General features: G+C 35.2%; 14 protein-coding genes, 1 long non-coding RNA gene and 2 pseudogenes across 22 annotated transcripts; 7 read left to right on the forward strand and 10 right to left on the reverse strand.

Annotated features, from left to right (window-relative positions):
* Window positions 1–3,295: 3,295 nt before the first annotated feature.
* LOC140872336 (uncharacterized) lies at window positions 3,296–5,281 on the reverse strand. Its single transcript, XR_012147783.1, has 3 exons — window positions 4,706–5,281; window positions 3,709–3,848; window positions 3,296–3,589 (listed from the first exon to the last, which is right to left on the reverse strand). It is a non-coding gene; the product is annotated as an uncharacterized lncRNA (long non-coding RNA).
* A 2,882-nt stretch (window positions 5,282–8,163) lies between these two features.
* LOC140871712 (uncharacterized) lies at window positions 8,164–19,759 on the reverse strand. Its single transcript, XM_073274371.1, has 8 exons — window positions 19,484–19,759; window positions 19,292–19,383; window positions 15,656–15,727; window positions 15,440–15,546; window positions 15,245–15,300; window positions 14,152–14,326; window positions 9,335–9,634; window positions 8,164–9,136 (listed from the first exon to the last, which is right to left on the reverse strand). Exons 1-8 carry the CDS (start codon window positions 19,649–19,651, stop codon window positions 8,334–8,336), a joined length of 1,773 nt encoding a protein of 590 aa, XP_073130472.1. The 5' UTR covers window positions 19,652–19,759; the 3' UTR covers window positions 8,164–8,333.
* A 5,840-nt stretch (window positions 19,760–25,599) lies between these two features.
* On the forward strand, window positions 25,600–29,233 carry LOC140871522 (probable sugar phosphate/phosphate translocator At3g11320). The gene is made up of 4 exons (XM_073274057.1): window positions 25,600–26,068; window positions 26,655–26,758; window positions 26,879–27,107; window positions 28,647–29,233. The coding sequence occupies exons 1-4, from the start codon at window positions 25,619–25,621 to the stop codon at window positions 28,791–28,793; spliced, it is 930 nt and encodes a 309-aa protein (XP_073130158.1). The 5' UTR covers window positions 25,600–25,618; the 3' UTR covers window positions 28,794–29,233.
* A 436-nt stretch (window positions 29,234–29,669) lies between these two features.
* Window positions 29,670–31,451, reverse strand: LOC140872353 (proliferating cell nuclear antigen-like). The gene is made up of 4 exons (XM_073275173.1): window positions 31,025–31,451; window positions 30,775–30,927; window positions 30,520–30,617; window positions 29,670–30,424 (listed from the first exon to the last, which is right to left on the reverse strand). Exons 1-4 carry the CDS (start codon window positions 31,341–31,343, stop codon window positions 29,825–29,827), a joined length of 1,170 nt encoding a protein of 389 aa, XP_073131274.1. The 5' UTR covers window positions 31,344–31,451; the 3' UTR covers window positions 29,670–29,824.
* Window positions 31,452–32,155: 704 nt separating this feature from the next.
* On the reverse strand, window positions 32,156–35,066 carry LOC140872354 (LIM domain-containing protein WLIM2b-like). Its single transcript, XM_073275174.1, has 6 exons — window positions 34,956–35,066; window positions 34,577–34,791; window positions 33,981–34,080; window positions 33,862–33,896; window positions 33,685–33,774; window positions 32,156–32,632 (listed from the first exon to the last, which is right to left on the reverse strand). Exons 2-6 carry the CDS (start codon window positions 34,709–34,711, stop codon window positions 32,423–32,425), a joined length of 570 nt encoding a protein of 189 aa, XP_073131275.1. The 5' UTR covers window positions 34,712–34,791; window positions 34,956–35,066; the 3' UTR covers window positions 32,156–32,422.
* A 1,065-nt stretch (window positions 35,067–36,131) lies between these two features.
* On the reverse strand, window positions 36,132–40,169 carry LOC140871554 (coronatine-insensitive protein 1). Its single transcript, XM_073274103.1, has 3 exons — window positions 39,515–40,169; window positions 38,133–38,637; window positions 36,132–37,085 (listed from the first exon to the last, which is right to left on the reverse strand). The coding sequence occupies exons 1-3, from the start codon at window positions 39,997–39,999 to the stop codon at window positions 36,276–36,278; spliced, it is 1,800 nt and encodes a 599-aa protein (XP_073130204.1). The 5' UTR covers window positions 40,000–40,169; the 3' UTR covers window positions 36,132–36,275.
* Window positions 40,170–44,348: 4,179 nt separating this feature from the next.
* On the reverse strand, window positions 44,349–49,884 carry LOC140871547 (26S proteasome non-ATPase regulatory subunit 7 homolog A). Its single transcript, XM_073274098.1, has 10 exons — window positions 49,585–49,884; window positions 48,672–48,764; window positions 48,501–48,582; window positions 47,160–47,256; window positions 46,975–47,050; window positions 46,734–46,792; window positions 46,444–46,566; window positions 46,120–46,177; window positions 45,941–46,026; window positions 44,349–44,771 (listed from the first exon to the last, which is right to left on the reverse strand). Exons 1-10 carry the CDS (start codon window positions 49,769–49,771, stop codon window positions 44,700–44,702), a joined length of 933 nt encoding a protein of 310 aa, XP_073130199.1. The 5' UTR covers window positions 49,772–49,884; the 3' UTR covers window positions 44,349–44,699.
* A 2,360-nt stretch (window positions 49,885–52,244) lies between these two features.
* On the reverse strand, window positions 52,245–53,038 carry LOC140871462 (WUSCHEL-related homeobox 5-like). Its single transcript, XM_073273986.1, has 2 exons — window positions 52,687–53,038; window positions 52,245–52,450 (listed from the first exon to the last, which is right to left on the reverse strand). Exons 1-2 carry the CDS (start codon window positions 53,036–53,038, stop codon window positions 52,245–52,247), a joined length of 558 nt encoding a protein of 185 aa, XP_073130087.1.
* A 5,065-nt stretch (window positions 53,039–58,103) lies between these two features.
* LOC140871764 (eukaryotic translation initiation factor 3 subunit F) lies at window positions 58,104–61,783 on the reverse strand. The gene is made up of 6 exons (XM_073274452.1): window positions 61,487–61,783; window positions 61,057–61,136; window positions 60,246–60,475; window positions 59,419–59,540; window positions 59,215–59,328; window positions 58,104–58,522 (listed from the first exon to the last, which is right to left on the reverse strand). The coding sequence occupies exons 1-6, from the start codon at window positions 61,706–61,708 to the stop codon at window positions 58,433–58,435; spliced, it is 858 nt and encodes a 285-aa protein (XP_073130553.1). The 5' UTR covers window positions 61,709–61,783; the 3' UTR covers window positions 58,104–58,432.
* Window positions 61,784–62,718: 935 nt separating this feature from the next.
* On the forward strand, window positions 62,719–65,621 carry LOC140871465 (uncharacterized). Its single transcript, XM_073273989.1, has 6 exons — window positions 62,719–62,786; window positions 62,843–62,978; window positions 63,074–63,169; window positions 63,499–63,624; window positions 64,422–64,551; window positions 65,180–65,621. Exons 1-6 carry the CDS (start codon window positions 62,719–62,721, stop codon window positions 65,407–65,409), a joined length of 786 nt encoding a protein of 261 aa, XP_073130090.1. The 3' UTR covers window positions 65,410–65,621.
* A 792-nt stretch (window positions 65,622–66,413) lies between these two features.
* LOC140871902 (pentatricopeptide repeat-containing protein At5g13270, chloroplastic) lies at window positions 66,414–68,998 on the forward strand. The gene has a single exon (XM_073274646.1). The coding sequence runs from the start codon at window positions 66,459–66,461 to the stop codon at window positions 68,736–68,738; it is 2,280 nt and encodes a 759-aa protein (XP_073130747.1). The 5' UTR covers window positions 66,414–66,458; the 3' UTR covers window positions 68,739–68,998.
* A 447-nt stretch (window positions 68,999–69,445) lies between these two features.
* LOC140871856 (thioredoxin-like protein HCF164, chloroplastic) lies at window positions 69,446–71,345 on the reverse strand. 2 transcript variants are annotated; one of them, XM_073274595.1, is made up of 4 exons: window positions 71,145–71,345; window positions 70,703–70,927; window positions 70,157–70,260; window positions 69,446–69,907 (listed from the first exon to the last, which is right to left on the reverse strand). In XM_073274595.1, exons 1-4 carry the CDS (start codon window positions 71,307–71,309, stop codon window positions 69,625–69,627), a joined length of 777 nt encoding a protein of 258 aa, XP_073130696.1. In that variant the 5' UTR covers window positions 71,310–71,345; the 3' UTR covers window positions 69,446–69,624. The 2 variants fall into 2 exon arrangements, with proteins under 2 accessions (XP_073130696.1, XP_073130694.1); XM_073274593.1 differs by having other exon boundaries at window positions 69,449–69,907; window positions 70,703–70,936.
* Window positions 71,346–72,957: 1,612 nt separating this feature from the next.
* Window positions 72,958–75,279, forward strand: LOC140871607 (uncharacterized). Of its 5 annotated transcripts, XM_073274194.1 has the most exons (3): window positions 72,997–73,121; window positions 73,237–73,294; window positions 73,377–74,794. In XM_073274194.1, exon 3 carries the CDS (start codon window positions 73,385–73,387, stop codon window positions 74,774–74,776), a length of 1,392 nt encoding a protein of 463 aa, XP_073130295.1. In that variant the 5' UTR covers window positions 72,997–73,121; window positions 73,237–73,294; window positions 73,377–73,384; the 3' UTR covers window positions 74,777–74,794. The 5 variants fall into 5 exon arrangements, with proteins under 5 accessions (XP_073130293.1, XP_073130292.1, XP_073130291.1 ...); XM_073274192.1 differs by adding an exon at window positions 75,151–75,279 and having other exon boundaries at window positions 72,958–74,817; XM_073274191.1 differs by adding an exon at window positions 75,145–75,257 and having other exon boundaries at window positions 72,958–74,817.
* Window positions 74,788–75,685, forward strand: LOC140871466 (pentatricopeptide repeat-containing protein At5g13270, chloroplastic-like; annotated as a pseudogene).
* A 115-nt stretch (window positions 75,686–75,800) lies between these two features.
* LOC140871606 (uncharacterized) lies at window positions 75,801–78,546 on the forward strand. Of its 2 annotated transcripts, none has more exons than XM_073274188.1 (2): window positions 75,801–75,923; window positions 76,623–78,546. In XM_073274188.1, the coding sequence occupies exon 2, from the start codon at window positions 76,650–76,652 to the stop codon at window positions 78,453–78,455; it is 1,806 nt and encodes a 601-aa protein (XP_073130289.1). In that variant the 5' UTR covers window positions 75,801–75,923; window positions 76,623–76,649; the 3' UTR covers window positions 78,456–78,546. The 2 variants fall into 2 exon arrangements, with proteins under 2 accessions (XP_073130289.1, XP_073130290.1); XM_073274189.1 differs by lacking the exon at window positions 75,801–75,923 and having other exon boundaries at window positions 76,510–76,695; window positions 76,811–78,546.
* A 15,017-nt stretch (window positions 78,547–93,563) lies between these two features.
* On the forward strand, window positions 93,564–95,056 carry LOC140871475 (uncharacterized; annotated as a pseudogene).
* Window positions 95,057–95,213: 157 nt separating this feature from the next.
* Window positions 95,214–97,567, reverse strand: LOC140871555 (protein yippee-like). Of its 2 annotated transcripts, XM_073274105.1 has the most exons (6): window positions 97,365–97,567; window positions 97,001–97,100; window positions 96,183–96,226; window positions 95,742–95,850; window positions 95,596–95,651; window positions 95,214–95,486 (listed from the first exon to the last, which is right to left on the reverse strand). In XM_073274105.1, exons 2-6 carry the CDS (start codon window positions 97,094–97,096, stop codon window positions 95,402–95,404), a joined length of 390 nt encoding a protein of 129 aa, XP_073130206.1. In that variant the 5' UTR covers window positions 97,097–97,100; window positions 97,365–97,567; the 3' UTR covers window positions 95,214–95,401. The 2 variants fall into 2 exon arrangements, with proteins under 2 accessions (XP_073130206.1, XP_073130205.1); XM_073274104.1 differs by having other exon boundaries at window positions 97,001–97,567.
* Window positions 97,568–112,272: the final 14,705 nt, after the last annotated feature.

Below are 112,272 nucleotides of genomic sequence, written 5' to 3' on the forward strand. Positions count from 1 at the left end.
GTGAATTTTGGAGATGATAAGCATGTTGTGGCCTAGAAAGGCTGTTGTGGCTTGGAGAGGCAAGAGGTAACTAGAAACTTTTGGAGATATGGAGATTGATTGATTCAGTTCATGTTGGCAGTCATACTGAAAGGTGTACATAGTAATATTCAAGGGAGGGATACATGTTACCCATGGAAAAGACAAGCGAACATCAAGGCAATGAGACGAATCGGGTAAAATAACATATTATCAAACCTCTGGGTACAACCACACTCGCCTAGAACTCTCAACTATAACGGTACATCCGGTTCTAGAATATCTCCTAGAACCCCCCGCTATAACGGTACATCCGACTCTAGACTAAATATAGGTATATCAAAAGAATAGGCTCAACATGTATGCGCACATGACATATGAATATGGAAAGCAGTAAACCATACATCATGCCACATAATAATGTCATAGAAATGCAACATATAAACATGTACTCGCTGGCAATCTCATTCAATGTGTACGTACCTCTAAGCTAGTTCGAGTTTAGTAGGACCTAGGTTCCAAGCCTATAATCAAAAGTTCACCGTATCACTACACAAGTTCTATAAGCCTTAACTAAACTAATAGATACTCCTAAAACTTAATAAGATTCCCGGACCATACTTTCGTCTGTAGTAAGCCCTTTCGATTCGCTCGTTCTGGAGGACTATAACAACACATTTGTTATTCCAGAACATATCTATTAACGGATAAGGCCCTCAAGTGTATAACTCACACTATATATAACTGAAGAAGGAAACTCGAAATTCGATGGTCAAGGTTCGGCCATGTTCGGAGCCTCCGTTTCGGGATCAGAGCGTTCGAACTCTGAATGCATGACACGTGAAGATCGGAGCATCCGAACTCGAGATCGGACCATCCGATCTGCTGACTCTTGGACACATGTCAAAACTCGTGGCTTAGTCATCGTGCATTGTTGGCTGAGGGAGTTCGATCGGACCGTCTGATGATCAGGGTTCGAAGCCTCCGATCCTGCCTTCCTTACGAAGTAAAATACTATACTTTGTTGCCTCCGAAGTGATGGGTTCGGAGCCTTCGAGCTGGCCCATGCACAAAAGTCCAACTTTTGCTTCTGAAGTCCAGTGAAGCCCTCGAGTTGGTTAAATACTCACCGTTAATCATGTTTATCATATTATTATCTTAAAATGGGTTCTGGGTTACTACAGATATATTGTATCATGCGCATCAGCAATTCAATATGACGATCTGCACATAAAACAAAACAGATATCATGTCTTGAACCCTCGGCACAAAGCACCACAAGACATTGAATTTACCCAAAGTATAGCAATAACAAAAAATACAATGATTGGTTATGAACCCTAGTCGCAGGATACTGTATTTATCACGAGCAAGAAACGAGCGTCCTTCATATAGTGCTCAAACATGCAAAACACTTGTTTTTCGAAACACTTGTTACGAACATAAATATTATTATGGATTTTACTATAGCGGGCCTAGAGCCCTAGACCAATGCAATTTATGTGATGTAAGCCCACAATCCCTTGGAAGGATCTAGATATGGGAAAGGGTATAAAACGTGGGTAATTAAGAATCATTCGGTTATTTTGTTGTGAAGGAAAATACTAGCTTAGTCTAGCTAGGGGAGAGGAGTAAATGTAACAATTTGACTGGGAGAACATAAGTAAACAACTAAGAAGATTTTCTATACTTGTAGAATCCAATCCCCAGCCAGAGATAACATTTGAAACCTCTGTCGAGTTACACACAAACATACAAAATTGACGAGACAGTGAATTATACGAACTCGGGGACAAATTTGAATAGGACCAAATAAGACTCTAATGCACGTAGCTAGGTTCGCAGTTTTTAAGGCTACTTCCGAGCTTCATGGTAAGAGCAGTGGGGTATTGAGAGTAAAAAATTGAAATACTCACTCTAACACTTGATATACTTTGTTTGGACTCCTAAATTTAATTGCATAAGAAAGAAGGCAGGAACAACCAGAGGATTTTTTCTCAAGACTTCTATAGAACCAAAGGAAAATCAAATGAAAGAAACGTTCCAACAGAAACATGTACCATATTTGTTCACTAAACAACACCAACAAAAAATAATCAAAGTGAATCAGAGAAATCATACCATTCAGGAGTTTTAAAGGATTGAGATGTCAGATCTAAATGACAAAAAGAAGAGAATATATAACCGATCAGCATACTAACCACACAACGAACAAAACAAAAAATAACACACATCCAGATATTGTACCTTGAATAATTCCGTCAATCACAATAGGCAATGAGAGATAAGGAGGCGTAAATACTGCCCGATCAACATCAGTATCAAGATAACACACTTTGATATCAAAGTATTGTTTTGGGAGAGATTATAAGAAGCATTTGTGACTGCAAACAAGAGAGCATCCACATTTTTTAGAAAATTTTAAAAATAAAAAAATAGCATTCTACTGTGTTGTTTATGCACGGTTTAAAGCCATTCTACTATGCTTTACACATGAAATTGGGAGACGTAAAAAAAAATAGCAACAATAAACAAGTGAAAAACGTACCTCCGGAGTAAAGCATTGATAAGATGGAGCGAGAAAACGGTTTTGCCGTAATTTTGAGGACCCAAAACCAAGATAATCGGAGCGGTGGAAGAAACGATGGACTCAGTCGCATCGGACCAATCTCGCGTTACAAAAACCTCCATTGTTCTGCAGCGGTTTCTTATTTGGCGTCTCTACTTTCTTTGGAATCTTGTTTTTTTTGGAGGGTGAGAAAATTAATTTAGTAGTGAAATGGGTTTTGCTTGGGTGGAATGAAAGCCCAGATTCCATTTACAACAATTTCTCCGCATCTTTGTTTTTCCAGAGTTTTTTATTTTTATTTTTGTAAAAATCATAATTAGATCACACTGGATGAATTTCGGGTAAATTGTGATAAAATGCCCAAACTCAAGTTTGGGGACAATCCCCCGTGTCAGGGGAAATGAGTTTGCACTACCTTACTCATTAGTTTGTTATTTTAAACTCCCTAAATACATTACACACTTAAATTATACTTTTAAAATATATTTTGACATTTAATACCAAACATAAAGAAATTGACCTTTAGAATTTATATCTATAAGCAATAAAGCAGAATAATTGAATTTACAATCCCGAGACATTCCTCAATCCTGACCATACCAATAGGGGAATAAGGGACCAAATATTTCATTTTAATTATATATATTGAATCCATTACAAATTCATCTCTCCCATATAAAAATAAAATCAATCATCGACTATGGCCTTTTCAAATAGAATTGTATTATCAAAATGTAACACTGTTCTGATTCACAAATCAAGTGCTTAACATAAAGATCGGAAATATTAGTTCTTACGATATGTCCCAAAGATCATGCGTAGGAGCCTTTAACTCTATGAGACAAGCAGTATTACTATTATCCTCAGTCTCCTCATCACCTATCCAAAATATGCCTTCAGGTAAGTTCTTTCTCTCGAGTGAAACCCGGATATTCACAACATGGGTTGGAACCGTTGGGTAGATATATTGTATCATGCGCATCAGCAATTCAAGACGACGATCTGCACATAAAACAAAACAGATAGCATGTCTTGAACCCTCGGCACAAAACACCATAAGACATTGAATTTACCCAAAGTATACCCGATAACAAAGAAAACAACAACGATTGGGTACAAACCATAGTCGCGGGATACTGTATTTATCACGAGCGGGAAACGAGCGTCCTTCATATAGTGCTCAAACAGGCAAAACACTTGTTTTCGAAACGTTGTTTCATCCCCATCAGAGGTTTCGGTAGTATAGAAAAAGTACCTGAAACTGACATATTAAAAAAATACCATAGATTTGTGTTACGAACATAAACATTATTATGGATTTTACTATAGCGGGCCTAGAGCCCTAGACCAATGCAGTTTATGTGATGCAAGCCCAATCCCTTGGAAGGATCTAGATATGGGAAATGGTATAAAACGTGGGTAATTAGGAATCATTTGGTTATTTTGTTGTGAAAGAAAATACTAGCTTAGGCTAGCTAGGGGATAAGAGTAAATGTTACAATTTGACTCGGAGAACATTTATGTAAACAACTAAGAAGATTTGCTATACTTGTAGAATCCAATCCATAGTCAGAGATAACATTTGAAACCACTGTTGAGTTGGACACACAAACATACAAAATTGACGAGACAGTGAATTATACGAACTCGGGGACAAATTTGAATAGGACCAAATAAGACTTTAATGCACATAGCTAGGGTCGCAGTTTTTAAGGCTACTTCCAAGCTTCATGGTAAGATCAGTGGGGTATTGAGATTTGAGAGTGAAAAATTGAAATACTCACTATAACACTTGATATACTTTGTTTGGACTCCTAAATTTAATTGCATAAGAAAGAAGACAGGAACAACCAAAGGATTTTTTCCACAAGACTTCTATAGAACCAAAGGAAAATCAATTGAAAGAAACATTCCAACAAAAACGTGTACCATATTTGTTCACTAAACAACACCAACACAAAATAATCAAAGTGAATCAGAGAAATCATACCGTTTAGGAGTTTTAAAGGATTGAGATGTCAGATCTAAATGACAAAAAAGAAGAGAATATATAACCGACCAGCATACTAACCACACAACGAACAAAACGAAAAATAAACACCCATCAAGATATTGTACCTGGAATAATTCCGTCAATCACAATAGGCGATGGGAGATAGGAAGGTGTAACTACTGCCTGATCAACATCAGTATCAAGATAACACACTTTGATATCAAAATGTTGTTTTGAGAGATCTTCTAGGAAGCATTTGTGACTACAAACAAGAGAGCATCCACATCTTTTAGAAAATTTTAAAAATGAAAAATAGCATTCTACATTTCTACTGTGTTGTTTATGCACGGTTTAAATCCATTCTACTGTGCTTTACACATGAAATTGGGAGACGTAAAAAAAATAGCAACAATAAATAGGTGTAAAACGTATCTCTGGAGTAAAGCATTGACGAGATGGAGCGAGAAAATGGTTTTGCCGTAGTTTTCAGGACCCAAACCAAGACAATCGGAGCGGTGGAAGAAACGATGGAATCAGTTGCATCGGACCAATCTCGCGGTACAAGAACCTCCATTGTTCTGCAGCGGTTTCTTCTTTGGCGTCTCTACTCTCTTAGCTGAGAAATGGAATCTTGTTTTTTCGGAGGGTGAGAATTGTAATTTAGGTGAAATGGGTTTTGCTTTGGCGGAAAGAAAGCTCGGATTCCATTTACAACAATTTCTCCACATCTTTGTTTTTCCAGAGTTTTTTATTTTTCTTTTTGTAAAAATCACAATTTCTCCGCATCTTGGGTTTTGGATATTTTATCACAATTTACCGACGAATTTCAGAGGTTTTTTTTTTCGTTTTGTGTTTGGACTTTCCATATTTGTATATAGCCATAGGTATTTAAGAAAAATTGTGAAGAAAATTACAACACGGTGCATACTAACTCCACCGTAGGATTTGGAACATTAAAATTTGACGCATCAGATATTATTGAGTCTTGTGCTAATGGTTGAATTTCGAATAACTGAATCACGGACCGTGTGAAATTATTATTATTATTGAACTAGACGAACCGTGAGCGCGCGCTATGTTTGGTACAGGGGATAATAATGTGATAAGATAATAATCCCATAATTATCCAATGTTTGTCTCGTTTTTCGTTTTATTTGTTGGCACGTGATAATAGAAAAAAGCTCACAATGTTCGGCTCTGTTTGATTGAGTTATTATTAATCTATGTATAACTTATCTTATTTAATCACATATTTTTCTCGGCATATTACTTATCCATCTATTAATTATTTATTTTACATCAATCAAATCATTAATTATTTATTTTATATCAATCAAATCATTGAAATTAAATTACTATCTTACCCCTTATAAATAATATTATTCATATTTTATTTATTGTTAAAACGAAAAAATGAGTCTGACAATTTATCATTTTCTTATAAAATTCAATCAATCAAATCAAATAAACTATAATTTATCAATTAAATTAAATATTATATTAACTATCATTTTTTATTTATGTTTTATTACATTACATTACTTATCCATATACTATTTATCATATCACTCAAATCAAACGGAGCCGAATTCTATAATATAATTTACATGACAAATTAACCTCAAAACAGGTGTGATAAATTGTCTTAACTTTTGATTACAATATATATTTACTAGAATATCCCTGGGAAAAACTAAAGAGAAGAACTAATCATCTCTAACGTCGAAAGCAGGAAACCACTCTCATCGTTTTTGTTGCAGTAGTAAGTTCAAGAAAATAGATCTAAAAAAGAAATAGCAGAAGTGAAAGAAGATTGTGGTCAGAAGGAATATGCGTTTATGGTGCAACGTACTGAAGGTAAAAATATTGTAGACCAAAATTTTTTAAATTTTATTTGACGGATAGTATTCTAAAATTGAGAGATAAAAACCTTAGAAATCAAAAGGGGATGCTTGGTCGGTGGATGAATATATGGTGGGGGTTGCGAGAATGATGGAATGACATAATTGGAAATCTAAAGATGTAGTTCTGTGTATGGTTTCGGAAAGAAAGAGTGCAGGAGATGAAAGTTTTGCAGCAAATTTTTTAAAAAAATTAATAATGTATTTTGTAAACAACATTTAATATGTATTTTAAATAATTTGATTCGTTTTTAGAAGAAAATTGTTGGTATTTCGAATTTTTTTTAACAAAATATCGTCGGTACGTATATTAGATTTGAAGAAGTTTTTAAAAATATTATTATATTATTTAAGAATAAGAAATAGGAAAGAAAATTGGTAGAGAGGGTACTTTGGTCATTCCAAGAAAATATATAAAATTAATCCATCATTTTAAAAACACACCAAACATTATATAATATATCACATTATATTATTTATCACCATCTTTCGATTTCTTATCAATCTTATTATTTATTTTATCACATCCCACGAACCAAACGGTGATAGATTGTGAGCTTGATAAGTTATTCGGATATAATTTGGACAAAAAATTGTCATATATCTCGACCCTGATCAGGGTGTATCAAATGCTTTACAATTGTCCATTTATATAAGGTTCATTGATTTTTTAGCGAGCGACACATCTATTATTAAATATTCATCCTTGAAAAGTAGTATGAAATTTTTTGCTGGGATCATGTGAAGTAAATCTGCAAGATCGCTATATTTTTTAGAAGAATCTAATGAAGAATACTAGCCGATTTCGACATAATTCTTGGAGTTTCCAATAAACATACCGCTAAAAAATAGGCTTGCTGGTCGAAAATTTTGGAAGAATATTTGCACCATATTTCTCTTGACGACAAGGTTCAGCGCAAGAGGAGAAGACGCAGCTGATACTGCTTTGAATTTGAACGGCACTATAGCCCAAACTATTGATTTTTGTTTATATATTTGGATTGGTTTATGCTTTGATTCATTTAAAGTTATTGAAATATTGATCGATATTCATTATTGAAAAGCATCGACCGAACATAGTGAATAAATCCAAAAAGTTTAACACGCTGACGTTGTCCTATGATGTTGGTAACATCAATCAAAGCTTAATATGTTTGAATTAAAACAGTTAAGCACATATAATTAAGAATAATTAAGCAGCGGACAGTAAAATAATAAATAATCAACACAAGGATTATCATGCACAAATACAAGTACTCGTGCGTTACCTCATTGCAAAAAACGATTACTAGAATAATGTAATATCGAATTACAAACTCAATACCAGTAATTTAAAATTTCTAGATTAAATAAAATAAAATATATAGTAGTAATTAGATAATAATCCCTGTGACAAAATGACTTGAGTTCAATCTAACCGTTCTGGTTAGAATTCACAACCGAAAATGCCAGTAGATGTGGCGGTGCTAAGGTAAGGGTCCAAGATGCGCAAATGAAAAGTAATTCATGGAAATATTTAAAACCAAGGTCAGTCAAGTTTGAGAGAATAGAACAAAATCATTTTCTTACTATTCCATTCAACTAAGTAGATCAGAAGACCTTTTCATATTTTAGAAACCAAAATACGGTAGATTTCCATGAAATTTTAAGAGTAATCAACACATACGTCACCGAAAGAAATATAATACATGAAAATTGTCTCTAATATATCAAAACATATCATTTTGAAACCAATAATTGAAAAAATGTAATATAATAATAATAATCAAACTAATTTTAAGTTAACAAGGAACAAAAAACTCCAAAACAGAGAACTCCAATGCTAAAGAGAGACTTCAGATGAATATGATAATCAAACTAATAACCTTACTACAGATGCAATAGCAAGAACATCCTCCTCTCCAACTTTTTTCCATACCCCATCAATCATCAGATGCCCTTTAACCCCTTCTAAACTAATATCGCCCCTATTGTGTGATTCGCAATCCGGCTTAGTCTCCTTTATCTTCTTAATCAAACTGTTATCCAGTTCTTGGATGGAACTCTCGTCTTTTCTTTTGTTGCATTGCTTCAGTCCGCTACACTCTTTATTGTCTGATAATTTTACTACTATTGTGCTTTCATGGGTGCAGAGAGGTATTGGAAGACGGCTCGAAAAACCTGTGGTACAAGGAAGCCTGCCTATGGGACACCAGTGCGCTAGGTCGACCTTCCATCCCGTCTTTATATCCTTGCCTTTGATTCGACACTGTTTGATCAACTCAAATTTCTCTTCAGCACGACGGAGAGAATCTTCTTGTTGAGCAAGAGGGATGACATCACCAGGGGGATTAGAATTTGACACAAAATCTAATGGTCTCAGTGAAGAAAGTTTCTTGAGTTTATGTAGTAAAGAGAGGTCTCCTATTAGATGCGCGATAAACAAGGCGGATCCCATTAATTGCTTGTTTTCAGGAGTGGATATCAAAAGACATCTACGGAGAAGTACAGCTAAAAGCACCTTACGTGTCTCCGGTAGAAAATCTTGGTATTCTGAAGATTCTTTGCGCCTAACAGTAGTTAGCATCTTCAAATGTGGAACAAGCCACTCAAACAAACACAAAAGTAACTCCAATCCATGAGATTTGAGTGGATTCTCTAGAGGCTGATGCTCCCCTGATGAAGATTCACAATATTCATTAAATCGTGGTCGAAAATACAATATGGAGACTTCAAAGTAACTGTACAAAAGCAGCGAGCGAGATTGCGTGCATAATAGAACTCTTAATGGTTAAATAAAGAGCCATAGATGAATTCCAACATATCATGCCGTATAGAAGTATGAAATAAGGTGGAAAAACAATTGATAGTTACCTGATTCATAATTCATAGCTTCTTGAGCTTCCATCTTTTCAAGAATTTTGTCGGCGAGCATTGCTAGTAATTCTGGTTCTCTTTTAGATAATTTCAAGACAATAGATTTCCAGTCATCACATGCAGTTTGCTCAACTTTGGTACTGTGTTCGATTTTTGAATCGTCCGAGTGCTCTTTAAAATCGGAAGAATATAATGCACTGAGCAAGAATTCCAACAGCCCATGTGCCACTTGGAGAGAAAATGAAGAATATAAGCAGATAACTTTCTTTAATAACTTGGTAAGCCGGCTTTTAAAACCTGAAATGTTGGGGCATTACCCAGGCAAATGTAAGACAATGTAAAGCTTCACGGAAATACATATGTAGGGGAAATTACCATAAACTCGGCATAGAGATATAGTACATGTAACATATCCAGTATGTTAAACTTGGTCTTTCACATATTCAAAGAAAATTCTAACAATCAATACAGTTAAAAAAATGATTGCATTCCAGCAGAAAGAAAGATGTATTTTCTGGTTGAAGTATAAAGTATACCATGTAAAACAAACACAATGTAGAATAACCATTTTATTATTCACTAAAACATGGGCTCGATATGAATTTCATGTAAAACTCATATACAATAGGTAATCCAACAGCCTACACTACACCGAGTGTGTTTGTTTAACACATCCAATCATGTAAATGTTCAACACAAACAGGTGTAAGAATATCTGAACTAAATTATCCATACCACCTCACTCATCCTAATATATTCAGATACTATTAGCTATGGACGGCACGAGACTGGTTCATTACTTTGCATTGAATTTGACAATCATCCATTGTTTAAAGGGGAAAGAAGAACTAAACCTTTATCCCACTAGGTGGGGTTGGCTATATGGATCCTCCTACGTCATTGTGCTCTAACCCCTCCTATTTCATCATTTTTTTATATGAATTTTATCTTGCTTTATCGTTGCTAACAAAGTTTTCTTTGGTCTCCCCCTTCCATGGTTAATTTGCATAATTATCATGGTCTCACATCGCCATACTTGAGCTTTTATTCGCCTCCTAAATGCATGTCCATACCATCTTAATCGCGTCTCTCGAAGTTTTTCCCCAATAAGCACAACCCGAACTCTCTCTCTCTCTCTCTCTCTCTCTCACACATGTTCTCATTTCTTATATTGTCCATCCTCATATGTCCGCACATCCACCTAACATCCTATTCTCTGCAACTCTCTCATCTTCTACTCGTGCACTTAGTTCATAACGCAACACTCCGGTCCATAAAACATAGCAGGTCTAACAGCCGTTTTGTGAAACTTCCCCTTAAGTTGAGGTACCTTACATACAATGTCATACATCTGTATCAACCCCTTCATCATTTTATGAAAATGATCCTGGATACTTAAAGCTCTCACTTACTGGTAACTCATTATCCTCTATCTTTAACTATTACCTCACTACGTTTAGTACTACTAACCTTAATTTCCATATATTTGTCTTTAATTTACTAAGCCTAAAACCTTTTACTTCCAAAGTTTCCCGCCAAGTCAGGCCTGGCATTTACTCCTTCACGTGTCTCATATACCAAGACAATGTCATCTCCAAACAGTATGCACCATGGTAATGTGTCTTGGATATGTCTAGTAAGTTCATCCATGACTAGTGTAAAAAGATAGGAACATAAGACGGATCCTTGATGTAACCGTATCTTTATAGGGAACTCTTTGGTTAATCCGTCTGGAGTTTTTACATTGGTCATTGCATCCCAGTACATATCCTTAATTGCTTCAATCTTTGCCACTACATTTCTTTTTTAGAATTCTCTTCATCATTTCCCTCGGGACTCTGTCATAGGTTGTTTTTAATTCGATGAATGCCATATGTAAGTGTTGAATATCTAAATACTAGATAATGATGTATTTGAATTATTAGTTAGATAAGTGCTTATCTTTCATATTGTTCTGCTATACAAAACAATAGCAAGTCTAGCTTATTTTCCTGATGGCTGATACTTTTCAATTAGCTGTCTAAGAAGATGCAGAGCTTCTATCGTCCGCCTTTCAGGCATGATACAAACAGATTTTCAGCCACCTAGGTCTTATTCCTTTGTCTTTTTTTTATTACTCTCTCCCTTAGTTTCATGGCATGAATTATATGCTCAATGCCCCTGTAATTGTACAACTTTATACATCTCCTTTGTTTTTACACTGAATAACTAGAATACTTACCCTACACTAATCAAGCATTTTCTTTGTTTTCAATATCAGGTCGAATAACTTCGTGAGTCACAATTCCTTGCTTCCCTAGGCCCTTCCAAACCTCTATTGGGATATCGTCTAGTCCTACCGCTATTCTATTCCCTTTTAAAGCCTGCTTTAATTCTGAAGTTTGAATTCTTTAATAATAGTTTTAATTTCTATATCTCTTTCCAGTCTCTCTTCTATTTCATCATCATCTACTAATACCCTGTTGGATTAATCTTCAATGCATCTTATTTGTGTAAGATATCTCGTTTCCCTCTCTCTCGCTTAAGCTATTCTATAAGATGTTCCTTTTTGCCTTCTTTTGTATCAAGCTGCTGATAGAAACTTTTGAAAGCTTCATTCTTCGCTGCTTCACATCTCTCACCACTTTCTTAGCTTCCCTCTTAGCTGCTACATACTTTTTAATGCTTTCTTCGCCCGTACAAGTGTACAATAACTTAAAAGGTGTTTGTTTTTCCTTCACCTTATCATGTACTTCCTCATTCAACTACAACGATTCTTGGTGGTGTACGTTCTTTTGACTCACCGGTTATGCTTTGGCGATCATTTTCAATTTTAAAGCCATCTTATCCCATGTCGTATTTGAGTCGCCATGTATTTCTCCTAATACTTGAGCTCCTATCTCTTGTTAAAGATAATTTGCTTCCAATCCTTTAACTTCCACAAGTGAATCCTGGAGGTGGGGGTCGGATCAGGTTTGGGCAGGTTCGCATACGGGTTCGGGTTCGTCGGGTCAGGTACCTGACAAGTGACATGTCATGACTACTGCAACCCAACCAGAAATTTTCGGTTATTTCTGGTACCCAATATACACTTACCAAAATTCTAAGCTACTTGGGTTGCAACCTAAAAATTTGAACTCAAAAAGTTTATATTTTGAGACCACTCACATTTGTCCGATAATAGCCACATAAATTGAAGGAATTTTATTTGACCCCTTTTCCGGCACCTACAAATCAACACATCTACAATCTAAATAATTTCCCTTATCAGCCAATTTCCTATTTCCAGCTCTGGGAAAAAGAAAGCAACAAGAAAATAAGATTAGTAAAGTGATGGCCTAGGATGACATAAACTCAACAATGCTTCTAATCGCAGAAATACTGTGAATGCCGGTGGTGGTGGGAAATGTACCAGAGACCATTGAATGATAAGATGATTGTTTCAAGGGTTGTGTTATGTGTTGGGGAGTTGTGAGTTGTGTAGAAATCTAAATGTGAAAGTTGGAAAGGAAGATGGTGAATTCATGTGGTGAAAGTAAAATTATTTTTTTCTTAAATTCTTCGTTAAATAAAAAAAGAATCCATGAGGTGTATAAAACACCAATATGTAGAGCTCTCAACATGAAACCCTAGCCCACAATGAAAAAGAGACTTGTATGAGATGTGTATTATTTGTTGGACATAGATTTGGTCATTTGGTCAATGAGAAAGTCAAGTATTATAAAAGGAAAAAAGAAATCGTGTACCAAAGAAAACCTGACACCAACCCTAACATATAATTCCGGGTTCAGGTTAATCTTTTTTTTAAAAAACCCAACCAAATTAGGTCGGGTACCCGATATCTGCGGGGTAAAAAACACCCACCAATACTTAATCCTAGGAGTCATGCACATTTTACTTCAATGGATACCAATTACCATGCTTGAGGCGCATATCTAAAGCCACTAACCTATGTTGGGTGGTTAAGTTTTCTCCAAGGATGACCTTGCAATCTTTACAAAATTTTCTATCCCCTTCTTGGCTGGCCAGAAGAAAGTCAATTTGCGACTTACTTTACCTACTTTTGAACATGACCAGGTGTTATTCACTCTTTTCGAAAAACATGTTAGCTAATATAATTTCATGTGCTATTTCAAAATCCAATATGCCTTTTCCTTCTTCATTTCTTGTTCCAAGACCATGACCCCCACAGGACCCTATAATATGACTCATTTCTTACTCCTCCGTGCCAATTTAGAACTCCTCCTATTAAATCATCTAATTTGGTGAATTCTTTGTACTACCTCATCTAGGTCTTCCCTAAATCTACGTTCGGTATCTACATCTAATCCTACTTGAGGTACACACACACACACACACACCAAGTACATGAATAGTATCTTTTGCTACCACTATCTTGAGAGCTATAATCCTATCTCGTTTCCTAACTACTCCGACTACTTCACCCTTTAATGAACTATGTAAAATAATAGCTACTCCATTTCTAGTTTTACTCTTCCCTTGTATATCCATAACATAAAAAACCTGAGTTCTCTATCATCATTTCAAAACTTTAGGCTACGTTAGGCAATATATACATTTCATTTCTTGTTATGATACTTTGTATCGACTTTGAAGTTTGAATAAAATCCTATGCTATCAAAATTCTTAGAAATTCCTAAAATCCATACACAACCTAAGTGAATCTTGAGAGGCTGCATAATTTGATGTTCATACTCCGTACGCAGAGAGATGTGATAAAAACAAATAACTAAATACACTCCATTCATAAAAGAAGCTATTATGACGCAAATGCATCTGTACTCAACCAAATAAAGATAAATAGTCAAACTCACATTTTCCCTTGCCATTCCGATAACTAACTTTTGCAGTTGTTTTTGCTCTAAGACAGAGCACAACTTTCTGTAGTCTGTGATTAATTATTTTCTCGATATTTTCCTTTCGAATGTTTGGATTAGGAATGGCATTTTCTTGATGTTCCCAATAATATGATTTCAACCAATCTATTGCCTGCATGTTAAATCACAGATCAGAAAGCATCAGTATCTCAAAACATACTGCTATTTCCACTTGAAAGGTACATGGATAGCATAAAACTCAAAGAGCACATTACAAGGTGGCATGGAAACTTCAATACACAAGCACATAGATAGATGTACAACTGTTTTTTAGGGAAAAGATAAATGGTGAGATTAAAAAGTGTGTCCCAAAAGTTATTTCTGTAACCATTCCAAGCTAACATGTCCACTCCACTGGCAACTATGCAGATCAAGATTCTGGGGACAAGGAATAAGGTCTGTTTGAGACATGAAAAGCAGGTAGCTGGAGAGTCATAAATGCAATATAGATTAGAATGACATTTACAACATATAGAATGCTCCTAGTTATTTCGGAAGCTAAATAGATTACACTTTTCATCGACGAAATTTGAAATCATGTCATAAATTATTTCCGGACAAAATTTTTGGCCGCCCTTTTTCCACTTCTTAAAAAAATATTAATTCCTTGTTTCCCTGAAAAATATATTTTCCCTTCTTCCAACATCGATTTAATTTTTCATCCCTCCAAATAATTATATGATATTAAATATATAGTTCATTTTAAAATTTTTAAAAACTTGACTCACCAGTAAAGTAGATATGACAACACCAGCTTACAATACTCTTACATAACATCATCTCTTCAAGAAAACTAACTAAAATTATATCACACTCTCCAAAAATTTTCGATGAATTATTTTCTTAAAATAAATTTCCAGAAAATACAATAACAAGTCCGAACATTGCCCAGGGTTTCAAGGAACAAACAAGATAATAAGAAGTTTATGGGAAAGAAAAAAAAACAGAAGTGACATAAAGTGAAATTTGAAAATATAATATATTAATATCCGATAACAAACAAGTAACCATTGTTAGAACAGAAACTGACTTTTCCTGAGGCACGTCGGACAAGTTGAAGAGAAGGGAGATCACGGTGAGAACCCTCTACAAATATCCCAGCATCAAAATTAAAATACAGATAAGAGAACAAACACAAAGAAGTGACATATAGAAACACTATTAAGAAGATTTATGAGCAGACAATAATTAAAGTTCAACCGAAAAAATATTCAGGGTTACTAACCATGACGAATATCGATCAACGACCGTGGAATGCCAATGGCATCAGCTGCCTCACCAATTGAAATTTCATTCTTCTTCCGTGTTTTCTCAATTACGCCATTGACAAGCCTTTAGAAAACAGGAAAAAAACAAAACAAAACAAAAACAAGGGAAATAATATCAAATATAATTTCAACCTTAAAAGTAAATTATTGATAACAGAAGAAAGAATAGCTACCTCATAATTGCCATGCAATATTGCATGGCCAGTGAAACTTGTGACTGCAGAGCGCTTGCACTCAAATTATCTCTACATTTACAACACAGAAATAAAAACTATTGAGAGAAAAGTAGAAGGTAATGTACAATATCAGATTAAGTAGGGTAATCTTGTACATGTTAAACTTATCGACATTTGTGTAGCTTCATCTGAAATAAATGACAGGTTGAAAAAACGGACACATATTTTTCCTTTTGGATGTAAATGAACTATAAATATAAAGGAAATATTCTGTTGCTGAAATTCTACAAGGCATTATTAGATCAAATCAAAAGAATCATCTTTATTGAAGTTCGATATTAAAATTTGTGATTGTAGAGAGACTGAGAGAGTGTCCCTCGACTCAAGGATCAATGTATTGGATCACAAAAGACGGGTCAACAGTAGTTAGTTGGAGGCTTGGAGCATATCACTGGTTTACAAGAAGGCTGCAATTACTGGACTTGAGTTCAGGTCACTCACACACACACACACATGACTGGATGAAGCTGGAAAAGAGGAAGAGATATAGAGAGTCATCAATACATCTCAAGTGATAGATCCAAAAACTTTGGTACATCAATCCCCAACAGCATTAGAGTTAAAAAAATTCAAGAGTGTTTCCCGTGTATTGAGATTAGAAACAATATTGAACTATAAATTGCATTGCATTGTATTATACATTGATTGTTCAATAATAATATAATATCGTCTCCATGCATACGTCGTTGTTGTGCCATTCTTTCATTTTATTCTCTGTTCATGTTATCAATTCTTGATTTAAGTTCCTGAGAAAGCAATAGATCGAAGTCCAGGGAATCTTGAGTAAATCAATCGAAACTAAGTCCAGTTCAGATCATTACAGTAACACATACAAAAGCCGAAAAAAACTAGTAGTAAATTTAGGGTCCGTTTGGACAACCATTTTAAAAACATTTTTTGTGTTTTTTAAGTTCAAAAATTTTAAAAATATGTTTGGACAAGATTTGATACAACATTTTTGAATTTTTTTTTAAAAATGTGTTCTTAAAATACAATTTTTGAAAAACAAGTAAGACATGTTTTTTGGTGTTTTTTTTAAAAACACGCGGATCTCATTCCGGATCAAAAGGGTCATGGACCGGGTCTCTTGGAAAATGGGTCATTTCACTCACAGATCACCTTTCTCTAACCCTAATAGTTTTTCTTCTTCTCTAGCTCGTTTGCGGCGCGTCAGATCTGGGAGCTTTGGAAATAATCTCGGCTCATTTTCTTTTGGATTTTGATTTAGTTCTACTCGATTAGGCAGAGCAAGATGATATAGGTAACATCTTATCAATCTTTTTCCGTTTGATTTATAAGTGTTCCGTTTCATAGTATTTTGATTCGATTTGGGGGTTTCAGAGTCAAATCTTGGAAGATTATAATTGAATTTTGTTACCACCTAAACAAAACAAAGGAGCTTGTTTTAGTGATGCTGCGGGACGCATTCAAGAAACTGGTGATGATTTTATTTATATTTTATGTAATTTAACTAGATACATAACTTTCTACATTTTTTTACCCCATAAATGGCGATTCAAACTCGGAGCTCTTATTTGGAATTTGATTAAAGAATCATTTTCCTCAAGTTCTTCACCAAAGTGGATGCTCAGTACTCTTTAGTCAGAAAATATTTTTTTTTGAATTGATAGTTAAGTTGTCTGCTTATTATGGATGTCATGAAGACTTTGCATTTTGATGTGTTATTTTTGCAGTGCTTGATGCATCCACAAAAGGAAATCGTTACATAAATTCTTGCCTGAGGTCAGTGTTTGCACTTAACTCCTTGTATGTATGATACTTGGAGAAGATGAATCTCTCTCATCAATTTCATATGCAGATTCTTGTACAAATTTGCGATCCTGGTCGATATATTCATCACAGCAAACTTCAGATTCAATCCCTCCAAGACAAGGTTAGTTTCCTGCAAGATTTTTTATGTGTGTCTGCTGTAGTTGTGGGTTTTTTACCTTTGACTTGAGTTGTTGGTGTTTTTATTGAATTTGTTTAGATTCTATGAACCCTTTATCTTTTTGATGGATGACACTGATCAGACATGGTACCAATATGTTACGTTCATAAATACATGATGTTTTTATCAATTAAAATTTAGATGGCCGAAGAAGGTGAACAAACAAGTAGCAAGCATGGTTCTTCTCGAGCATATTGGAGTACGAAGGATGTTAAGCTATTTATGGATATATTACTAGAATATAAAAAGAAAGGTGATATGAGAAATAATAATTTTGGCAAGTCATGGACCAACATATGCAAGGAATTAAATTCCAAGGCTGAATTTAGACAAACTCAAGAGAAAATGAGTCAAAAATTTAATCGCTTCAGGGCAGATTGGCGTGCATTCAAAGATTTATGTGAGAATTATACTGGACTAGGGTGGGACTCTGTAAATGAGACTGTTACTGCTTCAGAGGAACAATGGGCAGATTTGATCAAGTTATTACATAAATATACATAAAGATTAAACTTAACATTTATGTTAGTGTTTTGAAGTTCTTTCATCTTGTTGTGCAGAAAAATAAGGAGTTCCAAAAGTTCAAATCCAGAGGTCTTGATTTTAACAAAGAACTGACAGAAATATTTTAAAAAAGTTAGCTCAACTGGCAACTTTGCATTTGCACCAGGACAAAGTCAAGTAAATGAGGCTCATGAGGTTAATACAAATACCTCTTTAGGTTTTGATGATGATGAGGAAATGCACTTGAATACAAATTCTTCTACTAAGAGGCCTATTTTAGATACATCTAGTAGCACAAAGCAAGAAGGATCGAGAGGTAAAAAAGCAAGAAAGGTTTCATATAAAGAAGATCTTTATCTAGAAGCTGCTACTCAAGCTTGTATTGCTAAGGTTAACAAATATAATGCCCAGATAACCGCAGTAGTTGATGAGTACTCTCCTGAAAGATGCATGGATGCATTATATGAGTTGAAAGATGATGTTGGTGATGAAAACTTGTTTGTGAAAGCAACTAAGGCATTACTTGATTGTACTTGGCGACCGTTCTTTATGAAGATGGCTCGAAAACATAAATTGGCTTGGATTAGAAGTCTTTAGATTTTATTGTAGTTTATGAAGTTATGATATTTTTTTATATTGACAGAGATGGATATATGTGGTTACTCTTTGCTGAAATTTTATTTAAATTAAATTTGGACACATGATATATTAATTCTAATTTGTTGCGTTTTTAGTAGAATTTGATTATTTTTGTTATGAGAGTTGATATATGGTTATATGAATTTCTTGTTTGTCAACGTTAATTATTGTGAACTAATTGTGTAGGTAAAATATATGGCGGATACTTCACACATAAAATGTAAACGTTTAATGCACTTATAAATTATGTTTTTTTTCCTACTTATGTTATACTAAATTTCGTATATTTTAAAATGTATCTATTTAATCGTGTACTAAATGAGAAAAATAAACAATTGAAGGTGGAAAAAAGGATCAGTTTCAACGGGTCCAGGAAAGCCTAACAAGCATGGAGAAGAAGTCATGTACACGATCACAAATTAATCACATCCAAATCGAAACATGCTTCTTTTATAATATATAAGAAAAACAAAAATTACCTAAAGAAAGGATCTTTCTGCTGAGTTTCAATAATTGCAGCTGTAATTTCAATCTCCACGGGAACGTATCCTCTGCCCCGCCACATCGATATCTAAAAACCCGCAAAAAAAAAAAAAAACACACACACACACACAATAGAAAGAATATGGAAATAATAAACGATTAATTTTATTATTGCTGAAAGCACTTACTCTTTGAAGGGCAGAGGCAACTAAATCTGGAGAAGAAGAGAAAAGGGAATCTCTGACGAACCTCCACTCTTCCCAGTCTATCGAAGGCATCAATTTGTTGACAAAAGATATGTCTTTCAAGACTTCGTCCATTGGGCCTTCCTTATAGGGTAATAGTGTATCATCCATAGCTTATAACTCTTCCTTTTCTATCAAAGGAAGCGAAGCGGAAGAGAATCAAGAAAATCCTAATACCGGCCACGAGTAAACTGACTTTCGGTGACGGCGCTCGACGGACTATTCTATTTATATATTACAAGAGAGGAAAATTAGACAACCCGTATTTTTGTTCAATTTAAGAAAAACTCCCCTCAAAAATAATTTTTTTTTTTTTTTAAAAAAAGTCAATCCAGCCAAAAGTTAACATTAAATTTTTTTTGAAAAAATTAGAATCATCCGTGATAAAAATATTAATAATAATTAGACTCAGACTCAAATCAATGATGATAAATGGACCAAAACTCAGTTTAAGAATTCTTATATGTTATGGTACCAAACAGATGATAAATAATACATGGATAAGTAATATAAAATAAATAAAAAATTATAGTTTATATAATATTTGATTTGATTGATAGATTATTATTTATTTGATTTGACTGATTAAATTTTATATAAAAATGATAAATTATTATTTTGTTTTTTTAAAAATAAATAAAATATGAATAATATTATTTATAAGGGTAATATAGTAATTTAAATTCAATGATTTGATTGATGTAAGATAAATTATTAATTATTTGATTGATATAAAATAAATAATAAATAATTAATAGATGTATAAATAGTATGACGAGAAGAACGCGATTGGATAGGATAATATATGAGTTCGATGATATCTTAAAAAGTTAGGATGAAATTTTTTGGAGCAATATATTAGAGGAAAATTAAATTTGAAAATTGAAAATTGAAAATCAATATCATAGAGAAAGTTTCATACACTGAAATTACATGTAATTTAAAATTTATTGATGATTATCTTTGTAACACCCAAAAAATTTCGAGTTGTTCATTTAAAATTTAATTAATGGAATATAATATAATAATATTGATGATGATAAACTACTACGATAAATAAATAAAATAAGGCCAAATTAATGGATTGTAACATAAAAATAGAGTAAAGGGGTGGTTAATCAACAGAAACTCGACTAAAAAACTGCATAGTATACAAAATACATCAATATACATGCTCATATAAGATATTAAGATCACATAAATAAAAATCGTATATATAAAAATAAGATATTAACCAAACTAGACACCGGGCCATAAATATTGATGTATTTTGTATACTATGCAGTTTTTTAGATGTAGGGAAAGGTGTATCAAAATCATTGAACAAATTATCGGAAACGAAGTTGTGAAGAAAATCTGGAAACTTTACACAAAACTCCATTCTGGGTAGTAGCTATAGCCTATATTTCACTTCTAATTTTTCATTTTTCGTGAACGAATTTCACTTGGGTCATACTATAAAATTGGTTCAAAACGTCTTTTTGTGAACATAAATTCCGGCCGTTTGTCCTCACAATATCCAGAATTAATGTTTTCAGACGATCAGAGTAAGCTTGAACATCATATTAGCATTGCAAAATTTGGTATTTATACATAAAAAATCTCGAAAAATGTTAAACATATATAAAACATATATATCATCGCACGCAGATACATGCATCATCCCAGAAAAAATACAGTCACAGTCACGCGTGTCTCCATGCACACGCTTTGGCTAGATGCCAGTTTTCGTGATATTCGATCACTTCTAGTCTTTACATTATTTTCAAGCATTCTTAGAAAGATTGGTAACTTTTTGACTTAAGTGTGATGGTTAAAATTTTAACAAAAAATACCTAGTACAAGTTTTTTAAATGAATTTCAAAAAGTTCAAACAACTTTGTATTGCCCACCAACATAAAACGCCTGAAATTATATTTATAGAAAATTATCTTACTTGACTCATCAACTAAAGATGTTTGACAAAACTTATTAAAAATAATTTATAAGCAGTTTTAAAAGCTTATAAGTTGTCAAAGTGTTTGGATGAACTTATTTTAAACAACTTAAAGATATTGATGTGTTTGATATTATAAGATCTTTTTATCGTCAAAATTGCCAAAAAAATATAATGCATGAAGGTAATGTAAATAGATATAGATATATACACATACAAAAATAGTTTTAGGATTTTTTCATAAATGTTAAACATATATTGAAAAATAAAATATTTTAATTTAGAAAAAAATTATAAATTGTGTAAAAAAATGCGCGGAAGAATATGGTAGGTATTTAAAAAAAATACATAAGGATAATATGGATAAGTGAAATATTAAAAACAATATATTTTCTAAAAGATTTGGGGTACCACTAATTTTTTTAAAATCAACTTATAAGTTGTCAAACATCTTATTTTGATATCTTATAAGATGTTTGAAAAAAAATTGTCAACCAAATTTAAAGAGTCTATAAGATATGTCAAACACTCTCTAAGACGGAATATTAAATTATTGAGGTGAGTATTACTACTAGTTTTCTTCAGTTGTAGCTATTTTGGTATTTTTTTGGAATTTACAATAAACTTTCTATAAATTACCGATTTATTCATATATATGTATACTGTGTCATATGTATTATGCATTTTACATTTTATTGATCATATTATTTTGCATATTAGATTTTTAGGAATGTTATTGGTATCGAACTGATTACTAATCAGCTACTGATTGATCTGACGAATAAAATTTCAAATTGGATAAAGTCACGTATGCTCTGTCGGGCTTTCATTAGCGAAAGAAATTAGCCAATGATGAGATTTCTCTAGGTAAATGGCCTGTGGTGAGGGTAACCATGAGCATGGTAGAAGCAAGTCTTGAAAGAGATTGAGAAACAATATAATCTGGTATGAACCGCGAAAGAATAAGGAAATCAAGTTAGAATATCAATATTTTAATCGCCTTCGTTTGTTTTAAACATGGATTATGAGAAAATGCTTTGGTGTAAATGTGCATTTAGTTTGAACATGATACTCTATAAAAAAAAGTTTGAACATGATAGTTTAACATCTTCCGCAATTTTGCATCGTTTCCATGATATAATAATATTAACATAATTAGGATTAAAAAAATATTAACATAATTAGTATCAGACAATATTTATATATTTTTGTGTGTGTATTGACTATTGTATAAATTTTGCTTCCCTATCCTCATGAAATATAATAATATATGATGGGTTAGTGGGATGTTAGGCGTTGCACCAAGAGTTTAACTATTCAAGATATCCAAAGACGATTATTTTAGGGTGCAGATTCCTTATTAAATGATGATGAATATACATAATATAGATATATATTGCCTTCAAAGAAAATATCCTAAGTTTGAGGTTGACATTATTTTTTATATATACCATTTATAATATTTTTTTAAAAAAATAAAACCTATATTGTACTTGCAACTAGGGATGATGATGGATCGGGTCTAGATCCGACTTTGCATTAAACCCACTCCGACAGAGTGGATCTAGACCGAGCTAAGCGGGTCCGAGACGGGCCCTGACTTTGGCTAAACTCGTCCCATACCTACTCCACCACAATATATATATATATATATATATAAAGAGTTTATTGTAACAAATCCTCCTGTGAAATTTGAAAATACACATTTTTCTTTTGTAAAATTTTAGCACCCTAGCCATTAACCTTTTGTAGTAGTCGCACTTCAACCTTTGTCATGACGAGTTATTGAACACGCGTTATTACAACGTCTAAGCAACTATTGTTTTGACAATATCAGATATATAGTACAATATCATATCTATAGTACGAAAATGTCTTTTTATTGTAGCATTTTTCATATTCACTCAAATAAATCGTGTGTATTTGTGAATAAAAATTGTGTATTATGATGTAAGTGATGTATTTGAGTATATATGAAAATTATTACAATAATAGAAGGTCATTTTCGCATCATAATCATCATAATCATAATATTATAAAAAAATGGTTATTTTGGCGCAAACTCGTCATGACAAGGGTTAAACGTGCAACTAATACAAAAAATCAAGGGCTAAGATGACTATTAAAATTTCACTGGAGAAAAGTGTTCATTTTCGATGTTTCACAGGGGATTGGAGCAAAAAACTCTATATATATAATAAATATAAAATATATATGTAATATCATAATATATGATTATATTTTTATACTAAATAATTAATAATTTATCCCTAATTTAAGCTTATAGTATTTTTAGATTGAAATGAATTTATTTCATTATGATATGTTTAATATGAAAATATATAATTATTTTGTTAATAATTATTAATTAAATACAAGTTGATAAATTTTAAAATATTTTTTTCCTAAATGTTATCAATATAAATTAGAAAATTAAATCTAATGATTTTTGTTACTTTTTAAACTTTTAAAAAAATTATTTAATAAATTTAAAATTATATAAATTCTGACGAATCCAATAAATCTAACACCGTCAAGTTCGCAAGGTGGAACTAATACAAAAGAAAACGAGACAGATCTTTTGTTTGGCCAAACTTGTCCTATTACCATCCCTGCTTGCAACATGCTCGTGCAAGTAGATGAAATCATACATTAGACTAATTTATCACCTTTGCTTCAAACTCAAGGTAGGTTAGACTTAGTTTGTTTAGTTGTCAAATCGTGAAATATAATGATGCGATTGCTTCTGATCTGATTCTAACTATAATAATAGTACTTCAATATGATTTCAATTTTCTTAAATACATTTTATTCACACATAAATGTCATTGACTATACCTTCGAACAATAAAACCCAAGGCCGGCACTTTCAGCGGCTTTAATTTTTTTTAAAAATCAATAGTTCATCATCTTTAGTTATTTCATCTAGTTGAACGCAAGAAGTTTTGAGTTCGTGACTCAATAATAACAAACTCGTATTTCAACAAAAAGGATAAAATTTGACGAGAAAAACAAACAAGTCCTGATTGCATGCTTGCTGAATGCAAGTCATCAATATTAGCTAGTTTTTGAAATGCATATTGTGTTTCCCAGAATTATGGGCATCTCTAAAACACACTACAAATATCTACTCGATTTATGTAGTTTTTTTGATCTTATTATATTTAGAAAACTAATATGCATTAATCGTTTCATCCAAGTATTTTGTTTTTAAATAAATGTAGATAAAATAACATATCGTTTAATGGAATCAATTGTTTCTCTTAAAAAAAAGTTTTAAATACATTTGTTAAGTCAAACCCCCTTCCATCCCCTTTGCTTCAACCCGACAATTGCTTGCACAAGCCCACAGGGGCATAGGCGAGTTGGTAAGGTCCGAGGTGACGTGAAAAGAAATTCCCCAGCATTGCGGGTTCGATCCTCGTGTGGAGCATATTCCTCATTGAAATATTTGGGGGTATGCTCTGGGGGTTGGACCATGTTGTTCCCTCCCTCAGGTCTCTGCCTACTCGTTCACATCCCTCGATTTAACCCCGCATGAGCCAATAAGCCTCTAACTCATGTGGAATGGGGTCCCCTTCGGGGTCAACCCTTTTTTACAATTGCTTGCACAAGTCTGCAGTGCACTTTCTTCCCCTCAAATAATTCAATCATGCATAAACATTTTAAATCATATTATTAATTATAGAATCGATATTTTAATTTTACTAAAATAACAGTGAAATTTAATTTTTAAAATAGAATAAAGTATAATGTATAATCCATTACCTTAGTCGAAAATTTGTTACCAAAAGTAACACGAACACCAAAAAGTGCATTAGATTTAAAGATACAAACAAAAAAAGGAATAGTAACAATTATTATTAAACAATAAGGTATATATATAATATTTTCAAATAATAAGAAGTAATTAATTAATTTATATACAGATACTATCATTCTACACTTGTGTTCATTATTTCCACTCAAATTCTGATTTCATTTACAAATGCATCTCAGATCCCTCAACTTCATCTTCTTCCCTCAACCCTTTTTCCAGCCCTAATTTATACATTTAGAAATCTCCATTAGCCATATCGTGGAAAGATTGCGTTTTTCGCTTGTTTGTAATTTGATTAATTATAGTTAATTTGATTTGGAAGATGTCTGCGATGAAATCCTCGGGCCGACTTTTCACAATCGGATTGGTGTCGGCATGGTATTCCTCCAACATTGGGGTTTTATTATTGAACAAGTATTTGTTGAGCAATTACGGATTCAGGTACCCGATTTTCTTGACGATGTGCCACATGACTGCCTGTTCATTGCTTAGCTACATCGCGATCGTGTGGATGAAGATGGTGCCGATGCAGACGATAAGATCTAGGGTTCAGTTTATGAAGATTTCGGCTCTTAGCTTGATTTTCTGCGCGTCGGTGGTTAGTGGGAATGTTTCGCTTAAGTACTTGCCTGTTAGCTTTAATCAGGCGATTGGGGCAACCACGCCTTTCTTCACGGCGGTGTTTGCGTATTTTATGACGCTGAAACGAGAGGCATGGTTAACTTACTTGGCGTTGATTCCAGTTGTTACAGGAGTGGTCATTGCTAGCGGGGTATGTGTTCTTTTTTGTTCTGATCAAGATGTTGATCGATATATGGGGCTGATTTAGCTGGATGAATAGCATATGAGAAAATTCGAACATTTTGGTTAGTTTTTTGATAAGGCCAAAATATCTCGGCATTCGTCTACTACATTCCCGAGTCTGAACCCGATTAATATGGCTTTTAATGGGTGCATTGTAGCGTTGCTATTAACGTTTCTTGATCAAGCACCATTTTTTCCATGTATCCTCAGCGGTTTGATGGGGATTGAGTTGCTGAGGTTCTGGAACAGCTGTTGTACGATGATCTACTTATTAGAGTTAGCGATGCTGTTTTTTGTATGTATACTAGAATATGAATATGAGCTTGAGGATGGTGTCTGAATAGAGTGGGAAGAATCTTCATAGATAATAGAATGCATAGCTCAATGGTACTGATCAACTTTGACAATATGCAATTTTAGTTAAGATAAGTATGGCAAAATAAATATGAAAGCATGTATCACTAATTTTTCTACTTCTCGTAACAGCTGAATTTATTCTTTTTGGATTTTTGGGAAAATTAATTTTACATTCTCTCCATCTTTTGTTGGTATAGGGCGAGCCGAGTTTCCATTTGTTTGGATTTATTATGTGCGTTGGTGCAACAGCTGCAAGGGCACTTAAATCAGTGGTTCAGGGAATTTTGCTTTCATCTGAAGGGTAATTTATTTGGTTCCTGTTGTATCTTTTATTCTGTTGGACGTGTTGCTCAAATTTTATGTTTTTCTTTCTGTAAAATAATTGATAGAAGCTCTAAAATTTTATTTTATTCTTCTGTAGGGAAAAGCTTAACTCTATGAATCTGCTTCTGTACATGGCTCCAATTGCTGTAGTACTTCTACTTCCTGCAACACTGGCTATGGAAGAAAATGTAGTGGGCATAACAGTGGCACTCGCAAGAGAGGATCTGAGAATTATTTGGTTGCTGCTATTCAATTCTGCCCTTGCATATTTTGTAAATTTGACCAATTTTTTGGTCACAAAGCACACCAGTGCACTTACTCTTCAGGTAATTCTTACTTCTTTTTCCAAGGTATTCCTGTTCATTGTATTGATTTTTTGCAATTGAATCTTGTGTATGCATCAGCGAGTCAGAACTGTAACCAGAGTCAATCATAGGTTTTACATCATGAAACAATGATGCGGGATACTGGGTCTTTAGCTAATGAAACAAAATAGCAAGATATTGTATATATATTTTAAACACCATAGGGCACAAAAAATTATAGATTCAAGTATTGAACTCGCGTGACAGTGGTACCAACTTTTTTCAGCCTATTCAGACTTAGGAACTTGTATTCCCTATTCACTCTTCTTCAAGAAGGCGTGGTCCATGGCTTCAGATGCCATGAACTAGGGCTTGTTTGTTTGTTTGTTTGTTTTGGAAGAACTTTTGGCAAATGAAAATGAATTAGAGTGTTTGTCTCCGATTTGGGAAGGGAAATCTTCCTGGAAAAAAAATGAACCTGACCTTATTGTCTGAATTTTGTTCCATTTTCTTGCCTTCATAGTGCCAATTACATTCTGCACTACTTATTAAAGGAAAATGATTATAAGCAATTCAAACAAACGAATTGAGAAAGGATCCTCATGCCTCAGAAAAAACGTGTTGGCTTCACTGGTGGTGATTTCAGTATTAGCTGGATACCTTCTTCGAGATGTCTGAATTATAAGTTATATATCTCATGGTTTTTAGTACTAGAGTTCTTTTCTAACCTTTGTTTTTAGCTCTTTTAGAAACTGAGTCAAACTTATGCAAAAAGCTGCTGCCTTTTGCTCCCATCCATAGTGAGGTAGGGTGGGGAGATTCTAATTGCTGCACCCTGAGAAACACTCTCGGTGTTTTTTAATGAGATGTTCGAGCGAACATCTCGCTTGAAACCAAAAAAGCATTGATGGATCCCACATGTTTGTTTTCAAACGAGATGATTGCTCAAACATCTCGTGCAAAAAATGCAGTTTTCCTTTCGGTGTAGCATACGACACCTGGTAGGGTGGTCAACAGGGTAGCAAACAAGAGGTCATGAGTCTGACTACCTTGTATTATGTTGAAGGAACATGGAAAGAAAAGGAAATATACCGAGGGCGTGATCGCAACTTATAAATTATTTATAATATTTTGTAAGATATAGGAGCTTGTAAATTGTCTAGAAGCTTATAAAACCTGTACCAGTATTTGTCAAAAAAAATTAATCAGTAAAATCTTTTTAAAAAATAAGATAAGATAATGCCAACTTATTTTTGAAAATCATGCAAACTTCATTTAAAATATAACTAAGATAACCACAATTCTTATTCTCGTGTCACCAGTTATCCTCAAATTATTTTTTGCTTTCACTATTTTTTCTATTCTTCTATTGAATGATATGTTATTTTCTTACTCAATTAATTTCTTGCTCCGATGTTATCCAATTTTTTTAGTTAATTTTAAAATATGATGCAAGTGATTGTGAGTTACTTACCTAATAAGCTCTAAAAGCTTGTAAGATGATGAAGACAAACTTAGCCAGACAAGCTAAAGATAACATGTTACGGTTTATTCTTTTAGGTCCTTGGAAACGCTAAAGGGGCAGTAGCAGTTGTAATCTCCATCTTGATATTTAGGAATCCCGTCTCTGTTACTGGAATGCTCGGGTACTCTCTGACAGTGATGGGTGTCATCTTCTATAGTGAAGCCAAGAAACGAAGCAAATGAAAGAAAATCTGAGTAGACGTTGAAGCAACTTAGCTAATGGCTGTCGTCTGTGCAGCTGGTGTATGAATTTTAACCAACAACCTATCGTTCCATCAGAATTCAGGAAGAGGGTTGACATGTTCCAGCAAAGGATCACCCGGTTTACAGAGTAGAAGTTTAATAAATGACTTAAACGTCGCCTTGATTCTTTCCAGCCGAAATTTCTGTTCTTTGCCTTGCATTCTTTCAAGAATCTATTCAAACCCACCCTATACAGCATAGTATTACTTTTTATTATTACTCAATCGATCTATTGTTTAAAGGCAGACATTTTCTTGTAGTTTCCATCTCCTTCTGTCGAACCCAGTACGCGAAAGGTGATAATGTATAATCAGATTCTTAATCAGATTTCTTGTGCCCTTCGTCTATGTTTTATAAGTAAAATGTTTTTTTATTACAATATAAGTAATTGTTTTTTGCTTGCAGTATCTCAATAATACTTTTTGTGGATAAATTTTGTTTATGAGTATGCAACAGTTGTACATGATGTGGTCTGAACTACATATGTGTAATCCATATAATTATTAAGGGATTTTTTTTTTTTTTTTTTTTTTTTTACGGTTAAGGGGTGTTATTTTAAGAAATAAGAATAGAAACTTGTAATTTATGTGCGAAGATAATAAATGGAGAGATTATAACATTAATATGGTGTAAGCTCAGGTATTTTAGAAAATGAAATATGAAACACCATGAACAAGAGAAAATTTAATTTGTAATATTTTGCTTTCCATTTTCCATTTGTTATTACCGCACAACATTGGCATGATATGAACTGAAATTCAAGAAGTTGAAAAGTAAAATTAGCTTCATAAATCAAGTTTGCAATCTGACCACAGATTTCAGACCAAATTCTATTCTTGTTCCATATTAACATCATTCTACCCGCACCACAACAAAATGCACCCTAATCCCATTAAACAAAAAATCAACTCTCTACTAGTCAGAATCTGAATCTCATCACCATATAACAAAAACAAACAAGGCCACCCAAATTATTCAACATCCATGGCTTCAGATTCGGCCTTAGCTTCAGTTTCATGCTTGGTTTCCATCAAGAAATCAACTTCACCATTAGTTTTCGCTTTATGCTCAATCTGCGCTTTAGGCTTTCTTTCTCCAACCACAGGATCACATTCCTCAACAACTATGGGATCCACTTCTGCTTTTAGCTTCTTGCCAACATTAGGCTTAGTTTTTTCAACGAGTATTGGATCAGATTCCTCAACAACAATGGGATCTACATCTGCCTTTAGCTTCTTGCCAAGATTAGGCCTGGTTTCTTCAACGAGTATAGGCTCCGTTTTTTCCTCAGGCTTCTTCCCCACTTTAGCCTTACTTTCCAACTTCGTTGTGTTCTGCACCGGAGCTGGAGCTGCTCCCCCATCCTCTTCTTCTTCTATCTTCGGGGCAAGATAAAACCGGAGATAGCCCACTTCTGCAACTTTGTACTCGACCACAATGGGTTGATCAGCGGACATGTTGACCGTCACTTGGCTCGAAAGTGGGGTGGCCTTGGCAAACGCGTTCAAGTACCTCAGTGCAAAGGTCTGAGTAACTGGTTGCTCCATTTCTATGATAGTAGCATCTTCAGGCTGCGATTTTATACACAAGAACAATGTGTTTTTAGTTCATTACGAAAGTTTCTGAAATTTTTTGAACATAAAAGAACGACAAAATGGATACCAACATTGTCTACTGAAGAATTTTGCCTCCAGATAATATTGGCTATGCCAATGTCACCTCTTGTGGAGAATCTCACCCCTTCTTTCGTAACAGAAATCACAACTGCATGAAGCAAGGTATCAAATCACGAGATATGTGTCAAAGACATATTAAACTGTAAATCTTTTTCATGGTTTCTCAAATCTAATCTTTTTTTTTTCCCAACATGATAGTCGAAGCAAGAACTAAGGGCTCCAAAAACTTGATCAAGAAAAAGCACCTGTATCTCCAATGGAGCTGAGATCTTTGCAAATCCTTGCAAATTCTGCAGATGCCATCCTAACGATGGCATCAGAATCTGTTTCCGGAATCCCAAGATGCTCGCTATCAATGTCCATGAGCTTCATTTCAAAATCAGCAATCTTATCTTGAGCTTCATAAATCGAATCAAAACAAAAGGAGACAGTATTAGATATCCTGGAAGAACTTGCAAAGAAATGGCAGCAAGATGTCAAATACATAAAACATACAAGGGCTTTCGAACATGAAAGTGACAGTATCCGTGCCATCGTCAGCTTTGATCGTGACTATATCGTCATTGCCCGCACACTTGAGCATCTTGGCCATGTTGCCCAGATTCATCCCCATTGTCAAGTTACGGTCGCAACGATAATGCTCGAATCCTTCGGAACGTAGCAGGAACGCCACCAGGGCCACGTGGCTGGAATCCATGGCCTGAAGAGAAAACCCACTTGCGGAGCAGTCAAAGTTGGCTTCTGTCACCAAATCCTTGAGCGATTCAAGTACTTTCTTCAGCAAACTCCCTTGCAACAGCCTCAGCTCGAACATTTTTTTTTTTCAAGTTTTTCGTCTGGGTTTCTTGATTATTTGCAGTGTTTATTCTTGGGTGGTGGGTTTTGTTGGGATCGATTGGAGAGACGAAGTGGTGCAAATTGGCGGGAGGAACAACGTAACCCCGCCCAAAAGCTAGCAGTTGCGGAACGCCGTCGTTTTTAGTTTTTTTGTTTTTAATATTTTTAGATAAAAGGTTTTCAGAAGGCTTAGACCCACAATTGATATTTAGCCCATTAAAGACCCATAAAATCTTAAGCCCACGAAACATCTATGAACAGAGCAATTCTCACATGTTTAAGGGGTTATATCATTTTTTGCATTTAAGTTTCCTTCTTCTTCTCTGCTGATTTGCTCTGAAAGCTTTTACTTATTTATTTGGATTAGGACAGCATTGACTTGTGCCTCAGAGATTTTCGTTGGACACTCTCGGGGGAAAGTCTATGCCACCCCAAGGGCACTGCCCTTGGCGTGGCGTGGTAGAAATAAGTGGGCCTCCACGTGAAGCCCACTAATTTTAACCAATCATACTCTGTCACGCCACCCGCCCTTGGGGTAGCATAGACTTTCCGCTCGAATGCCTCTAACACTTGGTTCGTGACAAATGTGATGATGATCTACTTCTTCATCTTTTAAGGTTCGCAGGAGCAACATTTGATGGTACAGGACCAACAATGACGCACTCCCCCGAATTTCCTTTATTCAGGTAACTACTCTACTAGTCTACATCAAATCTTTGAAATCAATATTCATTGGGATTGATTTGTATCTTCAAAGACATTATATAATGGAGTACGTGACAGAATGCGTACATTAAATGTTTTTTTATTTCCGAAATTAGAATGTATAAATCATTTAAATATAAAAACAATGACTTGAAAGCATTTCCAAGAATTGCCATGTAACATGAAATTGTAAGAAGAATGTGAAAATGATCTCTGGAAGAAAAACCAATCCGTCAATTAACAGACGTTTTCCCAAATCGAACAACAGGTTGCCTCTGAGTTTTACAAATGGAAAACACACTGGAACAAACAAGCCCAAGTAGATGAATTAGTATTGTAGCAAGAATGAGCTCAAGAATCGGGAGCAACGGCCGTCGGGCGTTTCATTGACGCGGACTTGATCAAATGGTTGTAGCTTCCTTTCTCTTTGAAAAGCTGAGAAAAATGAGGTTTACAGTATAAATTTCCGTCCAGTGCCGCATAGTTTGATGGAGAAAGAGAGCATCCTCCATGGCAACACTTGAAACAAGACTTGTGGTAACTTTGGTTCTCCACTGTGACCTGATAACATGCCAAAGAGAATAAAATGACTTGCATCTCTAGGACCATGATCTCATCTTATAATCTTATAACAATGTATAGAGCCTTACAATCTTTCAAGGGGTCTAATATTAATCTGGAAGAAAATAGTAAATCAATCGATCAGATGTGTCCTAGCATGCAAAATGTGTGCGCTCTAAAACATCAAGCTAAAATATGTATATGTAATAATAAATGTCTCTCTTTTCAATCACAATGCCCCTACATTAAACTACTCCAACTCCAAAAGATTGACAAAACCGATCTCATTGCTGTTGGAATCAAATTGATAAATACTCAATCTTTCAATCAGGTCAACAGATGCATTATATATAACCATAAACAAGGATAGCTATGATACATCATACTCCTGTTAATATCAAATTTGATTCATGTTATATGCTTTGATTTATGACATTTAGAATCAAATTTGATATTATCAAGGCAATGATCCATTATTTTATATGATTCTGACTTCTAATACTCTGTTGTAAAGCACTTCGATTTTCTACCCCAAATCGTAGAGCTACTATTTCCAAGATCGTCAAATTTGTGCCACGTGACCCACAAGTTAGCCCACAACCTCCTTTAACAAGTAGATTAGTTCACACGAGTGGTGTTCAAAATATATGGATAAATCATTAGATAAAGTATTAAATAAATCGCAATCACATTTTCATTTCCCAACGTTAAATCGATTATTTCAATTCCTCTATGACACAATCGTAAAAAAAATAAAAGCTGAGAACCACTACTTGGTTGCATATGCTACGAGGCAATGGTGGTATGATGACAGGCAAAAAAAGTCTCCATCACAAGTAAATCTCACGGGATGATCATATTTGGTAATGTTATGGAGTACAAAGGCATGATTAGACAAAAGGATTGTTCATTATATACACTATCCAGTTGGGACTAGTAAATGTTACCAAGAGCAGCCATCAAAATGAGGAATGTGGAATCAAGGAGGCAGAAACTAGAAATTTGCATTGACTTTTTGAATTTGTCACATTAAGTCACCATGAGACTTGTACCTTCTCCAGTGGATAAGCTGTTTTACCACAAGTAGCACATTTATCCTGCGTCCCAGAAAACATGCCAGCAGCTTTGCTCGGTGACTTTGTCTAAATCACACAAAAAATTATGAGAATGACAAACATAGATAGTGGCATACAGGCAATATGTGGATACATTTACTTCAGAAACTTTACCAGTTCTGGGGTTGACTTCTCAGCTGATTTAACAGCTGCAGGGAAAAAACACAGCGTCACTGACTAAAAAAATCATGAGAAGCTCATTCGAGAGTCATGTTTTACTGATAAGCGCATACGTGAAACAAAGCTTTTGCTGTAGTTTCCGGTCTGCTTGAAGAGCTGTTCAAAATGAGGCTTGCAGTACAGCACACCTTCCATCGATGAGAAATTGCTCAACTGCCCAAGAAAAGGGGGCACCCAAGACCAAGAGTATAAATGAACATCCTTGCCATTTACTACACAAATACAATGAAACACTATCCAATCCAAACATAAACTTTAAGACACCTATCACTGTCAAGCTGCATAACCAAATCATATATTTTGATGCACGATCTTTTTTACCTACTGTAGTTTTGAATTTTGATCTGTAGCATGTTCTCAACCAGCTTGGGAAATTTGAACTTGAATAACACAACTACAAGAGAACACCCACAAGGCCAAAGCTACAAAAAAAAATCAAATTCACCCTTCGATTTTTCGAAGACTGCAATTATCGTCCACCCTAAATCCATTAAATTAATATGGCAATGCTCATAAAATAAACTACCAAACGGATAAGATCAGCAAAAAAAGTCAAAATCTCCCCCAAGATAAACACATAAAAAAACTCGGTACCCAAATCAAAATTCTTACAAAAGAAAGCTTCAATCTACACTACAATTCGGGATACCTTAAGTGTCCCTTTGCAATGGGAGCATTTGAAGCAAGATTTGTGATAGCTAACTCCATCAGCAGACAAAAGCTCCACGGGATACACAGTCTTCTCACAAGCCTTGCATTTCTGTTGTGTCCCAGTAAAAGACATTGCGAACGGAACAGATCTGAGCTTTTTGGTGCACTTTGCTTTACGTTACTTCAACTTCTTGGAAGCTTGTGTTCTCAACTCTGAAAAATGGAACAAAAAGAGAAATAGTCATTGGATTAATATCAGAAATGGACCATTTGCCAAGAATCTTGAAAACAACTATCGATCTGTGGATTGCAGCACTAGTTTCAGAATAAAGTTGGAGTCTTTTGATTAATCCCATTTGGTCAAACGCGAAATGTACCTTTGAAGATGAAACCTGATCAGGAGTTCCTGTACAAAGTCAAGTTTGAGCAGCAATGATATATGTTTATGTACAAGGAAAAATGGTTGAAAATGGTGGGTTGTGGATTCCACAATATCTCCAGGTAAAATTTCAATTTTATCCTTCCATTTTTATGCAGCTTCTAATTGGTCCCTGATTTTATTTAGACTTTCAATTTCATCTCAACAATAAATAATATCCAAAGCTATTCAAAGGATAATGCAATAATTTTATGATTCTATCCATATAATTATCATGTTAATTAAAATAAATATCCAGAAATAAAAGTGAAAAAAAGGAACAATGGGATAATTGGATGAAGTTTTTTTTCTTGAAATTTTTTTAAAAATGACTAGTCATTATAACCTTGTTTTGATTAATAAACAATGAAAATGAATTATTAACTAAAATTTTGATTGGTGTTGTACTGATATAAATATTCGTTTTTTACCCATTTTTTCACTATGTTTAATAATTATAAAATGTGCCAAATATATGTTGATTAGTAATAAAATCACTTCATCTATAAAATAGAGGATGTGATTGATTTTTTACTAAAATAATAATTTCGCAAAAATATATTAAAAAGAATGATGAAAATATAGGGGGTTAGATTAAAGCTTGAATAAAAATGAGGGATCAAACTGAATATTAGACCAACAACATATTTTATGTGTATGTGCGGAGAGAGAATGAATGGGGATGATGAAAGGACATAGCTGGAAACGCATATCGAATAAAAAAATTGAACATTCTCTCCCTTTTTGAATGGTTTTCAGGTAAAAGTGAATACAGACAATACCATAGTATGTTATTATTATATCTTCAAAACGAAGGATTTGTTACATATTATTATTAGGTTGCTTTGAAAAATGTGAAAACATATTTTTTTAAAACTTATAGTAATGTTGCCTTAGATAGAGAGAGCAAGCCATTTCGGTCTGTAACAAATCGCAATTCAATGATTAATGGTTAGGATAAAACTTTTAAGATAAGTTGATCTCTATCTGACAAAAAATACCAGGCCAACATTTTTATGTACTTTGACAGGTCATTGCCCCACCATTCCAGGCGGACGAGACCTAGCTTGAGTGTTTTTCGATATTTTAGGATCATCATTGCGATTGACTCACCATACTATGGTTGTCTTATTGAGACAGATCCCAACAAAATAAAAAGATAAAAAAGACCTGTCTTCTAAGAGAGCGCAAGTGGGATTTCGAATGTAAAACAGAAGAAAATTAAGAGCCGTTATCATGTAAACAAGGAAGATGATACATACAAACCTATCGATAGGCACTAACTAGCATTCGGACGCAAAGGCGCAACCGAATCCGGAAAATCCGTTCTTTGCCCAGCAAGAGAATAGTAAGCCAGGATATGAGCAGGATGCTCCACGAGTACTTGTTCCCCATTCGGGTCCGCGACGTAGTCATATTTCGCAGGTATCAACTCAATATTCCAATACGGCCTAACCATAGTTAACAAATCTCGACCATGCCCAGATGTCCGAAAACCTTGGACCCATAAGTACCTCAGAGATCGCAGTCGCAGGGCAGTCATAGCCAGCGCTCGTTCGCTGAAACAACAGCCTCTCATTTCCAACTTTTGAAGGCTAGGACACCCATTGGAAAACTCCAAAAGACCGTCATCCGACTCCCCAACATAGCCAAGAAGCATCCATCGAACATTTGGGCTGTGCTGTCCAATGTAACGCAGGCCTACGTCAGTTAATCCTCCGGGACGGAGATATAGAGCAAATCTTCTGAGTTTATGGCAACCTATCAGTAGAGATCGAACGCCACTGTCCAGAGGCAAATCGGTAATAACTTCCTCTCTATCAAGTAAGACTAGTCGAAAGTCACACAGGTTTTTCGAGTGTCTACCGAGACATTCAAGAGCTGAATTCGTAATATCAGACACATAAACGGCTAAATACTCTAGCTCAAGGCATCCTCGAGCTAGAGCTATCAATCCTCTCTGCGTCACCATGCCTTCAACATCTTCCATATCTTGTTCATCGGCTCCCCGCTCTATTCTAAGCCTTTTCAATCTTTTACAAAAATTGGAGAGAATTTCCAATCCTCTATCTCCAAGCACGTTTCTAGTCTGTTGTAAAGAGATCGATAAATTAATATAGATAAGTCTATGATTAAAATTTACTGAATCCGTTACATATTGAGAATAATAAAATCATACAATGACAACGATATGCAACATTTTTTATATTGTTCACTCAAAAGTCATACCTGGTACCAAACATGTCCCTTGAAAAACACATGGAACGAGAACGTCCGAACAAAGTTCATACGATTCCATTATTCAATACAACGGAACTTTTGTTCACATCAAAACAAACTGCAATAATTGCCAAACCCTACAACGGAACTTTTGTTCACATCAAAACAAACTGCAATAATTGCCAAACCCTACTCCCCAAGTTTGGAATGAAAAGAATAAGACACGAGTAAAGAGGAGCCAACATCATGGACCGAGAACACACACCGTTCCTTCTCCTTTCGAATTATGCCCCATAAAATTGAGTAGAAGGGGCATCCCGTGAAAAAAAAAAGAAGAAGAAAATGAAGCAGCCACATAGTTTCTTGATCCTTGGTTTATGAATCTAAGACTAGATAGTTTGTAGCCTTCGCTTCAAAAGAACTAGTCATGTTTGGAGTATTTTTATATAAGCTTCACAAATAATGTGACTCATGTTGTGCCATCCTAACATCATGGGATTCATGAGTCATTCATCCAATATGCATATTCCATTGTAAATATTATTAGGAAAAGAAGGTACCAGTTTATTTAAATGGTAGCTCATGAGCTCAATGTGAGGTCCATCTTCATTCATAAACAAAAAACAGTATACGTTGTTTGACATGAAGTCACTTATCCCACAGAGAAAAAATGGGCTGATTTCTACCGAAAAGTGTCATAAAAAAAGACTCTTAACCGACAGAGCAATAGCATATTAACCAAACCATTGTTCTTTATATTCCAGTTAACCAAAAAAATGCCAAAAGTCATTTGTTTCCAAACAAAAAAACTAATTATGGATATTAAAACAAAAAAGAAAAAAAGGACCAAATGCCAGTCACAAGGGAACAGGCATGCATGTGCTTAAAGGGTTGAGCAATGATTTTGAAGTTTTACCTCAAGAAATTCCAAGTTTGGACATCTTTGCAGTAAGATACAATGGCCTTCAGTGTCGAGCAGTGCATACAAAAGATCCAATTTTTTCAACCTAGAAGCAACCGGATAGATGATGGGCATTTCTTTATTACCCAAGTAAGTAAGACCAAGGCGGCACAGATTTGGTGGGAATGCAACAGCAGCATATCTTTCAAATTGCTCGTTAAGGCCTTCATCAACCTGCTCAGGAGGCTCACTAAACGAGCCCCCAGCAAACTCTTCCAGAGAAGTAGCAGCTTGGAAAAAACCAATGAGCTCCAAAAGATCGCATTCACAAATTTTCACTGAGGACAAAGATTTGCAATTTCTCGCTATCAGTTCAAGGTCTACGATCCTTATATTTAGGAGATCAGCCATGTAAAAATTCAAGTTCTCAAGAACTGTGTTGTTCATAGCAAGCTCATGCAGCCATTCCCCGTCATTCTCACTCATGGAGCTTTCTTCCAGAACAAAAGTTTTCAAATTCCTGAAAAGGGTTAAAGATTACGAAACAGAGAGACTTCTTGCATCCTTAGTTGCAGGTTTAAAAAATCAAATGGTGACTGGAAAGGATGAGAATTCCATGTAAGAAAGAGGGAGAACCAATTGGACCAAGCAATGGAAGGGATGATTTTTAAGTGAAAAAGATGGAAATGTTACCATATCGATTGGGCATCTCTTTCTCCAGGGTAGAATAGAATTATTGGTTCATCGTTCATATTCAGTAGAAACTCATGAAGAAACTTCACACGAAAGTGCAGTGCAGCGTGCCAATCCAACGTGTAACAAAATTATATAGAAAATCTGGAAACAAAAGGGTTCAAATGCGGAAAAACTTTTGACAAGTTCTGAACTTAAATTAAACAAGTGCCCTTAAAAATCCAGAAGCCACAATCCAATCTTAAAATGCTAGACAATGTTCTCTCATTTACATTTTTTGTTAACCAACAGTACACAATTTAAACAAAATAAAGACCGCATATGGGGACTACAAATAAATCATTTCATAGGATCAGCTGATACAAATTTCACATTCAGATATGCTGAGCATTCTTAATGTTTTAATTGGTCAATACTGGTCAACACATAATCCCAATTGTACATGACCATCGCAAAGCTCAACCCACACCAACATAATATAGAAAAACTCATACAAAACATGCCTATCTTCCCATTTAAAATCTTCAGATCTTCTAAGCAATTATTCTTAAATACAAATAGCATCCATTACACTCAGTGCCCTTGTCGAAGAATAGTAAATTTCCACAACAGTTACAGAAGAGCACAACACCTAAAACAGAGACAATAAATTTATGAACTAAATTAAACTCCCAAACAGTAAAAGATGGATCGCATTGCAGTACCTGCACAATCGTCCCACAATCCGAAGCCCATGGGTGGAAAACCCACAACACTTATCCAATTTCAAGACTTCCAGAACCTTCCCCGCGTCGGAAGTGGCGAGCAGCTCGAGATCCGAATCCTTCACAATCATCCTCCTGAAATGCAGCGCTTTCATTCTCCCAAAAGACCTCACGATTTCCTCCGCCCACGAGGTGACATAGCCACCCCAATCCTCCGGAATCAAATTAAACATGGCCGCGCGCGGCTTTCCCTTGAGCTTGAGCGACTCGAGGTGGGGGAACCGCCGCGAGAGCCGCTGCGGCGTGGTGGTGTAACAAAGCGCGATTGTCACGTGCTTGCGCGTGATGGCGTCAATCTCGTACCAGCGCTTGCACACAAGTGATAGCGCGTCGCGGTCACGCGGGTCCTGCACGAACGGGATCGCGCACTCCCATACAGTGTCATAGTCCCCACTACTTGCCTTGATCGATTTATTCTCCTCCATTCTCCACCAATTCCAAGGGTTTCCACAGCTACTATGGAGTTGGGTGGGCGGCGAAGGAGCCGGAGGAGCTTAATCGGACGGCAATGGATGGGAATCCATGGCTACTGTGTGTCGCTGTGGCCTGTGAGTCGGTTCAGTCTCAGATTGAGGGCAAAAGGACAAATGTGGCATTTGACAGTAGATAACGAAGGTTACTAACTTTAATTCCCTACCACTATTTACACATTATTACATTCTTTATTTTTAATTTTTAATTTATCAGCAACCGTCCCATTTGATTTTCAAACAATTTAAAAATATCGAGAAGATGTAAGTTTTGAGATAAAGTAAAGAGAAATTGAACATACAATGTAATAAGAATTGATAAATGATGATATTTGAAAAAAAAAAAATGATAGAGTGAAAATGATAGATATGTTATAGAAAAATTAAGATACATTTAAAATTTAATTTAAAGAGAGTGTGAGTTTAATTTAGAAATAAAAAATAAATATATTTTGATATGATTTTGCACGCCAAAACAGTTGGTTTAAAGGGTGTCATTATTATATATTTGACATTTGTATTTTTACTATTTTAATGACATTATTAATTTTATTCCTGCTAAATTTGTGTTACCTTATTCGAGCATGGATAAATGTCTGTCAAGTATACCGTTGCCTCTGGATTATTATATGTTAAATTTGAAGTATTTTTCTTTCTATGACGTGGTCAAATGTCAATCATTGAATAATCAACATATGTATTAATTTCATAAAAATATAAAAATTTCACGTTATCTAATGATATTGAAATAGGAGAAAAAATACGTTCAATGTAACATATTATGATAATGGTATTGAAATAGGAGGAAAAATACGCTCAATGTAACATAGCATAATATGTTGCATCCACATTGAGGTAAATTTTGAAATCATTGTTCAACGCTTTAAGCACATGCATTTGATTCCACTGTTAATTTAATTGTTGGTATTGGAAGCAGCTGATGACTTTTAGGCTGTGCTTGGATTAGTGGATTTGGGCTGATTTGGATTTCAAATCCTCATCCCAAATCAACTACATCTGTTTGGCAAGCCCATGGATTTGGGATTTCAAATCTGTCTGATTTAGCCCGTTGATTTATGCTCTAAAATTTAACGGATTTAAATCTTTTCTTACATCGGCTCATTTGAAATCTTTTCCCCTTGCTCTTTCGTTTCTTCTTTCGGCTGCGTCTCTCACCTCATCTTCTTCACGGTGGCGATGAGATTCACAGCGGCACCTCTCACCTCATCTTCTTCACGGCTGCGCCTCTCACCTCAGATGCAGGTACGAAAGGAGATTTAGGCACTGGTTTTGAGTGAGAACACGTCCAAGAAGAAGAGAAGGAGTTGATTCTCAAAAAATCGCGTCCAGTTAAGTTTTTGTTTATCTTAAAAACTGTGAAATTTGTGAGTATTTGAGTAAAAGGGGCCAAGGGACGATCAAACCCTCGACGAGGTCTTACCAAATATGTAGCCAGTGGAACATTTATGTCGTCTAAACATGTGATTGTGACAAGGGTCATAATTGTATGATTTCTTCATTCTTTGGATCTTTGCCTAAGAAGTTTAGCACTTGGTGTTTGCTTTGTTTAGGATGGTGAAGTCACACTTCTTCCCAGGGATGACGATTATGTCAGTTCGCAAGGAACATAAGACAGTAAAAATGGCTCCCCTGTCATATGGTATTATATCTCCACAAGCTAAATTTCACGGTTTCCATTTGTATTTTTTGTTGATAAGTGTGCACTTTTTTATGTTGTTTGATGGGTTATTACCCATTTTGACTTTTTCCCGGGCCCAAGCCCAATGACTCAATTCATATGGGTCTCATATTTCTCCGATATTTATTTGGACACTTTATCAAGGCTCATAAATTCCTAAAAGCCCATAAGAGCCTCAAGCCCATGAAACTCTCCGACTATCTATAAATAGCTCAAGTCCTCTCATTATTAAGGTACGCTCTCTATAGTCATATGCTCTAGTTCTCTAGAACTTTTATTGGGCAAATACTGACTTGAGCGTCGGAGTGTCTTCGCCGGGCAACCCCCGGCGCCACTCACTTTGCTTTGTGATGTAGGTGACAACCCACGAAGTTTGTTCTCCAGAACCGTTCGAGTATTAATCCGGCTACCCGAATCTCCACAGATTACCCAAATTTTTTCAAATCGGGTAATATCAATTTTTTGCTACATCATTGTTGTTCTGAGGTGGTCCGTGGTCTTAATTGTAAGGGCATCTAATTATGACATTCATTACTATTTTATGTGATTAGTTGGACGTGGTAATATCAAACCTATGCTATTTTGCCAAATTGAGTCTTGATGGATCTGTTTTGTGATGGTTTTTGCCAAATTGAGTCTTGAGGGATCTGTTTTGTGATGGTTTTATGTGTGGCACCATGATAATATTGATGTTGCACATCAAAATGTTAATTGATGTTCTTGAAACAATGTTGGATTTATTCTGTACTTTTGGGTTTATGCGTGGACTCATTGGTTTTTTCGTTGTATGTTTGTATAAATGCTTGGTATGGGGCAACTATGGTGTTTTTGGCATGCTTTCTGGTATTATTATGGTATCTTTTGCTGTATCTATAAAGAGCGAAAGTCTAATCAAGTTGTTAAGTGCCCGTCAAGGAACAAAATTTCATAATGCTATGTAGGTTGCCTAATAGTTTAAAGTTGCAATTTTAGATATGTCTTTGCAGTCTTTAAACTATCTGTTATTTATAAAATATTGATTGGAGGATGAGATACTTGCATATCTAATGCATATATAAAGACATGATCCTGTTAATATAATCCAATAAAGTGAGTTTCAACTGGAGATTTGAATAATTTTTGCTTGGATTGTTATGTTTTCAATTTCCATAAGGCAACACCAAGATACTTGTTATGATGAATACCAAGAATCACATTTTTTTTCCCTCAATATGAATAAGTAATGTATTGTCTCCTGCATCGCTCTGCTGTGTAGTTGCCAAAGTTCATCATTCATTCTATTTTTGGAACATTTGGTTAGTTGGTGTAAGAACCGAGCCTTTTGCTGAAAATCATCATGTCTTTGCTCTTAATAACAACTATAAATGTGAGTTCTTAAACTTTTTTAGGCAAAAAAAAAGAGTACTCTTTTCACTTTGCTCTATGAAATCCCATTTCTTCTTTGCTGTAATGTTTTTTTTTTCAATTTTATGACAGTTCGAACAAGGAAATGGACAACGTTTCGAGAAATTTTGGTTATGCAATTTGTATGAAGAATATCGAACTCGTCGAAGAATTTAATTGTTGGAATTTTCACGTGTTTCCGTTCCTAAAACTATTGTTTAAAATTTGTATTATGAAAGTCTTTTGAATTATTATTTTTATTGTTCTAACATATTTTAATGATATTTTTTTTATTAATGTAAGTTATTAAATTTTGATTTTATTATAGAGGTATTGCTCGAAAAATATTTTTTTATGTTATTAGTATGATGAAAAAGAAATTGAAGTTTAAAAATTATAATAAGTTATATATTTGTTTTTTAAGAAAGCATAAATATTTTTTTTAAATTTTATTTATGTAACTTTATTATTTAATCCAATTAAAATAAATAAAATTAAAATATATATTATTTTAAATTGAATATGATTATTTTGTGTAATCATAATAATAATTTAATTTCAAAATATATATAGAATAAAGAATAATATATTAGAATTTTCAATTATTTGAAATTTTTAAAAATTTTAGCCAAGCAATAAATCAATGGATTTAAAATTTCACATTGAAATTCTATGTTATTCCAAGCAAGTGATTTAATAAAAAAAAAATTCAAATCAATGAATTTTCAAATCCATTAATTTGAAATCCACCTTCAAATCTAAATGCCATCTAAATGCCTCCATCCAAGCACAACCTTAGCGTTTTTTTGTTTTTTTCTTTTTGGAATTTGGGACAACAACGATTTTCTTAAACAAATAAATCCATGTGACTGTTATCCTAATTAAAATAATTTTTGAGGTTATAGATGTGGGAGCTATTTTGTGTTTATTGCGAAAAATGTAACTCGAATACACGGATTACTTTATAGTAGAATAATTTTACTTCTAAAATAAATAATAATATTTCGAATAATGTTAATAATTATCATTTGAGAATTGAGCTTGTTTTGCAGACGGGATTTATCATGCCCGCCTTTTAGCCATCTACACAAGTGAATTCCTAAAATCATGTCCGAATTGGCGAATTGGTAAGTTGAAAGTTTGATCTCATGAGTGCAGCACAGATGTTAAAATCCTAAACCAATACATACCACAAAAAACAAACTAGAAAAGAAAATGAAGAAAATCGAAAGAGAAACAGAAATTAAACTGAATCAGCAAATATCCCATCAGTAAAGTTCATCGGGCACCATTTCCTGAAGCAAGTGTAGTATCTAATTTAGAAAGCTACTGTATATTCAGGTACAAAGTTGTGTCATATATGAATACAAGTTCCAAATCCCATGACCTCAAGATCTACAAAGTCGATGCATATTATCAAGGCCAGAATCAAGAAACATGAAGACTTGAGTGAAACCACCCGTGACCATATTTGGTCAATAGCGTTGCTGAAACGTAAATTTGAATCCTGGAACTCGCATTTTGCTGCAAGATTGTAACCACACAAACAAAATCTTGCACATGAATTTGATACTCAGCTACCTGCAGCAGCAGGAACAGCGACTGGCTTTGAATCTTCTGCCTTTTCGTGTTCTTTGTTAAGCATCTGCAATCAGTTTTTCAATTTATACAATTAGCAGACAGCAATCTTGATAGGCAGCAATTTGGTCAAATATTTGAAGTTAAGTCCCAAAAGAAGTTCAATATTACAACCACGATACACAAACCAGGTCCCGATAGAAGTAGAACAGATTAATTAGGTATGGCAAATACAAGTTTTTTTGTTGCTTATGTTCAACAGCAGCTTACAAAAGTGCACTTATTTCGCTGTATTGTTGAAGATTTTGCTTGTGACATAATTACACACTAATCCAGAGCAAGTTAAAACAATCAGTGTTAGATGGCTATGCAAGAAGCAACATCAGAATTCAGAGATGGTAAAATGAGGTGCAAACTGAACCAAGTTATTTATTGCAATCCACAGTCTCAGAATCAAATTACAAGAAGCATGTGTTGGAAGAGTGGCTGGTGTAAACGCGTGAAGAGAGACAGGGGTGGGTTCAAAAAGTATAAATAGAGAGAAGTTTGTAAGCAAGAGCAATGAGCATACTGTTTTTGAATTAAAACTCAAGCGTGTTCTAGCTTGAAGTTAGCAGGCAAGTGAGAAATCATTCTCTCCTGATAAGGTTAATATTTTTGAGTTGAAACTCAAGCGTTTTCTAGCTTGAAGTTAGCATGCAAGTGAGAAATCATTCTCTCTTGATAAGGTTCTTCCATGGGGCCATTATCACCGCATGGAAGCTTTCTACATAGATCAGTATTTCTTTAATGTTCAATAACATAAATGCGCAAGGGATTTATTTCCTTCTCTGTTTGAGTTCATTTTATTGTACACTTTTCTTCAGTGGTAACACCATCAACCTGCTTTTTAAACTATGCTCCTGAAGGAGACCTACGAAGATCAAAATCTTTGTCATTACTTTATTTTAATTTAATTTCGCATATAACTTGCAGTTTTGTATGATTACTCAGTTCCATATGGCAGTAGTCGTATTCTAATTTAAACAATTAGTCGAGTAACTATCTAAACAACGGAAAAGCCACAACCACAAAGTTCAAATCTGTCTGAGGCTTCATGAAGTCAGCACCTAATCAGAAGCCCAGACTAGAAGTCTGTGGAAGAACACCCCAATGCCAGGATCAATGTAGTTTAATGGATCTTAAAAGTCTCTGTTCTAACAAAAAGGGAATAAAAAATAAAGCAGAACCTCTCACCTTATTGTTGATCAAATTATGAAGAGCAATCACACTTCTGATGAGGGACGAAAGATATATGACCAACATCATATCATTTGTTTTCACTGAAGAGAAGAAGCATATCAATTATTTCACTAAAGATAAGCTTAATTAATTACTAGTTGAATAAGATTTTCAAAAAATCTAACTGCCTTTACCTGCAAAAGCTTTAATTAATTCGGACACATTTAGATTAGGAAGTAGGTTGAAAACATCCTGCAGAAGTTTAGTAACATGTCACAATGTGATGCAAAATCATTTCTACTTGGAAGAGAAGCAAGACACAACATTCTCTGAGTCAGACAACTTGAAAGTTATATGATGGGCCAAAACAACACCAACACACCACTTATTCAATCATTATGAAATAAGGTAACAAGAAGAAATAAACAAAGACCATAACTAACTAAACATTCATCAACAATAACACCAAAAGGAAACACCCAGTAAATTAACAGTAATGACAAAATAAAAAGTGATACCTGGAGATGGTAAAGAATTTCGTGGTTTAATGGGAGTTTCCCTTCAATAACAAGGTCCAGATAGTCACGGATCTCTTTTAATCGTGCGTCCAAACCCTTCAAAGCAGAAAGTTTTCCAGTGACCTGCACAAGACAATGATTTCTAAGACTCTTACCTCCTTCAGTTATCCAACAGAATGTCATCAATTAAAATTTCTCCAGTAAATAAAAAGGAACAAGATTGTAATAGAATCCATTTTAAAATTTAAAAAACTTAGGTGCACTAAATGAGGGAAGGGTGCTAACACAACCTCTGTAGCAAGGGTGCTGATAGTTGTGTCCTTCACATCCCTTAACAAATGCTCAACTCCTATCATAAGCAGGATGAGTGGGATTAGAAAACAGTTTACATGGAGACAAAAACCTAACTTTACTCGGTTCAAAACCCGGGGAGGGGGATACCAAAGACATCAAGCCCATTGTTAAGTGTGGAAAAAAAGAACAAAAGAAAGAACTTAAATTAAATTAATAACTTTCATGACACAATCATACCAATTTCTTCCACTTCATGAGCGGCAATTTCTGAAGGAACATGCACAAACACCTTCTGGCTTTTTTGTGTAGCGTTCTGCATGTGATGAATAAAAATCTTAAGAAAACTGTTTTTTCCCCAATATTGTTGCTCCCTTTGGAAAGTGGAAAAACATAGAAACATGTCAAATATATCATCAACATACCTCTTTAACCTCCTCAACCGCATAATAGGCTTTAGTGGGTATCCCAAGCTCTTTCGGCTGGACATCGATAATGACTAACACAGGAGTTGGCACGTAGCTGCGTAACAAGAAGAAAAATCAAATATTACGAAATATAGACGGCAATCATTGTATTACAAAAGAGAATACCATGATATACAGTGACTCATAAAACAAAAAGGAGCATTGAAAAATACAGGTGTGGTAAAAGAAAACAATTGGTTTTGATAAGTAAGGGAAAGATGATGCACATGCAAAAAGTTTGAATTAGCTACTGTTCAAGATCAGATCATAGGTGAAAGTAGAACAAAGTCAAAAGCATCTGAATAATATATTGTTGGAAGGACATCGAAATAAAACTTAGAAAAAGTAAGGAAAATTGGGAGTATATTGTTATCCAAACACACTGCAACAAGTCAGTCGTGACACCAATCAGAAACACAACGGAAATTCCAGAGCTACCCAGAGTAATCTATTTCTTATATTGGACTGTTAGCTCCAAAAGATGAATCAATTTATAAAAATATGTTGAGGTTAATCACATGAGCAAACAATGAGAAAGCATCCTTGGCAAGATTATAACATTTTGGGAGAAAGCAACCACTGTAATTGACGATGCTTCAGAAAAATCTTAATGAATTGTCAGTAGAGTATCCAAGCATAACTGTATTTCGGAGATGTCACGTCAGCTTTTCATGAATTATTATACAAAGTTTTTGTATTGCGATCACCCAAAACCTCTTCAAAACTTGAAAGATTAATACTAGTTTCAGGTAGGACCACAGAATACATTAGGCTGAGAAAATATTTTACACAGAGACAGCGCCTCACGTAGAAAAAAGCCTCCAAGGGACCAAGAGAGAGTTATTGCCACGGTATCCTAAAAATAGAAGAACAGACTCTGGAGAAAAGAGAAATTTAACGAATGATGCATAATAAACCGAGTTACCAAAGAAACTGTGAGAATATATGACAAAGTGAAAAACTAAACGCCAAACTACTGATGCTTGAGTTTTACATAAGTATTCTCTAGTCCCTAGGTCAGATCAAGTAGTTTGACAAAGCAAGGTATAGGCCATGTTTGCATATCACATTCTGGCGGCACTCTAATGTATTCTAAAAACAAGCTTTAGAACATTCTTAGATAGACAAAGCTTCTTCTACAGTATGCCCACACGAAATTGTTTTAACTCCATGTCCGTTTTGTGTCACGCATGAAAAAAAACATCAAGAAACTGGCAAAAATAAAGATATGTTCGTCAAACACTTACTAATTAAAGATTAAAAAAAAGAATAAACCTATGTTGAAGCCAGAAATCTTACTCATTAAATAGCCCATGAACAGATAAGTCATTCTCTCTGAGCTTGGGACCAGTGCTATACCAGCCAACCACATGCTCTTTTGCTGATATGTTTATAAATTATCAAATTAAAATTAAAATTAGGACTCACAAAATTGGTAATAAGAATTTGGGATAATGGCATATCAAATACCATTAATTCTTCTGAACATGGAAAACATTGATTCATGGTAGTTATGATCAAGAAACCAAATGCTTGGGTCCCGATCTTCTTCTTCAAAGGGAACTGCATATATCAGCCAAATGGAAATTGATTAGGAAAGCAAGGCAAAATGGAACTCGGGACAAAATTTACCCTACTAGAGTTGGAAGATCATTTAGGACTGAAAAATTTAGAAATCCCAGCAAATCAAACATTTGTAACTCAACATTGCAAAATTACTATTACAAAAGTCTAAAAGTATACTAACATGCATTTAGCAAAGTTGGATCAAAGAGAGAGAGAAGAAAATATGCAGACAAGAAGGAACTATTATTTAGTGAGTAACCCAATCGTTGCTGAATGAAATTGAACCCTAATCTTAAAATTTGGACAAAATAACGAAATTGACAATTGCCAAAATGGGTCATATGATCGTTCCTAATTCCAGTTTCAGACTTTCAAGTTCAAGGAACCATCTGTTTTTCCCCACTAACTATCAAATGATATTATGGAAGCTAATCCTATAAAGCACAATACTCTTCAGAGTCCTAGCTGCAGCAATTCATCCGATCATTCTTATAGCACAATACTCTTCAGAGTCCTAACTGCAGCAATTCATCCTATCATTCTATTATCTCCCCCACCACCCCCCACCCCCCACCCCAAAAAAAAATGAACACAGCCCAAAACATAAACCCTACGCAGCACTCAGTGGGTGCAACTATCATCAACCGAATTCAACCCATGCAAAATTCAATAAACAAATCTTCCAACAAATGACAATTCATAACTCAAAACCTAAGCTCCTAAATACACATAACACGTCAAAAAAGGTCAAATAATTACAAAAATGAAAAATAGCAGTCTATAGTGAGAAAAAAAAGGTCAGATCTGAAACACCCACCGGCGTAGCTGTTGGTTACATCAACCGTGCCCTTAAAGGAAGAACCAAGAAGAACTCCGACGACACGCTTCCTGGTATCACGTGCCACGCGATTGTAGTGGTCGACGATGCTCAGCAGCACCAGTGGGTGCACCACCACCTTCTCAATCGGCCGCGACGAAATTTGCTGAGATTTTATCACGTCCATTTCTCGCGATTCTCTGCTCTCTTGTTCTTCTCTATTTTCTAGGGCTTTTAGGGGGAATCTGGTTTCAATTTCTTAGGCGGAAAGCTATGTTGATGCTTATGGTTGAACGAATATGGGCGCCGATTCAATTGACCTTGGTGTAATCTCAAATAGAAATTTGTTGGTCATCAGGCCCAATAAAAGTTTTGGGTCCCCAGGCCCAATAAACGTTTTGGGTCTCCAGGCCCAATTCAAAGAATATGCCCAACTCAACTCTTTCCTAATATATACTAAAAAAAAAAAAACTCTTCCCTAACATATTTATGTTCCCCGAGATCAAACATGTACCATTCATTACCATCCAATGCCATTAATTCATATGCGTGGAATCCCGAAATCGTGAGATACCGCTTTGTAGGTATGATGAGATAAATAATACATAGATAAGTAATATAATGTAATAAAAAATAAATAAAAAAGGATAGTGAATATAATATTTGATTTGATTGATGAATTATAATTTATTGATTTGATTGATAAAATTTTATATTAAAAAATGACAAATTACCATTTTATCCTTTTAACAATAAATAAAATATAAATAATATTATTTATAAGGGGTAATATAGTAATTTAAATTAAATGATTTGATTGATGTAAGATAAATAATTGATGATTTGATTGATGTAAAATAAATAATTAATAGATGGATAAATAATATTATGAGAAGAACGTGAGATTTGATAAGATAAGCTATACACATATTAATAATATAAGCTACCAAACGGAGCCTGAGGGTATGATAGTATTTGAGATTGTTGATAAAAAAATATTTTTCAGTTTTTCTTTCACATAAAACATATTTTTTGAAAATAATCTCACACACCACGTATATATTTGGCCAAAGAGCCGAGAACTTCCCGTCAAGAAACTCACGGGAATGCGACGTAATTCGTCATGATCTAACCTTGAAGCCACTTAATCTAGTTTCTGAAACGAACACCACAGTAGGAGAAATTATATTATATTCCTCAAACGAATTGATTCTCCTATAAGTCATTGAATGATTGTGAACAAATTATATTCCTTAAAGAATTAATATGATTTCCTATGCACATGTATTGTATATGTTTAGCGTGTGTGCGTGAGTGTGTGTATATAAAAAAAAAAAAAAAAAAAAAAAAAAGAGTGTGTGTATATATTTCCAATAACAATAAAATTGAACATTGTTGTTTGTTGAATTTAAGGTAGCTTTTCTTCTTCTTTTTCTCTTTTCCTTTTCTTGGGCTTTTGGGAACAAGTTTACGCTAGTTGTTTTTATAAGCCGTAAGGCCCAACATGTGTTCTATGAATTCATTTAAGGTAGCTTTTCTTCTTCTTTTTCTCTTTTTCTTTTCTTGGGCTTTTGGGAACAAGTTTACGCTAGTGGTTTTTATAAGCCGTAAGGCCCAACATGTGTTCTACGAATTCATTGGGGGAACTAAATAAACTAAACTAATAGCATATGTTTCAATAATATCATTTACTATTTCTCAAAAAAAAAAAATGATATCATTTACTTAATCGTAAGGAAATGAGATAGTGTAAATCAACTATAGCAAGATAATATAACAGATTCACAACTTAAATTTATAAAATTATTATGATATCATTGTACATACAAGTAACTTAAATGTTTCAGTCAAGCAATGAATTATTAATATACCGTACGTGCTTATCATGGTAACCCTTGAAATGGGTAAATATATAGTTAATTATTCGAAATTTAACATTTCATTTGAATGTACAATTCAAGCATTTCTTATTGTCAGTATTTATTATTAAAGAATTTCAATAATTTATAATAATTGCAAATAATTTGCCATTGGACTCGACTTATAATTAATTAATACCTAAAATGGTCAACAAAGATTAATGCAAAAGAATTGTAGAAGGCTTAATTAAAATCTGAAGCTGATCACCTCAAATTTCAACTCAAGCCCTCCAATTGAATCCAAAGCATAAATTCACGTGTACGTAATTGAAAGGTGAATCAAGCTAATAATTGGATTATAATTATATATAATTAACAAATAGAGCCTTTTCTTGTAGCTTCAAAACAATTAATATGGTAGTTTCTCGACTAGCTAATAGTCATAGAATAACTCATAATATCGCTTGTTTTGCGATTTTTTTCGTATCATCATTTGTTTTTTGGTTGATTAAGCTTGTAAAATGGACGACTACCATCAATACAATTCCAAGTTATATCCGGTTAAAAAAAACAATTAATATGGTGCATATTTAACCAAAAGTCACGTACCACTAGTGCAACGAAGTAAAGCTATACCAATAAACCTAAAGTTAATTTTCATATTTCTTGAGTAATAAATAACTTCTTGAAAACCCTAAAGTGAAAACTTCAGCTAGTACTACTCTCGTAAACCCTTGAAAACCTATATATATATGATCAGTTCTGGAGAGCGGACGGATCGAATTCGAATGGTTCGATGATCTAAACGAAACTTAATCGGAGATCCAACGTGGGATGATCCATTTCTGCATACGCGAACTTGGAATTCTCCTTGCAAACGTCCCGAAACAATCTGATCTTTTCGGAACCTGCAGCTGTTTCATTGAAAGAGTTCAAGGGGAAGAGTTGTAAAGTTTCTTTCGCTGATCTTTCCGGCTCCGAAACTAATTTATTCGTCTCTGAAAAACCTGCAGTATATATATTAATTATTTGGGATATATATATATGCATCACAATCTGTAGTTTTTCAAGAAAATGAAGGGAAGGTGCCATTTGGGAGAGCTTTTAGCAAACACTTCTCAGTTTTTCGTTAAAATTTCAAATTTTTGTTAACGAAAAAGCTGAGAAGCGCTTTTAAGAAGCTCTCCCACGTCATCATGAAAATATGAATGAATATAATGAAAGAAATTAGCTTAGTACGTACCTTTTGCAGTAGTGGAGAGCTTACTAATATAATTAATATCATGGTTTCCAGCAGGTTCTTGAACCAAAACCCTGCGGCGTTTCTGTCTCTCCCTGGCTTTGTGATTTTGGAACCAATAGAACACATTCTTGCTCTCGATTTTGCCATAAAAACTGAGCTGGGAAGATATTTTTTGGATCTGATCCGTACTCGGGGTCCGAAGACCTGACCTGAACAGATCAGTCAGAACTTTAACTTGTTCGCTTGTCGGGTTCCACCGCCCACACTTGGTCCCTGTCCCACCTCCGCCGCCGCCGCCGCCGCCGCCGCCGCGAGGCTGAATGCATATGCTTGAGTAATGATCATGATCCATTTTAATGGAAATCTTGGTGAATCTTTGTTACTTTCTTGGTTATTTATGGATATACAAGGATACAAGGGTTTTGTTTCCTAGTCTGGTACAAGACTACAAGTGGAGTTGGATCAGTAATCAGCGTACTTATAAATACGTACATATAAAAAAAAAAATTAGGGCAGCTCAATTATTGGATTTTTTTTCATGTATATAATGTACTCAAAGCCCAATGTTTATGTGTAAAAAATATATATATTTAATAACAATGCACACACCTCTAACAGAAACTCTTGATGATATTTCAATCTTCAAGAAGAGAAACATGTATTTTGTCTAAAAAAAAAAAGAAAAGAAAAAGGGGAATATATAGACACATGTTAAAAGAAGATAATTCTTGTGAGTAAACGTAAATTGTTGACTGAGAATGATCATAACAAGATCTTTAATCGAATATGAATTCTTGCTTATTTGATACTAAGTACCCGAATGCACGCGATGCATGCTTTTATTGTTTATTTTTAATTAAAAATATAATAGTTATATTAAAAATGATATTTACGTAAATAAATATTCATGAAATAAAAAAAACAATGAAAATGGCATGTTCGTAATTTTATAATTATATAAAGGCAAAAATAAAGATGATGTCATACCAAAAAGACCGTTGTTCTTACTTAATATATAACTAGTAAAAGTGCACACGCTATGCGTGTGTGGTCAATATAATATAAACCAAATTCATTTCAGTTTCCTTCAACATAGGAGATGTTGATGTAGTTATTAATAATGTGTAGAATGCAGTTTTCAAAGTGCAAGGCAATTTTTTTTGTTTTTGTTTTTCACCTATTTTTACCTTTTTTTTCAATGTAAATATATTAAATTTTAAATAACTACCAAGAGTTAAATTGTAAATATATTTTGGTGTCATCAAAACGTACCAAAACAGTTTTTAAAAATGGCTCAAGTTTTATAAAATAGTAAGATATAATATTACTATCCGATCGACTATATATAATTAATATCCAAGAAAAAACCTGATATATTTCAGACAAAAACTCCAACAATAAAATTTAGAACTTTAATTTACTCGGCTTGTCAAGAAAATATACATATAGTGATATATATTATTAATTTAGATACGTTAATGTTTAAAAAAGTAGTAAAAGACTGTGGCTATGTGACAGTGGTTGTGCATTGAATTTAGGGAATGCGAGATAAATGGTGAATCTTGAAGGTTAAAATTTGATGGGATTGTTGATATATACGTGTATGTATAAGTATATGCTTGGTTTTTTGTGTTGAACGGGAGATAGAGATGCACAAAAGCTGCCACTGTTCAAAGTTTTGAGCCCAGAGCAGACAAAGAGGCGAGTCCTCGTTATTAATTAATTACTAATATTCACAAAATAAATAAATATCATATATTATTTCAAGAAAGCAACGCTACTCTACGTTTTCATCGCCATTTCGATCGAGATCATTAATAGATAACATTCTATACTATTTTTAATTTATTAAATATTAAAGGAAATACTTGCGACGGCGAAATAAATATTTACCCATGCTGGGTGAAAATTAATAATTTAGAAATATATAAATCTTAATTATCATATATTGTACAACTGATTGAAACAGACATATATCAGACAAATACATCATACATGAACATAAAACATTACTGGGGAAAGAAGAAGTTTATTGATGATATGATAAAGTCAAAAGTACACATTAATGATTAATTATATATTTTGATCCTACTTGGAGTTAAGTGATCACAGATTTAATTACTGACATGGATACTGAAATTCGTTGACTGTGTTAGTCAAAAAAAATGTTGGATTAATTAAAATAAAACCCCTCCTTTTAAGGGGTAATGGGGACACAAACTACGCGACATAAAGCCACCAAAATTTGAGATTTGGTAGAGAGATTGAGACAACACATGACCAACTAAAAGGGGGACCAAATTGGCTTTTCTAATGTCCAATGCTTCCTGTCTTAATATACAAATTACATTTATATATAATGAGTTCTTTCATTCATTATATATTATTCAAAAAGTTGGATTTATTTTAACTCATCCAAGAAATTTGACCAACTCAACTTTTTTTTTTTAAAAAAAATAATCCATCCAAGAAACGCATGCATGATCGAGAATTTTAAAAAAGAGTTATATATTATATATATATTTGTTTTCAAGAATTGAATTAGGCCATGTTTTGTTTCATGTTAATTAGGGTTTGTCTAGCTCTCTTCCACTAATCGATCATTGATTTTTTTTTATTTCATGATGTTAAACATTTATGAACAAATGTCACATCAAATCTTTTTCAAGAAATAAAATTTAAATTCAACTAATTAAATATATCGAATGTGACTATATAAATACATAATGATCAATATTATATATATATATACATATATGTAATTTATGGATGTTTTAAAAACAGAAAAAGCCCATGAACAACAGGACGAGGATGATGAGGCAAATTAATTAATTTATTTATCTTTCTAATTCCAGAATTAATAACCACATATATATGTCTTTTTGATAATCATTCTGCACAAATTCCGAATATTATATATATTATAAGGCACATGATTCTATAATAATTAAGAAATTCCACCAGCCAATTTGTTGTGCGTGCTCTTCACAAGTCCCGAGAATGTTTGGATCTCTATAAATAATTCCTCATTATACTAATCAACTCACTCGTCCCTTTGTGCTTGGCTATGCATTTTGTAGCGCCCTTCAAATATATAAATGATACTACTTTATATATTATCACTCATACGTACCCAAAATTATAATAAGTACTTGATTCAAAAATAAAATAATAATAATAACTACTTATATTATATAGAATATTTCTTTCTACATAATATGCATTAATCTATGATGTAAACTTTTTTGTAATTCATGATCATATAATAACGAATGTAGTTGATCAAGTTCTAACTGCTTGCTAGCTAGCTAGCTCTAAATGAATTAATTATGAAATTATGCAATTTTCTTACAAAAAGTACTAATAATGAAAAGAAAAACAAACAAATTTATTCATTTATTAATCACGATAAGTATTCAGTAATTCCAGTCATCTATTTATGTACATCAGTTTTGATAGCATAACTACGATTTGATCAATATTACAATACATTCAAAGGTTCTAAAATGAGAAGCATTTATTAATTGATAATTCTCACAAACCCAATACTTTTTTCTCTCTTTTTTTTTTAAAAAAAAAAAATTAACTGGGTTAATCAAATGCATAATTAAAATGTATAATTATTTGATTTATCACGTAAACGTAATTATATATATATATATAGGGTTAATCAAATGCATAATTAAAATGTATAATTATTTGATTTATCACGTAAACGTAATTATATATATATATATATATATATTATATGAGTTTCTTTCAGCTGTCCACCTATCATGCTCACCAATGATGTGACACTATGTTATTGGATGTGATAAAGATGTGATAAATTGTAGGTCCAATAGAATAATGCCACATCATTGGTGGGCATGGTAGTGGACACGATAGGTGGGCAGCTGAAAGAAACTATATATATAATATATATATATATATATATATATATATATAAAAGATGGAACATGCACGATATACACGTCGAGTGCTGCTTGTTTTTTTACTGGGTTAATCAGATGCTTGTTCCGATCACTTGACTTGCATATAGTTATCTAGATGATAGCACAATACTTATGTATATATCGACCACTAGTTTTAATATTTTCGCTTCATGTTAATATGTTTAACATTAAGGCATGATTGAGATCGACTGGATCACATTTTTCTCAATGTAGGATAAAATGACTTGTCGATTCTTGCATGTTAACTAGTAATCAATACGAGATTACTCGACATTGAGATCGAGGCCAGGATAATTAACGCACTGGTTATTTTAATGAAGTGTGTTTTTAATACAATTAGTGATTGTAAAGTCATAGGAAGAACCAAAAGCTATGATGGATAAAAGTGTCATGCGTCCGATTCACTTGTCCCTTTCCATTCCTCCAAATAGATAGCAATACCACAACCTATCTTTTCTCGAGTAAATATAAACATATAATACAACGGTAACGAAATCCATGAATTTGATCGAGAGAAAATAAAAACGAATTTAATTATTTTTAATACAAATTCTTTATGTTTTTTTTAAATTTTTTTTTAAATCTAAAATTAAACCCACCAATATTGACGTCCACTTACTCACATAAACGAAGGGAAATGTTTTTCAGTGAGATTCGAGAAGTGTAATAAAGAAATGGGGTTTTGTAAAAAATCAAAGGGAATAGAGGAGAGGAGGGATGGGCGTGAAGTCTAGGCAACCCTAATTTCCGTCGGTTTCTTTCTTGTCTCCACTAATTTTTGTCACCACTCTTTTGTGCAAGCTCTCTATAATTATACTCATCATTATATATTTATATTCATCATTAAAACCCTTTCCTATGTTTTCTTTTTCAATAAAAAGAAACACTTTTTGTGAGATCAACAAGCACTCTGTGTAAAATACAATTGTCGTATCAATACACCGCACACAAATAATATAGGAAAATGGTGGAATCGTCCCAAGTGTATTCGAGTGTATTCCTGTGAAATCATTGGATTACTAAAAATTTCTTATGATTATTAATCTCTTATGTTTTCAAAGAGTGTTTGTGCTCAAAATTTGAATATATGAGACCGTATGTGCTCAAAAATCAAAAACACAATGAGCTAATAGATCTTTTTTTTTCATAAATAAAAAACATGATAATGTGTAATGTGTGCAATTATCCGTATTATTTTAGAATTCTTTTAAAATTGTGTGTAAACTAGTACATAGGTTTGGGTCGAGAACATGACATTCTTTTAAAATTTACACAAGTATGGGTCCATGGACTCATAAGATCAACATAGCCGATTGTCTTAACACCACTTGATTTATTGTGTCATTGGCACGAATCTCTGATGAGTGCATATATTATCTCATGTTAATCTTAGATTTGTCATTATTAAGGAGAGCCACAGAATTGGGCGATAATTTGGGGAGAAACCAAACTGGACATATCAGCAGTCTCAAAAAATATGAATAAATACAAAATGCCGCTTTAAAGCTTCAATACCAAAACTATCGACTACCAAATAATTCAACCGCAAAATCACAAGTGTTCCATCAAAGAAGCCCTTGAAATAGCTCAAGCTATAATGTTCCTATCACTATTCCATACATACCATCTTGGTCACTACATGCTCATAATCAATCAAATACATAAAAACACCGGTGTTTTCTTTCGGATCGACGAGGCTGAACAAACAAATGTCACGCCATTGCAAGTGATAGTATTGTAAGAATTAACATGGCATTTGAGTTTTCTTGGAAGTAGATTGGTGTCGTCTGTTACAGGATCTGAGCAGCAGTATTCAGTTTTTCGGCTAAACTGAGTTGTGTTCTTGTGATGCTAGACAAATAAACCAAGAGCAGTTGGTCCTGCAAGGAGATAACTTGAGTGAGACAGAAAGTTCCCAATGAAAGAAAAGTGGTTCTAGAAACACGAGTTACTGAAAACGCGGAGTCCAAATCTTAGAAATTTATAACCATGAGTTTTGCTTGCTAAAAGATACATGTAGGGGTAATCTAATTACAAACAAGTTTTAGTCTGGGTAATAATTACCAACAGGAATAGTGAAATCTTGGCCAAAAAAAATAAAAAATAAAAATTATCCTTACATGAATCAGGCGTACCACAAATTATTATTATTTTTTTATAACAACCCCTTATGTTTTATCAACATTGCTTTAGATTCTCCACCCCGACCTTCACCCCCAAATTCTTAAGTTCCACTACAACACCCACTGTATTTTACACCCTTTCCAAGTGCTGATTGTATAGGAGAATCCATGCATAATAAGAATGTCTATTTTGCTACTTTAGACCAATCTCATAGTTGATCTACTTAACTGTGATATTTTTTGCTTTCCCGAGCTGATACCTAGTACCATACTGTGTTTAAAGAAAGTATCCATTATTTTCCTTCTACTCTTGTGAACTTCAAAATTTTCCCATAGATATCTCAAGAAAGATTGGCATCATATGATACTAAAATATGACCTGAAAAACTATGGAAGCTAGTGTTTGCTTCAGAACAATTCTCGGGAAAAATTGGCAAAAAGAGTCATACCTGCAGACCATTATTCATTAGCTTATCAAAAACATGGGGAGGGAGTTTAGGAAGAGATGCCACGGTGTCTGATAGGAATCTTCCAATTTCATTATCAGGGGCAACACGGCCTTCCTGCATGAGACAAAAAAGAACAGCATTCAGGACAAGGAAAAAGGGGCTCCGCGTTAGAACATAAGCAGAAATATGATGGTATCATCTCACCACCACATCATCTACGTATTTGTAGATTTCATCTATTAGAGTAAGCAAGCGTTCCATCGATACTTCCATTCCTTCAACATCATTGGGAAGCTTGTCTACATTTGTGGGTTTAAGCACATCAACTACAATTAGCAAAAACAATCTATATCAGTTTTTCAGAAACTGAAAGATACAAGTAAAGTCAAATTAAGGAAGATCCTCTCTCACAATAAACAGCCCAAGGAGGAATATTTCATTTCAATTTCAAAGAAACAAAAAAAACAATAATAATAATAATAACAGTGTCTGATGACAAGGGTATGTAACTTGTAGAATAACATCATGTCAAATACTCGCGATCATGTGTTTATTTATGAGATAGACAACCAGATTTCACAAATTATTCTAAAAATTGAAAATAGAACAGTTTACTTTCTCTAGCTGGCACTTAACCATGAAACATTTTTTATATGAAGAGCAGCTACATAATCATTCAATCCAAAATCTTAAAAGAAACACAATGCTTAATCAAATAAGCATCAAGGCCACACACAATGCCATAAGCCAGCGATAAAAGAGATACACGAGTTTTTATTTTTACAAATCAAGCTTTCTATCACAAGTGGAATTACATAAAACAAAAATCACACATTTCAGCACCATAGAGCAGAACCAATCCAAGATATTCACTGAAGTGTCTCCAAAATCGGCTAGATTAGAATGATTTAAGTGTATAAAACTTGAACGTGGTGACATAATGTCATGAATATATTGTGCATAAAAAACCCACAAACTCAGAAAATGCTAGGTCATGGTCATTTATGGAGTCTGAGATCAGAGAGACATACATCCAATCTGCTCTGCCTCAATCATACACAGGTCCAGAGGAATTTCTTGAAACTGTGCAGCAAGTTGTTGATCCCCAAGAGATAAATTTGTAGACACAAAAGCCTTGATTGTAGCCTTTCCATTTCTAAATGCAGTATCAACAGTCAAATGAACAGGATTGGTAACTTCCCTAGAGTAGAACTCATGGAACAAAGCACTGCTGCCAGAGACTCCAAAACCAGTTGAAAACCTGTCCGCATAAAATGGCACACCATCCACAACCCGAACTCAGAAAATAAATTGAAATTCCATCACAGCAGAAAAGGCATGAAATCTTATCAATCCTTTAGTCTTCAGGGAAGAAAACTTCATATAAAAAATAAAAAAGCAGGACCTCGATGAAAATTTCGTTAATCAACAAGACAGAAATCATATATGTATATCATTGCAACCATAATTTGGTATCAGTACCATGCCAAATGCTGTCATTAGTTCAGTAAGTTATCATCAAGGGAAAAGGCAAAATAACAAATAGCAATACCGTAAACACTAGACACAACAATAAGAATCCTAATCCTAAAATATATAAAGACTTCACCACTATTCAAAGACAGTCATAAACTTCACATCTTAAAAATATTGAACTCTGGGAGAAGGAACACGCAAAGGATCGTGCAGTCTACTTTGAGAAAAAAACCGTGAACAAAGTACACATAAATAATAGTCTGAACATGGCCCCAATCAGACATGTCTTATATGATCAAATATAGACAAACAGCCAATACAAACAGATAAAGCATTAAAGCAACCAATACGGGAAGAAAAAACTACCATCCAACAATGACTTCCTTCGGATTCACCTTCTGATGGGATGCCAACATGTTGTTATGATAATCAATATCCAGAGCAACCTACAAAGAAATCCACCAACAAGGTAAATAGTACTTAAAACAAACCAGGAGCATCCATCTCACAGCTCCGCCAAAAATTTACATCATGGAAACACCCACATCCCACCCAAAAAAAATTCACAAAAAACGATTACACAAAATATAAGAATTGTGTTCTCAAAATATATAAAGACTTGAAATGTATGAAATTTTAATTCGACCCCGGCAACAGGTCATGACCCCCCTGTATAGAAGGAAAAGAAAACATCTTTCCCATCGCTTAAACTTCATATTCATTAATTAAAAATTTTCCCACAAACTAAAAAATATATACATAATATAGTAGCAAGAAACTGAAGAAAGCGACGAACCTGATCCGAGGACTCATTGTGAGGAACCGCATAGGAGTTACGAATATCAACGGTGCCATCTGGTAGAACGCAACCGAGAAGCGTGCCGATGACTCTCTCAGCTTGGTCGGGTCGCCTGACATAGTAATCGCTGACGTTGAATATGATCAGTGGATGTACTCTCGCCGATAGGATTGTCGTTGGTGGTCCGAACTGCAACACAGTTTGTTTGCTGGACGCCATTGCTGGGTATCAATTCCTGCTGTAGACGCGGTGAGACGGGTGTGAGGGATATCGCCGCAGGGAAAATTGGGAATTCTAGGGTTCTATAGGGGGAGTGGCTCTCTCGAAATTGGTTGGGCCGAATTGATCGGCCCAATTTATTGCCGAATCAGTGAGTATCCAGATTAACCTGGCTACTCAATTCAGGCTAATCTAGACACAGCCCAGTTAGTATTTCTGGGAATACCATATAAACTTAATTGAAAAAACTAATGTGTGTTTGAAATCGAAGCATAAAATTAATGTACTTAGTTAACATAAGAAATTTCAAATTCATAATTTTAATTTTATAAAGAAAATGTATATAGTATATTTGAGGTGTCTCTCATTCCAAACGCAACCTTCACTTTGATGTCTATAAATTTAAATCGTGATTGGATATGATGATTTGATTTAACAAACGATTTAAATGATATATTTGAAATCCACACGATATAAATTTATTCAAGCAATCAAATTGATTTGAAATTTAATTCTCTTAATTATTCTACACAATTTTATCTTGAAAATTTTGTTAATTAACTCCAAAAAATGTATCTCATAATTTTTTTTTATCCCAAATCAGCTCGGTTTAACATTGCTAATAATTACTTTAATTTAAAATTTATTTCAACGTTTTAAGTGATGATTGCTATTGTTATTAGTACTTCATTTTATTTTTTGAAGCAGCACCTAACGTTTTTAATAGTTTCACTTTTTTTGAAAACAACAATAAAAGGAAATATCACAAATATATCTAGAGAGAAGGCCTAATTAATGTTTATAACTTATCATATATTTAGTGACCTTCACCAAAACAACTGCAAATTCGAGTTTCTCACAAATGGTTTTGAAAAAATACAAATAAAAAAATAAAAAAAATAATTTATCCTAAATATTCTTATTTTTATTTAATCTAATCATAAAATCTATCTAGTTCATAACAACTCTTCGGTATCAAGCAAAACAAAATGTACATCCACAACAGCACAATGTACCAGCAGACTATTTTCTCCGGTGCTGACGAACAACCAACCATAAAACGACACGTGGACATAATGTGGGGTCCATAGCCCTTTTTTGCCAATTCCATTTTTGCTGTACTCACTCACACAGCCAGCATGCATACAAAACGTCGCCGCAGGTTCTTCGGCCTCCACAAAGAGCCCCCTTTTTAGCAAACAAACGCCACCATATTTCCGGCCACCGTGTTCCGCCGCCGTCGCAGATGAGAAGAGGAAGACCCAGAAAGGTTTTCTCTTTTCTTTTCTTTATCTTTTTCCACATGTTTTTCTGACGATTCTTTTGCATTTGTTTTTCCTTCTCCGTCTGCTGATTTTTTTTTAGCCTCGTTTGACTCGGATGGACGCGGCGGTGGATGCCATGGCTCCGTTAGGGTTCACACAGAAGCAGGTTCAAAAAGCAGTGAAAGGACTTCTCAAGGTACGTACGTTGTTGAAGTATTTGGGCGTAGTTTTGTGTTTTATTTTGAAAATGGGTGTGCATTGTAAAACTTAGGTATTTTACGTATCTATCTGAATAAGTCACCAAACCCACGAATGCTACTTGAAATTATCATTCTTTTGGGTGAAGCAATCTGTTTTTTTTTTTTAACAAAAAAGAATTAAAATTCATGTTTTTCTTAGTGTTAATGCTTTTTAGAGAAGAAATGTGTCGAGACTTTAATCGTTGTATCAATTTTTTTCTGCTTCATAGCACAATTTAACATTAAATTTATCGATGTAACTTACTTAGTATGTTTGGAATGTCAGGTATACGATGGAAATGATGCATGGCCAGTCATTGAAGAATCTTCATATACTTTGCTTCTTGAAGTGATGCTTAATGATGTAGAAGTTAATCGAGAGCAAGGCGCAGAAGTTGCAAACGACTCCAAGGTATAATCCACATGTTTGTATTATGACAATTATATCACAATCCTCTATCAAAGATCATGTGAAGATTTGTTTCCCATTTGAATTTGTCTATCATTATCCAACATGCTTTCCTAATTATCGAAGATGTGAAGATACTCCCGTGAATTCATAGGGCCAGGTCCCTGCAGGTGGATGAGCGAGGTTCGCGGACCCGAGAGCTCATACTTTTCACCGGACCTACCAGAAATCTACTCGCCACCTCCTCAGCATCTCAGATCCTCGGCATACTCCCTTACACCATCCCTGAGCTGAGCTCAGACAAGTTCCTCAGTCACCTCAGAGTTTAGACCCCTCGACTTGCTACCTCAGCCTTCGTTATTACTTATTCCCATCTGTTCGGGCCTGGTCGGGGATGGTGGGACGTCTAGATGTTACCGGGTTTATTAAGGACAAAAAAACCAACATTAGATTCAGTGTTCTGATTAGTAAAGGCCATTCATTCTTGATTAGTACATCTAGTTGGAAAGTATGTTCATGGGCTTTTTGGTAGAAATATGAAGTTGGTTCAGTGGCCATTACTTTTAAACTTCTTTACAGTTTTAAGTTGAAATATGTTAAAAAAATCAAACTGAATGCCAGTTACATTATTCCAATTTAATGATTTAGCTCGATTTGCTTCTTCATATATCAAGACACCCTATCTTTTACCTTTGAAATAATCACAAGATAACATGAAGAATCACATATGCTTTTTCACAAATTTTCAATCCCCTCTTGCTGGTTCATTTTCACATAGAGTAGCCTACTTGTGTTTCCAGGACAATTGCTTGGAGGAAGGGACATCAGGCATAGCTTCAAATACTGTACTTTCAGGTATTCAACAACATGAAGAACGCGAAGAAGGTGTCCTGAATCTCTCTGTTGTAGTTGCAGAGCTCATTATCAATGGTACTTGAGTTACTTCCATTTTTGGCTTTTCCCAAACAATACATTGACTTTCATAAGACACTTATTTTGTACATTTCAACTGTACTATAACAACACTTGAATTTGCTCACGAACTATATCAGATGAAGTTTTAGAAGCCCGAGTAAGAATAAGACTGAGCATTTGTTATGAACGTAGTTTTGAACATGAAGACAAATAAACTCTTTAGTTTTTCCAGATACCACAGAAAGAGAAGAACCAAGAGTGTTGCTAGAAAGATGGCTAAAAAACTTGTTGCCATTTTAAAACATAGTGTATCTCTGCGTTAGAGTATGGCTTCTTTGCTTTACTTTCTCTTTTTTTTTTCATATCAAAGTATGAAGCAGATTAAAAAGGAGGCATTGTTAGTGCAAGTCTGAAATTTCGACGAAAATGAACTTACAAATATTTGGTGAGATTTGCAGGTTTAGACAATTTTAGTTTCAAAATCCTTCATCCCACCCTCTGTATCAAATCTTTGGTCTGCCCCCATCAAAAGTTACTGTGAGTAAAATGTTGAGTGACCGAAAACACTCTCAAGAAAATAAGGTATTCTTGATTTAATCCGATTACTTCTCTTGATAAATTCAAACTTGTTCTACTAATGCAGAAGGTGGCGCTGAAGTTCTACCAAATGAAACAACGGAAAACCTTTTGTGCAAAACCGCGAGGGATTCTGATACCGGATTGCAGCTTGCAGTGAAGAGTTCATCATCGAGTCTTACTCCTCCAGCAACCGATGCTCATCCATCTAGAAAGCGTTGGCCTTGCCATGGATGGATCGACAGTGATGAAGATGAGGAGCCAAACGACTTCATCATGTACTTGAATCCGGCCTGATCAACTGGTTTCTTTGATCTAACATAACTTTTTCAACATGAAACCAAACACATTTGAGTTCAAGCGTGTATACATAGTTAGTTAGAAGAGGGGAAAAAAGTTTGATGGAGCATAAATTCTTGACCCTTGTCTCCACCTCTCCAGACTCTAGTTAAGCACATGTTGCAGCAAATATTTATCCATTTAAGTTGCCAACCAGAGCTGGAAAGGTAGTACTGTTAAAATTTCTAATATTGATTATTTATTTTGTCATTTGGGTATTTTTTTTAAGGGCATTTTCATATTGAGTGTATACTGCAAGTTATATATTTTTTTCAAATGGCATTACTATTTTAGGTTCGAAATAAACTAACATCAAGAAATTTTAATATTATTTCCGTGATTATAAATTTGTTTATCAGTGTGAAATAGTTTTTTTACTCATCAAATAGCGTTTGAACATTAAAGTATTATCATTTCTGTAAGGCAGTTTGAGGTTTGATATAAGTAATATATAGATAAGTAATATAATGTAATAAAAAATAAATAAGAAATGATAGTTAAAATAGTATTGAATTTGATTGATAGATTATGGTTTATTTTATTTGATTGATTAAATTTTATATAAAAATGTTAAATGACTATTTTGTTATTTTAACAATAAATAAAATAAAAATTATATTATTTATAAGAGGTAATATAGTAATTTGAGTCCAATGATTTGATTGGTGTAAGATAAATAATTAATGATGATTTGATTGATGTAAAATAAATAGTTAATATATGGATATATAATATGATGAGAAAAACGTGGGATGAGATGAGTTATACTTATATTAGTAATATGGTGAACAGAATTGTGCCTAATATAATAATTTTAAAATAAATCACACCATGATTAAATAATTGACAATTTTAATATGATAGCATGCTAATTAATTACTTATATGTAATTGGTTAGTGCATTTTCCTTTTTTTATTTTTTTTAAAAAATTAAATAATCCCAGTTCCTCGAGAGTCGAGGGATAACGAAACAAACTGTAATTCCTACAACAAATGAACTGGAATTCATGACGATTCTCCAGTCACTGAACCCGCCGCTGCCGCAATCATCATTTCCTTACACGGACAAGATATCAAACATTCGGACTGCAAATTACACCCAAATTCCCTCTTGGGTTTCTCTCAAATCCAGCAAGTTGTCATCCAGAAGTCCCCAACAATCTCAGGAGGGGAAACTCGAGAACGTCCATTTAGTTTCGCTGTCTGAGCAAGGAAAACTGAAAGAAGCCCATGAATTCCTTCTTGAAATGCAGCGTTGTAACGTTCCTGTTGCCGCTCAATCGTACAGACACTTACTTCAAGCATGTGCAAATTTAAGGTCCTTGCACTATGGAAAGTCAATTCGCGATGGATTAGGAGAAAACCCACCTGTGTTTGTCTTAAATTATGTTCTTGAGATGTATTGTGATTGCGGGAGTCTTCAGGATGCTCGGAATTTGTTCGATGAAATGGATGAAAGAACTTTGGGTGCGTGGCTCACACTTCTATCTGCTTATGTAAATGAAGGTACGAAGGCTTTAGAATTGTACTTGAAAATGCAGGAATCAGATGTTAAAGCTAACGCATCTGTTTATATTAGTCTTTTGAAATCGTTTTCCGATTTTTCGTATTTGGAGCTGGGCAAACAGATTCACTGTCAGGTCATTAAGGCTGGGATGACTAAAAACGTGGCTATGGACACTGCGATATGTAGCATGTATGGTAAATGTGGGTATCTTGAAGGTGCCGAGTTCGGATTCAATCTGATGCAAGAAAAGAATACCGTGACATGGACAGCAATGATGGTGGGTTGTACTCAGGCTGATAGGCAAGATGATGCCTTGATATATCTCAAGAGGATGGTGGATCAAGATGTTCATTTGGATGAGTTTGTATTTTCGATTGCTCTAAAGGCATGTGCTGTGCTCAACGATCGTAAAATGGGGAAGCAAATTCATACTTTGATTGTTAAACACGGGTTGGAAAACGAGGTGTCGGCAGGTACGCCACTTGTGGATTTTTATGTCAAATGCGGAGATATTGAATCTGCTTGTCAGGCCTTTGAGCAGGTAAGGGAACCAAATGATGTTTCTTGGAGTGCTATATTACGTGCTTATTCCCAAATCGGTGAAGCTGATAAGTGTGTCAAGGTGTTCAATTCTTTAAGAAGTAAAGGTGCCATTTTGAATGAATTCATATACACAAGCATCTTTCAAGTGTGCTCTGCATTAGCAGACTTGAATTTGGGTGCTCAAGCTCATGGAGATGCCATAAAAAGAGGCTTGGTTTCATATCTTTATGGTGAGACTGCCTTGATTACTATGTATGCCAAATGCGGAAGAATGGATGATGGCCGTCAAGTGTTTGAAATGATGGACGAACCTGACACTGTAGCTTGGACTGCTTTGATTGCTGGTTATGCCTACCATGGTAATGCTTTTGAAGCCTTATCTCTCTTTAGAAGGATGCGGGCTTCTGGTGTGAAGGCGAATGGTGTTACATTTGTGGCAGTTTTGAGTGCTTGTAGCCATGCTGGTTTGGTTGGAGAGGCCAAACAGTATCTAGAGTTCATGAGCAGTGAGCACGGTGTGGAACCAATAATTGATCATTACGATTGTATGATTGATATTTATTCTCGAGCTGGTCTACTAAATGAGGCACTTGAATTGATACACACAATGCCTTTTGAACCTGATGTAATGAGTTGGAAAAGTTTCTTAGGAGGGTGCTCGATTCACAAAAATTATGAGCTGGGGAAAGTTGGAGCTGAGAAGCTCCTTCAATTGGATCCGAACGACACAGCAGCTTATGTTCTCATGTTCAACTTGCATGTTTTGTCTGGTAGATGGGATGAAGCTGCAAGAGTAAGAAAGCTGATGGCTGAAAGAGATTTAAGAAAGGAAATTGGCTGTAGCTGGATTACTGTCAAGGGTAAGTTACACCGATTCGTAGTGGGTGATCAGCACCATCCTCGAACTAAGGAGATTTACTCAAAACTTGAGGAACTGAAATTTGCTGATTCTAGCAAAGAGAATGCAGTTTTAAGTGAAGATGATGTGTCAAATATTTTGGCAGAGCGTAAGGAACAGCTTCTAATCCACAGCGAGAGGCTTGCAATTGCATTCGGCCTCATTTCATTACCAGCTGATGCTCCTATCACAGTTTTCAAGAATCTCAGGGCTTGCAAAGATTGCCATGATTTTGCAAAACATACATCTTCCGTTGCAGGACGAACAATTGTTGTTAGAGATTCTAATCGATTCCACCACTTCAAATCCGGAGGATGTTCCTGTGGCGATTACTGGTGAAATTTGTGATGATCCCATACTGTTATTTCAAATTCTTTGAAAGGAAGACACTATATATGTTCAGTGAAATCAATTGTCCGTTGAATAGATTTTCCAAAAGAGAGATTTCAGAAACCGGATTCGACGTCCCCTGCAGATGTCCCAAGGCCCTCCGATGTAGTGGAGCCAGCATGCCTTAGCTCTAACACTCTGAATCATTCCAAAGCCAGACGAGTAGAATCAAGTCATTTGTAAGATTGATTTATATAGTGTTTGGGAGAGCTTCTAGGAAACAATTCAGCAACAAAATTTTCAAAATTTTCAAAATTTTGTTAATAAAAAGCTGAGAAGTGCTTATTAGAAGCTCTCCCAAACACGACCTTATTATACATCACCAATGTCTCCTGACAAGCAAATACGTGAATATTTTATTTTAGAACTCGAGTCTTGTGTCAAGTACAAAAACTAAAAAAGAGAGCGCGATCGAATCATAGAGCTATTTTTTAAATATATATAATTTATCGAGCTATTTTTTTAGAAAATGCAGTGTATTTTCACTTTTTTATTTTCTATTTTTACCCCATAAACCTGGGTTTTGGTCAGGTTCTTTTATGAATTATAACTTCGGGCTAATTTTCCATGTGAAACGTTATTCCCTAAAAAATATTAATAATCTAATATATTCTTCATTTTTTTATAACAAATCAATCACATTTTTTAAAAAAAAAAACTCAATTATATTTGCTGATTTTTTTTAAAAAATGTTTTAAATGCAATTAATTTTACAAAGGAATCATTTGCATTTTTTAAACTTTTATGACACGCTTCGTAACTTCCTACTATAGTATGAATGTATGATGATTAGAATGAAATTACAAATAGTAAATTACAACCTCCTGAAATGTCTCTAACCATGACTTCTAGGATCTGTAACTTGATGAGCTTTTCTGGCTTCAGCACTCGAATATTGTCCCACAACACGAGCATGAGGTACTGTCGCTTCACCTCGAGCAAGAGCATCCACATTCTCAAAGAGGTACTTTCTCGGAAGGCGACCTACAACATTACCTTCTTCATTACCATCCCTGTCCAGGAATGCAAAATGTGGGATACCTTCAACACCGAACTCATCGAGCTCTTGTTCCCACTTCGTGTTATCAACATTCAGCATGACAAAATTTACTCGGTCCCTGAATACGAAATGGTAGTCTTGTTAGAATACATGCCATGTCACCGAATATGTGCCATAGACATATTTTCCCGCCACGATTAAAGCTACCATGTAACCATCGTCAATTTTTAACACAGCACAAGTATATTGACAACATATTACGAAATAAGACGGTGGTTCAGCCTTAAATGCCTACATCCATAACATATAGACAGGAGGGCTGAAACATTTATGCATCAGGCCAGATTAAGAGTATAAAGGTCGTTACTTGTACTGTTGTTCCACTTTGTATACTTCTGGAGCTAGTTCTTTGCATACTTCACACCAATCCGCATAGAACTCCACAACAGTAGGTTTGCCATTTGACAGAGCCTACAAAGACAAAGCCGAAGAAAAAAGCAAAAGGGATGCAAATTGATAAATAAGGCATGTATAATATGGATGCAGCACTTCAAGAAAGCCGCAAAACACACACTGGAGAATAAACAATAGATGCTCGAAAGCACCCTTACATCTAAAATGGAAAAATTTCCTTGATAGAGGAATGTGACATGCAGCTTCCTAATCTTCATAACTCAAAGTAGCTCCTACTTATTCATCTTCATGGTATTGATACATATAACTATATATCAAGTCCAATAACCAAATGGAACTCCAATACCATCACCCCTGATAGCATTAACACATATCAAGCCAGTGTAAGAACCAAATTTTCAAAAATTCAAATTGTTTCATTTAAAACTTCTTGAAGCAAGATCAAGTTCTGATATATATATATATATATTCCATTCAAATATCAACTGAACAAACCAACCTCTTCATACGGCAAAGCTGCAGCAGAGAGGTCTTTCAAAGATACCCCAAAATCGAGCCGTGCCGATAGGAAAAGCCCAACTGCTGCAAAAGTTGAAACTGCAGCAATCACCATATTAAATTTTTTGTCAGGATACTCGGGAAATCCGGGACTAGAGGGTGGAGCCGTCTCTGAAACAGCAGTATTAGCTGTTCTTGAGTCGATTTCAGATCCAGCCTCTACTACCTGCTTTTCCTGCACTAATAATTTTACCACAGCAGCCAAATACACTAATCACAAATGAAACAAAACGTAAGAACACTTCAAAAAACAGCCCATTTTCGAATTCAATCACAGCAAGCTATAGGGTTCATTTGTCGTTTACCTTCACAATTTTTCAAAAAAAGGGAGCTAAGAAAGAGTAAAAGGGAATCAATCGAAAGCAATTACTGAGTCGGCGAACCTCTGATGTAGCAGATTCAGCTGCATCGGGATTGGTTTGACATAAAAGTATGGGAAATCGGTGATTCCTGTTGTGTAAATGGAAAGAGAAATTCACGTGGGCAGGCGATTGAGGATGGAGCCTGGGGAGGACAACTGCCGTCGAAGTTGAAGCAACACCAGCCATGGCAGCACAAGCTATCGGCTCCTCAAACTAATCAGATAAAGCCCTTTATCTAATTAATTACCATAAATTTGGTCATATTATAATTTTATATTACTTTTTATTTTTTAAGCATTTTAATTATTTCTCGTTTGTTTGTTCGTTTGTTTTTTATTTTTCAACTTTTTTCGATTTGTCATATTATTTAGGGCAAATTCTTGATTTAGTTCTATATTTTTGACATTTTTTCGGTTCGATCTTAAATATTTTGATATTCTCAGTTTAGTCATAAACGTTTAAAAAATTAGCTCGAATTAATCTTTACGTCAATTTAATGGTTAAAATTAAAAGAGAAAAAAATCGATCCAGTCCCGGATGATGGACTCTTTTCTCAGTTTGATCCAGATGTTTCATAGTTATTTTAGTCCTAAATATTTGTAAATTTTGACTAAATTGATCTTTCCATCAATTTTGACCGAGTTGAGCTCAAAATGACTCAATTAAAAATGGATAAATTTTTCAACATCAATGCTTACATACCTTTATTTAATTTATGACTCTTTTTTCCATAAAATCAAAATTATAAAAAAAATCTCTCATTGGAAAAATTGATACCTTAATTCTAAAAAAATTCAATGGCAAAGAAAAAAACATAATCGACCAACAAGAATACGAAATTGAACAAATAACGACACATATCCAGAAAAAGTGATTTTTTATTTTAATTTTTTTGAAAAAAAAACTCTGAAATTAAAGTTCTACAGAAATGTCTGAATCCGAGAACAAGAAAATGCGGTTAGCGACACATGAAAAATATAAAACCGGAGTTATCTGATAGAGATAAATTGTGCGCAACAGCGTCAATATCATTCGCAAGGTTGAGCCTTATTTCTAAGTGTGATAACAACGTGAAAGACATTTTTTCCATGCTCGAATTGGATAAGAAATTAGCGCATCTGATTTGGCTTTGGGATTTTAGTGGTATGATTGTCATATATTATGTTTACGGTTAGTTTTAACCATTAAATTGACAAAAGGACCAACTCGATCAAAATTTATAAATGTTTAGGACTAAGTCAGCAATGCAGAAAAATTTGTGACCAACTGAGAAATAAACCAAATATTTGGGACTCAACTGAGTTTTTTTTCCTATTATTTACAATTTTACATATGCATTACCACATCTTTTTATCTGATTAAAGAAAAAAAAACTAAAATTATACAAACTTGAAAATAATAAGCAAGAACAACAATTTGATAATATAAATATCAAAGAATTAAAATTAGGTTTGCTCTCATTTTTATTCTTTGAGTCATCAAAAGAAAGGTATCTCGAGCTAACATCAGAGAAATAAAGTGCAATTTACTCAATATCTCAAACGTGCTAACAAAGATCACAAATGTGTTGCATCTAAAAAGCCTTGAAATTTGGTTCCGTACAACTTACAATAGAACGATTATTTTGCGCATATTGTTTCCAATATATTTGTTTTTTTGAATGAGTAATTTTTTTCACATTGAAGAAAAATGTAATGTTTTAAAAGAGAATCTCATATAAATTTTTATGTTTTTATAAATTCGAGTGAAACACGTGATTTATCCCTCGCACAAAAAATATATAAAAAATGTTTCCAACCTAAAAAACAAAAAAAACAAAAAACAAAAATGATCGTGAAAAAAAAAATCACAAAGTTCCTCTGTGAATCAAATGAATCTCTCTATTTTGCTATATTTTAACCATTCAGCGGCGAGTTTGTTTGCAGATTATTTATGCGGTTGGCTGAAGAAATATGCGGCGAATTGATGCCATTTCTCTGATTCGGAGTAGAATTTTAGGTAAATTTTCTTTCAACAATCCTACTGCGTGTAATCATCCCATTTCATATTTCTGTGCTAAATTTCAAACCGTAAGATCCCTTGAAGAAAAAGAACCCATTTGGTCCAAACCCAGGTTTGATTTTAGTTCTATACGTGAGCTGGAGGATGCTGTGGACATGTTCCAGGAGATGGTGAGAGTGAGACCGAAACCTTCTGTTCTTGCGTTCAACAATATATTGAGTGTGGTTGTGAAGATGAAACACTATTTTGCAGCCCACCTGATGTTCGATCAAATTCGTCACTTGGTTGTTATTAATGAATACACGATGAATGTCGCCATTAATTGCTACTGCCTGCTGAATCGAGTAGATCTTGGGCTCTCAATCTTGGGTAGCTACTTCAAGCTTGGTCACGACCCAGACGTAGTCACCTATAACACTCTCATCAAAGGGATCTTTTTAGCAGATAAGGCTTCTGATGCAGTACAAGTTTTTAAGAAGTTATACAGAGAGAAACTATGTGAGCCAGATGAAGTCACCTTTCTAGCTGTAATTAACGGCTTGTGCAAAGCTGGGTACACTCTCATGGCCCGTGATTTGCTTGGCGAATTAGAGAAGGGAAGCTGCAAACCTAATGTTCATTCGTATAACACAATAATAGATAGTCTATGTAAAGATGATATGATAGATGATGCTCTCCAATTGTTATGCCAGATGATCGAGAAAGATGTTTACCCCAATGTCTTTACTTATACTTCAGTGATTCACGGATTATGTAAATTCGGTCGGTGGAAAGAAGTGGTAGACTTTTTAAATGAAATGCAAGACCTCGAAGTTCATCCAAATTTGGTGACTTTCAATATATTGGTGGATTCTTTTTGCAAGGATGGGAAGGTTCATGAGGCTGATGATCTGTTGAAAATCATGAAGCGAAGAAATATTCCTCCCGACATTGTCACATACAGTACCTTGATAGATGGATATTGTTTGCGAGGAGAAATGGATAGAGCACAAAAGTTATTTGATTCATTAACAAATTTGGGCCTTAAGCCATGTATTATTAGTTACACTAGTATGATCAATGGATACTTTAAGATAGGAAAGGTGGATGTGGCTTGTAAACTATTTCGTGAAATTTCACGCAGAGGGTTGGAGCCCGAAACGATGACCTACAGTTCCATGTTAAACGGATTATTTCATGCAGGTAGATCTAACGCTGGATGTAAGCTTTTCAATGAGATGGAAGAGAAAGGTGTCAGCCGTGACATTGTAACCTATTCTATTCTAATATATGGATTGTGCAGTGATGGAAAACGCGAAATCGCTAGAAATCTTTTGGGTGAACTTCCTTCCAAGGGTTTGAAGCCTAATGTTATAACTTACAACATAATTATTGGTTCTCTTTGTCAAGAAGGACTAGTACAGGAGGCAAAAGAAATTCTAATAGATATGGAAAAAGGCGGTTGTGTACCCAATGGTGGAACGTTCAATATTTTTGTCCGAGGTTTGCTAAAAAGTAAAGAACTTTTTAATGCCATACCACTCCTGGAAGAAATGGTGAAAAGAGGTTTCTCAGCTGATGCAACAACAATGTCGATGCTACTTCACAAGTTCGGAGAATGTCAAGATAATGTTCTGTTGGATCTGATAAAGAGACTTGTGCCAAAATATTGAATCGTACTTCTATGGAACCTGATCGTTCTTACTTTGAAAACGTAAGTTCTAAAGTTACTAGAATATGCAGTAGTAGTCAAGTCATGTTTATGCTTATTTTGGTTGATTTCAAATGGAGAGATCTCTCTTCAGTCAGTTGTTTGTTATCAAAATTTTATGAATAATCAAAAGTTTAAAAATTTAGCGTGAGCATGGTGTGGAGCCAATAATTGATCATTACGATTGTATGATTGATATTTATTCTCGAGCTGGTCTACTAAATGAAGCACTTGAATTGATACACACAATGCCTTTTGAACCTGATGTAATGAGTTGGAAAAGTTTCTTAGGAGGGTGCTCAATTCACTAAAATTTTGAGCTGGGTAAAGTTGCAGCTGATAAGCTCCTTCAATTGGATCCGAACGACAAAGCAGCTTATGTTCTCATGTTCAACTTGCATGCTTTGTGCGGTAGATGGGATAAAGCTGCAAGAGTAAGAAAGCTGATGGCTGAAAGAGATTTAAGAAAGGAAATTGGATGTGGCTGGATTATTGTCAAGGGTAAGTTACACCGATTTGTAGTGGGTGAGCAGCACCATCCTTGAACTAAGGAGATTTACTCAGAACTTGAGGAACTGAAATTTGCTGATTCTAGCAAAGAAAATGCAGTTTTAAGTGAAGATGATGTGTTAAATATTTTGGCGGAGCGCAAGGAACAGCTTCTAATCCACAGCGAGAGGCTTGCAATTGCATTCGGCCTCATTTCATTACCAGCTGATGCTCCTATCACAGTTTTCAAGAATCTCAGGGCTTGCAAAGATTGCCATGATTTGCAAAATATGCATCTTCCGTTGCAGGACGAACAATTGTTGTTAGAGATTCTAATCGATTCCACCACTTCAAATCCGGAGGACGTTCCTGTGGTGATTAGTGGTGAAATTTGTGATGATCCCGTGCTGTTATTTCAGTGAAATTAATTGTCCGTTGAATAGATTTTCCCAAAAGAGAGATCTCAGAAACCGGATTCGAAGTCCCCTGCATGCCTTAGCTCTAACACTCTGAATCAATCCAAAGCCTGATGAGTAGAATGAAGTCATTTCTTATCAAGATCGATTCATGTCTTCCCCAAAGGTGTACTGAAGTATTTCTTATCAGGACTCGAATCTTGTGTAAGTAAAAAAAGATAATAAAGATTTTTTATTTTTATTTTTATTTTTGACACGAAACCTGCAATATTATTGAATACTAGAAATGTCAGATATTAACAAGTTTACCCTGCAATATTATTTTTATTTTTTTTAAAAGCCTAATTATCGTTTTATTTAATCACCAGTGGTGGTGGTACATATGAGATATAATTTTGTCATGTTTATAAATATAACAATAAAATTCATTGTTATATCAAAATGCATGGAAATGTGGAAAGATGCTTACATTATTTATGTGAAAAAAAGAAGTAATGAAAAAAGGAAAAAAAAAAAAATTTGCAATTAATTTACAGATTTTGAATTTGTGAGAACTTGATCGAGAAAAACTCTCCCCTAAATTGAAATAAAATTGCTCTCTGTGGTCAAATTATTATCCACGTAACTTCGGGCCAATAATCGATGTGAAGGTTTAAGACGTAAATAAATTCCCAAAAAATATTAAAATCTAATATATTCTACATTTTTTCTAAAACAAATTTGAAAAAACTCAATGACATTTATCCCAATCGTATGGAGTTTTATTCTTTAAAAAATTATTTTAAATGCGATTAATTTTACACAGGAGTTATTTGTTTTTTCTTTATTTTAAATGCCCATGTAATTTGCCTTCGTAACTTTGATTAGAAAGAAATTACCATTCAGCGGCGAGTTTGTTTGCAGATTATTTATGCGGTCGGCTGAAGAAATATGCGGCGAATTGATGCCATTTCTCTGATTCGGAGAGGAATTTTAGGTATATTCTCTTACAACAATCCTATTGCGACTAATCATCCCATTTCATATTTCTGTGTTAAATTTCAAACCGTAAGATCACTTGAAGAAAAAGGACCCATTTGGCCCAAACCCAGGTTTGATTTTAGTTCTATACGTGAGCTGGAAGATGCTGTGGAAATGTTCCAGGAGATGGTGAGAGTGAGACCGAAACCTTCTGTTCGTGTGTTCAGCAAGATATTGAGTGTGGTTGTGAAGATGAAACACTATTATGCAGCCCACCTGATGTTCGATCAAATTCGTCAATGTGTTGTTATTGATGAATACACGATGAGTGTCGCTATTAATTGCTACTGCCTGCTGAATCGAGTAGATCTTGGGCTCTCAATATTGGGTAACTACTTCAAGATTGGTCATGAACCAGGCGTAATCACCTATAACACTCTCATCAAAGGGCTTTTTTTAGCAGATAAGACTTTTGATGCAGTTCAGGTTTTTAAAAAGTTATTCAGAGAGAAACTATGTGAGCCAGATGAAGTCACGTTTCTAGCTGTAATTAACGGCTTGTGCAAAGCTGGGTACACTCTCATGGCCCGTGATTTGCTTGGCGAATTAGAGAAGGGAAGCTGCAAACCTAATGTTCATTCGTATAGCACAATAATGGATAGTCTATGCAAAGATGATATGGTAGATGATGCTCTCCAATTGTTATGCCAGATGATAGAGAAAGATGTTTACCCGAATGTCGTTACTTATACTTCAGTGATTCACGGATTATGTAAATTTGGTCGATGGAAAGAAGTGGGAGACCTTTTAAATAAAATGCAAAACCTTGGAGTTCATCCAAATTTGGTGACTTTCAATATATTGGTGGATTCTTTTTGCAAGGATGGGAAGGTTCATGATGCTGATGATCTGTTGAAAATCATGAAGCAAAGAAATATTCCTGCCGACATTGTCACATACAGTGCCTTGATAGATGGATATTGTTTGCGAGGAGAAATGGATAGAGCACAAAAGTTATTTGATTCATTAGCAAATATAGGCCTTAAGCCATGTATTATTAGTTACACTAGTATGATCAGTGGATACTTTAGGAAAGGAAAGGTGGATGCAGCTTGTAAACTATTTCGTGAAATTTCACGTAGAGGGTTGGAGCCCGATACAATGACCTACAATTCCATGTTAAATGGATTATTTCGTGCAGGTAGATCTAACGCTGGCTGGAAGCTTTTCAACGTGATGGAAGCTCGGAAAGTGTTTTGTGATATTTGTACTTGCAATATTTTGTTGGATAGGTTGTGTAGGACTAAACAATTTACCCAAGCATTTTCATATTTACAAGTTATGGAAGAGAAAGGTGTCAGCCCTAACATTGTTACCTATTCTATTCTACTATATGGATTGTGCGGTGATGGAAAACGCGAAATGGCTAGAAATCTTTTGGGTGAACTTCCTTCCAAAGGTTTGAAGCCTAATGTTATAACTTACAACATCCTTATTGGTTCTCTTTGTCGAGAAGGACTTGTACAGGAGGCAAAAGAAATGCTAATAGATATGGAAAAAGGCGGTTGTTTACCCGATGGTGCAACGTTCAATATTTTTGTCCAAGGTTTGCTGAAAAGTAAAGAACAGTATAATGCAATACCACTCCTGGAAGAAATGGTGAAAAGAGGTTTCTCAGCTGATGCAACAACAACGTCGATGCTACTTCACAAGTTGGGAGAATGTCAAGATAATGTTCTGCTGGATCTGATAAAGAGACTTGTGCCAAAATATTGAATCGTACTTCTATGGAACCTGATCGTTCCTACTTTGAAAACTCAATAGATAATAAATGATAATCTTCCATGCCGAGTTGATAAACTTTAAATCTTGATAAATAATAATAATAATAGTAATCAAGTGAAGTGTAGTCAGGTACGCCTCTTGTGGATTTTTATGTCAAATGCGGAGATAAATAATAATAATAATAGTAATCAAGTGAAGTGTGCTCTGCTTTAGCAGACTTGACTTATGGCAGTAGAAGCTATTGACTCCTGAAACTAATCAGATAAAGCGATTTATCTAATTATTTACCATAAAATTTGTCATATTATATTTTTATATTACTTTTTATTCTTTAAGAATTTTAATCATTTGATTAAAAAAAATTGATCATTCTTCTTTTGTGTGTTTTTTTTTAAAAAAAATTTTCGTTTGTTATATTATTTAGGGTAGGCGAAATATTAGTTCAGTTCTATATTTTTTTTACCATTTTTTTGGTTCGATTTTAAATATTTTGATATTTTTAGGGAAAAATTGCAAATTTAGTTCTGTATGTTTGTCAATTTGCGATTTTGGTCCTCTATGTTTTCATATTCCAGTTTTAGTCCTGCATGTTCTGATTTTTGGCAATTTCGGTCATTTTTATTCGAAAATGCTTACGTGGCATTGTACACGTCAGCTCCACATCAGCACTGAATTGGTGCCACATTAGCGCCACGTCGAAAAAAGGACTAAAATTGCCAAAAAAATAAAGATAGCGGACTAAAACTGAAATCTGAAAATATAAATGACTGAAATCGCAAAATGACAAACATACATTACCAAAAAAACAATTTTCTCTATTTTTAGTTTAGTTCTAAAACATTTCAGAAATTAGCCCGAGTTGATCCTGCCGTTAATTTAATGGTAAAAATTAACAGAGAAAAGAGATTCAGTCCCAAATGATGGACTCCTTTCTCGGTTTGGTCTCAAATATTTCAGAGTTTTCAATTTAATCCTAAATATTTATAAATTTTGATCGAGTTGGTCCTTTCATTAATTTTAATCGAGTTGGCCTCAAGATAACTCAATTAAATATGAATAAATTTTTCAACATCAATTGTTGCATACCTTTATTTAATTTTTTACTTTTTTTTCCATAAAATGGAAATTGTAAAAAATCCATAATTGGGAAAATTAAAACCTTAATTCTAAAAAAATTTAATGGCGAGAAAAAGTGTTGGGTTTTGGAATATAAGCAATCCTGATTTTGATGATAATAAAATTTGTTATTGTGTTTCTAACATATTTACTCTAGTGTGAAGTTGCTAAACTAAACATGGAAGCCAAAACTCAAAGTTAGCAAAATTGAATCTCTGGCGAGTTCTGCTATTTTGATGATATCTCATGGATCAGAGATTCAAATTATTATCCTCTAAGACGACTGCATAGAAAACTCAATTTGGAACATATTGTATTTCACGTCAGTTGAGAAAAAACGGATGTTATCTTGGCCAAACTAACGTCGCAATACCAAACTGAATCACATCAGTTTAGCAGAAAACACACCATCAGTTTACCACAAGCAGTTTTTGTATTTTGGGCATATCTTGCAGCTCGATTATTCGAATGGAGCGATTCACCATGCGTTGGAAAGATAAGACAATGATCTACAAATCATATTCACTAGTCAAAGACTGAATCGGATCTTAAGAAGATGATAAACTGTGTCAAAGCCACTGGTTTGGAACAGAAATTCTGCAGAGCAGAATTTCTGGCATAGTTTAGACTCTCGTTGTAGTAGCCCGATTTCCATTTTACAAGATTAAGTGATTTTAAACATGTTAAAAAATGACATATAATTTTAAATGTGTCAAAACATATTTAAGGAGTCATTATTTAATTAAAATAAGGGAAAAATCAGATCCGGAACATCCAAAAATGGTAGGGTAGGTCTCGGGGGTCCAAAAACAGTAAAGAAATGGGTGTTCACTTCGGAGCCACCGTTGTGCAGATCGGAGCTGCTGATACGAACGAAAGTTCCGATGGAGAACGAAGCTTCCGATCTGCTGTCTGAAGACGTGGCGATGAGGATTGTACACGTAGCCACATGCAACACATCGGAGCTTCCGTTGGCACATCGGAGCTTGCGATCTCAACCAGTTGCAACGTGGATTCCATGCACAGAACGGAGCTTCCGTTGGCACTATCGGAGCTTCCGATTGTGCTCTATAAATAGGGGTTCCGATGACCTCATTTTTCACCCCAAATCATTCTTTCTCTCTCGTTTTAGGTGTAGTCCAGGTGTTTTAGGTGGTTTCCAGCCTTCCTAAGCTTGGTCCGGAGGGTGGCGAGGCGCTCCAGGGTTGCTGCGGAGCAGTGCCCAAGTTCTGGGGCAATCATCATCAGTGGGCTGACAATGGACGCATGTATAGCTCTGGCTCTTTATAGTAAATAAGGAGTATGCTATAGCGTAGTTAAGGCTTTTAGAATAAAGTGGTAATGCATGAGTACTTTGCATTATAGTGCGGACTGTAGGCTTGGACATAGTGCTGGTCTAACTTGCCTAGTGTATGAGGTACGGAAGTATTTATTCGAGATATCCAGATGAGTATGCATGTATTATGTGTTTGCATGGATTATGTGATTGCATATTTTTATATGCCTTTATATAGAGCATGTCATGACTGTATGTTGCATACATGAGCATATTGAGCTTTTACCTTAGAGGTATCCTGTAGTAGGGCGCTCACCCTACGAGTTGTGGATGGTTGGATACTTCAGCCTTGTGTCAATTCACCGTTATGGTTGGACACATGTACTAGTATCAGGTCACCATTATCCACTGGGTATATGAGCTACCTCTTGAGGCGACGGCGCAGCGTGCTATATACCCTGGGCCCGGTCTATGAGCTTGTTTCTTGACCTGAGTGTATTGGTACTCAGTTCACTTGCATACATGCACACATAACACCGTATACTCATACTCTCGTACTGAGCTTATCATGCTCACGTCCCGTACTTTGTTGTATCTAGGCACCCTATTCCATGGGGCAGGTCTGCGGCTGGACGATACGGGTGGTTCCAGGAGGGCTTAGGTGTTGGATGACCATCAGGGCTTTGTCTAAGCTTTTGTTTCTGTTGTATTTGGATTAATACACTGGATTTATTCGATATGGTTGTATAATAATTATGGGTTTTGCTATTTTCGATGTTTATTTTTTTTTTATGGTTTATTTTAATGCATGTTTAAACTTCTGATTAATAGGTGATCACGGTACAGGGCACTACATTTATGGTATCATAGCATGCATAGTAACCTTGGGATCTAGATTGTTGGAATTGGGATTAACCTTTAATCATCGTGTAGATGGCGGGTCATGGTGACGAGAGTAGCCACGGCAGCGTAGGTGGACGCTGGGGTGATCAGGATGATCGAGAGCATCGTTGGGGACGTCATCACCATTGCCATGATGATCACAGGCGTTTCAGCATGCATAGGTTTATGCAGATGGGTCCGAAACCTTTAGTCGGAGGAGAGTCACCGGAGGATGCAGAGAACTTGCTACGACGTATGGAAGTTTGTTTCCGGGAGTTTCGATGCACTGAGGAGCAGCGGATGGAGTCTCTTGATTTTTTGGTAGAAGGACGAGCTCGGAAGTGGTGGGATTCTACTTCTGCGCCTTTTATTGCAGACCGAGGAGTTGCTACCTGGGATGAGTTCCGCACGGCTTTTCATAAGCTGTATTTTCCTCCTGCTCTCTGAAAGGCGAAGAAAAGCGAGTTGTTGAGTTTGCGGCAGACATCTATGTCGATCGATGAGTACCAGTTGAATTTCTTTAAGTTACTGCCCTATTGCCCCCAGATTTCTGATAGCACGAAGGCGAAGTATAATCTGTTCCTCCAAGGCCTTAATCTGGAAATTCATGATCGAGTTGCTATGGGGATGACATGACTTATGAGGTATTAGTGATCCGATGTCACCAGGCAGAGGACAGCATCCGCCGTAACAGATCCTTCTACTCATCTAGACCCGCGAGTTCTTTGGGTCGCCGTGCTCAATCTTTCAAGAAGTCTGTTTCTACTTCTTCTTCCTCGAGATCTGTAACACCCGGTATTTTTAATACGTAAATTCGCATGCATAATTAGAAAATTTATTTATTTAAAATTTTAGATTTATTGGTTAAATTATTATGTGAATTAATTGTGCAAGTTTTAATATTTATTTTCAAGCATTTAATCCATAATTTGAGATTTTTATGATTTTTGGCATTTAAATTATTTTATCGCGTAGACGGGACCGTGAACGGACGAGATGACAACTTTCTATCCAATTTATTTCATGAGCATTTTAGAGCCCAAAAATATTATTTTGAGTTTTATTTCCTCAAAATTATCAGTATTTAATTTTATATATTTTTAGGAGTCCGTTTTTATTCAAAATAAGCCAAAATAATGACTTTTTATTATCTTTAAAATTCCCTTAATTATATATTTCGGGATTTTATTAAAGTTATCAGATTTTAATTATTATTTAGAGCTTTTAAGTTATATATTTCATAATTAAAATCCTTATTAATATTTTTAATTATTCCAAAACTTTATTTTAATTAAAAACACCCTAATTCTACCCCCAAACACCACGACCCAAAGCATTCAGCCGCCACCTCCCTTGTTCTTCATCTTCTTCATCGGCTAGCATCTCTAAGGACTCCATAGCCACGATTTTGAAGCTTCCAAGTTGTGTCATCGTCGCCCCATCGTCCCGGAATCGTCATCTACGCCTACTTCTCTCCATTCAACGGTGCAAGACATGATTTTCTTCCCTATTTTTCGTACTATATCAGATATTATGGTGTGTGTATTGTGTATGCATCGAAATTTCAAAGTTTTCAGAAAAAGTGTTCGTTTTTATGATTGAAGGCGCACGGTTCTTGTTGTGTTTGGTTGTTCATGCTCATGTTTTCCTCCATGGTTGCGTCTAGGCTGTTGGTCAGGGTTCCTAGGCGGTGTGGGGGTGGCCTGGACTCGAATGGCTCGAGTGGTTCGAGCCAAACGAGCCCAAGAAACCACAATGTTCAGACGGCTTCCATGGGAGACGCAGATTAGGGTTCACGGGAAGAAGGGTTCGGCTAAGGGTTCTAGGGTGCATGGGGCTGGGTTAGTGGCTAGGTTCGAACCGCCCAGACGTGGGCTACGTCTGGGCGGCGGCGCTCCAGCCAGGGGCGGCCGGAGCAGGCCGGCAGCAGCCAAGGAGTGGCTGCTGCTCACGGCCGCAGCAGAAACGAGAGTAGGGGGCGGTCGGGTTAGGGTTCCAGGTGGATTTCCGGGTCGGGTTGGTGGTCCGGGTCAAGTCAGTGGGTCATGGATTATGTTAGTTGGGTTCGAGTCCGGGTCAAGTTAGTTGGGCTCGGGTATTTTATTTTTAAGTTAATTAATAAGTCTAAGTGTTTAATTGGGCTAATTAGTTTAATTAAATTAATGGGCTATATTTAATTTTCTTAGTGAGCCTAAATAATTAATTTAAGTTAGTCCACTAATTTTTATGGGCTTCAGAGCCCATGGAAATTATTGGGCCAGTCTTTGGGCTTTTGGTCCTATTGGGTCAGAATAGAGTGTTATTGGGCCAGGAAATTTTATTGGGCTTAGAAATGTGTTAATGGGCTTAAGTATGTTAATGGGCCAGTCTCAGTGTTAATGGGCCATAATTTGAGAAATTGGGCTTGAGTGTTAGGGCCAGCAGTTTAGTACAACCCATGAGAAATTGCATGTGCCCTGAATATATATTTAATTATTTTTATGCATGGAAGTTATTTTTAGTATTTATATGTTAGTATGAAATTAAATTAAATATATATAAAGGACACACATTTTATTTAAGTACATGCATTCATGAAATAATTTTTATGCATGATTTAATATTTAAGGTTGAGCAAAAGAAAAATAATTTTATGTTAGAAGATGAAGTAGTGTTACAATTTAAGGGGGATTCGTCCCCATATGTGAACTATTGAAGGGCAGTTTACTGCCAATTTAAGAGGTGATTCGTCACCGCCATGTACGTTGGTTTACCACGCTGATCAGTATTTAATGTATGTATGGTTACACTATGGATAAGACCTTTCGATGTTAGAAAATACTTTGCTCAACAATGTTTATGTATTATTATGATATTCAAGTCTAATTTAAGTTTATGTTATGTTCATGATATTTTTAAGCATGCTCATTCATGTATATGTAATGTATTAGTATTTAAGTGATTTAAATTATTTTAAACCCTTGTTATGTTAGCATGTTGGGCCTCTAGGCTCACTACACTGATATGGTGCAGGTGAGTACGTAGAGGAGGATGTAGTACCCACCGGCGGCGAGGACCTATGAGTGGACATGCAGTGACCCCGTGACCGTTGTCTGAGTCTATATGCATGTTTCGAATATTTTATCATGTTATACATTTTTATTTATTTTCAGTAATTGACACTATTGTATGTTTTTATTTAAATATTTTCAGTGCAGGTAAACTTTAATTTATTTTGCTTTTGTCAGTATTTTATTAAATGCATGACTCAGATATTTAATTTATGAAATATTAAATTTTCGAATTGTTGCGTTATTTTATTCAAGTTATTTATTTTTTTAAAAAAAAACTACTTATTTTGTGCATATATGTATGGGCATGTATGTACATATTTTTACATAGTAAGTAAAAAAAAATAAAAAAAATAAAAAAATTCCGCATATTTATTTACATTTAGAGAGTTAGGGTCGTTTCAGGATCCGAGGAGGTGATGCGTTTTGAGCGAGTGAGAGAGCGAGGGATGAGGATGTGGCATTTCCTAGATTCCTTTCGTTGTCCTCCCCGTGCTAACCTTCCTTTGTTGTCTCCTGCAATGCGTCTAATCATGCAAGGATGCAATGGTGCAAGTTCATGCTTGGTACTCAAAGAACTTGAGACGTCCTGAAGTCTTCTGGAGTTCGGCTTCTCATTATTCTCACTGAGCGAGATGAAATGCAGAACATATGCTTTGATTATAACGTCTGCAATGGTCAAGGCTCTCGAAGTGCTTGGATGATCAACTGGAGCCATGAAATGCGTAGTAGGATAGATCTTGCTCGTGTAACTTTCAATGCAGATCAATGAATGAAATGCGATTATTCTTTATGCTTCTTATCTGTTCTTATTCAAGCAAGTGACCATCATATAATTAATATTCCCCCTAAACATGTGCATATTAATCAATATCAATTAAGCCAAGAATATTTCGAAAATAAGAAAACTTAGCTTCGGGTATTGGCTTTGTGAAAATATCAGCAACTTGCAGATCGGTTGAGACATGTTCTAGACGAATGTTTTTCTTTTGCACATGGTCTCGGATTAAATGATGACGAATGTCAATATGTTTCGTTCTGGAATGTAAAACAGGATTGTATGTGATAGCAATTGCACTTGTATTGCCATAGAAAATTGGTGATTCAGATGAATCAACACCATGGTCTCTGAGTTGATGTTGAATCCAGAGCAATTGTGCACAACAAATTCCTGCGGCTAAGTATTCTGATTCAGCTGTAGATGTAGCAATAGATGTTTGTTTTTTGCTAAACGTAGAAATAATTCTATCTCCAAGAAATTGACAAGTCTCACTTGTGCTTTTACAATCAATTCTACAACCTACATAATCTATATCTGAGTAACCAATTAGATTAAAGCTTGAATCCTTTGGATACCATAATCCAACATTCTGAGTTCTCTTTAGATATTTTAGAATTCTTTTGGCAACAATGAAGTGAGATTGCTTCGGATCAGATTGAAATCTTGCACAAAGATCGACTGAGAATATAATATCTGGTTTGCTTGCTGTCAGATAGAGTAGTGATCCTATCAATCCTCTGAATAAAGTTTGATCCACTGAAAGTCCAGCTTCATCTTTGTCTAATTTGATTGAAACACTCATTGGGGTACTAGCAGCAGAACAATTATCCATTCTAAACTTCTTTAGAAGTTCCTTTGTGTATTTGACCTGATTAATGAATATTCCTTTTTCTATTTGTTTGACTTGTAATCCGAGAAAGAATGTCAACTCTCCCATTATACTCATCTCAAATTTGTCATGCATCATCTTATAGAATTTCTTGCATAATTTGGGGTTAGTTGACCCAAAAATGATGTCATCAACATATATTTGAACTAATAAAGTATGATCGTCTTTGACAAATTTAAAAAGAGTTTTATCTACTGAACCAATAGTAAAACCGTGATCATTTAGAAAAAGTGAGAGAGTGTCATATCAAGCTCGCGGAGCTTGTTTCAACCCATAAAGAGCTTTATCCAGCTTGAATACATGATCTGGATAAGTTTGACTTTCAAAGCCTTGGGGTTGTTCAACAAACACTTATTCTTGAAGAAATCCATTTAATAATGCGCTTTTAACATCCATATGGTATACTTTAAAATCTTTGAAGGCGACATAAGCAAGAAATATTCTAATAGCTTCAAGTCTAGCTACCAGAGCAAATGTTTCATCGAAATTGATTCCTTCCTCTTGTCTGTAATCTTGTGCTAATAAGAGAGCCTTATTTCTTACTACAGTACCACTTTCATTGAGTTTATTCTTAAATACCCATCTAGTTCCTATTATAGATTTATCTGAAGGTCTAGGAGCTAAATGCCAGACAGAATTTCTTTCAAATTGGTTTAATTCATATTGCATTGCCTCTATCCAGTTACTGTCAAGTAATGTTTCTTCTACTTGTTTAGGTTCTATGTGAGAAATAAAAGCAGCATGCATTAACTCATTAATCATCTGACCTCCGGTTCTCAAAGGTACAGAAGAATTACCTATTACCAAGTTTGGTGGATGAGTCTTGGACCATCTGTAATTTGGGCCAAGTTGATCTGTGTTTCCTTGTTTATCTTGATCATCGAGATGTTCAATGTGATCTGTGTTTGTTGGAACCTCATTGTCAATTGGTGGTTCTTCTGGTATTTGTTGTCCAACTTGAGCTGGTTCATATTGAATTTCTCTATTCTGTCTGATTTGGATTTTTTCTTCAACATCTGTATCAAGCTTCAAATCTTCTATTCTGTTACTAAGATTATTTAAGCTTGGAGATTCATTAGTGATAGATGTTTCATCAAACACAACATGAGCTGATTCCTCAACTGTTAGAGATTTAGTATTGAAAACTCTATATGCTTTACTAACAGATGAATATCCAAGGAATAGGCCAGCATATAATCTGACATCAAGTGCAATTAGATGAGTCTTGCCATTGTTGTGAATGAAGCATCTGCATCCAAATACCTTGAGGTATGATATCATCGAAACTTTACGGTACCAGATCTCATAAGGTGTTTTTCCAATTTCCTTGTTAATCATTGATCTGTTCTGAGTATAACAAGCTGTATTTACAGCTTCTGCCCAAAACTTTTGTGAAATACCTGAATCAACAATAATTGTTCTGGCAGTTTCTTTCAGAGTTCTATTTCTCCTTTCTGCAACACCATTTTGTTGTGGAGTTCTTGCTGCAGAATACTCATGCTTGATTCCATGATTTTTCAGATAGGTAGACAGAGTTTGATTTGTAAACTCGGTTCCTCTGTCACTTCTAATTTTGTCAATCGTTAGAGATCTCTCATTTTGAAGTCTTAAAAGAAGTTTAATCAATTGGGTGGCAGTTTGATTTTTGTTCTTTAAAAATATCACTCAAGTAAATCTTGAGAAATCATCAACAAAAACTAGGGATCTGATTTGGAAGATCCATGTGCAATAGTTCTAAGCTTTTGGAAGATGATTTACAACTTTTGTTTTTAAAAGTTGATCTGATTTGCTTGCCCATTTGACAATCAGTGCAAACTTTATCGTTTGAAAACTCAATTTTAGGCAGACATGTAACCAATTCATGTTTACCCAGATTGGCTAAAGCTTTGAAGTTCAAGTGATTGAGTCTTTTGTGCCATAACCAATTTTGGTTCATCTTTGATGCTACCAGGCAGACTGAAGTGGATGGTTGATCTGTCCAATTTACTTTGTATGTATTTTCACTTCTTTCTCCTGTCAAAATGGTTATTTCAGATTGATCTTTTACTGTTCAAGTGTGCTTTTGAAATTATACGCAATAGTTATGATCGCACAATTGACTAATACTAATCAGATTATATTTCAAATTTTCTACAAGTAGAACATCATTAACGCAAATATTTCTATGGATAAGCTTACCCTTACTCATAGTTGTACCTTTAGAGTTATCTTCGAAAGTGATCTTAGGTCCTGGTCCTGGAGTTTATTCAGATAACATTCTTATGTCTCCAGTCATGTGCATTGAGCACCCACTGTCTTAGTACCAGACTGCTTGTATGATAAGCTCACTTTTGTTTACCTTCATAAACAAATTAAAATAACTCTGGTCCCCATTCCTACTTGGGTCCATGCTGGATTAATCCCTTTGGAATCCATACTTGGATTATCCTTACAGACTTTCCATGATGTTGTTCTTTGGGAATGACAGATCTATATGATGTCCTTTGTGCATTGTGATGCGTGTGCCAAGTGTAGTAATCAGATCGATTGTTCCTATTTGACTTTCAATACCTTCTATAGGAGTTATTGAAATGTGGTTTATGCTGAGTTGAATGAATTCTTTGTCTTTCAAAACCATGGCCAGACCATTTTGATCTAGGCTTAGTCCATCGTGACTTAGATTTATCTGGCTCAACATATCCCAGCCCTTTGTGTAAGAGTTTAATCTTTTGGGGTATTGAATATGTCATAGGAGCTTCTGGTTCATATATCGTGCTAGATCTCACAAACTTCATATATTTGAAGTTGTTATTTTTCAGACAGGATTGAGTGGTTGGGATGGATAAACTTCCTTCATTCATGTTATAGCCTAAGCCAGATTTATCTTCAACTTGCTTTTGCATTCCAGTAAGTTTATCCAAGGATATCGAAGCTTTATTCCAAGAGTTAACTAGATCTGATAATCTCTGATTTTCGGATAAAGTTTTTTGAAGCTTACTTCTCATATCATTGTTCTCGGTCATTAACAAACTTATCTGAGCCTTTAGACTGTCTAATCTAGTGCACTCATCCGAATTACTTTGATCTGACTTATCTATTGGACTTTTTTCATTTGTTCTGACTTCATCAAACTTACGAGATAGTATACGATATTCAATGATCATCTCATTTAATGCATTAATAAGATCTTCCCTACTAAATTCATCAGAAGTAAAGTCAAGTACATCTTCATCATCTAGATTGTCAAGGTCATTAGCCATAAGACATTTGACATCGTCATCTTCACTTTTTTTTGATGATGTTTCTGAGTCAGATGAGGTAGTGCCAGATTCAGCCCACGTGCTGTTTCTTTCTTCTGCTAATAAGGCCTTCTGATCTTTCTTTTTTTCTGAACCTTTTCTTTTCTTCTCTTGGAGTCTTCTTGTAAGATGTTCTTTTCTCATCCTTCTTAGGTTTGGTACAATCAGCTATGAAGTGCCCTTATTTTCACAGTTGTAGCAAGCTCGATTTTCTTCAACTGGTTCCTTTGGTTTGAAGTTTGATCGATTTGCTCTTTGAAAGTTACTGTTATTCTTCCTCATGAATCTTCCAAATTTTCTAACAAATAGTGACATTGCATCACTACTGATTTGTTCTGCAGTCTTGGTTGCTAGAGTTTCGTCTGCTGCAGTGAGGGCTTTAGTCACTTGTGATGTTGACGTGTCTTCCTCAGTTCGAACTCCCAACTCAAACTCATAAGCTTTGAGATCTGCAAATAGATCATGTAATTCGATCTTATTGAAATCTTTGGATTCTTTCATAGCTACTGTCTTCACATCCAATTCACGAGGTAAAGCTCTCATTACTTTGAGTGTCACTTCACGATTGATGTAATTCTTTCCAAGTGCATTCAGCTCGATCATAATGCTGCTGAATCTTTCATCAAATTCGTTCATGGTTTCTCCTGGTTTCATCTTCATGTTGTCAAACTTTTGGATCGCCACCATAAGTTTGTTTTTTTTTTGTTTGATCATTTCCTTCACATAGTTGAGTGAGTTTTTCCCATATTTTTTTGGCAGTAGAACTTTTGATTTTTTTGAACATGTTCTTGTCCAGAGTTTTGTATAGTATATCTCTAGTTACATTATCAAGATTGGCTTTTCGCTTATCTTCAATAGTCCATTCTGCTCTAGGCTTTTCTATCATCTGAGGGGCACCTTCAGTAATAACAACTGCAGTGTTGACTTTCATAATCTTCATTGGTCCATCTGATACTACGAACCACATGTCATCATCCAGTGCTGATAGATGTGCCTGCATACGAATTTTCCAATCATCGTAATCTTCTTTTGAGAACATAGGAATTTTTCTAAAAGATGCCATAGCTAAGGATGCCATAGTTTAAGAGACGATTCAGGTGATAAGCAAGAACCTCTCTGATACCACTTGTTAGGATCGAAGATAGTTGTAGGGGGGTGAATACACTATTTTAATTTTAAAATTTCTTCTATATGATTCGCTAAAACCAGATGGAAGTTTTGTTGCTTAAAACTTTGATCTGCTCGAAAGATCTGGAGTAATCAGGCGGAAGTAATCTTCCTCGCAGATTTGAATCAAAGTAGACTAAGGCAGATAATATAATGTAAGTGCAGTATGTAAGGAGATAGAGTTGTTTCTGGATGTTCGAAGATGAATTCTCCTACGTCGCCCCTTCTTCTGTGTCCAGAAGGATTTCATTAGAAGACTTTAATTTATACAACTCTTTGCACAAATTCAATCCGATTTAGGACTTATCCAATGCCTAAACAAGAACTCCTAGCAATACTCTTCTCTCTCAAAACAGAGTAATCGATCTGCTTGAGTTACAAATGAAGCTACAGAGTGTGCTTCAATGTGTTGATCTGGATCGCTGTGATTGACTTCGATCTGGATCGTTCTTGTGTATTTCTTTATTTGAGCACAACAATCTCTGTAATATACTCTAACTCAGGATCTCGAGACTTTGATCTGATAAGACTGATTTCTGAGTTAGGATATTGAATGAAGGCTTTTTGGCTTTTCCAGATGGACTTAGAATTTGATAACTTCGAATATTTGATTTCTTTCAAGTTGTCCTCTGTAATCACTGTAAAAATCCCCTCCTCTCGTATTGAGTCTTCTTGAATATATATAGCCTTCAGAAAACTAGCCATTAGGCACTGAGCCACCAACCATTTTGGATTTGAACTTCCGACATATTCCATAGATTGGCTCATGTTTCTTGACTTTTAGTGAGTGCCTTTTTCAACATTCAATGTGCCTTTGTCTTCCAATTCAACGGTCACTTTCAAGTGGAGCTTTGAGCTTTTCGAGAATTGATTGATCTGGCTATTTGACGAGTCATTGATCCGGCTCAAATAGATTTGGTTTGTCCTTAGAGAAAGTCCTGTGTGTTCGATCTGCTTGAGTTAAGTTGTTTACGCGGGACTATAGATAGAATCCGAGACTTAATTTGTATCGGATATTTGATCTGGCAACTACTTGTTCTTCGATCTGGCTGGGTCCAATTCGATCTGTTCTTAATTTTTTTTATTGCTTGGTTTTAGTTTTGACTTATTATCACCGAAACTCTAGAATTTGTTCTCCAACAAAAACTACACGTAAAAATATTCTCAATGTCAAATAATGTTCTTAATTAGTAGGATTTGGTTTTTATTAACGCATGATATGATTATTTAACAAAATTCAATGCATTATATAGTACATGAAAGGGTAAAAACAACTCACAAAAGAAAACAAATATACAAAATAGAAAATGACAAATTGGAAAATTCAAAATTGAAGATCATATATTTGTAGTAGTCGTAATAGCAATAGCACGTAATAGTATGTAAGTAAGTCAGTGAATAATAATAATAATAATAATAATAATAATAATAATAATAATAATAAATATATGATTTTGATATGCCGCACATTCATTGCCTTAAATATTTTATAAAAAAAATAACGCAAATTGATATTATTCAGGGCGAATTCTCGGTTATGTTCCCTTTTTTCTTTTTTTCTTTTTTTTTTTTTTTACCATTTTTGCAGTTCGAACCTAAATATTTGATTTTCTCGATTTAGTTTTAAATGTTTCAAAAATTAGCCCAAATTGATATTTGTTTATCTTGGACAAGAAAATATTGATGTTGTTGATTACATTTGTAGTCCCTAAAATTTCAAAAATATTACACAATTAGTCATCACCATTTGTTTTATAATATCTCTTTCTAAAAACTGAAATATCAGAAAGTTTAGTTAGATGATCAAATCTTTAAAAAATAAATAAATGATTGAATAAAGGATGTGAGTACATTTTCTATATAAATAAAATATTAGAACCTCGACTTATGACATGATTTCACTTGTCTTGAATGCAATGGTGAAAGTTAATGGTTTGATTTAATTTTTATATTTTTTTTAAAATTTTAATAATCAAAATATTACGTTAAAATAATATAGTAAATTAAAAACGTAACTATGACAATAAAATTGAAATAAGTCCAAAAAATTAATTTTTTAAAATTTATAGAGCAAAAATTAAGGTAGTTTTCAATAATTATTTTTTATTTCCATAAGTGTCACAATATAGATTTAGGACATGAATTAAATATTAACAATTAATTTACCTTCAATAAAAAAAATTCAAATTAACATAATCTTCTATTTTTCATATTCCTAGTCCGTAGATGCAAACAAGCAAATATTCTAAAAATTATTGGTGCAATCTTTCCATACTTATAGGAATATAAATTTTTTATTATATTAATATTTTGTGCATCTAAATAAATGGAAAGAGTAATATAACACGAATATAAAATCTTTGTCCAAAATAATTAAACAAAAGAAATTTAAAAGAGCACTAAAAAACACTTTCCATTAAAAAATTAATGGCGCAAAATTTTAAGAAACACAACAAAAAATTTAACAAGGGAGCTCCGGACCAGGAGTCGCATAGATGTATTTATCAATGATAATTTATAATTTGTGATAACTAATGAGAAAATAGTAGAATCACGTGTAGTACGGCAGGACCTCACCTACCGTTCCTGAGTAGATCAAATCTCTCTATTTTGCTATATTTAACTGTTTGCAGATTATTTATTCGGTTGGCTGAAGAAATATGCGGCGAATTGATGCCATTTCTCTGATTCGGAGAGGAATTTTAGGTAAATTCTCTTACAACAATCCTAATCATCTCATTTCATATTTCTGTGTTAAATTTCAAACCGTAAGATCACTTGAAGAAAAAGGACCCATTTGGCCCAGACCCAGCTGGAGGATGCTGTGGGCATCTTCCAGGAGATGGTGAGAGTGAGACCGAAACCTTCTGTTCTTGTGTTCAACAATATATTGAGTGTGGTTGTGAAGATGAAACACTATTATGCAGCCCACCTGATGTTCGATCAAATTCGTCACTGTGTTGTTATTAATGAATACACGATGAATGTCGCCATTAATTGCTACTGCCTGCTGAATCGAGTAGATCTTGGGCTCTCAATCTTGGGTAACTACTTCAAGCTTGTTATGCCAGATGATCGAGAAAAATGTTTACCCGAATGTCGTTACTTATACTTCAGTGATTCACGGATTATGTAAATTTGGTCGATGGAAAGAAGTGGTAGACTTTTTAAATGAAATGCAAGACCTCGGAGTACATCCAAATTTGGTGACTTTCAATATATTGGTGGATTCTTTTTGCAAGGATGGGAAGGTTCATGAGGCTGATGATCTCTTGAAAATCATGAAGCGAAGAAATATTCTGCCCGACATTGTCACATACAATGCCTTGATAGATGGATATTGTTTGCGAGGAGAAATGGAGAGAGCACAAAAGTTATTTGATTCATTACCAAATGTGGGCCTTAAGCCATGTATTATTAGTTACACTAGTATGATCAATGGATACTTTAAGAAAGGAAAGGTGGATGCCGCTTGTAAACTATTTCGTGAAATTTCAAGCAGAGGGTTGGAGCCTGAAACGTTGTCCTACAGTTCCATGTTAAACGGATTATTTCATGCAGGTAGATCTAACGCTGGCTGTAAGCTTTTCAACGAGATGGAAGAGAAAGGTGTCAGCCGTGACATTGTAACCTATTCTATTCTAATATATGGATTGTGCCTTGATGGAAAACACGAAATGGCTAGAAATCTTTTGGGTGAACTTCCTTCCAAGGGTTTGAAGCCTAATGTTATAACTTACAACATCATTATTGGTTGTCTTTGTCGAGAAGGACTTGTACAGGAGGCAAAAGAAATGCTGATAGATATGGAAAAAAGCGGCTGTGTACCCGATGGTGAAACGTTCAATATTTTTGTACGAGGTTTGCTGAAAAGTAAAGAACTTTTTAATGCAATACCACTCCTGGAAGAAATGGTGAAAAGAGGTTTCTCAGCTGATGCAACAACAATGTCGATGCTTCTTCACAAGTTCGGAGAATGTCAAGATAATGTTCTGCTGGATCTGATAAAGAGACTCGTGCCAGAATATTGAATCGTACTTCCATGGAACCTGATCTTTCCTACTTTGAAAACTGAAGTTCTAAAGTTACTAGAATATGCAGTAGTCATCGAGTCATGTGTATGCTTATTTTGGTTGATTTCAAATGGAGAGTTCTCTCTTCAATCAGTTGTTTCTTATCAAAATTTTATGAATAATCAAAAGTTTAAAACTTTAGCGTGAACCGGACATGGCATGGACACCATGCCTAAATAAAATTCTGAAAAAATACATAGGAGGATGTTGTCACATAATATTTAAACCCCTTTTGAACAGAAATAACATAACATAAATTGAAGCTCCATCGATGTATCATTCATGGGTCATTTTAAGGACTATGTACAATGAAGATATACGGTACATGACAAACACGACAAGCACCAACGAAAGAATCCAGGAGTTCAAGAAGGCAGGAAGAGAATGTACAATTGAAGATACATTTAGAGATGTTAAAGAGTCATTCAAAAATCATTTGCATCGCTTCCTCCAGGGAATGCTTCTTGGCTTGCACAATAATGACTTCCATCTGGACCCGAAATCTTGAAACTGTTCAATCGAAAATACGCATCTCAAAATCATGGGACCATTTCATACTTGAAAATAATTTCACATTGAGAAAGGTTGTTAAAAATGACTCTTAAGCCATGGAACAGACCGCTCAAGAACGGATTTGCCTTCCTTGTACTTTTGATTCTTCTCATAAGCCATTTCCTGAGAACAATCGCGCAAAATATTCATATGACGACCCATGCCTTAACATGTGATCCACAGCCTACATTGTTGCGAGACAATAAAACTTACGTATTTCCATCCAACCACTGACCCACAGCGAACACAGAAGATATCAACAACCACATGAATTCCAGTCATCATCATCCGCTCTACTTTCTCCCCTAGTGTTACATTCACTCTGCACGAGGAAACTATCCAAATGTTTGTCCACAAAATGATGTTCAAACATAAAATTTGTCGCATTTCTCCACTAGAAAGCCGATGCTAATCATTTTGTAAGTTTGCATCCTGTGCCACTAGTTTAGTTTAAGTTAATGTAACGCCTTCACAGCTATCAACTCGTTTTTACTGCTTGACATGAATGCCATATCCACAATCATTAATGAAGGGGTATCTCTACCAATTTGTACATTTGTCGCTCGAAAAATCACTTATAGATGATAAGACCGAGAAAAACTACATGTTCCCTGCCTAATTAGCATCAACAGCCCAAAATCGAGAAACACTTACGCCTTACTGAAGAGATAAGCCTTCCCATGCTTGCATTGGAAAGACTGAAGCAAAGAATCAACAAAGGAAGAACAAAGTTAAATGACCGAGGAACTTGATATGCAATGCTTAAAAACTCGTTTCGCCATTAGATCAAACAACCAAAGATCAGCCTTTATTGCACTGACAGCAAGATTGATAGACAACAAATGGAAATATGAATCCATTAAAGGCCTAATCACAGTGCAAGAATCAAGATTTCGAGAAAATGTTGAGTCGGACCAGTTCCAACAGGTTTTGCAATAAGCTGCATCATTCATCCATTGAAATAAACCACTTCCCAGTTAAATCTCCAACTGCCACCATTATTACCTCCACATGATCAACAACACAGAGTCAACCATCCACCGTAAAACGTCGCCCGGTGTTTAATATCGGGCGAAACAATTAATTTGATTAAATTCGAACCAAAGGAAATGGAACTGAATCAGATGTTGAAGGATTTAAAATTAATTTATTTCTTTGACCTTCACTCAGTTGTTTAGAAAGGAATGCACAAAGTAGATATTACATGTCGTTTTCACTTCCCGCATTATTTCGCAGTCTCTCATTTTAACCAAGAAAAAAGAGAGTCAGATCATGTCCAATCCAATCCCAACAACAGACTCCATAAACATGCTCAAAACCAAAATTGAAGTGTCAAATTCAAGATTGCACATCAACTAAAAAAAACAAAAAACAAAACAAAACAATTATCTTTGGAGTCAAATTACGATAATATCGTCGCAAAAACAAGGGAAAAAATTGATCTTGAAAGAAAAAAATGATAGACCTTTCACCTTTGAGACGATGTCTTCACACGAAGCCAAGTGAGTCCCACAGTGCTTGCAACTGTAGATCTTGCCTTCAAGAGTCACCGCAAATATCCTACCCATCTCACTTTTTTGACACCCCCCACGAATCAAAATGGGCAAAATTCGGAAAAGAAATCGATCGAAGAAATTAAAGAAAACACCAAAAATCAACTCACTTGCAAAATGGGTTCGGTCAAAATTTCGAGAATCTATATAATAAATGGATAAAAAGGGGTGGCAGACCAGAACGGCAAGGCTAGAATAATTAATAATATATGAATAAAGAAAAAAAAAAAAGCAACACTTTTCTTGAAGACACTAGAAAACTTCAAATTAGTGAGATTTTTACCTTGGGAGATAGGACAACCGAAAGTGCAAGAAATGCGGGTTGCGAGAAATTTTTATTCATCAGAATTCAAGAAAAGGTGTACTATAATATATAATAATATGAGTATATGGAAATTGTGGCAGCGGCAGCATATGCTCATTCGGGCTTTCCCTCTTCGCAATTTTTTCCAAGTTTTTTTCATTTTTTCCTAGTTGGGTCTCCAATATTACGCCATTTGTATTTGCATTTAACAGAAGAAGATGGGGCCGCCAGAGGCACATATATTGCTTTTTACAGTAACAATCTTTATGGCAACAGATATCGCGTTTAGTCAAGAGATGTCTAAAACCAGGTATCTTACACGCCCACAAAAATAGCACGGTAGGAAAATATCGGATATTGTGAAACGAGATCCAATAAAAAAAAATGTGGAAGCTTCTCGATAAGAACTTGTCACCAATCAGTTCTACGAATTTTTAGTGTCATGATTCAAGAACCGTTATCCTATATATGTATATTGATATTTCATCCGAACAAGGTGTAAAGTGCGACTGTTTAGCATATTTCAATTTAATTTTTTGCAATTCAATTAGTCCTCCCATTTCATGTACATGACAGAGACACGAGCTTTGTTTTCGTTACATTTTCAAGATTAATGATCAAATAACATTAAACATGTATTCACGTTAGCTAAAATTAAGTGTCTTTTTAATGGTAAAATTAACAAACAAGGGATATACTTGCTAATTGATGCCCTGCATGAGAGTATTTAGCTTGCGCAACGCATGTTATAAGCGAAAAACAACATTTTTGAGCCACAATTTTCTCAAGGGAAAGGTGGGGGAATGCCTTACTTCATGCGTCTCCATTCTGTGGCAAGCATGGACTTTTGCTTGCGTCAAGGCTTCTTCAACATTTTGATTTTTTTTTAGATGGTTCAAGCAATAATCTAATTAATAGAAGATTTAGGACAGGAAGGCGAGTTGTATTAGAAGTTCGGGTACTCCTTGAATTCCGACCCTTATATTCTTATCACTCAAATATGTAAAAAAGATGATAAATGGAGTTGCGCGCACATCATTTAGCTCTAAAAGTAATTTTCTTAGAGTCAAGTGTAAAGTGGATCAATTGTGTTTTACCATCTTGGTTAATTTTTTTTTGTTATTGTAGTTTTTTTTAGCATTACTATTGAAGCTGATATTGTTTTAATGATTTATTCTAATAAACGAGTTTATTCTTTTTAAAAAAAATCTCCAATATGATATAGTAGGAAAATATAGTTTAATGTATTGATTTCGTAACATATATATGTATATATATCATATATGTGAAAAATACCGTGAAATTCTATTGGTATCGAAAGAATCAACTGGTTTTTCACAATTATATATGTATTTTATTTATTGAAGCTTTGCGAAAATATTTTAAAACAAATTTATGCTTGATCAAGTTTTTTTTTTTTTTTTTTGTAACAAGAGGAAGTATACGTACTGAAACGACCCTAACTCTATAATTAATAAATAAATATGTGGAAAAAATTTCTTTTTTATATTCCTACTAAATAAAATATGCACATATATGCCCATACATACATGCACAAAATAAAAAGATTTAAAATAAATAAATAAATAAATAACTTAAATAAAATTGCATTCTTTAAATAAAATAAATATCTGAGTCAAACGTTTAATTAAAAATACTGCAATAGAAAAATGATGTAAAATTTGCATGCACAGAAAATATTCAAACCACAACCACTGAAAAATAATTAAAAAGTGTAACGTGCTGACATAACTAAAACATGCAATATGACTCAGACATCTATCACGGTCACGGGGTCACTGCATGTCCGCTCATATGTCCTCGCCGCCGGTAGGAGCTACATCCTCCTCTACGAACTCACCTGCACCATACCAGTGTAGTGAGCCTAGAGGCCCAACATGCTAACATAACAAGGGTTTAAAATAATTTAAAACAATTAAATATTAATACATAACATATACATGAATGAGCATGCTTAAAAATATCATGGCATAAACATAACTTAAATTAACTTAAATAACATAATACATACATATTGTTGAGCAGTTAAATTTCTAACATCGCATGGTTGTATCCGTAGTGTAACCTTAAATCATACATTAAATACTGATCAGCGTGGAAACCAACGTACGTGGCGGTGACGAATCACCTCTTAAATTGGCAGTAAACTGTCCTTCAATAGTTCACATATGGGGACGAATCCCCCTTAAATTGTCACACTACTTCAACTTCCAACATAAAATATTTTATTATTGCTCAACCTTAAACATTTAATTATGCATAAGATTATTTCATGAATGCATGTACTTAAATAAAATGTGTGTCCTTCATATATATTTAATTTAATTTCTTACTAACATATAAATATTAAAATAACTTCAATGCATAAAAATAATTAAATATATAATCAGGACACATGCAAATTTCTCATGGATGGTCCTGGACTGCTGGCCCTAACACCCAAGCCCAATTACTTAAATCTGGCCCAATAACATACTTAAACCCAATAAAATTATTCTAAGCCCAATTAAAATAATTTAAAGCCCATAAAACATTCTAGGCCCAATAACAACTTAAACTGGCCCAATGGGCCCAAAAGCCCAAAGACTGGCCCAATAACTTTTATGGGCTCAAAAGCCCATAAAATTAATGGACTAACTTAATTAAAATTTTAAAAGCCCAAATAAAATTATTTGGGAGTCCAAATAATTTTATTTCTAATTAATTGGCCCAAAAACCCATTAATTCATAAAATACTTTAAAAATAAAAAGACTCGAGCCCGGCCCACCGAACCCGGACCCGAACCAACTTAACCCGACCCACTACCCTACTGACCCGACCCGGACCACACCTAAAACCCTAAACCCGATCCCCCCCTACCCGACCTTCCCTCGGCCGTGAGCAGCAGGCCTTCATGGCCTGCTGCCGGTCAGCTCCGGCCACCCCTGGCCGGAGCGCCGCCGCCCAGACGTAGCCCACGTCTGGGCGGTGCTAACCTGCCGTGGCTCAGCCCGAGCCACGGTCCCTACCTCCAGCCCGAAGACTTCTTCCATGGAACCCTAAACTGCACCCCTTGGACCATCATCGCATCAGTTGGCTTCCTGGGCTCGTTTGGCTCGAACCACTCTAGCCACTCGAGTCCAGACCACCCTTACACGACCTCAAGACCCCTGGCCAGCAGCTGAACACCCCCATGGCACCCAAAACGTGAGCATGATACACAAAAGCATGAACAAGGCGCATACATCCATCCAAGTTCGATTCTTTTTTGAAAAATTCTTAAAAAAAATATGATGCTCACGCGCACACACACATATAAACACTGATATAGTACGTAAAAAAAATAAGAAGAATCATGCCTTTCACCGGAAACGAAGAGAAAAACGAGCGTGGGACGATTCCGGGACGACGACGACTTACTTTGGACCTTCAAAAACGTGGCTATGGAACTACCTTGGAGATGTCTGGCCGAAGATGATGATGGAGATGGTGGGGTGAGGCGGCTGATGGCTTTTGGTCGATGGGTTTGGGGTAGATTAGGTTTTGTTTTTAATAAAATAGGTTTTTAGGATATTAAAAGTTTTAAATAAAAAACATAAAATTTTAAAACTCTAAATAAAAGTTGAAATCTGATAATTTAAGTTAAACATATAAAAATCCCGAAATTATAAATTTAGGGAATTTTAAAAATACTAAAAAGTCAATATTTTGGCTTATTTTGAATAAAAATAGACTCCTAAAATTATATAAAATTAAATACTAAAAATTTTGAGATAATAAAACTCAAAATAATATTTTAGGGCTCTAAAAAGGCTCATGAAATTAATTGGCTAGAAAGTTGTCATCTCGTCCGTCCACGGTCCCGTCTACGCGATAAAATAATTAAAATACTAAAAATCATAAAAATCACTAATTATGGGTTAAATGCTTAAAAATAAATTAAATCATGCACAAATAATTCACATAATTATTTAACCCATAAATCTAAAATTTAAATAATTAAATATCCTAATTATGCATGCGGATTTACGTATTTAAAATACCGGGTGTTACAATTCTCCCCCCCTTAAATTGAATTTCGTCCTCGAAATTAAAGTACTTACCCGAACAACTCCGGGTAGCGAGTCCTCATGTCTGCCTCGGTCTCCCAAGTAGCTTCCTCCTCCGAGTGATTCAGCCACTGGACTTTGACCATCGGTATGACCCGCGTCCTAAGCCTCCGCTCCTCCCTTGCCAAGATCCGCACTGGCCTCTCCTCATACACTAGATATGGTGGCAACTGTAAGGGCTCGAAATCCAACACATGCGACGGGTTGGAGACATATTTTCGAAGCATGGATACATGGAAAACGTTGTGCACTGCCGCTAGCCCCGGTGGTAGAGCTAAACGGTAGGCTAACGTGCCAACTCTCTCCAAGATCTCGAATGGCCCTATATACCTCGGATTAAGCTTGCCTCTCCGGCCAAAACGCACTACTCCCTTCATAGGTGACACCTTCAGGAATACGTGATCACCTACAGCGAACTCCAAATCTCGTCGTCTGGCATCTGCATAACTCTTGTGCCGACTCTGAGCACTCATCCGATCTCGAATCTGAGTCACTATGTCAGCTGTCTGCTGCACAATCTCAGGACCCAGCAAAATCCGCTCACCAACCTCATCCCAAAGCACAGGAGATCTGCATCTCCTCCCATACAATGCTGCATAAGGAGTCATACCTATAGACGACTGAAAACTGTTGTTATAGGTAAACTCCACTAATGGCAGGCTAGTCTCCCAAGAGCCCCGAAAATCAATGACACAAGCTCTCAGAAGATCCTCGAGAACCTGGATCACCTTCTCAGACTGACCATCTGTCTGGGGATGGAATGTTGTGCTGAACAAAAGCCTAGTCCCCAAAGCTGTGTGCAGACTCTTCCAAAACGCAGATTTAAATCTCGGATCTCTGTCTGACACAATAGACACTGGTATGCCATGCAGTCTAACAATCTCTCTGATGTAAAGATTTGCATACTGTGTCAAAGAATAAGTAGTCCTCACCGGCAAGAAATGAGCTGACTTGGTGAGTCTATCCACAATCACCCAAATCGTTGTGCAACCTCGGGCACTCCTCGGTAAGCCAACCACAAAGTCCATCGTAATATTTTCCCATTTCCATTCCGGAATAGGAAGAGGTCTAAGAAGTCCTGCTGGACGCTGATGCTCTGTCTTGACTTGCTGACAAGTCAAGCACTCTGACACCACTCTCCCGATGTCACTCTTCATCCCGGGCCACCAATACAATAGCTGCAAATCTTTGTATATCTTCGTACTTCCGGGGTGAATGGAGTACGGAGATGTGTGAGCCTCTGCTAAAATCTCAGCTCTCAACTGATCGACGTTCGGTACCCACATCCTACCACGGTACTGAACGATACCATCCACCACTGTATACAAGAGGTTACCCCTAGCCTCATCTCTCTGTCTCCATCGCTGCAACTCCTCATCAGTAGACTGTCCCTCCCTAATCCGATCTCGCAGAACTGGCTGCACCGTCAACACTGACAAGCTCGGTGCATGGCCACTCGGATAACACTCCAAGACAAATCTCTGAATCTCGCTCTGTAGTGGTAACTGTACGGTCAAACATGATACCACTGACAACTTCCGACTCAAAGCATCGGCCACTACATTAGCTTTACCCGGATGGTAGCTAATGTCACAGTCATAGTCCTTCACCAACTCCAACCATCTGCGCTGTCTCATGTTCAACTCCTTATGTGTGAAGAAGTACTTGAGACTCTTGTGGTCTGTGAAAATCTTGCACTTCTCGCCATACAGATAGTGCCTCCAGATTTTCAAAGCGAAAACCACTGCTGCCAACTCCAAGTCATGCGTCGGATAATTCTGCTCATGAATCTTCAGCTGCCTCGACGCATACGCAATAACCTTGCCACACTGCATAAGTACTGCGCCTAAACCCAGCTTAGACACGTCGGTGTACACCACTAACTCCTCGTGTGGTACTGTCATCGCTAACACTGGTGCAGTAGTGAGTGCTTCCTTCAGCTGATCGAAGCTCCTCTGACAGTCTGAACTCCAGATAAACTTCGCATTCTTCTTGGTCAAGGAAGTCAAGGGTACTGCAATAGAGGAAAAACCCTTGATGAACTTCCTATAATACCCTGCCAAACCCAAGAAACTGCGAATCTCTGAAGCATTCTTCGGAATACCCCAATTCTGCACTGCCTCAACCTTAGACTGATCAACTGCAATCCCATCTCTCGAAATAATGTGGCCAAGAAATGCCACTTGCTCAAGCCAAAACTCGCACTTGCTGAACTTGGCATACAACCGATGCTCCCTCAAAGTCTGCAAGGTTGTCTGAAGATGCTGTCTATGCTCCTCGATGCTCCTAGAATAGATCAAAATATCATCAATAAAGACTATGATGAACTGATCTAAATACGACTGAAAGACTCAGTTCATGAGATCCATGAAAACCGCTGGAGCATTGTCATCCCAAATGGCATCACTAAGAACTCGTAATGCCCATATCGTGTCCTGAAAGCAGTCTTGGACACATCTGCATCTCTAACACGCAACTGATGATAACCAGATCGCAGGTCGATCTTGGAGAACACCGAAGCTCCCTGCAACTGGTCAAATAAATCCTCTATCCTCGGCAGTGGATACTTGTTCTTCACTATGACCCTGTTGAGCTCTCGGTAATCGATGCACAGTCTCATACTGCCATCCTTCTTCTTCACAAATAACACCGGAGCTCCCCACGAAGAAAAGCTAGGACGAACAAAGCCTTTCTCTAACAACTCCTGAATCTGCTCCTTCAACTCTTTCATCTCGGTAGGAGCAAGTCTGTACGGTGCCTTAGAGATAGGCACGGTATCTGGCACTAAGTCGATGCTGAACTCCACATCTCTCACTGGTGGAATTCCTGCAACATCCTCCGGAAAGAAATCCGGAAAGTCACGAACCACCTCTATCTCTGATAATGATCTGCTAGATGGCTCTGAAGTCGTGACGATACACGCTAGAAACCCCTGGCAACCCCGTCTCAACAACTTCCTCGCCTGAATAAGAGATATCACCTGAGGAATATCACTGCTCTGAGATGCATGAAAAGTGAACGGGTCGCCTACTGTAGTTCTCACTGACAGTGATCTCCAACGAAAATCAATCGAAGCCCCATTGACTGTCAACCAGTCCATGCCCAAAATCAAATCGAATCCACTCAATGGCAAAACCACCACATTTGCTCGAATGGAGTGTCACTGCAGCTCCAACTCCAGTCCTCGAATGACCTTCGAGGTAGAAATAATCTGTCCTGACGGCATAGTAACATCATACCCACTGTCACTACTCTCAGGTGTGATGCCTACCCGCCTGATAAACTCCAGGGAGATAAACGAATGTGTAGCCCCTGAATCTAGCAACGCAAACGTGGAGTTGCCTCCAACTAGAATTCTCCCTGCACGCAGAAAATTCCCAACAGTTTCATACCACTACTAAATTTTTCCCAATGAGTCACTACTAACTCTTAATTCTAATCACAAGTAAAACATGCTTCCTATTCTAACATGCAGTTAAATAACCCAAATAACAACAAATTCCAAATTAAAGACGAAATTTTAACCAAATGAAAAATTATTAAAATGTTAGGGGTAAGATATACCGGTGATCAAGGAGGTTTCTGGATCTACCTCCTCGGCCTGCATCACAAACACCCTACCAGCGGTGTTCTTCTTCCTCGGGCAGTTAGCTATCTGATGCCCTGGCTCCCTACAGTGGTAGCAAACTCCTGCTCCCAATAGACAAGGTCCCGAATGCATCTTTTGGCACTTCGGGCAAGTAGGATAAGCTATGGCATTAGGGGCCCCGCCCCTCTGCTGCTGCGGCCTCTGCTGCTGTGGCCTCTGCTGTGGATTCGAGCCCTTAGCCGGCCCTGTAAACTGCTTTTTCGCAGGAGGCTGCGAAGATGGTCGCTGATACCCAGCCTGAAACTGCCTCTTCCCCTGCTGCTCCCTCTGAATCTCTCTCCGACCCTCCTCGGAATGCAAGGCTCTACTGACTGCAGACTCATAAGTAAGGACGTCTGCCATGCGAACATCATGCTTGATATCCGCCCTCAAACCCTCCACAAACTGCCTCAACTTCTCTGGTGGACTATCTGAAATCAGAGGCACAAAGCGACAGCCCCTCTCAAACTGACTCATGTACTCGACCACTGTCTTGTCCCCCTGACGGAGACTCATAAACTCCCGGATCATGCGACTGCGCACATCCTCTGTGAAGTACTTGGCGTAGAAGATACGCCTAAACTCTGTCCATGTCAGTGTAGGAAGGTGAACTCCCCTGACAGCACCCTCCCACCAAAGCGCTGCGTCACCCCTCAGCATGTACGTCGCACAGTTCACCCTATCGGTGTCTGTGATCCCCATATAAGCAAAGATGGACTCCAGAGAGCGAATCCATCCCTCAGCCACCAAAGGATCGGTGGTACCAACAAACTCCTTGGGTCCCTTCTTCTGGAACCTCTCAGCAACGTCCTCCTCATGGGACAACCTAGGACGAGTAACCTGCTGCTCTAACAGAGCAGTAATCCCCGCCATCATATTCGCATTGGCCTGCTCCAATGCTGCTAGAGGGTTCTGCGGAGGTGGAGGTGAAGGTGGAGGTGTAGGTGGAGATCCCCCACGTCTGTTCATCGGTCTAGGAGGCATTCTGCACCACCACATATTTCTTTACGTAAATCGCCATGCATAACTAAGTTGTTTAAAATTAATGTTAACTTAAATTCTAAAAATTAAATCATGCTATAAACACTTAAAACTTACAGACCGGTAGCGTGGATTTCTGAGCTCGCATAGCAGTAATGACCCCTCCAAGGACCGTGCTCTGATACCAACTGAAACGACCCTAACTCTATAATTAATAAATAAATATGTGGAAAATTTTTTTTTTTTTATATTCCTACTAAATAAAATATGCACATATATGCCCATACATACATGCACAAAATAAAAAGATTTAAAATAAATAAATAAATAAATAACTTAAATAAAATTGCATTCTTTAAATAAAATAAATATCTGAGTCAAACGTTTAATTAAAAATACTGCAATAGAAAAATGATGTAAAATTTGCATGCACAGAAAATATTCAAACCACAACCACTGAAAAATAATTAAAAAGTGTAACGTGCTGACATAACTAAAACATGCAATATGACTCAGACATCTATCACGGTCACGGGGTCACTGCATGTCCGCTCATATGTCCTCGCCGTCGGTAGGAGCTACATCCTCCTCTACGAACTCACCTGTACCATACCAGTGTAGTGAGCCTAGAGGCCCAACATGCTAACATAACAAGGGTTTAAAATAATTTAAAACAATTAAATATTAATACATAACATATACATGAATGAGCATGCTTAAAAATATCATGGCATAAACATAACTTAAATTAACTTAAATAACATAATACATACATATTGTTGAGCAGTTAAATTTCTAACATCGCATGGTTGTATCCGTAGTGTAACCTTAAATCATACATTAAATACTGATCAGCGTGGAAACCAACGTACGTGGCGGTGACGAATCACCTCTTAAATTGGCAGTAAACTGCCCTTCAATAGTTCACATATGGGGACGAATCCCCCTTAAATTGTCACACTACTTCAACTTCCAACATAAAATATTTTATTATTGCTCAACCTTAAACATTTAATTATGCATAAGATTATTTCATGAATGCATGTACTTAAATAAAATGTGTGTTCTTCATATATATTTAATTTAATTTGTTACTAACATATAAATATTAAAATAACTTCAATGCATAAAAATAATTAAATATATAATCAGGACACATGCAAATTTCTCATGGATGGTCCTGGACTGCTGGCCCTAACACCCAAGCCCAATTACTTAAATCTGGCCCAATAACATAGTTAAGCCCAATAAAATTGTTCTAAGCCCAATTAAAATAATTTAAAGCCCATAAAACATTCTAGGCCCAATAACAACTTAAACTGGCCCAATGGGCCCAAAAGCCCAAAGACTGGCCCAATAACTTTTATGGGCTCAAAAGCCCATAAAATTAATGGACTAACTTAATTAAAATTTTAAAAGTCCAAATAAAATTATTTGGGAGTCCAAATAATTTTATTTCTAATTAATTGGCCCAAAAACCCATTAATTCATAAAATACTTTAAAAATAAAAAGACTCGAGCCCGGCCCACCGAACCCGGACCCGGACCAACTTAACCCGACCCACTACCCTACTGACCCGACCCGGACCACAGACCCGACCCGGACCACACATAAAACCCTAAACCCGATCCCCCCCTACCCGACCTTCCCTCGGCCGTGAGCAGCAGGCCTTCATGGCCTGCTGCCGGCCAGCTCCGGCCACCCTTGGCCGGAGCGCCGCCGCCCAGACGTAGCCCACGTCTGGGCGGTGCTAACCTGCCATGGCTCAGCCCGAGCCACGATCCCTACCTCCAGCCCGAAGACTTCTTCCATGGAACCCTAAACTGCACCCTCTTGGACCATCATCGCATCAGTTGGCTTCCTGGGCTCGTTTGGCTCGAACCACTCGAGCCACTCGAGTCCAGACCACCCTTACACGACCTCAAGACCCCTGGCCAGCAGCTGAACACCCCCATGGCACCCAAAACGTGAGCATGATACACAAAAGCATGAACAAGGCGCATACATCCATCCAAGTTCGATTCTTTTCTGAAAAATTCTTAAAAAAAATATGATGCTCACGCACACACACACATATAAACACTGATATAGTACGTAAAAAAAATAAGAAGAATCATGCCTTTCACCAGAAACGAAGAGAAAAACGAGCGTGGGACGATTCCGGGACGACGGGACGACGACGACTTACTTTGGACCTTCAAAAATGTGGCTATGGAACTACCTTGGAGATGTCTGGCCGAAGAAGATGATGGAGATGGTGGGGTGAGGCGGCTGATGGCTTTTGGTCGATGGGTTTGGGGTAGATTAGGTTTTGTTTTTAATAAAATAGGTTTTTAGGATATTAAAAGTTTTAAATAAAAAACATAAAATTTTAAAACTCTAAATAAAAGTTGAAATCTGATAATTTAAGTTAAACATATAAAAATCTCGAAATTATAAATTTAGGGAATTTTAAAAATACTAAAAAGTCAATATTTTGGCTTATTTTGAATAAAAATGGACTCTTAAAATTATATAAAATTAAATACTAAAAATTTTGAGATAATAAAACTCAAAATAATATTTTAGGGCTCTAAAAAGGCTCATGAAATTAATTGGCTAGAAAGTTGTCATCTCGTCCGTCCACGGTCCCGTCTACGCGATAAAATAATTAAAATACTAAAAATCATAAAAATCACTAATTATGGGTTAAATGCTTAAAAATAAATTAAATCATGCACAAATAATTCACATAATTATTTAACCCATAAATCTAAAATTTAAATAATTAAATATCCTAATTATGCATGCGGATTTACGTATTTAAAATACCGGGTGTTACACGTACGTTAAATTTAGAATAGATTTTCAGTTTTACCAACTGGATTCAAGTTATATTAAATTTGTTATAACTCAAGAAATGTGACTTTATTTCATGTTATACAATTCTACGAATCAAAGCCAGTAAGCCACACAATATACTTGTTTTTCGGTTGCCACCCCATTTTCCATTCTCAAAAAATAATATCAAATTTCATCGACGCAATATCCATTTAAGTGAAGTGATTTCAACCTTTTTTTATCAATAATTGGCACTACAGATTTCGATACATTCGCTTGAAATATATCTCCAAACACAAAAATATAAGCAAACATCGCAAGGGAAAGGGTCTTTGATTAATTCAATCGTCATATTATAATTCGTGGTGAAAAACGAACCATAATTTTGCGGGAACTATATTATGTGCAAGTTGGTATTTCCCCTCCTTTTTTGTCCCAATAATAATGAACATTTTAAATAGTTTTTCGCCTTTTGGTCCATCGACATGCGCGAAAGGTCAGAAGGAGAGTCAGGAGACCCAATGGCTAAGTTAATAAATGGATGGGAAGCAATGAATTATTAAAACTTTTAGTAGTGAGAGTTCGGTTAATTCGGTCAAAAACCGAATCGAATTAATTGAAATTACATTAATCGAATTATTTTTAGATTGATCAAATCGAATCAAATTTATGTTAAAATCGATTTAATCGAACCGAATTAAAATCGGTTAATTCGGTCCGTCACCAAATTAACCAATTTTTTTCACAAAATAAATTAAAAATACAAAATTTCATAAAAATAATTATTTAAATATGATATTTTTATCATAATAAAACATATTAAGCTTAAAAAATTAAGTACAATATTAAATATAAACACATTAAAAATATATTATAAATTATATGTAAAGTCTAATGAAAAAATTCAAAATTTAATTATTTATAATTCGGTTAAACAAATTAATCGAACTTTTTTGAAGAAAAATGAACCGAATTAATCGATTTAATCGAAATTTAATTCATAACACTAAAACCGAATTTTCGTATTCATTCGATTCGATCGGTTAATTTGGTTTAACCGAAATACCGTTCACCCCTTAATATAATACAAGTTAAATAGTTGGAAGGGTGGCACGTAAATCCATGTGTCGGCTTAATCTTGCCATGTGAATCTAGCTTTTATGCTTGGGATGGAGGTTTTTAAAATTTAAATAAAAAATTAGGAATCACGAGTTCGATTTTACTATGAATGTTGTTTTTGAACTAGCTTAATTATATAAAACTTATATGATTTATTTGATTAACGTGATTTACATACCATTTCGTTAATTCATAGATTATTTTTATATATATCGAAATGTGACGGTTGTAAATTCTATCAGTGTATGAGAATAAATCATTTAAAATTAATAAATGGACAAAAGAATTTATGTGATTTATCTGATTAGTCTTATTCACATACCATTGCGTTAATTGATTTATCTCATATACACCGATATATGGTAGTTGTAAATTCCATCAGTGTGAAAATAAATAATCTAAATATAGTGAAAATAAATAATCTAAAATTGATACACCGAAATGTGGTAGTTGTAACTTCCATCAATGTGAAAATAAATAATCTAAATCTAGTGAAAATAAATAATTTAAAATTGAGAGATGGAAAAAAGACTTTGATTAATTTCCATCATCCTTTTTTTAAGAAAAAACTTTTATATTTTAATTCATGACGTGAAACGAATCATAATTCTGAGGGAAACTATATATTTTATGCAAGGTTTCCCATTTTTCGTCCCAATAATTGATTTTTTTTTTTCACAAAGATTTAGTGATGTAGCCTTATCATGTATGTCCACATGCGCAAAATGTCCGAAGTCACCCGATGACGTCTTACTCATTTGATAATTTATTATCAAATATGACATGAAGTATTGAGTTCAAGATCTAATTATAGTAAAGAGTAAATCTCATGTAAGACAGTCTCGATAATTTTTATCCATTTTCCCATTTTTCGTCCCAATAATTGATTCTTTTTTTCCACAAAGATTTAGTGATCGATGTAGCCTTATCATGTATGTCCACATGCGCAAAATGTCCGAAGTCACCCGATGACGTCTTACTCATTTGATAATTTATTATCAAATATGACATGAGGTATTGAGTTCGAGATCTAATTATAGTAAAGAGTAAATCTCATGTAAGACAGTATCGATAATTTTTATCGGTGAGACGGATCAATCGTGTTCCGGTTTAGAATACAAATCAATACATTTAGTGTCATATTTAATGTTTTTTTTATATGTAACTTAAATAAGATATCGATCTTATAAAACTGGCCTATGAAATCGTATCACAATAATTGTGTGATATAATAACAATGTTATAAAAAGCTCTAGGTGGTAGGTGAGCGGCGACCCACCGCCTAGGAGGGCCTAAGCGTTTTTTTAAAGCCTAAATAATAAATACATTGATATATTAATGAGTTTTACTATAAAATATAATTTGTATGTCTTGTGCTTTTCAAATTTTGTACGAAACTCTTATAAAATTTTAACAATAATAATAATAATAATAATAACAACAACAATATAGATATTAATAGATATCAAGTCTTCATATTACGTAATATGAGATTTAGTTTTTCGCTTGACTTTTTTCTGTGTTTTTTCGTTAATTATGTGTTTGTTTCTTACGTCGCGTATCTCTTTTTTACTTTTTACTTTTTAAATTTTTTTTGATAATAAATAGTAACCGTCTAGGCGAAAGATTAAGTGGACAACGTCTAGAGACATAGCCTAGCAAGAAAGCGAGACGGTGAACAACAATCTATCGTCTAGACGCCGTCTTTTAGAAAACTTTATAATAATTAATATCTTAAAAAAACCGGAAATAAAGGTAAGGAACTCATAGGAGACCCAATAATTTATCTCATTGATGGATACAACTACGTCCGAAGCAACCAAGCTGTCTAAGCAAAAGATTAGATAGGCAACGCCTAAATGCATAGTCTAACAAAAAAGCGAGACGAATGACAACAACCTATCGTCTAAGTATCTCCTTTTAGAATACTATATAATAATTAATATAATAATATCTTTACAAACCCGGAAATAAAGGTAAGGAACTCATAGGAGACCCAATAATTTATTTCATTGATGGATACAACTACGAAGCAATGAATTATCGACAGGAATTGAATAATGGTAGGGTTGGCACCTAAATCGATGTGGTAGACTCAGACGGCCTTGTAAAGAAAGAAAGTACATATATATTTTGATATATAATAAAAGAAAAAAATTTACAATCGAAAAATTATAATATTAAAGTTTTGAAAATTAAATCTTCTTTTTTATTGTGAGGGCGGAAGA

Source organism: Henckelia pumila, unplaced genomic scaffold, assembly GCF_033568475.1.
Source record: "Henckelia pumila isolate YLH828 unplaced genomic scaffold, ASM3356847v2 CTG_461:::fragment_3, whole genome shotgun sequence".
NCBI lineage: Eukaryota > Viridiplantae > Streptophyta > Magnoliopsida > Lamiales > Gesneriaceae > Henckelia > Henckelia pumila.

Excerpts from the sequence above, each read along its gene's own strand:
- LOC140871712 (XM_073274371.1), bottom strand. The coding sequence starts at position 19,651 with ATGGATGATACACTATTACCCTATAAGGAAGGCCCAATGGACGAAGTC. Across the intron at positions 19,384-19,483 it reads TTGCCTCTGCCCTTCAAAGA|ATATCGATGTGGCGGGGCAG; the intron begins GTAAGTGCTTTC and ends GCGGGTTTTTAG. Across the intron at positions 9,137-9,334 it reads AGCTATGAATTATGAATCAG|GGGAGCATCAGCCTCTAGAG; the intron begins GTAACTATCAAT and ends AATCTTCATCAG.
- LOC140871522 (XM_073274057.1), top strand. The coding sequence starts at position 25,619 with ATGTCTGCGATGAAATCCTCGGGCCGACTTTTCACAATCGGATTGGTG. Across the intron at positions 26,069-26,654 it reads GAGTGGTCATTGCTAGCGGG|GGCGAGCCGAGTTTCCATTT; the intron begins GTATGTGTTCTT and ends TTGTTGGTATAG. Across the intron at positions 26,759-26,878 it reads ATTTTGCTTTCATCTGAAGG|GGAAAAGCTTAACTCTATGA; the intron begins GTAATTTATTTG and ends ATTCTTCTGTAG.
- LOC140872353 (XM_073275173.1), bottom strand. The coding sequence starts at position 31,343 with ATGTTCGAGCTGAGGCTGTTGCAAGGGAGTTTGCTGAAGAAAGTACTT. Across the intron at positions 30,928-31,024 it reads TTTCATGTTCGAAAGCCCTT|CTCAAGATAAGATTGCTGAT; the intron begins GTATGTTTTATG and ends CGATTTATGAAG. Across the intron at positions 30,618-30,774 it reads CAGCTCCATTGGAGATACAG|TTGTGATTTCTGTTACGAAA; the intron begins GTGCTTTTTCTT and ends TGCTTCATGCAG.
- LOC140872354 (XM_073275174.1), bottom strand. The coding sequence starts at position 34,711 with ATGTCTTTTACTGGGACACAACAGAAATGCAAGGCTTGTGAGAAGACT. Across the intron at positions 34,081-34,576 it reads ATTGCAAAGGGACACTTAAG|TTGAGCAATTTCTCATCGAT; the intron begins GTATCCCGAATT and ends TTTCTTGGGCAG. Across the intron at positions 33,897-33,980 it reads CAGCAAAAGCTTTGTTTCAC|CTGTTAAATCAGCTGAGAAG; the intron begins GTATGCGCTTAT and ends TTTTCCCTGCAG.
- LOC140871554 (XM_073274103.1), bottom strand. The coding sequence starts at position 39,999 with ATGGAGGAGAATAAATCGATCAAGGCAAGTAGTGGGGACTATGACACT. Across the intron at positions 38,638-39,514 it reads ATTGTGGGACGATTGTGCAG|GAATTTGAAAACTTTTGTTC; the intron begins GTACTGCAATGC and ends AACCCTTTTCAG. Across the intron at positions 37,086-38,132 it reads CAAACTTGGAATTTCTTGAG|ACTAGAAACGTGCTTGGAGA; the intron begins GTAAAACTTCAA and ends TCTTTACAACAG.
- LOC140871547 (XM_073274098.1), bottom strand. The coding sequence starts at position 49,771 with ATGGACGTGATAAAATCTCAGCAAATTTCGTCGCGGCCGATTGAGAAG. Across the intron at positions 48,583-48,671 it reads CATGTTCAGAAGAATTAATG|CAAAAGAGCATGTGGTTGGC; the intron begins GTATTTGATATG and ends TAAACATATCAG. Across the intron at positions 46,793-46,974 it reads TCATGAAGTGGAAGAAATTG|GAGTTGAGCATTTGTTAAGG; the intron begins GTATGATTGTGT and ends TGCTTATGATAG.
- LOC140871462 (XM_073273986.1), bottom strand. The coding sequence starts at position 53,038 with ATGGATCATGATCATTACTCAAGCATATGCATTCAGCCTCGCGGCGGC. Across the intron at positions 52,451-52,686 it reads GCTCTCCACTACTGCAAAAG|GTTTTTCAGAGACGAATAAA; the intron begins GTACGTACTAAG and ends TATATACTGCAG.
- LOC140871764 (XM_073274452.1), bottom strand. The coding sequence starts at position 61,708 with ATGGCGTCCAGCAAACAAACTGTGTTGCAGTTCGGACCACCAACGACA. Across the intron at positions 61,137-61,486 it reads ACAATGAGTCCTCGGATCAG|GTTGCTCTGGATATTGATTA; the intron begins GTTCGTCGCTTT and ends ATTTCTTTGTAG. Across the intron at positions 59,329-59,418 it reads AATACGTAGATGATGTGGTG|GAAGGCCGTGTTGCCCCTGA; the intron begins GTGAGATGATAC and ends TGTCTCATGCAG.
- LOC140871465 (XM_073273989.1), top strand. The coding sequence starts at position 62,719 with ATGTACCAGCAGACTATTTTCTCCGGTGCTGACGAACAACCAACCATA. Across the intron at positions 62,979-63,073 it reads GAAGAGGAAGACCCAGAAAG|CCTCGTTTGACTCGGATGGA; the intron begins GTTTTCTCTTTT and ends ATTTTTTTTTAG. Across the intron at positions 64,552-65,179 it reads TGCAGAGCTCATTATCAATG|AAGGTGGCGCTGAAGTTCTA; the intron begins GTACTTGAGTTA and ends CTACTAATGCAG.
- LOC140871902 (XM_073274646.1), top strand. The coding sequence starts at position 66,459 with ATGACGATTCTCCAGTCACTGAACCCGCCGCTGCCGCAATCATCATTT.
- LOC140871856 (XM_073274593.1), bottom strand. The coding sequence starts at position 71,309 with ATGGCTGGTGTTGCTTCAACTTCGACGGCAGTTGTCCTCCCCAGGCTC. Across the intron at positions 70,937-71,144 it reads CTGAATCTGCTACATCAGAG|GAAAAGCAGGTAGTAGAGGC; the intron begins GTTCGCCGACTC and ends TTATTAGTGCAG. Across the intron at positions 69,908-70,156 it reads AAAGTGGAACAACAGTACAA|GGACCGAGTAAATTTTGTCA; the intron begins GTAACGACCTTT and ends TTTCGTATTCAG.
- LOC140871607 (XM_073274192.1), top strand. The coding sequence starts at position 73,076 with ATGCGGCGAATTGATGCCATTTCTCTGATTCGGAGTAGAATTTTAGGT.
- LOC140871606 (XM_073274188.1), top strand. The coding sequence starts at position 76,650 with ATGCGGCGAATTGATGCCATTTCTCTGATTCGGAGAGGAATTTTAGGT.
- LOC140871555 (XM_073274105.1), bottom strand. The coding sequence starts at position 97,096 with ATGGGTAGGATATTTGCGGTGACTCTTGAAGGCAAGATCTACAGTTGC. Across the intron at positions 95,652-95,741 it reads CAGTGGTTGGATGGAAATAC|GAAATGGCTTATGAGAAGAA; the intron begins GTAAGTTTTATT and ends GATTGTTCTCAG. Across the intron at positions 95,487-95,595 it reads GGCAAATCCGTTCTTGAGCG|TTTCAAGATTTCGGGTCCAG; the intron begins GTCTGTTCCATG and ends TCGATTGAACAG.